The sequence below is a fragment of the Saccostrea echinata genome, unplaced genomic scaffold, assembly GCF_033153115.1.
Source record: "Saccostrea echinata isolate AGI-Se365-2 ecotype Australia unplaced genomic scaffold, CSIRO_AGI_Sech_v1 ptg000030l, whole genome shotgun sequence".
NCBI lineage: Eukaryota > Metazoa > Mollusca > Bivalvia > Ostreida > Ostreidae > Saccostrea > Saccostrea echinata.
Genome location: NW_026889779.1, coordinates 4281505 through 4423678, shown reverse-complemented (window position 1 = coordinate 4423678; position 142174 = coordinate 4281505). Strand labels below are relative to the sequence as shown.

Sequence of the window (142174 nt, the reverse complement as noted above, 5' to 3'; positions counted from 1 at the left end):
CATTTATATATTTAAAATAAGTTGTGGTCACAGAATTGCTTTCCCTGTCAGGAGAATTCTTATAAGTCTTCAAAATATATAATATACATACCAAATTCCATATGCTCCTCAGAGCACTTATATCCCAAAATATTTTCAACCAACCACAGATACTGTAAAACCATTTTTGGTGGATCACAAATTTGGTGGATTTAGGTTATTAAAGAACGGAGGTGGTCAAGGTGAGGACAATCTCCCGCTCAGAGACGATATATTTCTCAAGCTCAAGTTCATGGAGAAGTTTTAATTTTCAATAGATTGAAACAGAATATAAAATAAAACAAAAGCTGATAAATGAATGATGCCCAAAAGCAAGAGAAATAGGATGATCAGGGATCAGCAAAATAATTAATTTTGTGCTCGATTACAAATCTTAAAAAAATTACTTGGCCCCGTTTGTCACTATCCTCATGCAAACTAAATAAAACGATCATTCTTGACCTGCATTGGTAAACCTATCTCATTTCCTCTCACATTAGCCTCTTTTGGTCATTTAAGAACATTTAGTGGACAAAGATAAGGTACTTTTGCCCCATTTTTATTCATCTACTAGTATTATATATACAAGTCTTTAGGGATCTAACCATCAAAAACAACGAAAGTGCTTTTTGAATTAAATATAAAAATTCTTGAATAATTCTGTTATTCAATTGACCTTTCAGTTACATTATTTACAGTGATTAATTATCATACGTGAATAGCAAAGGGGCATAACTTCTTTCCGTAAAATACAAATTAATAAATTAACCAAGTGGTGCAGAATTTCTAACACCTGGTAAAGATCATAGGTGCTTGTGGAGAGGACAACCCCCCCCCCTCCCCCCCCCCCCCCGATATATGACCCCGGGCTTGTTGGATTTTTTTTTTTTTTTTTTTTTTTGATTTTTTTTAATTTTATTTTATTTTTTAAATTTATACTTATTACACTTCCTTATCATGTATACCATACAAAAAAATTGGGTTAAAACTCAAAATAACCGTTCCATACAAAAAATACCTCACTATACATAATAAGAGAGATAATCAACAGAGAAAAATAGGTTGGGGTCATTAAAAAATCTTCCCAAGAACCACTAGGCCAGAATAGATCAAATTTACGTGGAAGCTTCCTGAGGTAGTGCAGATTCTAAATTATTCAAATCATGGCCCCCTGCGGGGTAGCGTGGGGCCACAATAGGGAATCAAAGTTTTACATTGAAATATATTGGGAAAATCTTTAAAAATCTTCTTCTCAAGAATCACTGGGCCAGAAAAAGTGAAACTTGTATGGAAGCTTCCTAAGGTATTGTATTTTCTAAATTATTCAAATCATGGCCCCTGGGGTAGGGTGGGGCCACAATAGGGAATTAAAAATTCTAAGTTGAAATATATATATACATAAAAAATCTTTTGAAAATCTTCCTCTCAAGAACCACGCCGTCACGTTAGTTCAGTCGGTAGAGCGCTCGCTCCGTGATCGGAAGGCCGTGTGTTAGAATCACGGCCACGACTGACCTAAGTCGATTAAGGAGGTTCGATCCTGAGCCTTTGAGCAGATTTTGGTCTGGACCTTTATTTCTAAAATTCTGCATCATTTTTAAGTTCTAACATTAAATCTGGATTCTACAATGCAAATTAAACTATATCCAATGAAAAAACCGCGATTAAATTCCATTCAAATAGGATTTAGCCAGGAACCATATTTTGTGACGGAAGGTTTTTTAGAAGAAAGTGATCAATTTTTCCCTTTTGAAGTATATACAGTACTGTTAAGTTTAGATTCCTATTTTTCCGTGCTGGTTGCACACAGAGCTGTTTTTTTGCAGTGAAATGTTTTATTCTGGTTCTGAAATATCTGTTAAATTATTTCTCATGAATTCTTTCATTATATTGTGACAAATATAGTAAATATATTCTGAAAGTCCTGGAAAAAAATAAGCCAATTTTAACATAAAATTAACACCTTTTTAGTAATATCTAAAAATTTACATCATAGACCCCAACTTTTGTTTGTCTTTTCTGAATATATAAGATATCTTTGACCAATCTGCTTAAATTCAGCAAAAGTTTAAGACTTTAAAATGATTTTTTTTGCTTGTTAAATTTTTAATGCCAGAAAAATCTCATTTTGTGAGTGCAGAAAGGTCAAATAATTGATTATGCGAAGCAATTTGCAACTTTTTCTTAGTCACAATTTTAATGTGTTTTTTTTTTTTTTAAATAGAGTAATATTTTATTTTGTCCCATTTTTTATTTGGATAAAAGCATTGGATGGAAAACGTCGAAGATGTGATTTTTGATTAAGACACAAATTTCAATGCAAAAAGGTCATATTAAATGTACTGTGGCACCAAAAGAAGCATATTGACCCCCATTTTTTGTTTTGATTTTTAATTAAGCTATGTATGTAGAAACAAAAAATATACTTGACAAAAAAAGTTTAAGACTTTAAATATCAGGATCCAACCTCGTTAAAAAAAAATAGGTAGCAACTGTTCCTTCGCCAACACTCAGCACTTTGAAGTAAAAGATTAAGGAGGAATGCCACACCAAAATTTTATTTAATAGATCTTTAAGAAATCCCTTTTAAACTATGGTTTCACCATTGAAAGACTGATATTAGCTTTTAATTAATTTATACGAATTTTTTATTTTTTTATTTTTTATTTTTTTTTTTTTTTTTTTTTTTTTTTTGCATTTTATTTTATTTTTTTTTATTTATTTTTTTTTTTTTTTTGCATTTTTTCAGAGAAAATGTTAAAAAAAATGTTTTGTTTGCAAGTAAGATATGATGCTTTATGGTTTAACATTTGCTTTTAATAAATGCTTTATATGAATGTCTAATAAAATTTATTGATATAGGCTGGATAGACATTTTATTTTTTAAATAAAAAAATTATTTATGAAAGCACATGCATGATTTGTGAATATCTTTTAAACCTATGGTTAAAATCTTCATAAAACTAGTCACAACTTGGGAGAATATGTTTGTCAATCATATTTTAAAAAGAAATTGAAATGAAATTGAGAAATTTTAGGCAAAAAAAATATTTTAATATTTGGACCAATCCCGATCAAAATTAACACATAATGAATAAAATAATAATTTACCGCCTTCTTCTTGTATTTACCACTAAGAAATTTATTTGATTATCAAGTTCAATTACTTTTTAACCTGTATTACCCCTAAACAAACTAGTATTCTTGAGAAAATGTTATCTATTTCCAATTATTACAAAATTCTGATTGGGATCAGTTTAATTTTGACCTGGATTGGCTAAAAAGAAATTATTTCTCTAAAATTTCGCATTTTCATTTCAATTTCAATGCAAACAAATTCGAATAAAATAATTTCAAGCTAATATCAGTCTCTCAATGCTGAAACCATAGTTTAAAAGGGATTTCTTAAAGATCTATTAAATTAAATTTTGGTGTGGCATTCTTCCTTAAGTTGCGGGTCCTTCGGATGAGACCTTAAAAACCGAGGCCCTGTGTCACGGTAGGCCTTGGCACGATAAAGAACCCTCACTGCTCAATGGCCCCGAATGCCCAGTATAGGTCTAAATTTGAAGCTCTTCACCGGTATATGGTGACGTCTCTATATGAGTGAAAAATTCTCGAACGGGACGTAAAAACAACATATAATCAATCAATCAATCTCAAGAACCACTGGGCCAGAAAAGATGAAACTTATATATAAGCTTCCTGAGGTAGTGTATTTTCCAAATTATTCAAATCATGGCCCCTGGGTATGGTGGGGCCAAAATAGGAAATCAAATTTTTATATTGAAATGTATGGGTAAAAACTTTAAAAAAAAAAAACACTCTTCTCAAGAACCACTGGGCCAGAAAAGGTGAAACTTATATGGATGCTTCCTGAAGTACTGAAGATTTTAAATTACTCAAATCATGATCCCCCGGGGGTAGGGTGGGGCCACAATAAGTATTATAAGGGGGAAAATATGGTGAAGAACAACAGTCAGTTATTCAGGTGAGCATTGTAACCCATGGGCCTCTTGTTTTCTTTAAACATACTGTGAAATTTCAAAATTGAGGATTGTCTCCCTCATGCATAGCTCTGATCCTTCGACGTATTTGGCTCCAGTCTTTGGCACCTTTTTTCCGCTCTTCGATCCAAGTCCTTTTATTTAAATACTTTGGATTTCCAACGTTTCGGCTTGAGCATCACTGAAGAGACATAATTTGTCAAAATCCGCATCTGGTACCGTATATGACTTACATACCTTAAAAAATGACTGAAAAATAAATTATTTATCAATAAAAAAAAATAATGAAATAAGGGAATCAAATGTGTAAAAGATGATACTACAGCTGTAATAACAGTTTTTGGAAAAAAAAAATGAACTGGCAGTGGCGTATACATTCCTATCTGCTAATGTGTAGGCTAGTGAGAAGTCACAGATTTAACCTGAGGTGCAAAGTGTGTGTAGGTAAGGATCGAGAAGGTCGCCCCCCCCCCTCTCGATAGGGATTTGGGAAAGGGGGGGGGGTCGGTGGGATCTTTTTTGCGAAGACATATACGATTGTCCTCTACAATTTGACAAGTGAAAATAATACATGTATTGTAAATATTTTTTTTTCAGTTTAGATCATGGTATGAAGACTACTTAACAAAACTTTTTACTTATTTTACTCTACTTAGAAAATATGGAAACTTCCTTACTGATTAATTTAAATACGATCAATACATTTAATTTCCTACTAACCAAAAAAAAAATTTCCAGTAATAATTTTATTTTCTACACTAATCATGGCCTCCTGTTGCTGTCAGTGGTTTTCAAATTCTCTGATACAGACTTAATAAGACACTTGAGTTGGAATTAAAAAAATCCCAGCTATAGGAAGTTTTGTCATTAAATATATAATAAAACTGTCAACGTTGGATAGGTATATAAAAGTACGGATTGCTAAGAATGCTATTTTGGCATTTGCAACAAAATAAAATTAATAGATAAGAATTATTATCATCTTTTCTTCCTTTTTCCGACCAATTTTTTATCCCTAAGAAAATGATGTGTAGGCTACAGCCTTTTTGCCTATATGGAATATATGCCACTGACTGGTTTTTCTATGAACTTTTAGAATTGAGAAATATCTTGTCTCAAGAGTGGGGGGTTGTCCTCACCTTGAACGCCTCCATTTTTTTTTTTTTTGGCAGATATAATTTTGGTGAATCCTATTTCATGTTTCTGGAATACATTTTCTCATGTATATCTACACCCACTTAATATTATTTCCTTTATTTCTTATAAAAACCATTGCCGTTAATCAGTCCGTAAACAACACTAAGCAGGCTACCTGCATAAATTTCTTCAGCAACGGCTGTTCCATCAATTATGCATACAATGACATACACATCTATAATACAAATCTTTAACATATTTAATGTACTTTGAATGTTTTTGTTTTTTTTAAATAAAAATATAAATATAAACAATAAAATGTCTTTCTTTGTTTGATAGTACGGGAATTAACGTCGCAGCTATTGCAGAAAAAATTCACATAACCCGCTTACGCGGGTTATGTATTTTTTTCTGCAACAGCTGCTACATTAATTCCCGTACTAACAACCAAAGATAAAATGTAATATTTTTTCTTTGATCAGTTTAGTGAAAAAAAAATGTACTCGAGCATAAAAGAAACGTGAAAGGCTTTCTCAAGTTCTATATAATTCACCAACAAACCACATACCGGTACACATCTCAAGCATTATACATGTACCCGTGCAATTTATTAATTTTTTTTATATCATACTTGAATTAACTTGAAAACCAATTGTAAACTTGGCGACTTTCATTTTCGTGATTCTCTGTTAATCATTAGAATACACTGTAAAAATTGTGTTTAGGAAATAAACACTACTGTTACATCTTTAGATCTAAACATGTATAGTATTGTGTTTAAAAACTAAACACTTATGTCTTAACATGTTTTATATCTAAACGCGTTTAGAAATTAAACACGTTTTACTGTAAAGTGCAGAGTTATCTTCCCGGAAATGACACACATATATTTGAACGTTAATTTGAGCGGCTATCTAAACAAAGAAAACACAACAAGCTAAGGTGATGTATCAATGAGAGTTATGACAACCCAGTTCAAGGGATAACCATGACGAAATAGTGAAATACGTGAAAGGGTATCTTGCTACTGCAATACATTAAAGGTTTGTTTTCTTTTTCTTTGAATTAATGAGCACGATGAGCAATGTAAACAGTAAATAACTGGTAAATAAAGTTGACTTGGGATATCTTGAATTCGTTAATAGACTTGTAGGAGAGGAAATAATATTCAATGTCATTAAAAACATCTATATTTATATCAGTATAGTTTCACTAAAACTTGAACAATTTCGTTTTTCTTAGTAATGTAAAATATCAGTGAAAGTGTGCTTATTCTAAAATCAGGCTTTCTTTCCTACAGGCACTGTACATAGTCCAGATTGAACTCAAAATACACGTATCAGAGTACCTGGTGTCATCTTCAAGTGCAATTTTGTTGTTCCATAATCAACACTTTGAAACTTCATTTGTTGAAGATTACTGAGTTAATTCGACAGTGTTTACAATTATCCTCGTGCATTCGAAATGGATTACTTTCTAGCAGTTATTGATGGGATGTAGATTATAATATATGGTGCTTTGGGATTTGCTGAAAGTTAATAAAATTTGGTATTTTTGTGATTGACATGAGGAAAACTCTGCAGCCGATTCAAATTATAATGATTATAATAAATATATATATATATATATATATATATATATATATATATATATATATATATATATATATATATATATATATATATATATATATATATATATATATATTAGGGATGTCAACGAGTACCCGGTTAACCGGGTACTCGATCGAACGTCCGAGTATCGAATACTAAAAGTGGTACTCGGTTACTCGGATGTGTATTTTTTCTTGTTTCAAAGAACATATTTTTTTCAAAAACTTATCAAAAAAAATTTAAATATGCATACGGTATTTAGCGTGTTGTCATCTACACCTGTAAAACACCCGTTATCGCCTGTGGCAGTGTATATACAGTAATTAGTGACCAATCACCTGGTACACAGCTGCTCTCACCTATTGTGGTCCTTAATTTTTGGATGGCTTCAATGATTGTTTTCAGTGAACTTCGTTTAAGTATGGTCTATTATCTTAAAATCAGTTTTAATGTTAATATATGGCAGCGAAATCGGACATGCATAGAAATGCTGCTACCCACTTCAAAAGTTGAGAAATATTTAGAAATAATTAAAGATTCAAAAAATGTTGAAACTCAGTTTGCGTAGTAAGTTAAGTGTACACGGGGGAAACAACCAATATATGAAATAATATTAGACTAGCGATCCCAACAACGTCCGTACCTTCTCTTTCGCTAGTCTAATCATCACAAACCTGCGTAACAGATTGTCCTCCTTTTGCGTTGATGAAATAGATCCAAAACAATATTTTGATTTTTGATGTATTAATTGTGTCTTCTGTGTTTATTTGATAAATAAATTTAGTACCAAAAAATCATTCCCGTTGGACTCGATGTTTATATACATATATAAACGTGATAAAATTAGCTTTGGAGTTTAACAGAGCTTAACGGGGCTCAAGAAAATCATAGGCGTCGAAAGCAATTTGAAAAAGGGGGAGGCTAATTGAAAGAGAAAAAAATTAAACCTGAAAAAAACTTAACAAGCAAAAAAAAAAAAAAAAAAGGGAAAATTGAAAATCGTCCGTCCAAACACGAAAATCCTATTTCGTGGAGGGGGGAGGGGGTACGATCGAACTTCTTTCAATACCATTTTTTTTCAAACGCTACACTTACCTTTCTTATATTAGACTGCAATGTGCCTAGCTGTTGAAAGGGGGGAGGGGGGGCTAAGCCTACGCCCCAATGTTCAATGCCTATATTATGTCTACCTTTGCAAAAAAAGTGGGAGGGGGACAAAGCCCCCACCCCACCCCCGGTACCGATGCCTATGAAAATTAACACACTTGTATTTATATTTTTACCGAGTACCCGGGTACTCGATCGGAAAAACTTCCGAGTAACCGATTATCAAAAGTTGACCGATTTGACATCCCTAATATATATAAAATAAATAAACATTTTGTATTTTTAATTTAAATATTCTTTAATAAAGCCTTTCAGAAATATTCAATGAAGTTTTGATATTAATTTGCTTAATAATTTTGAGGATTAAAAGTTTGTTATCTATGTGTGCGTTATAAATTATGTGTCATTCTGATTGAATTGTTGATACTGATCAAATCTATTCAGTTCTGTCTCCTACATTATTTGTGTAAATTAAGTACATGTACATTGCACAGTGTCCAATGTATTGTATAATTAATCACATATCCCAACGTTCAGTGGCTTTATGGAAAATAATTAATATTGGACTACATATTTTGAAAATTTTGACAATTATGCTCATTTAAAAAACATATACTTTTTGTGCCTAAATTTACTAGAGTGTTTTGTTTTTCTGCAGGTACAAATTATACTTATAATGGGTTTAGATATTAAACACATCTGCTGTTATGTGTTTAGAATTTAAACACTTGTGTTTATGTGTTTAGATATGTTTAATTTCTAAGCACACAAGTGTTTAAATTCTAAACACTTTCTAAGACATGTTTAGGAATTTTACATGTTTAGAAATTAAACATATAAAAAAGGAGGTGACAAGAAAGTGTTTAGAAAAGTGTTTGAATTGTTAACACATTTTTTACAGTGTAGACCAAAGGACGATTCTCTACAAGGTCATTTTCCGGCCTTAGATAAAATAACTTTAAAATGTGATTTTATATAATTTTGATCATTATATTTTATGATTTTGATCTTTGTCCACCTAAAGTCACGTGATTTAGAGATCACAGATGTCTGTCAAATAAAAAAAAATTGGGGGTAGGTCTATTTACATCAGGTTTCTATGGTTGTTTCTAAATGTAATTGATCAAATATCTCGGAAACATATCAAACTTAAGTAATAAATACAAAGATTGTTTCATTTAAGGGTTAAGATAATTTTTATGACCTGGATTTTGATGCATTCACATTTTGATATTTTGAATTACAAAATGCACACTGTATAATGTTGAAAAATGTTCAATTATAATTTAGTTCATAGAATTATTTTTTATAAGATATTGTAATTGTATATTGTTCTCATAGATGTGCTACCTATTTTACACGTAAAATACTTCTTATGCTTACTTATAAAAAATGTGGTTTCGAAGTATTGAACTATCCGAGCTGTGTATCAAATTTGAAGATGGGTGAACAAGGCGGGCGAAGTGCCTATAGTGCGACAAACAAGAAGTGAAAAATAAAATCTAAATTATATCAAAATTTTCTTTGATATTTCATCTAACATTAAAGTATATTTTATGTAAAATCTCTACAATTTACAAAAATCTCACAGACTGAAACTATTTGCCTACGAAATTGCATACACGAGGACAAAAAGGATCATTTTCTCCTACTTTACAAACATTTTCGATATGAGTGGATCTTCGCTCCATTTTTTTTTTTTAAAGTTAATCCTAAAAGTTTGCATAAAAATATACATTTTTTTGGTATACAAAAACATGGAGCAAAGACCCACTATATCTTAAAAGTACACTTTTATGACAAAGCATTCGCATCTTTCCGAGAAATACTTGAAGTCCACTAAGTCAAGGGTCATATCACAAACATGATTTAAAGGTGCTTAGGCACAGATTTGAACTTAATATTTTCTCAAATTTTCGGTATAATATTACGACTTATATATTGCAATAGCATTTCACACGAAAATATAATTAAAAACTTATTTTATCTGGAAATTATTGGAACTACGAATTCCGGGACGCGTTTGATTAACACATCTTTGCACTTATACAAATTTTAACTTCATCCTTAATATTTAAGAAAAGAAGCGATTTTGTTATGTATTAATGAAAAATATTACATCTATAATCCAGAAAATTCTGAGTAGAAATGTTCGAAAGCAAAACCAGCTCATCAGTATTGTCAGGCCGTGCTCTGTAATGTGTACAGAGTTTAACAAATTGAACACACCCGTGAAACGTAAACTGTTTTTGTAAACAGGGCACGAGCTCTGTTATTGTTTATGTTTACGATTCACCGGGTGTGTTCAATTGTTAAACTCTGCACACACCACTGAGCACGGACTTACAATACTGCGAGTGGGTTTTGCTTTCGAACATTTCTACTCTGAATTTCCTGGGTTATAGTTCTAATATTTTTCATTAATACACAACAAAATTGCCACTTTTCTTAAGTATTAGGAATAAAATTAAAATATGTGAAAGCGCAAGGATGCGTCAATCCAACGCGTCCAGAAATTCGAAGTTTTAATAACTTCGAGATGAAATAAGATTTTTATTATATTTTAGTATGAAATGCTATAAAACATATAAGTCATGAAATTATACAGAAAATTTGAGAAAATATTAACTTCAAATCTGTGTCCAAGCACCTTTAAATGCCACTATTCATCGGGTGCTGTGTAGCGTAGTGGTTAGCGTGTTTGTCTCAAAGCAATATGACACTCCGGATTTTTATTGTTAGGGGGTTCGAATCCCACGAATACTATTTTATTTTTTGAATAAAAGAATACTTTTTTCCGAGATCTTTTTTTCTCAGAAAGGTTTTGTTGATCATAATTTCATAAATTTCAATAATGAGAACTTTACTTTAAATACTTAATTCACAAATTGAATAAGATTTTTTTAATATCTGAAGCTATAGGCATTCTGCACGCCTTGTTCACCCATCTTCTTTTGAAAACATTGAATGGATTTTTTTGTGATTGTATAAAAATTAAGTTGCTATTAATAAAATAAATTCTAAATTTACAAAAATAAATAAATAATGAATGAATGAATGAATGAAATAAAGAAAGAAAGAAGCCATTTATACGTACAGGATGAAAATATTAACGCAAGTACACAAAACATACGAGTAGTCAGTATATAAAACTCAGAACGGTTCTATTAAAAATTTACTGGTGCATAAGATGATTGATTGATTTTATGTTGTTTTACGTCCCATTCGAGAATTTTTCACTCATGTAGAGACGTCACCATATACCGGTGAAGGGCTTCAAATTTTGACCTTTACTCGGCATTCGGGGCCATTGAGCAGTGAAGTATCTTTATCGTGCCAACGCCTGCCGTGACATGGGACCTCGGTTTTTAAGGTCTCATCCGAAGGATCCGCAACTTTTACTTCAAAGTGCCGAGCGCATGCATGGCGAAGGAACAGTTGCTACCCTCACGACCTCCCGATCACGGAGCGAGCGCTCTACCGACTGAGCTACCGTGAACGGTAGGTGCATAAAATGAAAGAACATTGCAAGAACTGCTTTGATTTCATTTAATTACGCCTACTAAACACTATATTTAATTAAAAATGCTATCTAAACTAAAATACACACACCCACACACATATATATATATACATACATATATATATATATATATATATATATATATGGTTGTATGTTCGTTCGCCCTAAAACTTGTTCGCCCTTGACGCCGTTCGCCCTATTTCCCGTTCGCCCAAAGTTCGATCGCCCTAAAACTTGTTCGCACAGGGTCCGTTCGCCTTTTTATATTGCAGAAAGTTGAATAATGAACCAATGGATTTTTCAAATAAATTATATGTACATTGGTACATAAATTGCACACGGGAGACAACAGACGTATGCATGTGGTCACACTATAAATATCTGTACTATCAAAGACCCAGCAGACCAACAGAAATTAACGTCTCAGTCCTTTAATTGTTTTCAAAACATAACGCAGACTGTATGATCCCCTAAATTACGGTGACATTATTAAGTATAATTAAATCAATTAAGCATGTAAAGAGCATAAAATATCAAATTTGAATTATTTAATTAAGATTACGGTAAATTAAAAAAAATACTGTAGCAACATTTGAAAAAAAAAAACACCAAGTCGTAAAATATTGAATAAAATTAATAATAAATGTTGATATTTACTATATACTGTATATATAATATGGCGAACGAGAAGGAGGGCAAACGAGATATAGGGCGAACAAGAATAATGGCGAACGGACCCTGCGCGAACGGACTCATGCGAACAGGTAGATAGGGCGAACGAACCTGATACCTATATATATTTGCAGTAAAGTCCCTGTCCCCTCTCCTTATTTTTAACGCCACTTCATAAAAACAGGGAAGATTTTCAACGGCTCTCCTTCAACTATGCATATCAAAAGTTTTTGTTTTTTCCATAGACTAACAGACGTCTACAACATCCCAGGTACAAATGGGTCCTAAGGGTTTGACTCTCACTGCGAACTCTTGAGGATCGAGGGTTCAATTCTCGTTCCAGCTGGAGCCGCGTCAAAAACTAAGTTGTTTTACGTGGGTAGTGACTGTTTCTTTGCTAAGTCCTCAACATTTTAAGTAGAAGTCATGGGTCTTTTAGGTATTACCTTTAAAAAGGAGGTCCCGTGTATTGGTAGGCATTGGTCAGTAATGAAACACCATGCATAAATCAAAACTTCGCATAATGTGGATAATATCTTTACCTGTGTGAAAATACTAAAATGGCGTAAAGCAACATTCAATTATCAATCACATGTGACCTTTAGGGACCCCCTGCCCCTGGATATAATTATCTAACGCATAACTGCTGTTCTCGTAGCTATAAAGCTACCAAATATGTGTGTTGCATCCTGAAACCCCAATAGATTGAGTCCTCTCAACACCCAAGTATCATAAAATACTTGATCCTATGTCACTCATACGGAGATATATGAGCTTTAAATCTGAAAGGTCAAGACGAAAATTCCCATTATGAAACTTTTATTTCATGTCAGTTAATCCCTATCTATAAAAGTTACGTGTGTACCTATAGAAAAAATAAGTTAATAACACAAATAGGAAATGTATCTTTTCACTATAACATGGTTAGCTTTTATCATCTCTAGTACTATAGATATAGAGTGCTCCTAAGGAATAAATACAAAGAAATGGCATAGATAAACTAAACTATAATCAAATTTAAAATAATAATTATTATTATAAATAACTTATTTTCACATGCACCTTATAGTACATAACATAGTATTTTTTCTTTATTTATAGCACACAGTTCGACGAGGCTTGTCTTCATCTGTAATTTCATAACATCCAGTCTTTCCAGTCCTTTGATTTTGGAATTTTTGGTAAAAAGTTGACATTTTTCGAGTAAAAGTGCATGACTTATATTAACTCTTGCTAAATCAACAGCAATATATACTCTAACTGAAAGTTTCTTATGTGAAATAATCAGCATAATAAGCTGATAGCCTTCTCTATGAGTAAAAAACTTTTCCTGCAAATATTGTAAAAATGAAACTGCAAATATTGTAAAAATGAAACGAAAAGTTTTTTAGCTCACCTGAGCCGAAGGCTCAAGTGAGCTTTTCTGATCACATTTTGTCCGTCTGTCTGTCTGTCCGTCCATCTGTAAACTTCTCACATGTTCGACTTCTTCTCCAGAACCACTGGGCCAATTTCAACCAAACTTGCCACAAAGCATCCTTGGGTAAAGGGGATTCAAGTTTGTTCAAATGAAGGGCCACACCCTCTTTCAAGGGGAGATAATCAAGTATTAGTGAAAATTTGGTGGTATCTTTTAAAAATCTTCTTCTCAAGAACCACTGGGCTGTAAAAGTTGAAACTTATGTGAAACCTTCGTTACATAGTGTAGATTCAATTTTGTGGTAGGGAGGGTCCACAATGGGGAATCAAATTTTTAACAAGGGAATATATAGGAAAAAAATATTTAAAAATCTTCTGCTTAAGAACAGCAAAGCCATTTGTTATATTGATATGTGTTATATTGATATGGAAGCATCCTCAGGTAGTTCAAAATCCAAGCCCCCCCCCCCCCCCCAATTTAAACTTTGCAATACTGAAGTGATTTGTGCTTTTTCCTAGCCATTGTGCTCAGGTGAGCGATGTGGCCCATGGGCCTCTTGTATTTACATGTCATAACCACCTTTATCCAAGTTCATAATTTTGTAGTCACTAATAAGAAGTGTACATGCAAATTTTGGCGTTGGTTAAAGATGGCTATGACATGTGTAGGAGTTGTCTAACACACCCACCCTCTTGAGTTTTCCTATTACCCTAATGCTTATACAGACCGATAGTACATTACTTTGTGACCGTATATCACAATAAATACTATTAATACAATTAGTATCATTTACCAATAAATTTTTATCATTAAATTGGAACATTAACCTTCTGTTTCATGCAGTTTTTAAAGGAAAAAATATTACTTCAAAAAATGAAGTCATTTAGGCTGCAAAACGGCCTTAAAGAGAATCATCCTTTACATGTATACCTGTCAAATTAACTACCGGTAGTTATACAGTTTTTCATATGTAATAAAAATATATATTCTTTTTCAAAAGTGCACAAAAATATAATTGTTATCATAAATAAATCTAAAAAGGCATTACAAGAAATATAGCATGGTTCATACATGATTATACAAAACAGTCATTGCAGAATTAGGAATTGTAATATACTGGTTACATGTATAAGGCACCTATCATTCATTCACTTGAGTATTGTCTTCACTTTGATTCAAGGCCCCTGATTTTTGTTGCTTTTCTAGTATGTCTTTTATTTTCTTTGATGGTAAGATTTTGTTGAAGCAGGTACCAGTCTTGTTGAAGAAATGCTTCAAGTCCTCATTATTATAATAAAAGGGTGGACATGCTCCAAGGAACATGCCATGTAGGGTGACCTGACCTTGGTCATCAAGGAAACAACATGCTCCACCAGAGGCACCATACTCCATGTCAATCAACTTGAGATGTTCAAATTTATCATCGCTTCCAATGTACTTCTTTCTTCCTTCAGTTAAAATATCTTCATTTATGATGAGTTTCTTCTGTTCTGCATTACTGAATGATGTAAACAGATTTTTCACAAATCTCTGTTTTTCATCAAAAGGTGAAATTTTCTCCAATCTTGCTATTTCTGGTGGATTTCGATGTGTAGATTCTCTGGGATTCCCAGGTGCACTCACCTGGCGAAGTAAACATCCATGACTTTTTCTCCCATCTGGATCAAACTCTACAACTCTATGACTGTCAGAATAGAGGATGAGTGAAAGGGTTATACAGGGCTTTCCCTTTTTCTGAAACCGGAGTTCAAAATTGGAAGACAGCGAATCAGTTGGCCAAACTAGGTAGGACTCTCCTGTGTCTCCTTCTGTCAAGGTCAATTTTCTTGATTTAAGCCAGTCTGCTTTGTACTTGTATTTAAAACTTTCACTTGTGGAATCCAATTTTATTTTTACACTGCAATATCTGTCCTCCTGACATTTCTTCTTAGATTTACTTTCTTTTGAGGTGTCGCATTCTGAAATCACACTAAAATTTTTGTCCCCATGATGTCCCTTTTTGGATTTTATTTTCATTAAAATAATTCCTATTATGCCATCTTTTATATTTTTAAAGTGAATGCATTCTTTTCTCTGTCTTTGGGTATATCTTCTTTGTCTTGTATTACTCTGTGAAGTGTCTATATTGAGTGGAATCTCCTTCTCATCTACTTCAATTTTCACAACTCTGTGATTGACTTTATCTTCATTAACTGCTTTCCCATTTCTGTCTGTATCTTTCTCTTTTTTGACTTCATCTTCATTAACATTATTCTCTTTTTTGACTTCAAGTTCTAGTTTGAAAATTGTTTCTTCCAGACACAAGATACATCTTGGCTGAGCATTTTTTTCCTTAATACTATAATGCAAATTTTTGTTTCGTAAAGTCAATGAAATTTCAGGTAAATGACAAGATTCACCCACTCTTAATACATGTGCTGGCAAATCTGTCTTGAATTCTAGACTGTTAATTGTCTTCCAAGCAATTGTACCCTTTTTATCAGCCTCCGGACTCCCATCATTTATCACAAGTTTTTCATCTTTAATTGCACATTTTATTTTTTTCATATTTGACTCATCTGATACCAAAGATAAAAATACAGAATTTGTAGGGTTTTCCTCTACAACAATGGCATAGTCTAACTTTTGGATTCTCAAAATGCCTTGTTTATCATCTCCACCATTTTCTTCTATCTCACAAGCAAAGCTCACCTGTTCCTGTCTTGATGTTATAATGATTCTGTATGGATTGTTAGTTCCATCTTTTGCTGCTGGAATCGGGATCTGCAAATTTTTCCTTTTGGGTATATCACAGTGCCAGAAATCTCTCAAACTGTAAGAATGCCACCTGCCATCCTTCAAGCTCTCTACTGAGACCAGTAATTTCTTGTGTGTTGGCCTATCTGCTTCCATCTCATTAGAATGACTTCCAGGAATTCCCCCTTCACTGTAGCTTCTTTTTATTAATTGTTTTGTTTTGCCATCTGTTTCATACTTGTGCAAATAAATTTTGTTTGGAACTTTTTCCAGAAAGGATTTGGATGTGTGTCTCAGGATTGTATCTTTGTCTTCTGCAATAGCTTGTGTTATTGCACGAATATGAAAATTTTCAACAAAAGAACGTTTCTCATCATCACAAAGAAGTTTTACAAAGTTTTCAATTGACAAAGTCCTATTAAATGGATGTGAGGCTACATAAACATGGTGCATATTGGAATCTTTTGAACTAAGGACCATAGGAACTAGGTTTTGCTTGGCAGATAGTTCCTTGCTACCTTTGAAACTTTGTGATTCTTTGACTTTTAGCAAAGAAAAGTCAAGCTTATGATTTATCAAAATCACTTCATTTACAAAGTATTTGCAGCAGTTTTCCCTGAAATGATCTGAAATATAACCAAAACACAACTTTACTGTAATTTGAAAAAGCCTCAACAATTATTTCAATTTTAATAAATATAAAAATTATGGTAAGGAAATTTCTTTATTACTGTTCGACTGGTCCTAGATAACACCTCCCCTTTTCCACACCATTTATATCTAGAAAGTGTAAGTGTTCCAATATTTCTGTCAGGCTTATTCCCAGTAATACAAATTGAATTTTTCATTTCTTTTGGAAAATCAAGTTATAATTTAGTCCAGTCAGTCTGGACATAAAATGGCAAAACCCAGGACAAATTGCAACAAAAATGACATAGGTCTTAATCTATAATAAAAGTTTATGAAAAACCCACATTTTGGGGGCAAAAAAAAAGTCATATATAAAATTATGAAAATAAATTACCACTGGGTTTTGCCATTTTATGTTTAGATTGACTGGACTAAATGCCATTGCTTGTCAACATCTAGTTTCCTGACAGATAATGCATCTCTCCATGGATTTGATGGTACATGCCCTGAAATTCCAGATTATGGGGAACAAGATGTGGAATTTTGAAAATTACTTTCCTAATTTGGTAATAAAAACTAATGAATTCTTTTTAAATACAATTATACATATGTATTATCTAAGCAAAAATTGTTGCACTGATCCTACAATGTATTGAAACATTATTCTTTGATTGTAAAGTATAAATTAGCCTTACTTTATCAAAATCATGCAGGTAGTTATTGAGTTTAATATATTGAAGTATGCATGTATTCCATAGAAATATGACTGATCATTGCTTTCCTGTTCTTGAGAGGAAGATATTTTAAAGATTTTAGTTCAATATATTTGTGTAAAACTTTGATCACCCATAGTGGCCCTATCCTATCCCTCAGGGTTATGATTTGAACAAACTTGAATCTACACAGCATTCCAAGATCGATTTTTTTTGACTGCTCAGAAAGACATTGGAAATGTTAGACATTTTTATTAGTATAGATTTATCAAGGAAAAATTTTTAAAGGTATAACAATACCCAATGTTATATAATTTCTAATGTTCAGGGAAAAATGAAATAGTGTGTACAATCACCATGTACATCTTCTGTGTATCCTATATGTATTTTCATCTCTTCTGGCTTCAAGGTCACCAACTGCTCTTCCTTTATTTTACACAGTCTTTCAATTTCTGAAAAGAAAATAAATTAAATAGTGAACAACAGAATACTGTTTGCTATCCTTATGTGAACCAAAGGCATCAATGATAAAAAGTTTTGCAATTTAAATTCATGAATGTTTGGTTCATATTCTTGTATAAGGTATGTGTCACTTTCCTACATATAAGGTTAGATTTCTATTTAAATTTTTTAGTAATTGTACAATGTTAGGAAGCAATTCCTTTTCAAAGTGAAAGGATAATACAATCATCATTTATAAACAACTGAAGAATTGTATGGAGTTCTGGAGAAGAAGCTGAAAACTGTGAAAATTGACAGACAACAAAATGCACTCACTTTTAAATCAGAAAAGCTCATTTGAGCATTGGTACAGGTGAGCTAGAAATCCTTCTTTCCACCAATACTGCAAATAACTTACCAACTTGCATTACTCTGATTGCAGCCTCACTTTTTGCTTTAAATTCTTTAAATGCATCCTCGCTCTGATTTTTCTGTTTGGTCTTTTCTGAAAGAAATAACCATGTGCTATACAAGTAATGAGAATGATAAACAGAAAGACTGATTACTACAGGAAAACTGCAATAGATAACCTGAACTAGCAGGTCTATGGTTCTGAGCTGCTCTTTCATCTTCCAAATAGAGTTTTAAACATGAACAAACCTACCATAAGAATCTTTTCATTACAATGCTACAGTTTTCATGAATTTATCCCCATAAATTAAAATGCTACCACAGAATGATCCAAACACCTAATTCTTAGTGCTTACATATCAGAAATCTGATAATAAAAGGCACTGTTGCTTAGAAGTCCACAACACTACTGTACGTACAAGTCAAGCACTAAGCTCATTGCACCAAATCACCTGCCAACCAAAATTGCAGTATAAAAAAGCAAAATTTTTGATGATCTTAATTTCAGCTCAGGAGGGCAATGAACAATGGTTTTTGGCAATATTTTGTTGCAGAAGTAGCAAAAGAATATGTTAGGAACACACATTTAGAATATTTTGAGATGACAGTTTAAATACACGGAGAAATAAATCAAGAAACAGGGCACTTTAAATATATTACACTTTTTACAATGGCTGGCACTGTAGCTCTCTGGTTGTTCTCAATTATTTTCAGACCAGTGAGCTACAGGTCTGCAGCTAAGTATGACACAGACATACCAAATTCTCCTATAAATTTCTTAAATGATTCATCCATTGTATCCAAATTTTCTTTGATGCAGGTGTGTCCTTTTTCCCTAAGATTACAGAAAGTGTTTGTCCTTGCATCCTCATCTTCTAATACTTTTTCACAATACATCAAGAGCAGGTGATCCCATATCTCCGACTTATCTACAATGAGGTTACATACATTTAAGTATAGCATGCATGATAATTTCCATCACACCCCTTTGCTAGGAAACATTATTAAAATTGTTAATGGCCAATATCTGCCCCCAAAATAAAACTTTGATGGGGAAACCTTATTTTTATAGGGAAATATTGAAAGCAGGTTTGCTCAGACTCATCTTTTTACATAATGTCTAATATAATGTCACCTGAGTATAATACAACAATTTAGAGGATCCATAGAGTATAAAATAAACTGATAGATGAAGCTTTGTTACCCAAAGGCAATAGAATAGGATGATCAGGATCAACAAAATAATTAGTCAAGTATTCAGTAACAACTCATAAATTAAATTCTAAACTATCCCCCATTTATCACTATCACCATGCAGACTATTTAACAAACTGTTAGTTCTTCTGTACTACTTTTAACCCCATATTGTGACCTCTCACATTGGCTTCCCTGGGTCTTTGAAGAACATTTAATGAGATAAGTTAATTTTGTCTCATTTTTATTTATTATTATTTACAAGTCTACCTGATCATTAAAACTATGAAAGTACTTTTTGTATTATACAATAATTTTTTTTTTTTGCATAATTCTCTTATTCTTTTAACTTTCAAATACATTATTTACAGTGATTAATTATCAAAAGCGAATGGCAAAGGGGAATAACTTCTCTCAGTAGAATGCAAATTAATAGAGCCCTGGCCAGGACCAGAACACTTGACCAAATGGTCCTGATGTTCAAAAATCTGGTAAAAATATCCCTGCTTTTTAAAACCTTTAAACTTTTATTCTGTTTGCCTTTGACATGCCAAAGAACAGAGAAAACTGCAAAGAAATGATACATTTTCTCTACAGATTCAACAGAGCCCTACCCTAACACTAAAACCCATGTCCCAGGGTCATGAAATTCACAGATTTGGTAGAGGTACCCTCATCATCATAACTCTGCACTTAGTTAAAGATTTTAAGAGAATTAACACATTTTCACTATATTATCAATAAAGCCTCATAGAAACTCACAATTCTGGTAGAAGCACTCTTGTTCATCATAACTATACACTTATTTTCTTTGCTTTATAACCTGGAGCAGAAAAGAATATTTTCATCGAAATTATGCTTTTTCACTATATAATCAATAGAGCCCTCCCCCACTCCCCCCCCCCCCTCCCCTGCTCCAACCATGGGGCCATGAATTTCACAATTTTGGATAAGGCATCATTGCTTATCATAACCATGCACTTAGTTTGTTTAAATCATACCCAGGAGTAGAGAGGAAGATTTTCAAAGAAGTAATGCATTTTTACTATATTAATCAATATAGCCCCACCATAACACCAGAACCCCTAACCGGGGCCACGAAATTCACAATTTTGGAAAAGGCATCATTGCTTATCATAACCATGCACTTAGTTTGTTTAAATCATACCCAGGAGTAGAGAGGAAGATTTTCGAAGAAGTAATGCATTTTTACTATATTAATAAATATAGCCCTCTCATAACACCAGAACCCCTAACCTAGGGGCCATGAAATTCACAATTCTGGAAAAGGCATCATTGCTTATCATAACCATGCACTTAGTTTGTTTAAAAAATACCCAGGAGAAGTGAAGAAGATTTTCAAAAAATTAATGCATTTTCACTATGTAATCAATAGAGTCCCGCCCTAACACCAGAATCCTTGACCTAGGGGCCATGAATTTCACAATTTTGTAAAAGGCATCCTTATGCATCATAACCATGCATTAAGTTTGTTTATATAATACCCAGGAGCAGAGAAAAAGATTTTCAAAGAAATAATGCACTTTCACTATATGATCTAGATAGCCCTAGCTGCCCTAGCACCAGAACCCCTGACCCCTGGGCCATGAATTTCACAATTTTGGTAGAGGGCTCAATGCTTATTACAATTATGCCATCAGTCTGACTGCTTGATGTCCAGGAGTAAAGAAGAAGATTTTTAAAGATTGCATTAATTTTTGTGGTTTTAGCCCCACCCCTTAGGCCCCAGGGGGGCAGGGACCATGAAATTCACATTTTTTGTACCCCTTCACCCATAGATGCTATATGCCAAATTTGGTTGAAACTGGTTAAGTAGTTCTAGAGAAGAAGTTGAAAATGTTCAAAAGTTAACACACGACAGACGACGCACAACGCATGTCGCACGATGCACGTAGCACAACGACAGACAAAAACGGATAGCAATAGGTCACCTGAGTGACTCAGGTGACCTAAAAAGCATGAACTGTTCAAACCCAGTTTATATTGTATAAATTTGGTAGCTATTAAATTCATTCCTTCTAATTAAATTTTCATTCATTTAGTGTATTAAAACAAAAGATGATTGCCCTTAATAAAAAAAAATGATTGCAAACTGTACAAAATTTAAATGTAACATCAGGCGGTTCAAAACATTTTTGATGCAAGTCAATGTGACTTAGGCAACCCAATCTATACATTATAAAGTAAATATTTTATCTGATCAAATACCGCGTTATAACCAGAATTAAATTATTACATGTATAAGAAACCTTAATCATTTATTTATATAACTCTGTTGTCAAAGTTTCATTTAGTCAACATGTATAAAGAGTTTATAAGGAAACAATGCTCAATAAGGAAACAGTTTTGAATATAAACTTTTAGTAGAAATGGAAAATTAATTTTTTTTTTTTTTTTGTTAAGAAGATAGATACATAAATAGTGAATGCTTGGTTACAAACAAAGTGGTTATCTTACTGCAGACAGTGAAAGCTGAAAGGAAACTGAGATTCAGTACCCTTCTCTGACCCAGAAAAACCATGTAATCTATATAGCTGTTTTATTTTGGACATACAGAAGAAGGTGCACACCACATGGATAGCATGGCCAGAGGCTCATCATTGTGATTTAATTTCTAAGACTGGACCTGACAAACATCACTGGCTACATAGTGGTTATGGAATCAGGGCCACGTGGACCAACTCTGCATCATCAGTTCAGGAGACCTTGATATGATGTGTGTGTGATGAGAGGTGCTCATGTTGGATCTCATCATCATCCTTTGGTGATGTCAGCAAGACTTAGACTGAAGAAGTACTCCATCACAAATTCTCACACACGCTTCAATGTGAGCCTGCTTAAGAACAAAGATATAACAGACTTCCTTCCAGCTCAGCCTGTCAAATAAGCTTCAGCCACTACAACAGCTTGCTTAAAGGAAGTTGATATCCAGTGCAACCCTGCAAAAGCTGGAGGTGAGAAAACAAACAAGAGGCCCAGGGGGCCTTAACTGTCACCCGAGTAAAACACAACACTGTAAAGGATCCACAGAAGTATAAAATAAAACAGGATAAACTGAAGGACAAAACTATCAAGATAAACTGAAAGATAAAGCTATGTTCCCCAAAAGCAGGAGAAATAGGACCATGTAAACTAAACAAAGCAGTAATACCTAAGCACTATTAGTAAAACTGTTTCATTTCCTCTAACATTAGCCTCTCTTGGTCTTTGAAAAACAATCAATGTACAAAGATACGGTATTTTTGTCACATTTAAATTTAGCTATTATTTACGAGTCACCTGACCAATAAAACTATGAAGGACTCTTTGTACTATATATTGTAAAAAATTCTGTATAACTATTTTATTCAATTGACCTTTCAATTTCAATTATTAACAGTGATTAATTATCGAAGGTGAATAACAAAGGGGGATATCTTCTCTCAATGAAATACACTCTAATAAATCTCATAATAAAATACAAATTAATAGACCCTTCCCAGAACCAGAACACTTGACCAAGTGGTCCAGAATTTCCAAAAAAAATACCCTTGCTTATTATAAATTTGTACTCTGCATCCTAGAAGTCTAGAAGCAGAGAAGATTTTCACAGAAATAATGCATTTTCACTATAGATTCAGCACAACTCCACCCTAACTCCAGAACTCCTGAAACAGGAGTCATAAAATTCAAAATTTTGGAAAAGACACACTTGCTCATCATTACTATGTACTTAGTTTTTCTGCCAAATACCCAGGAGTAAGAGAAGAAGATTTCAAAGAATTAATGAATTTTCTCTAAGTAATCAATAAAGCCCTGCCCTCACATTAAAACCACTGACTACGGGGCCATGAAATTCACAGTTTTGGAAGAAGCACCCTTGGTCATCGTAATCATACATGTAATTTGTTTGCTTTATACCCAGCAGCAGAGAAGGAGATTTTATTTTCAAAGAAATACAGGTGACTCTCAATCTCTCGAAGTTCAAGGGACCGCAAGAAAAGTTCGAGAGATCGAAGGGTTCGAGAGATAGAAAGTGAATAAAATCCGGAATTTTCAGTTCTGATCATCATTGTTCTACTATTATAAAACCGGAAATGTTGATAATATCATAGCACGTTTTCATTCGTATTTTACAGGTAATTCACTTGATTTCAACAGCAATGATCGTATTTTGAATAAATAAAACGATCTCTTTAAGCATCACTATTTATTTGTTCTCATTTCATGATTACATGAAACCTGAATAGCAATCGTCGGTGTGGCTACCCCATGGCCCCGGGCTTGATCGGGTCCTTCACTAGAATTCTCGTATTAAATCGGTAATGAATTCTTGTGCAATGTTTGTCATACTGGGATTAATTAGACTCTAATAAAGCTTCATAATCTATGGAAAATTATTGACGTCTCTTAAATTATTTTCTAAAAATGATCGTCTCGCTGTCAAGTCAAAATATGTTGCGAAACAATTCGTTTATAATTTAGCAATTATAACCAATAAAGAATTAATTATATCAACACTCAGATCCTTACAGGTAAAGTGTCATCTATGTAAACACCCAATTAACACCTCCATGCCAGTCCCAGGCGTTCACTGTTATCCAGGTAAGTCCAAGCTGCTTTAATTTTACACTTGATTGGCGTGTACACAGGTGCAATCAGAACTTCGAGAGATAGAGAGTAAAAAACAATGAAATGTGTGTAACGGGACCCAGGTCTTGGTTCAAGAAATAGAGAACTTCGAGAGATCGGAAGTAAATTTGTTTACTTATGTAGAGGAAAAAAAACGGGACCGGAGGTTCACTTCGAGAGATCGGAGTTCGAGCCATCGAGAGCCACCTGTAATGCATTTTAAACCCCCCCCCCCCACAACACATACATACACACACCAGAACCCTTAACCCTGTGGCCACATATTTCACAATTCTGGAAGATGCATCCTTTCTTACCATAACTATGCATTTAGTTTATCTGCTTAATACCCAGGAGCATGTAAGAAGATTTTCAAAGATCAATGCATTTTCACAATATAATCAATAGAGCCCTGTCCTGACACCAGAACCCTTGACTAAGGGGCCATGAAATTCACAATTTTGGAAGAAGCTTAAAATCCAGGAGCAGAGAAGAAGATTTTCAAGGAATTAATGCATTTTCAATATATAATCAATAGAGCCCCACCCTAACACCAGAACCCCAGCCCCCAGGGTCACAAATTTCACAATTTTGGAAAAGGCATCCTCATACTAAAATGCACCTAGTTTATCTGCTTAATATACAAGGGGAGAGAAGAAGATTTTTAGAGAATTTATGCATTTTCACTGTATGATCAACAAAGCTCTGCCATAACTGCAGAACCCTGGGACCACTAATTTTACAATTCTGGTAGAGGGCTCAATGCTTATTACAATCATCCAACAATTTGACTGCTTGATGCCTAGGAGCAGAAAAGATTTTTAAAGATAGTGTAATTTTGTTTGTTTTAGCCCCAATTCTCAGGCCTAAGGGGGGCAGGAACTATGAAATTCACAAATTTTGTTTCTCTTCACCCACAAATGGTATGTGTCAAAATCAGTTGAATTGGTTTAGCAGTTCCAGAGAAGAAGGTGGAAATGTTCAAATGTTAATACATTTATAACCAAATGTTAGTGCTAAGAAAGGAGACCTCAGGGAATGTAGCAACTACCATGGACTCATACACATGTCAGTACCAGACAAGGTTCATTTTAGGGAGGCAGTTGATATGAAGCTCCAGAACCAGCAGGCAGGCTTCTGTAGGAATAGGTTATGTGCTGATCAGATTGCTATCTTGCAAATCATAGTAGAACAGGCAATAGTCTAAGAGAGGAATTCTCTCTATATCAACTTTTTAGACTATGAAAAGGCATTTAATACTGTTAACAGGGAGACACTTTGGAAACTGACGGCACACCATGAAGTACAGAAGAAGCTCATCTTCACCTAATCTAGACTAATGCACTCTCAAAGATATGGAAGATATGGTATTCTTGAGAAGAATAATTTTAAAGATTTTTTCCTATATACTCCTATGTTAAACTTTGATCGTCCATTGTGGCCCCACCCTACCCCCGGGGGTCGTGATTTGAACAAACTTGATTCTACACCACCTACAGATGCTTTCACATAAAAATGACCAATCATGGCTTTGCAAGTCTTGAGAAGAATAATTTTAAAGATTTTTTCCTATATACTCCTATGTTAAACTTTGATCGTCCAATGTGGCCCCACCCTACCCCCGGGGGTCATGATTTGAACAAACTTGATTCTACACCACCTGAGGATGCTTTCATAAAATATGACCAATCAATGCTTTGCTGTTCTTGAGAAGAAGATTTTTAAAGATTTGTACTATATATTCCTATGTTAAACTTTGATCGTCCATTGTGGCCCCACCCTACTCCCAGGGGTCATGATTTGGACAAACTTGAATCTACAGTACCTGACAATGATTCTACATGAGTTTCATCTTTCCTGGCCCATAGGTTCTTGAGAAGATTTTTCAATGATGCCATTAATTTTTCACTATTTCATAATTATCTCCCCTTGGAGGAGGGCGTGACCCTTCATTTGAACAAATTTGAATCCCCTTCACCCAAGAATACTCTGTGCCAAGTTTGGTTGAAATTGGCCCAGTAGTTCTGGAGAAGAAGATGAATATGTGAAAAGTTTACAACGACAATGACGCCAACGACAACGGCGATAGACAACGGACAAATTTTGATCAGAAAAGCTCACTTGAGCCTTCGGCTCAATTGAGCTAAAAATATCATGTTTGAATTTTATACCCTGTTGAAATATGTGTGCTGGTGCTAATACAAGGTCTTTTCCTATACATGTGACAGTGGCCTGGCAATGGTTCTGCCAAAGTAAAATTCCAACAGAATGTTTGGTCAATGTCCTCATAATGTCTGACTTATTCAGGGGCTTGTTAACCAACTCTGTAAATGCAAATAAAACATGAATTTGAAAACAAATTTGAGACCCAAAACATGTTTTTTTAAATCTGTGTCACCAGCGCAATCTGTACATTTTATCATCTGTTGAAAAATGTACTGTTTAATAATTTGGAACAAATACACTGATGTTTCTAAACTTTGATCTTCACTAAACAATGGTCATATGATGTAATATATATGTTTTAACAATACTGCCACAATTGCTACAACTTTCTCCATTAATGGAGTTTTTTTTATAATTTTTTTTTAAGTCAGATGATTTTTAACTTAACATATTTGTTTGAGATTATTTACACTAAAACATTATGGGGGAAAATGTCATTTGTTTACCCTCCATCTCCATCAGAATCTCTTTTTCTTTATCTTTCATTCCTGTTTCCCCGTCAACTTGCACTGGGTTCCCTGATACTTTGATACAGCGAAATTCAAATCCCAACTAAAATGTGTTAAATTGTAATTTTATCATTTCTTTTTCAAATTTTTTATTGTAGTAAGCAATGTAAATACTTTTATCCTTTCTTCAAAATTAATAATCATACTTACCAATTATTTCTCAAGCAAAAAAATTCAAAATTAAATGCAGCATGCAGGTTTTTTTCTCCCTTTTTTAAGCATTATATCTCTCTTTTCCTTGTCAACAAATGATGATGTCAAATCAATGAATCTTACTTTTTTGTACTCTTATATTATTTGATACTCAATAAACTAATAATAAATTAAGGGGAATAACAATTTTCTGCTAAGTAAGGGCTGTTTGAAAAGTTTAAGAACTTCTGTCATAACTATTTTTTATTTAATATCATATCAAATCCTAATTTTGTAGACATATTTCAACAAGAAATTCAAATGACTGAATTTAAATTTTCAAATAGATCATGATATATTTCAAATTTATTCAATATTTAAAACTGCTAAAATTGGATTATGGATTACATCAACATTTAGTAATTTACAAACAATGCACTTGATAGTGTGGTTATATCTCTGTAAACTGGTGCAAAAAAAAACAAAAAAATTCTAGACATTCATGGTAAGAATTATTACATTATTTCATATGCCAAATTGTGAGTTAATAATTTGCTTCCTTGAAAAGAAATCAATTTCAGAAGATAAGTAGTTGACATTTAAAAAAATTCAGGGAATAGCAATAGAGATTTGTGTTGCACTCAGAAAAACTCAAGAATAAAATCTAAAAAAGCTGGAGGAAGCAGGAAATATGTCAAAAGTTAGTTGTGCATTTGTGTGTAAAATGACAGGCAGTTTTAAAGGGGCCTAGACACAGTTGGACTGTTTGTGTTTTAAATTTCTTTCATTTTTCAAAAAAAAAAAACCTGTTAAATGAATTGAACTTACATGAATATTCTTAGAATTCAATGACAATGACATTCTTCTTAACATCACATCAAACATATGTTTTTGTAAACAGACTACCTCTGTTATTGTTTACCAGGTGTGTTCAATTTGTTTAACTCTGCACACATCACTGAGCATGGACTGACAATACTGATGGGCTGGCTCTGTTTTCTCAGATTTCTACTTTGAATTTTCTAGATTATAGTTTTCATATATTTTTCATTAATACATAACAAAATTCCTACTTTTCTTAAGTATTATGGATAAAGTTTACTTCATGAAGAACAAGGATTTGTGTCAACCAAACAAGTACGTCCCAAAATTTGTAGTTTTAATAATTTCTAGATAAAAGAAGTTTCTGAATGTGCTTTTATTATATTTCTGTGTGAAATGCTCTAGTAATTTAACATATAAGTCATGATAAAATACAGAAAATTTGAGAAAATATTAATTTCAAATCTGTGTCCAAGCCCCTTTAATTTGTAGGGACTCTGAATAAATTCAGATCATGTATGATCTGTGAGGTAATGGGATATCAGTAAAAATCTTGTCAAAAGAGTGAATAATGTCATGGAACAGTTGTGGCTCTTGTAAAAATAGAGTTACATGGTAAAAATAAATGAAACTAGAACTGTCCAAAATGGACAAATACCCCCTGCAGGGTTTTTCAGAGAAGGTGCCAAGTCACTAAAACTAGTATTTGATGGATCTAAGAGGTGTTCACAATTTGTTTAAACATTTAGAGTGAAAATTTACTGGTAATTGCTCAGTATATTTTTTAATGAATGAAACCATGGTGCAGCCTAATAAAACATAAATACTTAAAATAACAATTTTTTATTACATTCATTTGAAAAAATAAATAACAATTTTTCAAGCATTCCTCTATTGGAAAGTATGGATGCATTATTTATCCATTTTTTCTACAGTGACTATAGGTCAAGATCATGACACACCCTGAGTTCATAAGTAATCTTTGTGTGAAGTGGAAACTCCCAACATCCCAGCATTATTCTCCATAAGAAAGATTAGGGAGAGGGTGTAATAAGTTTTTAGAACTTGAGCCCAATCCCTTTGTAATGAGAAACTACAATAAAATATGTTCAAACCAAGAAAGATAAAGCTTGACATGAGTTATTAACTTTTTCTGTCAGTGACCTTCAACTTGCACAAATAACCTTGGGTCAAGGTCAAGACACACCCTCAGGTCATAAGCAATCTTTGTGTAAAATGGAAACTCACCAAGTTTATCTATAAGAAAGATATGGACCGGACACAAATTATGAACTTTTTCTTTCAGTGACCTTGAACTTGCCCAAATGATCTTGGGTCAAGGTCATGACACACCCTCAGGTCATGAACAATCTTTGTGTGTAGCCTCAGGAAATAGTCTGGCCTTGGGGAACTGGAATCTTGCTAACTCCCTCAATGATATACTTTTAACTGTTTTATTATACCGATACAAACGTAAAATTTAGAGGATTCATATAACGTGATTTCAAAGCAGAGATTAGCTCAATGAACTAACACACGGGGATTAGTCCATTCACATACCATACCAATGTAAAAGTAAAATCCAGAGGAGTACGGATAACCGGGAATTAGCTTTCGAAGCAGGGATTAGCTCACTTGACTAACGCACGGGGATTAGTCCATTCATAACAATTTCTAGGGAATTAGTCACATCTAACGATCTAGTGTTATATAGGGAAAAAATCAGTAGAGGTATAATAAAAGATTCTAATGTTTGTCCATAAGAAAGATATGGACCGGACACATTTATGAACTTTTTTTTCAGTGACTTTGAACTTGCTCAAATGACCTTGGGTCAAAGTCATGACACATCCTCAGGTCATGAACAATTTTTGTGTAAAATGGGAACTCACCAAGTTTATTCATAAGAAGATATGGACCAGACACGAATTATGAACTTTTTCTTTCAGTGACCTTGAACTGCCAAAATGACCTTGGGTCAAGGTCATGACACACCCTCAGGTCATAAGCAATCTTTGTGTAAAATGGGAACTCACCAAGTTTATCCATAGGAATCTATGATAGTCATGAACAATCTTTGTGTGTAGTAGTAGATTCTAATGTTCCTCTGTAAGAAAGATATGGACTGGACAAATTTGCACAGACAGACAGACAGATGGACAGACGGATAAGGTGATTCCTATGTACCTCCCCAAACTTCATTTGCTGGGGGTTTAATTACTGACAAACGAACTTATGCTACTGAATGCCATGCAGTATAGAAAATTTTTATTAAAAATGGTATGGCACCAGACTGTGTGTGAAATGTAAAGAGAGAGTATTTTTGAGTAACCCATGACATTAATTTTGATGTTACAATGCTGTTAAATTTGCTCTGAGATAACAAAAAATGTTAATTTTAAAATTAAATGACAAATTCCATTTAATCATATGGAATGAAACTTCACTAAAAACTATTTTTACATATGAAAATGAACTGATCTTAATTTTCTTAGATCGACACTGTCCGTTAACTTTTCAAACAATCCTTGCACATACATGTAAAATAACAGAAAATTTATAGTTTCTCCTCTTTTCAGTATGTGAATAATCCTAGAAATTAGAATATCTAATTATTACACATGATTATAAGCAGAGGAATTTAATTCTGAACTGAGTAAAATATAATACACATACCTCAACTAATTTTTCTCTTGCCTGTTCTACAGTAGTATCAAAACATTCTGAAACAAAACACACAAGGAAAAAATAAACTGAAAACTAGCTGACACAGAAAAGGCCTCAGTAAGGGCTGTAAGAGGAAAGTGACAACTGTACTTAGAAGATATACATTCATACATACATAAATGCAAAGTGATATGACCCTTTAATCTATTAAATCCCTTCTTTTACATTCATACAGATGGGCAATACAATTCCAATAGAACTCTGGCAATTTCATGCAGGGCCCTACTAAATCAAACCCTTTTCAGAGCAACAGAAACATAGCACACATGGACAAACTCTAACAAGTCCAGTTTCTATCAGATTTGTTATACATGTTATATATGTATGTTGAAAAAAAATGCAAAAATGTTGTCCATCTCCAATGTCATTGGAACCTGAAATATAGGTCAAACAGCAAAGCTATGATCAATCATATTATTATAGAAGTATCCTCAGGTACTATAGATTCAAGTTTGTTCCAATCATGACCCCTGGGGGTAGGGCAGGACCACAACAGGGGTCAAAGTTTACCATAAGAATATATAGGAAATATCTTTAAAAATTTTCTTCTCAAGAACAGCTAAGCCATTATTATAGTCATATTAATACAGAAGTATCCTCAAGTGGTGTATATTCAAGTTTGTTCAAAGCATGACCCCTGATGGTTGGGTGCAGACACTACAGGGGGCAAAAGTTTTACATAGGAATATACATGTATAGGAAATATCTAAAAAAAAATTCTTCTCAACAATAGCAAATCCATTATTATATAGTCATATTAATATAGAAGTATCCTCAGTTAGTGTAGATTCAGATTTGTTCAAATCATGACTCCTGGGGGGTATGACAGGGCCACAACAGTGGGTCAACTTTTTACATAGGAATATAATGGTGTAATCAAATTATAACCCCCCCCCCCCCCCCCCCCACTGGAGTTGGGGGCACAACAGAGGGTCAAAGTTTTACATAAGAATATATAGGAATCATCTTGAAAAAATCTTCTGCTCAAGAGCAGCAAAGCCATGATTAGTCATATAATTATAGAAGCATCCTCAGGTAGTGCACCCGGTAGATTCAAATTTGTTCAAATTTAGGGTGGGTAGGTTGGGGCCACAATGAGCGATCAAAGTTTTACACAGGAATACAAAGAAAAAAATCTTTAGAATTCTTCTGCTCTAGAACAGCAAAGCCATGGTTAGTAATATTAATATGGAAGCATCCTGGTGGTGTAAATTTAAGTTTGCCCCCCCCCCCCCCCCCCCTTATTTGAGTTTTGGCATCACAACAAAAGTGTCATGGATATACATTCAAACAAATGTACAGATAGACAGACAAGTAATTTGACCCAAAAATCTATAGGTGTCCTGATATTATTGTAAATTACATATGTACAAAATTTGAAAACATTTCGTTATCAGGTCACAACAAAAGTGATGTCGGAAGGACGTACAGATATACAATATGATTCTTCTAGGGCTCCTGTATTTTCATGCAGGCACTTATTATTTGAGTGTCAGTAATATTTTTAATTTTTTTCCACTAAATATATTCATAGCATCTGGTGCATTGAATTTCATCATTTTAAATCTAAATACAAGAATTGTACATAATATCTTTGCTGTGATTTCAAGCTCAAAGTACAAGTTATGAAACAAAAATGTTGCAGTTTGTTGCAACAGTTTCCTGTTAAACATACACCATGATAATAAACTGCAGTATTTTAAAGTTCTTTGATGAAAAAATGTCTCTGTCAGTTAATTTTCTCAAAAAAGTTCATCAACATTTACCTTTACTTTCTGAAACCGGATGTGGAAAGTCATTTAAATGTCTAAGGAGAATTTCTTTCATTTTCTCTGTTCCAAAAACATAGGGAACTTCCCAATCTTTTCCCTTGCAGAACCCTCCGAATTCTTCCCCATTTTCCCAACAATGGTTGCACTACAAATTAATATCAATAAAGTTAATCCAAACTTCAACATAAACATGATAAATAAACGTGTTTCCAAAAAGTTCATAATTACAAGTATTATTATTCAATACATTGACATAATTGTTACATGTATATCAAAAATTTAGTAAATGGACTATATATTTTCAGATTTAAATGACTTAAATCTGCAGTATTCTAGATTATTTATTAGAAAGAAAACATGCTGCATTACATGCATCTGTAGCTGGTGTATGCATTCTTGGAGTGTGTCCAGTTTTGGTTGTTGTTGTTCTCTTTTATATGGAAAATAACCACTTATCTGGTTCCTTAGTTTCTTCTGTTGAGAATCTCTGTCTAAAAATATAAAAACAAGAACAGCAAAGCCATGATTGGTCATATCTATGTGCAAGCTTCCTCAGTTTGTGTAGATTTAAGTTTGTTTTAATCATGACCCCCAGGGGTAGGGTACTGGGCCCACAATAAGCAACCAAATTTTTGCAAAGGACTTTATAGGAAAAATATTTAAAAATCCTCTAAAGAACAACAAAGCCATGATTAACCATATTTATATGGAAACATCCTCAGAAACTGAGTAGCTTGAGTAAATTAAAATTTGCTCAAATCATGACCCCTGGGGGTTAGGCAGGGCCAAGAGGATCAAATTCACACAAAGGAATATAAAGGAAATATTTTTAAAAAATTCTTCTCAAGGTCAGCATACCTATGATTAGTCATATTAATATACAAGAATCCTCAGGTAGTGTAGACCTATTCAGTTTTGTTCAAATCATGACCCCAAGGGTAGGACAGGCCACAACAGACAATCAAACTTTTATATAGAAATATATAGGAAAAAATTCTTTATAAATCTTCTAAAGCTATAATTGGTCAAAGAAATATAGAAGCATCCTCAGTTAGTGTAGATTTAAGCTATAATCCCCAGAAATTACATGCAAATGAAAAAAAGGTATTTACCATAATTTTTGATAGACTATGTAATGTTACAGAAACACCTCAATCTCTTGTTATGGAATTTCTGTTTTGAATAATTGACTAGAATATGTCTAAAGGATTTGTTATCACAACCTCTACCAATTAATATGGACCTGCTGATGTGACTATTAAACATTATACAGTATACAGTTAAAGTATAACATTGAGGGAGTTAGCAAGATTCCAGTTCCCCAAGGCCAGGACTATTTCGCGAGGCGAAGCTGGAATCTTGCTAACTCTGCCATGATATACTTTTAACTGTTTTATTACACCGATACAAACGTAAAATTTAGAGGATTCAGAGAGCGTGATTTCAAAGCAGGGATTAGCTTACTGAACTAACACACGGGGATTAGTCCTTTCACGTATCATACCAATGTAAAAGTAAAATCTAGAGGATTACGGATAACTGGGAATTAGCTTTCGAAGCAGGGATTAGCTCACTTGACTAACGCACAGGATTAGTCCACTCATAACGATTTCTAGGGAATAAGTCACATCTAACGAACTAATGTTATGTAAGGAAAAAATCAGTAGAGGTATTATAAAAATAACTAACTTAAAAGATTTCTGTACCTTGTAGTAATAATTACCTCTACATGTTGCACATGCTGGCTCTCTACAGTTACATGAGAAGATTTCATATGGTTTCCCTTTATAATATTTTGATGGTTTAACTTCTCTATTTTTGGTTAAATTCTTCCAATTCTCTTCCACATCACTACCACTTATAAGTGCAAAAAGGTCATCTACCCATGGATTGTCTATATCCAATACAAAATGGCACACGGAAAAAAACTCAGTATTGACTTTCTTCTGGTCCTCTGTTCCCCATCCAATACTCAGCACAGAGTCTGTAATTTCCTTCACATTGTTTTTCCCAACCAAGCTGCATTCTTTCAGGACTTCAATGTGACTTTTTTCCCTTTGTTTTATTGTATTTATAATCTTCTCCTTACTTAAACCACTGATTTTCTCTAAAAGGCCTGGGTTGTTTTGCTGATTGGTCATGTTTTGTTCTCTATCAATCTCTGAAGTCTTTCTACGTTACATCCAACAGTTAGGAACAGCGGTCCAGCCTTTCCTACATCCTGTAAAAGCAATTCAAGATGTTTAGTAAGGTACAAACTTTAGCACAAATAATATGTTCCTATGTGTGCCTATTAGTAACTTGTTTATCTCAAATCCTTTTTTTTAATAAATTTGTAGGTTGTCAAAATCTCAAGACTTATTGAGTGTCTTAATGATTAAAAAATTTAAAAACAAGACTTTGAGAAAAGCTGGTAACTATGGGCACACATAATGGAACTTGTTTCTTTCTAAATTTAATTTTTCTCTGGTAAGAGAGATAACTTAACACTGGTCTGGAAATTATTCCAGCAATTCAATGAATTGTCTTACCAGAATTTAATAATGAGGACCATTATATAGTCAATTCAATCAAATCTGGATTATGTTACAAAATTTAATATTTAAAACTTTCTATTTCATTATGCCAATATTTTTGATAGTTAATAGTTTACCTAAAGCATTTGCACTCAGTTCGTTTAAACTGTTAAAACGCTAAACAAAGAAAAAAATTGGAATGGCCTAACACTGTTTACAGTACAGCTAGTGTGTTGTGATTTTTTGGGGGGGACTATTTTGATGAAAACTCTTAGACTCTTTCAGTAAATTCAATTCTTAATGTTGTCTAATCTGGAATGTTGTCTATTGCAACAAACTTCTTTGCAACTAGTGGTGTCTGGATTTGACAAGCTTAACCGTATTTATCTATCATTCTGCCTTCACTGTCTTAACTCACTGTTCCTGTTTGCTCCCTTGTGACTCACTGTAGTGAGTTACAGTAAATAATAGTTACTATATGTCTAGTATTAGAATAATCAAGCAATAAAAATTCAATCAAAGAAAGCAGTGTTTCTTATTCTCTTAAACTTAGACATTTGCTCTTGCTTACAAAATTCAGAAAAAAAAATTGCAGTAAAATCAATACTGAAAATAATGCTTTATTCAGAGAAAGTAACCACAACCATGCTAATCCTACCTTCCCCAGCCCTGACCCTCTAAATTTCAAACAATAAACACATTAAAAACAAAAATTATCAAAAATGTACACATATTGATAAGCTCCTTCATGCAATAGGATGTACAAGAAAATTTTATTCACATATTTTGTAGTACATGTACAGTACATAAACATCTTGTCAATTAATGCATACAGGAAAATGAATGCTTGCAGCATTGCAAATATGCATGAACAGTAACATGTATAGGTCTTGATGATTACCTGATCATGAGTATCAAGAATATTTTCATATAATTTTATAATTCTGATCCTTTTTTTATTCAAGTATCAAAGGACTCAAAGACATCAAATGGTGAGAACATGAAATCAAGAGTGGATTGTTCATCAAGAGTTTTACATGTATTTCAGCAATATTAAAACAAAAGCTGGTAATTTTATTTTACGAGTGGTGCTTCTCACAAAATTATGCAAATAAATTTCTGACATTTATATAGTAACCTACAGTACAGACCATTAAGGAGCCTAATTACAGGACCCAGATTTTTTTTTTTTGGGGGGGGGGGGGGGGGGGGGTGCTAATATTGCTCAGTTACACTTACATTTTGCCTGCTGGAACCATGAAATTCAGTTTTTGTTTATTTGAACTATGAATGCTATATACCAAAATTGAATGAAATGTGGTTCAGCAAATCTTATTCTTTAGGGGGAAAAAATTTAAGATAATTTTGAAGAAATGATGACACACAGTAAATCAAACTAATATGAAAGCATCTTCAAGTAAAGCTGATTCATACTTGTTCATATTGTGAAACCTTGAGTTTAAGTAGATCACAAAAGTACGTCAGAATTTTACATAAGAAAATATTTGGAAAATACCAATTTACAGCTTTTTCAAGCTCAAGTCTCAAAAAAAGTGTAGATTCAAGCTTGATGAAGTATTTTCCCTGAATCAAGGGTGAGGCAACAATGGGGAAATGAAAATCTTTTTCTTAAAATACTGTATGGCCAAGATGACTCAGGTGTGCAGGTCTGAAGCCTCTTATTACCGTAAGTTTTGGAAGACAAGACGATACTTTTTTTCTCAGAACTGCTGGGGTCGTCCTATTTAACGAATCGTCCTATCTAAGGCTCAAGTTTACGAAAAATGCCCCCAAATCAGTAAAATTAACGTCAATTTTAAAGGAAATCTGTGCCATTTTCGTATTTTTTAAAATTATTTTCCCGAAAAAAAAATAAACAAAGAATTAATTAATTATTTATTTCATTGATTTCTTACAAAATAAGTTCCATTAAATATCCGTCGATGTACAAAAAACTTATAATATCATCTAGTAAATAATGTCTCAAAGTAGATTTACAAAATGTTGTGTCCATCTTGTGAAGTTGGAAGTCGCAATCGTTTACTAAAAATAAAACCGCAACCGTATCAAAGTTTAAAATACGGAAAAGTTTTTCACAATCGCAAAACAGTAAAGTTGGAAACAAAATAAAGGTTGGAATTCACAATGAAAAGATTGCACAGATGCCAGATTAGATTTTTTTTTCAAACTAATTGCTTTGATACTGGTACCATTGAACTTTAATCTTGATTAAATAAAAGTAAAATTAAATAAAAGTAAAATTCATAACTGAATAGGCGTCTCCATATGAGTGAAAAATTCTCGAGAGGGACGTTAAACAACATACAAACAAACAAACAAACATAACTGAATATTTTGCAAAGGCTGACTCTGTGCTTCTTCAGAAAGAATGAGTTTTCTAAACATTATTTAAAAAACATAGTTAATCAGAGATTACAGAGCTTGCAGTTACTTGGGAATGGACTTACCTAAAACCTTTAAACTAGTCACTCATCCAGAAAATTTATGTCATATCCAGCATCTGAAGCAAGTTTGAGAGTGTTCATCCCATGATGCATCATCCATGCAAGTTTGGTTCAGATAGCCCTATAGATTACTTTAACCTCGTCACTCATCCAGAAAATGTAGGTCAGATCCAGCATCCTACATAAGTCCAGCAGTGTGCATCCTCAGATGTATCATCCATGCAAGTTTGGTCAATACAGGGCTTATAGTTGGAAATGAGACCTTCTCCAAAAACTTTAACCTGGTCACTCATCTGGAAAATGTAGGTTAGATCCAGCTTCCGAAGCAAGTCCAGTAGTGTGCATCCTTAGATGTATCATCCATGCAAGTTTGATCAATATAGGGCTTATAGTTACTTGGAAATGAGACCTGCTCCAAAAACTTTAACCTGCTCCAAAAACATCAACCTGGTCATTCTTCAGCTGAAATTGCAGCATCTGAAACCTTGACTGGTACAATGAAACATACTAGAAGCATCCTCCATGCATCTCTTATTAATAAAGGGCATAGAAGTACTTGAAAAGAAATCTGCTCCATAAACTTTAACCTGGGATGAGGGTATTACATAAGCTCCCCCAACTTCGTTGAGGTGAGCTAAAAATCAAGGCCAATCTGAAAAGCATTCATATGGTGCCATTCCAAAGTTGTGTGGATTCATTTTTTTTTCTAAATAATAGATCCTGAGGTTAAAGTAAGGCTGAATTCAAGGGAAATTTTCATCTTAAGTGCATGTTTACCTCTTCGGCAGAACAACAAGGCCTTGTTATTTATAATCATATTAAAAGTATCCCCAGAATGAGTTGATTCAAGTAAGGTTATGTCATATCCCTTTTGGGATAGGGTACTAAGGGCCAAAATATGGAGAAAGAATTTTTCATGTGAATAATAATGGAATTTTTTTAATCTTGTGTTTAACTAGTGCTAATTATAATGGGAACCATTACAAATGTTCCCCAAACGCTCTCTCACTCCCTTATGGGCCCCATTCCCTACCAGATTCATTAAATTAGGCTATTTTTTGTGTAATAAATCTACACTTTATTTTCAGTAGTATTTACTCGAAAAACAACACTGGTAAAGATCTTCGAGTATTAGCCAATCATATTTCAGAGCACGCACATACCCATGTTTTCTAGAAATATCATGTCTTCCTCATAAAGAGATTCACAATAAATACCTATGTAAGGAATCTCAAACATTTTAATTGAAAACTATGAGGGATGCAGCCGTATAAGTATTAGCCAATCAGAATCATTAGTACAATGTAGAAACCATTATACCTATCTATATTCTAAATTTCATCCTGTTTTAATGAAAACTAAGAAAGTTACATGCAGCCATTTAAAGTTTAAGCCAATCAAATTGCAGCACACGTGCATGCACACGTTTTCACGATATCTCATATATATCATAATATAGAACTTCCTTATGTATGACTATGTTTTAAATCTCAAAGCATTTCATCAAAAAACAAAAAACTTATTGAGATTTTTTGTTTCAGCCAATCAGAGAAAAGCACATGTGCATGCACCTGCTTTCTTGCTAATTCAACCACTTCTTCTTATCTACATCACTAATATATGTTTATATGATAAGGTTAAAAGCATATTATCAAGAAATAAGAAGGTGAGGCCCAAAATTAATTAATAGTTTCTCAGGCCAAAAATTTCAAAATTCAATGCAGCAGGCAGGTTCTTTTTTTTTTAGCAGGTGTTATCTCTTTTTTACATGTATTTGTTTGTTTGTTGTTTCACACCCCTCTTGAAAATTTTTCATTCACATGGAGACGCCACCACTTGCTGGTGGAAATCTGCAAATTTTGACCTATGCTTGGCACTCAGGGCCATTGAGCAGTGAGGGATCTTTTTTGTGCCAGCACCTACTGTACATGTGACATCGGTTTATACGGTCTCATCTGAAGGACTAGTCTCCATGTCCCACAGTGGAATTCGAACCCGCGACATAAGGATCAACTCCTTACTCCGCGACTCTAGAGCAAACGCTCTAATCACTGCACCAAGAGGGCGACTCTTTTTTTTATGAGTGGTACTGTTAAACAAAATGATGATATCAACTGATTCTTACTTTTTTGTTCTCTTAAATTAATTATAATATATACTCAACTTTAAATAATGTTATTTCAAACATTTGTTTAAAAGTTAATGCAAAAAAATAAGTATTAACAAGAAATATATTGTTTATCTGATAAAAACATCTATTTTTCAGCATGGATGTAAAGGGAAATAACTCAATTTTCTTTTTCAACTTGGAAAATTGAGTCATTTCCGTTTTCAATATGTCAATAAAATTGATCAATGCGGCAGTGCATGAGAAACTATCAATTAATTTTTTTGGCCTTAAAGCTTTTTCAATTGAATCAGTCATTTTACTCCTCATATGCATGTGCAAGCAAGTTTGCACGAATGATCTTCGTTCCGCACATCTACACAACATATCTGTAAACCCTAAAAAATTTCATCTTAATTGGATGAGTAGTTTCTGAGAACACTCGCAGACATAAAAGTACTGGAGAAGAAATTTTTAAAAAAGAAAGTAAAAACATGTTCCTAAACTTTGTTTGGGGAACATAATAACAGCAGCTTCATTCAGGTGAATTTGCAGCCCATGGGTCATTTGTTTTATATGGATATACTTCCTGAAAAATAATATTTTATAACAAATTCTTTAACAAAAAAGGCATTTCTCTTCTCTGAAAAGGAGGCTCAAGAGCATATCAAATTAAGAAATGTGTCTGCTTGTCCATGGTAAGATCTTCAAATCCTCCAAATCTATATTTTCAATGAAACTTGTCGGCAACTATGGAAATGAATTGCTGAATTTAAGTTTTTTCGTCCCTAGTCAAAAAATTTATGATAAATAAAAAATGTTATAAATATTGATGGGGTCATTAAATTCCTAATTTCTTTTTAAAATATTGATCCCCTATACCAGTAACCTACCTTACCCCATGCCCAGATTTAACAAACTTGAATCTGCACTTAATGGGAATGCTTGAATCAAATATCACTAATCATGATTCTTCTGTTCTTGAAAAGATTTTATTGTAAAACATCTTCCCTTTGTATTCCCACGTAAAACTTTGATACCCTTTTGTGGATCCAGTGGTGCCTCCACCCTAGGGGCCATGATTTGAGCAAACTTGATTCTGCACTCCCTTTGAATGCTTGTATAATAATGTTGCATGATCATGGCCCACCTGTTCTGTAAAACATTTTAAAACAAAACATGCACTATCTAAAGATGCATGGTTCTGCTGTTCTTGAAGAAAATTTTTTTAAAAAAAAAAAATCCTATATATTCTCCATGGTAAATTTTGATCCCATATGTATTGCCCAGCCTACCATCAGGGGTACAATTTGAGCAAACTTGAATTTGCACTTCCTAGGGATCTTGCAAATTGCAATTTAATATCAGTGATCATGGGCCTACTGTTTATCAGAAAAAAAGATTTTAAAACATTTTTTCCTATATTTTTCCATGTAAAACTTCGATTCTGAACAAACTTGTATCTGCACTTTCTGAGGACGAATGCACCTTCATATCATTTCTCTAATGAAAACTAAATCTTATACATGTATTTCTCGCTCTCTCTCTCTCTCTATATATATATTCATTTTTTTTAAGACAATAGCTTTTCTTTCAAGGAGTATTCAATTGAGCTTTGATTCCGCAATCAAATATTGTGGATATAATGATTCCATAAGAATCAATGATGAAAAGTTATTAATAGAAACGAGGAAGAAACAGCTGCTTTGACAGTTGATCTGTTACTACAGGCAGCCTGGGAATAGTGTTCCATGTTCCATCTACCAGATCCCAGTTCATTCGATTTTTTATGAACTTTTCCAATTTTTTATTTGTTCTCAAAATAACTTCATTAAATTCAATGTAATTTTCCTCTTCCTTGGAATCTTCATCCACTTTTTTCTTGGAAACTTTTTTTTCGTCTTGCAAGCTTTTCATAGTATTACAAAAATACTTTATGAAAGTGCAGGATTGGAGAGCTGCTTTGCCCTGAGGATTCTCTGAGGAGAGTTTTATCAGACATGGATGCCAGTCATATTCTCCTATAAAAAGGGATAGATGATTATATATGGATCTAAACTTAAAGGTGCTTGGACACAGATTTGAAGTTAATATTTTCTCAAATCTTCTGTATAATTACATGACTTATATGTTGCTATAGCATTTCATACTAAAATATAATAAAAATCTTATTTCATCTTGAAGTTTAACTTAACGGAACAAACAGATCTCCAACACTTCGTGAGAATACATAAGTGAATTTATTTAGTTGACCGGTTTCGACCAGAGATGGTCGTCATCAGAACAATTATACAAGAAGTTTTATCTATTGAAGTAAAAATTGCAGATGGCGTTGCTATAAACAAATAAAATTGCGGAAGATTGATACTGCATGCGGATTAGATTTACATACTATAATTCTTTGACATCATAAATGAATAGTTATGTATGACTTAAAATACAATACATAGAATGTCTGTGTAGAGTGATTAATTAAATAGTCCATAAATTCCATGAATTGTGATTGATCTGTGCTGTAAACCTGGTGGGAGCTCATCTAAGCAGACGGTTTCTGTAGATGTTGATTTTGAGGGATCACGGAATTTTGGTTTGTTGGCTGGTACTATTCTGAAGATTGGTTTTTTCATAGTTCTTGGTTGGCTTTCAAATGGGCGATTCCATTTCTTTGGTTTTTTGGCCATTTCTCTGGGATTGGTACAAGTAAATATAAGAGTTTCTTTAAATTCCGTATCTGGATGGTCTTTAGTAATATGACGTTTGGCTACATCTTTTCGGCAGTAAGATTTTTTGCAAATATCACAATAGTATCTGGTTACAATAGGATTATGTTGTAGTTCATAGTGCCTTTTCAAGTTGCTTGCTTCTTTAAATTTGCGGTTGCAGTTAGTGCAATGAATGTCCATTTGTTTTGTTTCCGATTCCTCTGGATTATCTGGATGTTTTCTCTTTGTGTATTTTACGTTAACCATACTTTTGATTCAATCCTTGTGGATGTAGAGTTTTGAATATATGTATAAAGGCTTCTTCTGTTCTTAGACGTTGGTTTATGTCGTTTGTGATTTTCACGAGCGGCATGATGGAAACGTCCTGTGGAGTGTGTGATTGTGACGTGTTAGATTGTGACGTATTGGTTTGTGACGTGAAGTGTCGGGACACAGGTTTGTGTTGATTGGCAGCTTTGATATTGGTGAAATGTCCATACATGTGATCTCTGAGGGAGTTGCCTGTTTGGCCGATGTATTGAATAAAACATTTTTTATATGTAATTGCATAAATTACGGAAGTGCTGTTACAGTCAAGATTTTGTTTTATGGAGTAGATTTTGCCTGTGAAAGTAATTTGGATGTTATTTGTATTTCTGACAAATGGGCAAATTTTACAATTCTCGTAACATGGATGGCTTCCAATGTTATCAGGGCCGGAGTTTAACTTTGAATGGACTAGGATACTTCTTAAATTGGGAGGTCTTTTGTATGCTACATGTATAATGATTCTGTCCATCAATTCCTTAGTATCTGGGGATTGTTCTAAGATAGTCTTGTATTTATTGATTATTGAACGGAAATCAGGATTAAGTCTGTTGAATGTTAATAATCTAGGCGAACTATCTACCACTCGATACACGAAACCCACCAATGCCCATTTATATTTACACTATAACTCTAACCACCCGAAACACATGTTGAGGAGTATTCCATTCAGCCAATCATTAAGGATCAGACGAATATGCTCAACTGACATCGAATTTGAAGCACACACAACAAAAATGAAGGAACATTTTCTAGCTAGGAACTATCCACCATCAATGCTTCAACAAGCTATAGATAAAGCCAGAAAGTACAATTGTAACAACCTGCTCATGGAGAACAACAAAACACATGCAAAACGTGTGATTCCTCTAGTTACAACATTCAACAGACTTAATTTATGCAATTACATGTAAAAAATGTTTTATTCAATACATTGGCCAAACAGGCAACTCCCTCAGAGATCGCATGTATGGACATTTCTCTGATATCAAAGCTGCCAATCAACACAAACCTGTGTCCCGACACTTCACGTCACAAACCAATACGTCACAATCTAACACGTCACAATCACACACTCCACAGGACGTTTCCATCATGCCGCTTATGAAAAATCACAAACGACATAAACCAACGTCTAAGAACAGAAGAAGCCTTTATACATATATTCAAAACTCTACATCCACAAGGATTGAATCAAAAGTATGGTTAACGTAAAATACACAAAGAGAAAACATCCAGATAATCCAGAGGAATCGGAAACAAAACAAATGGACATTCATTGCACTAACTGCAACCGCAAATTTAAAGAAGCAAGCAACTTGAAAAGGCACTATGAACTACAACATAATCCTATTGTAACCAGATACTATTGTGATATTTGCAAAAAATCTTACTGCCGAAAAGATGTAGCCAAACGTCATATTACTAAAGACCATCCAGATACGGAATTTAAAGAAACTCTTATATTTACTTGTACCAATCCCAGAGAAATGGCCAAAAAACCAAAGAAATGGAATCGCCCATTTGAAAGCCAACCAAGAACTATGAAAAAACCAATCTTCAGAATAGTACCAGCCAACAAACCAAAATTCCGTGATCCCTCAAAATCAACATCTACAGAAACCGTCTGCTTAGATGAGCTCCCACCAGGTTTACAGCACAGATCAATCACAATTCACGGAATTTATGGACTATTTAATTAATCACTCTACACAGACATTCTATGTATTGTATTTTAAGTCATACATAACTATTTATTTACGATGTCAAAGAATTATAGTATGTATGAAAATAATGTAAATCTAATCCGCATGCAGTATCAATCTTCCGCAATTTTATTTGTTTATAGCAACGCCATCCGCAATTTTTACTTCAATAGATAAAACTTCTTGTATAATTGTTCTGATGACGACCATCTCTGGTCGAAACCGGTCAACTAAATAAATTCACTTATGCATTCTCACGAAGTGTTGGAGATCTGTTTGTTCCGTTAAGTTTACTACTTTTGATCCAGACCCTATTGAATACCACGTGGTATCCACTCGTGAGAATCTTCCATAATTTCAACCTTAAGGTGTTGGTTTCCAGTCTAATTTTGTTTCATCTTGAAGTTATTAAAACTTCGAATTTCTGGACGCATTGGATTGACACATCCTTGCGCTTTCACATATTTTAATTTTATTCTTAATACTTAAGAAAAGTGGCAATTTTGTTGCTCAGTGGTGTGTGCAGAGTTTAACAATTGAACACACCCGTTGAATTGTAAACATTAACAATAACAGAGCTTGTGCCCTGTTTACAAAAACAGTTTACGTTTCACGGGTGTGTTCAATTTGTTAAACTCTGTTCACATGACAGAGCACGGACTGACAATACTGGTGAGTTGGTTTTGCTTTCGAACATTTCTACTCTGAATTTTTTGGATTAAAGATGTAATATTTTTCATTAATATATAACAAAATCGCTTCTTTTCTTAAACATCAAGTATAAAGTTAAAATCTGTGTAAGTGCAAAGATGTGTTAATCAAACGCGTCCCGGAATTCGTAGTTCCAATAATTTCCAGATAAAATAAATTTTTAATTTTATTTTCATGTGAAATGCTATTTCAATATATAAGTCATGATATTATACAGAAAATTTGAGAAAATATTAAGTTCAAATCTGTGTCTAAGCACCTTTAAAGGACTTTCTACTTCCATCTGATTCAGCTATAATTGCAAATCAATCATCCTTGCTTTTAAATATCATGCTTTAACTTCAATAGGGAAAGTTTCTTAATACACTACTGGGCTATTTAAGTATACACTGAAAAGGAAATGGGTGAACACAGCGTGCAGAAAGCCTATAGCTTCAGATATATAAAAATCATGTTCAATTTGTGAATTTTATATTCAGAGTAACGTTCTCATTATTGAAGTTCATGAAATTATGATAAACAAAACTTTTCTGAAGAAAATTTTCCTGGCAAAATTTATTCTTTTATTTAAAAAATAATGTGGTATTCGTGGGTTCGAACCCTAGCAATAAAAATCCTTAGTAACATTTTCTTGCTAGACTAGCATGCTAACCACTAGACTACACAAGTCCTGATGAATAGTGGCATTTAAATCATGTTTGTGCTATGACCCTTGACTGAATGAACTTCAAGTATTTCTCAGAAAGATGCGATTGTTGTGTCATAAAAGTATATTTTTAAGGTATAGTACGTGGGTCTTTGCTCCATGTTTTTGGTAACCAAAAGATGTATATTTTTATGCAAACTTTGAGGATTAACTTTTAAAAAAATGGAGCGAAGACCCACTCATATCGAAAAATAGTGTTATAGTATGAGAAAATGACTCTTTTTGCCCTCTTTAGTGTGTGTATAATGTTTCATAGGCAAATAATTTCAATCTTTGTGAGATTTTTGGAAATTGTAGAGATTTTACATAAAGTAAATTTTAATGTTAGATGAAATATCAAGGAAAATTTTGATATAATTGAGATCCAATTTTTCACCTTCATGTTTGTCACACTATAAGCTTTTCGCTCATCATGTTCACCCATCTTCTTTATAAATTTATTTCCTTTTGCTCAAGAGAAAATTATTTTTCAAATAACCCATCCTATTTAATGAAATATCTTATTCTTAAATCAAAATTGTAAAATGCATTATTGAAAATATAATTAAACAGAAGTCTCTAATAATACATCTTCGCTAGCCAAGGGTTTCTGATACGCTACTCTCCTCATAAGCCCTTGGCATACGGTGTTCAAAAAAGTTAGGATTTTTTTCTCAAGTTGTGATTGGAGTTGATCGACATCGTTCGACCAATCAGCAATTGTTTTTTGAAAATGACGACATTTGCGTTCAGGATATATCTTGACTCTTTAATATCGGTAATGTAAAACGAAAGTAAACAATGATGCCATTCTATGAATAGCTATATGGTCATCCAATATCTAAAGCTACGTGCAAAATATGTGATTAAGAATCTATACTGAAGATGTAGATTTGCATTTTTACATGTTTAAATAACAAATTAACATAACTCGATACCTTCTTGTAAATTATTCTTTAAAAACAATTTTTTTTTAAATACGCTTTTTATTTCTGTCGATGACGCAATCTGTGCATACCTAGTAAGAATCGTGATCACGTGACAAAAACAATCCCGTCTTTTGTCAGCACCGTATGCCAAAGGTTTATGAGGAGAGTAGCGTATCAGAAACCCTTGGCTAGCAAAGATGCTAATAATACTGTAGCTCTACTGGTTTGTTACAGTTATAACAGAAGAGGTGATACACAGAATAATATAATTCCGGGTAATACACTTGTGTAAATGTACCAAGTTTTACCAATATAAGTTCAAAACTATAGGAGAAGTAGCTTTTTGAAAAATAAAAAAAATCACAGATGTTTCAATTTTTAGTAACTATGGAAACATGGTTCAAGGATATCAAAAATACATACACAGAATTATGAATCCTAGTGTGTTCTAATTGTGTATATTGTGTTTTATTGAAATCACATCAATACTGTAAGAGGGAAAGTGTTTTGAAAGAATCTGATAGAAATTTCTATTTTAGTAACCATGACAACACTCCATGAAAATCAGAAACAGAGAATTGTGAATCTTAGTATTGTCTGTTTGTTTACAAGTTTAATTGATATAAGACATAAACTATAATAGGAGGAGTAGCATTTTGAAAGAATTTTACAGAAATTTCTAATTGGAACACCTAGCTCTCAAGGAAATCAGCAAGAGGCCCATGGGCCACAATACTCACCTAAGTCAATATGGTCCTGATGTTCTTCATCAGCAGATTTTTTCTATTATATATATTCCTATGTAAAACTTTTATCCCTACTGTGACCCCACCCTACCCCCAGGTGTCATGATTATTATAGATGTAACCCCACCCTACCCATCAGGGTCATGATTTGAACGAACTAGAATCTACACTACCTCAAGGCACTTCTATGTCTATGTGAATAAACATGGCTTTGCTGTTCTTGATAAAAAGATTTTATAGAATTTTTTCCTATACATCCACAAGTTTAACTCCGAGTGTGCATTGTGGTCCCATCCTACCCCTGGGGGTCATCATACATGTTAACCTACTGTGACGAAAAAGAGGGAGATTCAGACCTCAAAAGAGATAGCATTGCGCACATTGTTTTACGCATCGATTTAAGAAGATTCATATGTAAATATGGCCTAAAATGACCACTACAGTAATGAAACTCAAATATCAACTGCAATGAAGAAGACAAAAACACCTGCCATAAATTACACAAATATAAATATTTTTCATGCTCATCACTCGGCTTTGATTGGCTGCTCAATTTAGCCTTTTGAAGAGGGATCTTTGTTGATATAGCCTAAATGCAATAATTCTGAGTGTTCATTAAGTTGTCAAATACAGCAAATGATGACATTATTTTATTCAGATCTAAATCTAGTTCTTATCTTTCATTAAAAAAATTGGATTTCCCGGGATGACCGAAAACGAAAGTAGAGATGCAAAAAAAAGTATTAAACTGTTTAATGAATGATGATTTCTTTTTTTTTTTTTACTTTTATGAACGATGTCAAAGTTTACATCCAGTTCTAAAATACTATATCTCCCTTTTTCTTGGCAGGGATGTCGTCGAAATTTATCATAACAAATGTAATCACGGAGATTTGTGCACCTGTTGTTGTCAAACACATGCTTGAAATCTGTGTAAACAGCTGCTTAAAAAAGCATTTGTATGCTCTCAGTTCAAATCATGCAATATCTAATGAGATTATATGGCAATTGGCTTCAAAAATGGCTACCCAAGTGAACCAAAAATAGATTTTGTAGAAAAGCAGTAGATTTACGAATAGAAGTGGTAGACGATAGATTGAGTAAAAAAAGCGGTACACTTCCGCCTAAAGCGGTAGAGTTAACATGTATGGGGTCATGAAGAAACTTGAATCTATACTACCTGAGGATGCTTCCATAATAATATGACTAATCATGGCTTTGCAGTTCTTGTGATGAAGATTTTTGAAGATTTTTTCCTACATATTCCTATGTAAAAATTTTGATTCCCCATTGTGGCTCCATCCTACCCTCGGGGGTCATGATTTGAACAAAATTAAATCTACAGTATGTAAAGAAGGTTTCATAAAAGTTTCAACTTTTTTGGCTCAGTAGTTCTTGAGAAGAAGATTTTTAAAAAGATACCACCAAATTTTCAGTTATTCTTAATTATCTCCCCTTTAAAGAGGGTATGGCTCTTTAATTCATTTGAATAAACTTGAATCCCCTTCACCCAAGGATACTTTGTGGCATGTTTGGTTGAAATTGGCCCAGTGGTTCTGGAGAAGAAGTCAAAAATGTGAAAAGTTTACAGATGGATGATGGACTATAAATGTGATCAGAAAAGCTCATTTGAGCTTTCAGCTCAGGTGAGCTAAAAACTGATATCGTATTTAGAAATATGTATCTTAGTGCTGTCTACTGTGTACCAAGTTTTACTGAAATCAGTCCAATACTATAGGAGGAGTAATATTTTGAAAGAATTTCATAGAAATTTGTATCTTTAGTAACCATGGCTGATGGGAACACCACGTAGGAAATCAAAAACTATAATATATATAGAATTATGTATCTTAGTGTTGTCTACTTGTGTATCAAGTTTTATTGAAATCATCCCAATACTGTAGAAAGAGTAGCATTTTCAAAGGATTTCTTATAAATTTCTATCTTAGTAACCATGACAACACATTGTGAAAATCAAAAGCCCATAAATAGAATTATGTATCTTAGTATTGTCTTCTTGTACACAACTTTTATTTAAATTAGACCTAAACTGAAAGAATAGCATTCTGAAATTTACAGACATTTCTATTTTTAGTAGCCATGGGAACACCACTAAAGGGAATCAATTAATTATGGTCTACTTTTGTACAAAGTTTTATCGAAATTAGACAGAAAACTTTAGGAGGAGTAGACAAATGGCAGACACCCTACAATCACACAAGCTCTTCTGGTCTTTGACCATGCAGACTAAAGCTCCTGATCCTCTGAACACAATGAACAAAACTGAATATATATATATCACAAAACACATTTTTACAAGGTTTTCTTCTACATTATTTCTAATAACTAAACAGTTTTAATATTCCTTCATCTCATGCCAAGGGATACTAAGTAATAAGAAAGTGCATTAAACTTATGCTCATCTGAGCTTTTGTAAAGAAGAACCTATAGTCATGCATTGAGATTGACACACCTGAAATATTGGACTCATAGATGAGAACATCTGCTTCTCGAGGCCACCGAGACAAAAGTTTAGATCCACCCTCTACATCACCAAACAAATGCTTTCCAATGGGTTGCAGATCAATGTCACATGACTGAAAAGCAGATTCAAAATCAAAAAATTTACTACATATCATTATAGGGAAATAAGAATTAACCAGCATATTTCTAAATAACTGCAATACTAACATGAAGGTATAAAATAACAAGAGACCCATGGGCCACATCACTCACCTGAGCACATTGGCTAGGAAAAAAGCAAAAATCAGTTCAGAATTGAAAAGTTAATGGGGGGTGGGGGGTTGAATTTTAAACTACCTAATGATGCTTTCATATCAATATAACAAATGGCTTTGCTGTTCTTGAGCAGCAGATTTTTTTCCCATATATTCATTTGTAAAACTTTGATCCCCCATTGTGGCCTTACCCTACCCCGGGGGTCATGATTTGAAAAAACTTGAATCTACACTACCTGAGGATGCTTCCATATAAATATGACCAATTATGGCTTTACTGTTCTTATGAGGAAGATTTTTAAAGATATTTTCCTATATATTTCTATGTAAAACTTTGATCCCCCATTGTGGCCCCATCCTACCCCCGGGGGTCATAATTTGAACATACATGAATCTACACTACCTGAGGATGCTTCCATATAAATATGACCAATCATGGCTCTGCTATTCTTAAGAAGAAGATTTTTAAAGATATTTTCCTATATATTTCTATGTAAAACTTTGATCCCCCATTGTGGCCCCACCCTACCCCCAGGGGTCATGATTTGAACAAACTTGAATCTACACTATCTGAGGATGCTTCCAAATAAATATGACCAATCATGGCTTTGCTGTTCTTAAGAAGATTTTTAAAGATATTTTCCTATATATTTCTATGTAAAACTTTGATCCCCCATTGTGGTCCGCCCTACCCCCGGGGGTCATGATTTGTACAAACTTGAATCTACACTACCTGAGGATGTTTCCACATAAGTTTCATCTTTCCTGGCCCAGTGGTTCTTGAGAAGAAGATTTTTATATGATGCCATTATTTTTTCACTAATTCCTAATTATCTCCCCTTGAAAGAGGGCGTGGCCCCTCATTTGAACAAACTTGAATCCCCTTTACCCAAGGATGCTTCATGGCAAGTTTGGTTGAAATTGGCCCAGTGGTTCTGGAGAAGAAGTCAAACATAGGTAATCAGAGATTACAGAGCTCACCTCAACGAATGTTGTCTTTAAGTAAGGCAAAGTCCCACACTAAACTAATAATCTAGGAGTGTGCATCCCTAGATGCAACATTTATGCAATTTTGGTCCGATAGGGCTTGCAGTTACTTGGGAATGGACTTATCTTAACTTAAAACTAGACACTCATTCAGAAAATATAAGTCAAATTCAGCATCCGAAGCAAGTTTTGAGATTGTTCGTCCCTTGATGCATCATCCATGCAAGTTTGGTTCAGATAGGCCTTATAGTTACTTGGAAATGAGATCTGCTCCAAAAACTTTAATCTGGTCACTCATCCGGAAAATATAGGTCATATCCAGCATCTGAAGCAAGTCCAGTAGTGTGAATCCTAAGATGTATCATCCATGCAAGTTTGGTCAATATAGGGTTTATAGTTACTTGGATATGACATCTGCTTCAAAAACTTTAACCTGGTCACTCATCCGGAAAATATAGGTCAGATCCAGCATCCGAAGCAAGTCCAGTAGTGTGCATCCTTAGATGTATCATCCATGCAAGTTTAGTCAATATAGGGCTTATAGTTACTTGGAAATGACATCTGCTCCAAAAACTTTAACCTAGTCACTCATCCGGAAAATGTACGTCAGATCCAGCATCCAAAGCAAGTCCAGTAGTGTACATCCTTATATGTATCATCCATGCAAGTTTGGTCAATATAGGGTTTATAGTTACTTGGAAATGACATATGCTCCAAAAACTGAAACCTGGTCACTCATCCGGAAAATATAGGTCAGAGCCAGCATCCGAAGCAAGTCCAGTAGTGTGCATCCTTAAATGTATCATCCATGCAAGTTTGGTCAATATAGGGCTTTTAGTTACTTGGAAATGAGATCTGCTCCAAAAACTTTAACCTGGTCACTCATCTGGAAAATATAGGTCAGATCCAGCATCCAAAGCAAGTCAAGTAGTGTGCATCCTTAGATGTATCATCCATGCAAGTTTGGTCAATATAGGGTTTATAGTTACTTGGAAATGACATCTGCTCCAAAAACTGAAACATGGTCACTCATCCAGAAAATATAGGTCAGATCCAGCATCCGAAGCAAGTCCAGTAGTGTGCATCCTTAAATGTATCATCCATGCAAGTTTGGTCAATATAGGGCTTATAGTTACTTGGAAATGAGATCTGCTCCAAAAACTTTAACCTGGTCACTCATCCGGAAAATCTAGGTCAGATCCAGCATCCGAAGCAAGTCAAGTAGTGTGCATCCTTAGATGTATCATCCATGCAAGTTTGGTCAATATAGGGCTTATAGTTACTTGGAAATGAGATCTACTCCAAAAACCTTAACCTAGTCACTCATCCGGAAAATGTAGGTCAGATCCAGCATCCGAAGCAAGTTCAGTAGTGTGCATCCTTAGATGTATCATCCATGCAAGTTTGGTCAATATAGGGCTTATAGTTACTTGGAAATGAGACCTGCTCCAAAAACTTTAACCTGCTCCAAAAACTTTAACCTGCTCCAAAAACATTAACCTGGTCATTCTTTAACTGAAATTGCAGCATCTGATACCTTGACTGGTACAATGAAACACACTAGAAGCATCCTCCATGCATCTCTGACTAATATAGGCCATAGAAGTACTTGAAAAGAAAACTGCTCCAAAAACCTTAACCTGGGACGCCGACGCCGACGCCGAGGGTATTACATAAGCTCCCCCAACTTCGTTGAGGTGAGCTAAAAATGTGAAAAGTTTACAGACGGACGGACAGACAGACAGACAGCTAGACAAACGGACGGCAGACAAAATGTGATCAGAGAAGCTCACTTGAGCTTTCAGCTCAGGTGAGCTAATAAGGGATAGCAACTAGTACCTACTGAACTGATTTTCTTGCAGTCAGAATGATGATTATTAGTTGCAAAATCTGAAATTGGTACTTATTTTTAATGAGTTCAAAAAAAGGAATATGTGTATTTATGAATGCAGTTTCATTAAAAAATTCTTTCAATTTTAAAATTTCAAAGCAATGATAATAAGTAAGCATTTCAATATGTCTAATTAAGTTAATCAGAATATAACTCAGGCCCTCCAAAAAAACAAAACAAAACCATTGGAATAAAAGGTCAGTGTCAAATGAAGTGTTAATTTCAATGATACTGTACAATTATTGCTGTTTTTTGAGGTCAATAAGATGATTTAGACACCTGAGGAGTACAATTTTCACCGGGACCAAAGGGCGAATAGTGTAATAAGCCATTCAAATAACATTTTAATACTAAATAAATAATAAAAATTTCTTTTTACCAAAAAAAATGGGGAGTTTTTGTAGAAAATACAGGAGAAAATATTCAGTATATGTAACTAAATACAATTGTTTAAACATTGGCCTTGTCCACTGTCCAGAAATCCTTTGATTACGTGTGAATGATATTTACTTACTGTTGAATACTATAAACATTATTGTGTAACTAGATTTTAAAGTGAATCATACTCTGTCTATTCTCTGTAGTTGTCCATCAAAATATGCCGGTATTTTTTTTTAATCTAAAATTAATTGATAATTCTGACGAAAATTGCAAAATGAACTTGAAACATCTTGATTGAGATATTATTTATGTCTCTGATATCTCAGGGATTTTATAATATATATATACATATATATATATAATATGTTAGACTCCGAAGTCCGATGGTCATGCCAAAGTCTGATGGCTCGTTTCCTATATAAGATGCGCTGCGCGGATGTGCGATGGTTTGAAAAACCAAAGTCCGATGTGCAGAGAAATTGTAATATAAAATTTATATAGTGCTCTATCAATTTGAGTCCTCTAAAGTGCTTTACAATTAAAATATAACAAAAAATAATGTCTAAAATACATAAAAACGTGAATAAAATTAATCATAATGTCATTATCTAAATATAAAGCCTATTTATATTAAGAAATCACAAATTAATACAAAATATTGAGAAACAATCAATGTTTATGATGTAACAATAACCTGACATCAATCCTTGATGCCGTTGCCCATAATATGACATTCTGGCACAGTGTGAAAGGGTATCAAAATGGTATTCTCACAGTGTGAGAATATCAGAACCACAGAAGTGCGGCAAAACTTACGATTTTCCTTCCCTTCACGAAGAGAGTTTTTAACAAAATCCCTGGCCTGTTATAAGATGAGTTAATGAGCCATCCTGACAGAGACTAATAGTTATACCGCCAAAGTTTTTCCAAATAATTATGTCGTTAAAAATCCATGTTCGCAGAACAGTTAAGGTAGAACCTATGTCGGAAAAGTCTTTGTCACAAGATTTTCAAACTTTTCAAAATGATAAATTAGCACTCGCTTGTCAATCAGATAAAAATATATGGTATGTTTCCTTGTAATTAAATGTAGTATAGCCTGTGCAACTTGGAATGATAATTTTACACTGCGACTACATATTTTCAGTCATTTTTAGGGGTACTGGTCATAATGAGAATATAGAAAATCACAACAATACTTCTTCAAACATCGTCTTTTATAGACTTTATCAATTGAACCGTATTAAGCAATATTATTCAAGAATAAATTCTTTTTTATACAATTGACATAAAAGATTAAGTCCACATTTCAACGAATATAGGCAAATGTGCTCAATATTTTTTGAGTCAATTTACCACCTAAATTTGTATATATTTTTCAAAAGTCTTTGTCAGAATGTTTTCAATCTTTAATATGGTGAAGAAGATACCCAAATAATTACAAAAAGTGATTAAAATATATACCTTTCCCCACAAACAAATGAGAGACACTCTATTTATCAATACTTCTTTTGTTGACCTTTCTGCACTAACACAGGATTTATTTATTAAATGACTGTTTTGCGGTTGCGTTCAGATTTACAATGTAAATATTGATCAAAAAATGTATTTTTTTTTATTTAAAAAGATATTTTAGGGAAACATTATTATTATACACCAAACATTATGAATAATTAACAAATAATTATGAAAGGGAATGTACGTCATTTCATGATAGACATTACAAAATTTACACACAATATTAAACAGATCTTTGACCCGGAGACATTTTTATCAAGATATTGTACTATTTAGATTTCTTAGGTTTTTTTGATTTCCTTCAAAATAGTTGCATACCATTCACAGTTGTGTGACTTCATTACAAGAGGCAGTCTTGGAGAAAGTACGGGGAAAAGTAACATTAAATTAATTATGACGTCATAATGGATCTAGCATAAAAAAGACGGTCTAAACTGGTTTACTTGATATGACGTCATACGACGTAGGTTCTACGTTAAGGCTGCAATAAGGAGGCTGGGCCTAATTTTTATGGGAAATGCTTACTATGACATCACACAAAAAAACATGTTCTTCCAATTACCACAAAATGAAATGATACGCTATTTTAAACTGTTGGATAGCTTTAAACTACATCAATACTTACTATTGCATGTATTTTTGTCATTGGTTAAATCCCACACAGCAATATATAAACAATTTACTGATCGCAATGTACTTGTCAATGTGACGTCATATCGTAAAATTTGACGCAGTTTGTATGCAGTGAGAGGCGGATCAAGTTATATTTTATACAATGAAAAATGTGTTTTGTAATTAAATAAAATATTATTTGCAGATATATAAGAGGCCATTAACTTGGATGCGATGTCTATTTTATGATTTTATTCATATACTTCCCATACATTCCCTAGACAAGTGAAACTGCCGTACACTTATTTGCAGATTCATTGAAGGGTAATAGAAGGGTCGTCATAAATCGATATATTGCAAGGGCATACCCTCAATGAATTACGACAAGCTTTTACACATAAACTCAAGAAGTATGAAGATATTTGAAAAGTGCTGCGAACCTGATGAAATCTTGCAAATGAATTAATTATATCTACATTTAATGTACTTGACCAGCAAAATATTCAACATACGGTCTAACAAATGTAATTTTAGCAATTATATAGTAGAATCAATATAAGGTTCGCAGCACTTTTTACAAACTACAAAGTGTTGAAAATAATTATAAATTAAACTTAGATTTTTAACTTGGTTATGCCCTTGCAATATTGAAATTTATAGATGACCTCAATACTGCAGGTATATTTGCTAAAATCACGTGACTGCCACATTACGTGACAAATCTAAATAAGAAATATAAATGTCCTCTACATGTAGTTTTCAGCCACATTACATTTTTCCGATAATAGTAAAGACCTAAAAAGAATCGCCCATCCTTGTAAAGAATGTTTTTTCTGTCTAAAAAATTCGCCAATATTTCCATTTGGCACCTTAACTGTACTGCATTTACAACGTTTTTCAATATCGCAATGGCTTAGCTATGACGTCTCAACCGCTCAACTATGACGTCACACCCTATGACACTGTGTTATGAAAAACAAGAGGCCCAAGGGCCTTAACGGTCACCTGAGTATAAACAAACAATTTAGAAGTTAAATACACTGATAGATGAAGCTTTGTTGCCCTAAAGCAAGAGAAGTAGAAAGATCAGGATCAACAAAATAATTAGTCTAGTATTCAGTATCAACTCATAAATTAAGTTCTAATCTGTCCCCCACTTAACACTTTCATCATGCAGACTATTAACAAACTATTAGTGCTTCTGTACTATTTTTAAACCCATATTAAAACCTCTAGCATTGACCTCTCTTATGGTCTTTGAAGAACTTTTAATAAGATAAGTTATTTTTGTCTCATTTTTAATTATATCTATTACTTACAGGTCTACCTGATTATTAAAACTAAGAAAGTACTTTTTGAATTATACAATAAACATTCTTGCATAATTATCTTATTCTATTAACCTTTCAAATACATTATTTACAGTGATTAATTATCAAAGGTGAATGGAAAAGGGGAATAACTTCTCTCAGTAGAATACAAATTAATAGAGCCCTGCCCAGGACCAGAATGCTTAGACAAATGGTCCAGATGTTCAAAAATCTGGTAGAAATACTCTTATTTATATCATTTAAACTTTTACTCAGTTTGCTTCCGATATGCCCAGAAGCAGAGAAGAATTTCACAGGTACAATGCATTTTCACTACAGATTCAACAAAGCCTTACCCTAACACCAGAACCCAAGACCAAGGGTCACGAAATTTACAAATTTGGAAGAGTTACCCTCATCATCATAACTATGGATTTCAAAGAATTAAAACTTTTCTACTATATTATCAAAAGCCCCCCCCCCCCCCTCGTTATGCCAGAACCCCTGACCCTAGGACCACAAGATTTAAAAATTCTGTTCGAAGCTCCCATTTTCATCATAGCTAAGCAATTTATTTATCAGCTCAACACTAAGGAGCAGACAGGATTAATTAATAGAATTAATGATTTTTCAGTATATAATCAATAGACCCCCCCCCCTCCTCAAGAACCCCAAAAACTGAGGCCAAATATTTAAAAATTTTGGAAGAGGCATCCTTGCCTATCATAATCATGCACTTACATGTAGTTTGTTTAAATAATCTCCAGAAGCAGAGAAGATTTTCAAAGAATCAATGCATTTTCACTATACATGTATAATCAATAGAGCCCCGCCCTAACACCAGAACCCGTGACCCTGGGGCCATGAAATTCACAATTTTGGTAGAAGCACTCTTGCTCATCATAACTATGTACTTAGGTACGTTATTTAATATTCAGGAGCAGAGAAGAAGATTTTCAAAGAATTAATGCTTTTTCACTATATAATCTATAGAGCCCCGCCCTAACACCAGAACCCCTGACCCTGGGGCCATGAATTTCACAATTTTGAAAGAGCATTCTTGCTCATCAAATCTATGTACTTGGTTACTTTATTTAATACCCAGGAGCAGAGAAGAAGATTTTCATAGAATTAATGCTTTTTCACTATATAATCAATAGAGCCCCGCCCTTACACCACAACCCCTGACCCTGGGGCCATGAAATTCACAATTTTGGTAGAAGCACTCTTGCTCATCATAACTATGTACTTAGGTACTTTATTTAATATTCAGGAGCAGAGAAGAAGATTTTCAAAGAATTAATGCTTTTTCACTATATAATCAATAGAGCCCCGCCCTTACACCACAACCCCTGACCCTGGGGCCATGAAATTCACAATTTTGGTAGAAGCACTCTTGTTCATCATAACTATGTACTTAGGTACTTTATTTAATATTCAGGAGCAGAGAAGAAGATTTTCAAAGAATTAATGCTTTTTCACTATATAATCTATAGAGCCCCGCCCTTACACCAGAACCTCTGACCCTGGGGCCATGAATTTCACAATTTTGGAAGAGGCACTCTTGCTCATCAAATCTATGTACTTATTACTTTATTTAAGACCCAGGAGCAGAGAAGAAGATTTTCAAAAAAATAATGCATTTTCACTATATAATCAATAGAGCCCCGCCCTAACACCAGAACCCCTGACCCTGGGGCCATGAAATTCACAATTTTGGTAGAAGTACTATTGCTCATCATAACTATGTACTTAGTTACTTTATTTAATACCCAGGAGCAGAGAAGAAGATTTTCAAAGAATTAATGCATTTTCACTATATAATCAATAGAGCCCCGCCCTTACACCAGAACCCCTGACCCTGGGGCCATGAATTTCACAATTTTGGAAGAGGCACTCTTGCTCATCATAACTATGTACTTAGTTACTTTATTTAATACCCAGGAGCACAGAAGAAGATTTTCAAAGAATTAATGCATTTTCACTATATAATCAATAGAGCCCCGCCCTAACACCAGAACCCCTGACCCTGGGACCATGAATTTCACAATTTTGGAAGAGGCACTCTTGCTCTTCATAACTATGTACTTAGTTACTTTATTCAATACCCAGGAGCAGAGAAGAAGATTTTCAAAGAAATAATGCACTTTCACTATATGATCTATATAGCCCCAACCTGGGGCCAGAACCCCTGACCCTGGGGCCATGAATTTCACAATTTTGGTAGAGGGCTCAATGCTTATTACAATGATGCCAACAGTTTGACTGCTTGATGTCCAGGAGTAAAGAAGAAGATTTTTAAAGATTGCATTATTTTTGGTGGTTTTAGCCCCACCCCTCAGGCCCCAGGGGGGCAGGTTCCATGAAATTCACAATTTTTGTTCCCCTTCACCCATAGATGCTATATGCCAAATTTGGTTGAAATTGGTTGAGCGGTTTCAGAGAAGAAGCTGAAAATGTTCAAATGTTAACGCACATCGCACGACGCACGCCGACGGACAAAAACGGATAGCAATAGGTCACCTGAGTGACTCAGGTGACCTAAAAAGAGGCAAAGGGAAAATCTAAGGAAATATAATAAACAGAAAATTCAATGTTTTATAGATGAATATGGAATTTATTTCACTCATGAGACAGGATTTTTTCACTCGTGAAAATATTATAAAATCCTGTCCCACTCATGAAATAAATTCCATATTTATCTACAAAACATTGAATATCATCTATATATCTACCTGAACAATAAACAATTTTGGCTTAAGGTGAAGGGCTTGACAAGATTGAAATTTCCTCACAACTGTGGACAATGGAATTTTGTTGCCTTTGCTGTTGTAGAAAAAACCCGGTCCTCCAAATGCTAATACAACACATATGAAGATGTCACATGTCTGGAAATTTCCTTCAGAAAACAAGAGAGAAAGTAGAAGTTAAAGTTGATTTATTATGTATATATATAATATAGGGATGTGCGATTTTATCGGTGTACCAGTATATCGTGATTTTTAATTGCGTAATATGTATCATGATACGGAGACTAAAATACCGGTATTTAGGTACAAACCCCGATAGTTATAAATTCCAGAAATTATTCATTTATTTGTTCAATCTTTCAAATTACAATTACAGGAAGTGTAAAAGTTGTTGAAAGCAGTAAAAGATCGGCACCCTAGCATCCAAAATTGCTTGATGATATGTAAATAAAAAATTGAGAAGAGTGAAGAAATGTTATGTTTTTTCAGAAAAATTATGACTATTTATTTAAAATCATTTTAAAAACTGCATTTCAAAATATCACTATATTATCGTGATATTTTGGGGGAAAATTGTGATATATCGCGATACGGAATTTTTGGTGATACCCCATCCCTAATTTTATATATATATATATATATATATATATATATATATATATATATATATATATATATTTATATTTGTCAGGCCAAAATCATTTGATTCACTAAGTTTGATATATATGATGAAAAACTTTGTTGCACTGTATTGTTCAAGTGGTATTTTTTTTAAACATTGCATGTTGTTATGATGCTCATAAGTAATCATTTCCCTAGACTTGCAGAATATGCATTACAAATCACACAGTATTTTCAATTCCTTAATGTACCGGAAAAGGCAGTTTATTACTCTTTTAAAAAATGAATCATAGGTACCCAATCAAAGAAATTATCAAATTTGTAGAAAGAAAGTCCCACACCAAGGATGTTCTGGTAATGTGCATCCCTAGATGCAACATCTGTGTAAGTTTGGTTTGGGTAGAACTTGTAGTTACCTGAAAATGAACCTACTCCAAAAATCTTTATCTGGTCACTTTTAGAAAATGTAGTTCTCATCTAGCATCTGAAGCATGTTTGGTAGTGTGCATGATCAGCCTGTCTCTATGCTGCTCTGTCTCTATGCTGTATCATTGCAAGTTTGGTCATTATAGGGTTTATAGTTATAAAGGAATAGACCTGCTCCAAATCTAACCTGTGCAATTATTCAGGGGTCAGATCCAGCCTCCAGCAATAAGTCTAGTAAGTGCATCCGTATATGCATTATCCATATAATTTTAGGCACAATATACCTTATAGTTACTTGAGAAATGACCTGCTCCAAAATGAACCTGTTCAATCATTCAGAAAATATAGATCAGATCTATCTATCTCAGGTCTCATTGACAGGCGCGGATCATCAGATCAAACTCGACGCTTCCCATCTCATTTGATCTGATGATCCGCGCCTGTCAACTTGACGTGATACAACTCTTCGGATCAAGTTACTGTTATAATAATTTATATTTAAGAAAGTAACTTTTAACAGTTTTCTTTCCATAATTACATTTACAAAAGTTTTGGAGAATTGGAACTGTACTTAATAATGGTAGTTGTGTAAAAATTATTAAGGAAAATAACCACATATTGTGGATGCTCATCATATAAAATGTTTTTACAAGAAAATTTACTGAAAGCACACTTAAAGCAGAAAGCAAGTGTCCAAGAACTTATTCTAAGCAGCAGTTAATAATTCTTTGCAATATTTTTGAATATTTGGGTTTTAATGATAAATATGATTACCTTCCTCTGGAGAGTTTTTTCCTGCACATCTTTTTTTTATGTATTCATCTATTTCAGTAAGTACACATTTTTTCCCATCTTCTTCTTTGATTACTTCTGTTTGGTAATTTGTCCATCCAAATACATCTTCTAGTTTCCTGACCTCTGCCTCAGCACCAGTTCGAAATTTCTTTATTGAATGTCCGTCTCCTATCGTCTTCAATGTTTTGTTAATGTTAACTATGAGACAACATCCAAATTTACCACCTTTTTTAAGAAAGCAATAGCTTTCACTATATGCTCGCTCCGATGTCTGCTGTTTCTCTTTGGTTGTCATTATCTCAACATCCCAACCAATTGCCAGGTGTACCTGATATATTATCACCATAAAAGAAACTAAAATCTTTTCAACTGACTAAATGTCAGGATACTCATGCTGTAGTAAGTAAACTCACTAATTTAAAATGATAATATTATACTTTCATGTAAATTACGTGAATTTGATTCGTTGAGAAATATTTGTTAAAAAGCTGTTACCCTCTAAATGATGAAACCATGCCCTCCAGCAAGATAGAACTTAGCAACAGTCAACATTGTTTGACAACAGGCGACATGGGCGATATTCCAAAAAAAATAGTGACTGCGCGGAATTTATGCACGCACGCTTCACCTTTCTAGGTATAACAAAACAATTATTGACTGTGTTCTCGGGCAAAATGGCAACCCCTCGAACCAAACTGTTTACCTTCAGCCTAACGGCCTCAGACAAACAGTTTGGTTCTTGGTTCAGACAAAATGCATGTTGCCTTCGAACCCAGAAAATAAAGGTAAAATGTTACCCTCAATTACATGCAGTATAAATGTAATAACAGATGACAGCAGTGCAATATCAGAAAACAATAACTTCAGCACTGCACTCATACTTCAAAATCTAAAGCTTATACTGATTCAGAAATATAAAACAAGTTGACCATATACATCCACTGATGGGTACAGCAATGATACTAGGTGCATTTATTTGTATATTCCAGCATATCCAGTTATTTATAAATATGTCCCGCTGTCTAACCATATGGTCTTAAAATAAGTCTCTATCAATGAAGGATGACGGTATTATTGAGATAACCTCGAGCTCTTTTGCAAGACTCCGATAACAGTGTGATTGATAAATGGAATTTGTTTACCTGAAAAATTATCTTCACAAGCAAATACAATTATCGCGAATTCAGATAGCCTAAAAGTGAAATCATTTTACCTGAAAAATTATCTTACCAATTTATCATAAATTTAAATTGTTATCTAAATGACATAAACATATGATTCAATCACTTATATATGTATATATATATATATATATATATATATATATATATATATATATATATATATATATATATATATATATATATATATATAATATTATATATATATATAAAACGTTATATTAAATTTTCTTCAATTTTTTTTAGCCAAGACACAGCTGTATTTAAACTTAAAGTAAAAAAAAATGACTCACATGGAAAAATTATATGAACTGATGTTAGAAAAATACAGCTGAAATACTTGATTAAGTAGTCAATTGCTGTAAAAAAAGGAAATGATTCATATGAGTATCAAATTACTTGCTAGACTGTTTGAAAGATGTGAACACCGAAACCAACTTGAAGTTAACAGTTCTGCTCAGTAAGTGATTTTACCTGGAAAAAATCAACTTATCAAAATTATGTCATTGACATGTCACCTTGGCCTAGAAGATACAGGGTTGACAAACCGAAAGTAAAAATTTTTAAAACAAAAATATCAGCTATTGGCGTATTGCTGAAAAAAAAATTAAATGTCATTGAATTTTCAATTACCTCTGAGACTATAATATAATTTGTTTGCTGAACAACATATCAACAAGGTTTCCCTGGTTTTACTGGTTCACTGTCTAATTTGAAAGTAATTTTGGGGTTTTCCAAGAAAACGAGACTACCAAGAAATACACTCGGCACACCTCGGCCGATTCGTACCTTTGGTGAAGGTGACGGAATCATTCGAGGTTTGCCGAATGCCAAGAAATATTCGTAACTCCTTCGACGGAGCTTAGCCGAATAGGCGCGGATCCAGGATTATGTCTTGCTTAAAAATGGGGGGGGGGGGGATAAGGTGGTGGTACATGGGACGAAGTCACCATCCCTGTCTTAAGCTAATGACAATCACTTTAAACAAAAAAAAAAAAAAACTATTTTGAAACAACATAATTAATGCTAAATTTAAAGTGAAAAATAGTGCTTTAAAAAAAAAAGTTCCTAGTGGGGGTGGGGGGGGGGCTCCAATTTTTCTGAGAATAGTCTTTTGTTGTAGTTTTAATATGTAAATTTTGATTTGGATGCTCCCCCTTCCCCATTTTTCGGTCTAAAATGTACGGAGAGGTTAGAGAGACCCCGGGATTTAGAGTTTGGACAGTTTACCGGTGTTTTTCCCCACACTTTTGGGGGGAAAACAAAAACAATCATAAAGAAGTTGCTTCGAACCTGATTAAGAATATTTTGTCATTTCCACGTTTAAAAACCTATTCCACTGCAATTTTTTTTTTACTTCACTCATTTACAAAATACAATGCGAAATTTTCAGTTGTATAAGCGTTCCGAATTAATAGCATGGAATATTAAAGGAGAGGGGTTTTTTTCCTACGTAAAAAAAGATAAACCTATTCTCGAACAGTAATAAGTTTCATATACAAAATGAAGCATGTCGCTGAAAATTAATTTACTGTATAACGTTTTTGTTTTGAATTGCATTCAAACCTTGCAGATCTGACGATGAACTGGAATTCACTAGCTTTATATATATATATATATATATATATATATATATATATATATATATATATATATATATATATATATATATATATATATATATATATATATATATATATATATATATATTGCTACGGCAGAAGTGCATGATAACTTTATTAATCATTCCGATTTTTGTTGAACACAACTTATGCAGCAGATTCAAGTTTTATTCAATCTAATTAAAATTAGATTTTTGATCCGCTCAAACTAGATCTCTACACACAGTGTATAGTGATCTAGTTGGAGCAGATCAAAGATCTTATTTCAGTTAGATTGAGTTTTATTGAAACTTAATATGATTATTGTACATCCTATCACTCTCGTGAATTCTCTTGGTATAGATTTTTAGAGAGAGAGAGAGAACGACTATGTTCTCAGCGCTTGGACATGCTGACATTTATGATGTATAACTTTCAAGATGACCTAATGTATGATTTATAATGTTGATCTCGATTTTTACGAGTTGATGGTATCAACTCATGTTATGTGACTTGTAAGGGATTCCCCAATGTATCGAAACTAATCACATTTTCATTTGAGTATTTTGCGTAAAGGTTCTTGTATAATATTTGTTTATTTACAATTTTCATAATCTACAGAACAAGAATAAGTTTCCTGATATGCTTTGAAGTGTTTATAAACATAAATATTCATTATTCATTTTATTGGAATTTGTGTCTATCCGCGAGAGAAAATAGTGTTAGGGACATGCGGTCAACAAAAGTGACATGTCGTGCAAACAAAGTTTTGATTTATAAATAAATAAAAGTTTTATTTAATAAGAAGTATTTTGAAAACAGTTTTTTAAAGAAAATTCACAAAATTGAACATTGTACAAACCAGGTTATTTTTACAAGACTGACCTGCTGGTGGTATATAAATAAACTAATTCTTGCGCTGTTATGCCAATGAACATAGAAGTTTTCCCGCGTTAGTGATGAATTGTTCAACACAGAGAACACCGCCTACGTTTGTAAACAAAGCGAGAAGTTTGCAGTAAAGAAGGTCCAAGCAAATCAATTACTAATCTCAAACGGAAGAAATGAGCTGTACCAGTAAAAACAATTTTGAAATTATAGTTTTTATTTCTTGTGCAAGCAATAAAAGATTTCGATTGCTTCAAGGGTTAGATTTTTTCAGCAGTGGACAACTTTGTGCTCCAATTTCTTTTTCTTTTTTTAAAACAACTGAATTCCTGTCTTCCACAATCTAGATCTGCCTCACAGCAAGCTTCAAATACAGCAATGGTCACTTAACACGCCCGTGATTCTTATCTCATTAATTATCGGCACTACACTGGAAAATTAAGTGGTTTCCTTTAATATGTCCGGCTGTGTTTTGCTATCAGATAAAGTGAATTAATAGTACTGAAGGCAATAAATAACCCCCCCCCCCCACAAAAAAAAAAATAATAATAATAATTGGAGTGTTATTGATAAATTAAATGTGAAATGCATATTAATAAATGTGAAGAGATCAAGAAATCAAATTAATTCAAGAGTAGATAGATCATGTAAATAGTAGATATCATGCCATTGTGATGAATTTAAAATCTTCAGTCGAAAAGCCCAAAGAATTGAAATATTAAACGTGCATACATGTATCAATGAAAGTCAAGTAGTTGAATTTCAAGAAAGGCTAAACCGAGAGAAATGATATGTAAAATGTGCATATAAATTAAAGTCAAGTAGTTATATTTCAAGAGTGACTAAACCAAACGAAATGACATATAAAAAATAATGCCCATTTCAGTTAAAAGTCAACTTGAGAAGTTGAATTTCAAGAGTAGCGTAATCAAGAGAATTAAAATATTTTTTGTGCATATCGATGATCATAAAAGACAGGGGGTTGAATTTCAAGAGTGGCTAAATCAAGAGAATTGAAAATAATATCAAATGTGCATGTAAATTTTGAAAGACAAGGAGTTGAATTTCAGTCGTAACAAAATCAAGAAAATTGAATTAGGTAATATACATATAAATGAAATAAAAAGATAGAAACTTTAATCAAGAGAAGTAAAATATTTTTTGTGCATATCGATGATCATAAAAGACAGGGGGTTGAATTTCAAGAGTGGCTAAATCAAGAGAATTGAAAATAATATCAAATGTGCATGTAAATTTTGAAAGACAAGAAGTTGAATTTCAGTCGTAACAAAATCAAGAAAATTGAATTAGGTAATATACATATAAATGAAATAAAAAGATACGAACTTTAAGACTGGCTTAATCACGAGAATTGGAACATATTGATGCATGTGCATTGAAAATGTAAAATTGTTTGTCAATTTAAGAAAGCAGTGAAAATATTCAACGAGCATGATAATGAAATAATTCAGTTTGCGCTATTTGTAAATAATAATTCCCTACTTGTAATACTATTGCAGGTTTGGCCTATTAATTTGAGATATGTGTGTTTAAAGCTTCTTTTTTAACTATTATTTTGTTTTGTTTTGTTTTGTTTTGTTATTTGTCAATTTAGGAGTTGTTTTAGTTATGTTATATGATTTTACAACACGTTGTGCCATTTTCCCTATTTGAATTTTTTTAGTCACGTGATATATAATATTTCTGTCTAATGATATCGAGTGCCCCAAAACTGTTCTCGGTAGTTTTAATGATGATAGTCTGTGCTCTTTGACGATTTCGATGATGGTATCCTTTTAAATTAATATTTTGTAAAAACAAAAATAACTTTAAAATGCAAGCTACATTGTCATTTTACGAAAAATCCTAAAATTAACTAGTATTATTTGTTTTCTATGTTTAAAGGTTCGATCTGTGAAAAATTACTATACATTCCAGCAGATATTAAAAAAATAAATAAATAAATATACGTGTTAAAAATACATGATGGAAAAGGTGTAAATAAAATTATATAATTTTATTTCTCAAAGAAAACAAAAAGAAAAGATTAAGTGATAGTTTTCATCATTGCACATAATATCACATAATCCAAATATGGATTAGAGATCTCAACTCATTTAAACATTATATAATCAATACCATCAACTCGTAGTAGTACTTTCAGTACTTTGATTAGATGTATGAATTTTCCTGCTCATGCTCTGATAAAGGTCAGTGGGTAACAAAGGTCACCTGATTATTGTCTTTACTTAACACAATATATACTAAGTATTTACAACTCCCTAAAATTACATAGTTTGATTATGAAAATATTCAGATTCCAATTTTTAAAATAATATTCATTCTTTACTTGAATATTTTTATAATTAAACCTGTAGACGCAAGCAGAATTTCGAGGAGCTATCGTCTGACGGGAAATAATCTGTCGTAAATGTGGTTGCGAGACGTTTAAGTACAGGTAGACAAGCGACATTGTGTGCCAGGGGCTAAATATTCTTCTGGCCGTCATAAATTACACTTGAGGTTGGCAGTTTTCTAGATTTAGAAAAGGACGAATATAGGACAAATTTAAATTTTAGATACTTTTGTGTGTACCTGTGTACACACTTGGCTTTATGTAAGGGGGGTAGGGTGGGGTTGTTCTCATGTAAATCCTTATAACACCAAAGTCACCAAATATGATGCCTTTACTCTGGCCAAACTCTGGTGTATAGATGCCGGACAGTATAAATCAACAGTATACCTGTCACCAGTGTCTGTAAAGATGTCCTCTAGCAAGGTTGTCTTGTTAACACTTGTCTCCTACCTGCCATTTTTCAAGAGAGGAAAGAGAAATTATAAGAAGTGATATGTTTACAAAATGTTGATTATATTGTGAAATTAAGTGTTGTGAGATGTTAAAAATGATTGGGTGTCTGAATTATCCTATCACAAATGATAAGTCGTATGCTGTCTCCTGTAATTCGATAAACAGAAAAGAAATTAAGAGAGACTCAATGGAATTAATTTAAAAGACAGAAAACTTCTTAAACAATATACATCAACTATTGAAAGAGCGACATATGTACATGTTTTTGCTGAAACATGTGAAGTTTGTCAAGTGAAATCAATTCCTAAGTCAGAATAATTATGCAAAAATACACAATTAATAATACAAAACGCCTTGTATATTAACTTCGCTGGTGCATACCGAATTTTTTAAATGTAACTCAGTGCTTTTTCATTATCATTGAAGTATATTTTGTCTTTCAACTTGGGTTTAGGGGACAAGTTTGAAACACATGTGTTGACATAGTGTAGATGAAGTGTATAAAGTCAATATTGATTCGGTAGTTCGTTTGTGTAATTAAAGATCTGCCCCCTTTCTTGGACAATTTCATAATCTGTATTATAGATCTAAATTTTAGACAAATGAGTTTAATGGTTTTTGTATTAATTCATTGCTGAATAAAGTAGAGGAGTTTAGGTTGGTTAGGGTTGTCAGTAGTTCTTGGGACCAGAATTCACCAAAACGTAAAAACAGAAGTGTGATATTAACAGAAAAAAATGTTTTGGTGGATGGACTATACTAAGTGACCGAAACTCATTTCCCTTGGTGAGGGACACTGGAAGAAATCCAGGAATAAAAGGATCAAAGCAGTCTTATACATGTACAACTATAAATATATATGCTTCTCAGTGATCGAAAGGGGGCAGCATATCGGCATTTCTTTAAATGGATTGGTTTGTTTCATTAGAAATTAGATTTCTTCCAGAAATAAGAAATTTTAAAGCATGTATATAATTCAATGAATGGGTTCTTCTCGTTGATTAGAATCAAGGACAAGGATGGAACCAAAATTTTTTCGGGGGGTAGGGGGCTGGAACCAGTTATAATAAATAACTGAAATAGATAAATAAACCAAATAAAATATAACTAAAAATTAGTCTAGAAGCTGTAAAAAAATAATAAACATACATGCACACTCACACAAGTTTCTAAAGTAAACACTCACAATTATTCCATTGGGGGTGGAGGGGGACCTCTCATGGATAAACCGTAATATACTTATGAAGAGTCCGGCCGTATATTGGGGGCGCGGGGTAATTTTTTTTGAGTTTACAATATAAATTTAATAACTCTAAATCCAAAGAGGGAGGGGATACGAACCCCTACCCCCCCCCCCCCATTCTGGATCCGCTACTAGAAAACTGTTCATCTGTTATATATTATCTATTGGATAGAAACAATACGAATAGTACAAAATGTGGGTCTGTTTAATTATAAGCGGGTTCATGTACTGTGAATATAAAATACAATACTGGTTGGTAAATTCAATTGCATGAATAACTGGTTGTCTTCTTCAAAGGACTGTTAGACTCTATCGGATAATCTACAGAGTAAACATTCTTTATTCTATCCATTTGATGTATTAATCTGAGATTATATTTCTAATTGCACAATACGGATTGACACGCATATACTTCTCTTTGAGCGACGGGGTACCAAGAAAAAAAATTAAAAAAATAAGTCTTTTAATTGGTTAATCATGGTGTTAAGCATGGTATGATTGAAATTGAGTTAGTTCTCCCATGGGTTAACCAAAGCAGGTGCCTTAAAATACCCCTTTGAATCAATTTTGTGTCACTATTGATATACCTTAAAGCATGGAAGATACAAGTTGACATATTATTTATTAATTCCGTTTGCTGTGACCACTCACTACAATGAAAAAGTGAGAAAATTGCATTTTACAAGTAAATGTGTATTCCTCGCTGTAATACAATCGTCTGTATGTGATAGGGTATGCTGAGAATTTAATAAATTCATCGTTTTTGCATTAAGGAGAGATGATACGAAAAAAATGGATGCTTGGATTAATATATGTTTTTGGACATATTTTGGTTGCTAACGATGCTAATATTAATATCTAATTATCTATAATTTATTAAGAAATTGTTATGTTTAAAATTCTACCTTATTGCTGTCACCATTATATATATACAGCTTTTCATCGCTTTATAGACATTTTTGTGAAACAGTGAATGAAAAATTATAATCTATGCTGCTAAACTTATTTATTTTACTAATATAAACATGGCTTTAGTTGTTATTTTCATGATCAAAGTAGTCAGAGTCTACGAGGATTTCTGATCGGCTTTTCTCGCAGAGATCGCTTGTATCAAAACGTTTTGATTCAAGCGTATTTTTGTCATTTAATTCTAACTTTAGATTAATTGAATAGATTATTAGTCCTAATAAAATATACTTTTTGTGATTGGTTAATTTCTTCCATGAGACTTTAAATGCACACTGAAGTCTTCTCTTAAACTGGAGGCGGATCAAGTTCTTTTATTTCCTCCAGAAAGTCGGTATACGATTTATTGATATGATTAAAGACATTTTTTCACTAAAAAGCTTAGACTAATTGTCAAATTTTTATGTTTGTAACGTTAACAACTTGAACCTTGAACTTGAACCACAAAAATGCCATCAATCAGTTGATAATTTTATCTTCTTTTTATCTAAATTTAAAAAAAAAAGCGCCAAGAAAGTCATTGCATTTTTTTTTAAGATAATGCAAGAATGATAGAAAACGAAAGATGTTTACTTTTACATTACTATCATATATTTACATCCTTTGAATATTATTTCCTTTATTTCTTAAGAAACCCATTGCCGTTTATCAATGAGTAAACAACACTAAGCTAGCCACCTGCATAGATTTCTATCAATTATACATACAATGACATACACATCTTTAATACAATATTTAACATGTTTAATTTTACTTTGAATGTTTTTTATACAGATATAAATATAAACAATAAAATGCTTTCTTTGGTTGTTAGTACGGGAATTAATGTCGCAGCTATTGTAGAAAAAATTTTACATAACCCGCTTACGCGGGTTATGTATTTTTTCTGCAATAGCTGCGACATTAATTCCCGTACTAACAACCAAAGAAAGCATTTTATTGTTTAAGTATTGCATTGAAATTTGTTACAAAGGACCCTACTGGAAATGAACTTTAAGTGGTCATATTGGTATTGGTGTGTGTGTGTGTGTGTATATATATATATATATATATATATATATATATATATATATATATATATATATATATATATATATATATATATATAAATAAGACAATGTACGATTTACTGTTGGTCGTAATTAATTAGCGATAAGTAATTCGTTCAATTATGTAAATCACACTTCACCAGAGTACACCCGATAGACCGGACGCAATTCATAGCGCGTTTCTTTGTTCACAACTGTTTATAAACTCCAAATTAAACATGTAACATTGTAAATATTTAGTGTTTGGTAGTTTAGAAGTAGTGCTAGCTGTTTTTGCTTCTCTATTTCCCTTGTTTTTATGACTTCTTAACTTTTTTCTTTGTCCTGAGGAAGGGACAGGTCGTCCCGAAAATTTGACAATTATTATTGTTCGTGTCGTTGGTCATTTTTAGTGCTTTATATATATATATATATATATATATATATATATATATATATATATATATATATATATATATATATATATATATATATATATATATATATATATATATATATAGATAGATAGATAGATAGATAGATAGATAGATAGATAGATAGATAGATAGATAGATAGATAGATAGATAGATCTCTCTCTCTCTCTCTCTCTCTCTCTATATATATATATATATATATTGGCATAACAGTATTTTTCAAACTATATCTTAGGTATATTTATCCGTTATACTTGCAAGTGTTTTTTGTTTGTTTGTTTTTTTTTTAATTATCGTATATATATTATACCTGCATAGAGTATTTCTCAAATCTCAACGTAATTTTAAATCTAAAAGTAAAAGCATTTTATATCATTTCTTAATGTAATATAAATTGCTTTAGTTTTTTTCTTGTTCTGTTTGCCCTATTGTTTATTTAAGTGTCACATGCTAAATATTACCAAAAAAAAAAAAAAAAAAAAAACAACAACAACAACAACAGAATTACACACTGTATGGAAAATATTGGCATCCTGTATCAAAGACATATGAGAGTCTAAAAAATGTGTAAATAATTAATTATATTTTCTCACAATTTTAAAATAATTAGTTTTTTTTTGGGGGGGGGGGGGGGCTACCGCCACTTTTTTTCAAGCATAACCTTTTACTGTTGAAAAGGCATGCCCCCCCTCCCCCACTTTTTGTTGCAGTTTAGTCAACTCGTGGTAATTTGGTAATGCTTGGATAAAGTTTGATATCTACCCCCCCCCCCCCCATCCAACACATACACACACCACCAGTCCACCACCATCACTTTTTTCTTGCTTCCCCTGTCAAAAACAATACTACATGCCTGTTGTATATCAATGATGTTCACTAAAACTATCAACGTTTGCTTCTAAGATTTTGGCCTGTAAATATAAATCATAGCGCAACTGCATGAATCGCTATAAGATTCACAGTGGAATAAAAAAAATGTTTTTCATCCTCCAAAACATTTTCTATACAATATGTACAGGAGTGTTACAGGCTTGGTGTATCTATTTATTTTTTTTTTCTATTTCCAAAGGTAATGAACCATTGCGAAAATTTGGCAAGATATGCTTCTCTGATCATGCTGATATCTCAGTATATTGCACAGATTTAACATAATTTACGGCTGGTACATAACCTATCTTTGTATAAACGATTATTATTAAATTCTTAATAACTTAATCCGTTCAAGAATGTTTAATTATACATGAACAAGTATGAATATACATCATCTTTGTCAATTTTGTTTTCATCACTTTCTTTGTACATGTAGCTTAGAGATATCAATAAGAGGGGGCTTTACGACTAATACATGAACACCTTAATGAAATAAAAACATTGGTCACGTGATCAAATTATTTCGAAATATTTCGGTGTAAAATTGAAAATATTTCCTAATTCATTCTTAAAGCTGTTTATGTGTTAGAGTATTTCATCATAGCATCATTAAGCAAGTAGTAGTCAGGTTCTGAACATCAAAAGATTGTAGATTTTGTTGCAAAAGTTTTGTGACGTCACGACAGAATAGTATTTCATTGGCTGTGTGATTCGTCAGAGTTCCTTCCAGTGACCGCCTGGGCTGAGATGGCGTCGACCAAGGTGAAATCGCAACAACAGGTGAGAAAAAATTGTTTTTTCAGTGCAATCCAAACGTTATTTTTATTTTGATATTATTTTACAGATGTGGAATTAGTATGTGCATTTGTTTAAAGTGTTTACAGGATGAATTATCCTTAAATTATTTGGAAAACTCAAAAGATGTTGCTTAATAAGGTGATTTACGCTGTTGGTACTTATTTTTTTCTTATTTTGACATTTTTTTGGGAGTTGATTTTGAAACTGTACCATTTTAAAAAGATGCGAAATGTTATCCGTGAATATCTTGTTAACTATAATACATAAATATTTTGTATATCCTGTTATTTAGGGAAAATTCCTGTCAGGGTGTACTCATAAATATTCATAAGACCCAGTTGGCTAAAAGCATTTATTTTGATGCATGTGTGCTGTACATTTAAAACAAATTGATTTGAGAGTAATGTGGTTGACTTTCGTGGTTACTTTTTGTGAATATAGTTGTGAATTTTGTTATAGTTTGTACTTCATTGTCTCATTTCCTGCACGTGAAAAGAGAAAAGGTCATGATGATTTAGAGGTCATTTCACCGCTGAAGTTTACGCTTCAGCAAACACAGGACAAGCTGTCAGCTGGTGATATATATAGTCTTTTGTATAACTTGTGTACAAGAATGCAGTCCTTATTTCATTGAAATATGTTATGTAATGGTAATGGCTTGTCAAATGTGAAGTGCTAATAATTTATGCAAATTAATACATGAACATTTAAGTTGCATTAGTGCTTTTATCCTTACATATTTTACAAATATACTAGGATAAGAAATAGAATAAATTTTATGTTATAAGCTCTCATCTCTTTGTAAAATCTTGCTGAACTATTGCAACAATTAAATCAACTGTTTCCATATTTTTTTTCCTTTAAACAAGAAGTCCATTTTTTTTTATCCCAGTTGCCAAAATTAATTCTGATGCATTTTGAAAAATATATGTTTTTGAATGGTTTCATATTTGAACAGTTTTTCATGTTCCATCCCTTTTGTTCTCTATATGGCTCCTTTTCTTGCTTAGAAAAGGTTACAACACTAATACCCCAGACAAAGCTTTTTTCAAAGGAACATGATAACACTTACTTTTATATTGTGATGTAAAATTATATAATCTTACCTTTTTCTAACTCTACTAGCATAGTCTATAAAACCTTGTACATGTTAAGTAAACACCTGTAGGGGTCATTGTGTCACATTATATAACTACATCAAGTTGACCAACAGTATTTTCCCTTCCAGCAGTCAGCACATTGTGTAATTTTCTGCAAAACCTGCAAAATAAAAATGCAATCAAGATATTTTAAAAAAAATATTTTCATGAAATGAAACTGAAAATTAAGAATGCTTAATTACTAATCATGTGTGTATACAAATATGGCTGTCTGACTGCAACAGCAGGGTTTCTTTGTTCTGCTGAATGTCAGTTTACTTAGCTTTAGTTGTTATATTCAAAGAAGATAGGTTTTTTAAATAGAATTTGTTCATTGAAGATAATGACAGAAAAAGTGTTCAAAATATGTACATTGATGATAGTGTTACTGGTAGTGGTACATGTATACTGAATTCTCATTGTGTCACAGGTTTCTTTGTATCATGGATTTTTTTTTGGAAAATTAGGATACATAGAATATGTCCTTTTTATTTGTGGACTCCAAATTAGGGTGTAAATAAGACTTCATGATTTTAAAATAGACTACAAATTTAACAAAACAAGCTTGGAAAATTATTTGCCACAAGAAAGTTACTCATTGTTAGGCTTATGGATGGCATTTATTGAAAAGTTGAGTAACAATTTGGAATACTTTTTTTATGCAAAAGAAATAAACGCTGCAATATTATGAGATATATATCTACATATGGTGTTGGAGTATTGTATATGTACACTTAATAATTTGTGTATAGGTTAATAGAAAACTATTAAAGTGAATAAGACAGTTTTTTTTTGAAAGAATCAATGTCAAGGTCTTGAGGTATCACTAAACATGCTAAATGGATTAAGAGATTATTTAAATTTAAGGTTGGGGGGGGGGGAACCAAACCAAACAACAACCAGCAAACAAAAAAGAAAACATCAATAATAATTGTATTGAAAATTTGAAACATTAGATAGACATTTTAATTCTTATTCTGTAAAGCATATTATAATCAGATGAGGGATGATATATATATATATATAAACTTTGGAAATGACTTATTTTGTGTGGCATTGAAGCAAGAGCAAAAGCAGCTTTGCCCTCTCAAAGTCATAACAATAATTATTAAAGTTTTCCCACTAACAAGGCAATAGTGTCATTAAAAGAGAAATTGAGTAAAGATTTATAGGAAAAAAAATAAATTTATTGTTAGAAATTTTCTTTTTGAAGGTGAACACAATAAGATTGTTGCCTACATTGAAACATGTTTGGTTTATCATGATACTGACAAACAGTGGAAGTTGTCTTTCTTTACTACAGCAACAGTGTGGCTAGGTTTTTTTTTAACAGTGCAAATATTTGGAAAAATTGTAAAATTATTCTAATATTAAAAATGAACTCAGTATATTTCTTATATATTTTATGTCTCTGTTTTTCAGCAGAACCCGCGGGCTGACAGCTACCGCTATGCTGTCACCCCAGGGGGTGAAGACCCCAAAAAGGGGAAAAAGAAAAAGTCCAAAAAGGAAAACCTTGATGAACTCAAGCAAGAATTGGAAATGGATGAGCATAAGATCCCCATTGAAGAATTATATGCCAGGCTAGGCACTGATCCCACTATGGTATGATTTATTATATGAATATACAACAGCTGGCCCACAGTCATAAAAGCAGAATTAACAACAACAAAAAGTGTATATGAAATATGATTGAATGCTGAGGTGTTTGGGATATGAGATTCATTCTGTTGAACTGCACTTAAACAAAATGTTGAGTGACTTCTGTATCTCAAGGAATTTTTTTTTTTTTGGCTTTACTTTTAAGTGAAGTATTATTGTTTTATATAAAGGGATTAACAGCGCAACGAGCCAAAGAAATCCTAGAAAGAGATGGTCCAAATGCACTGACACCACCTCCTACCACCCCTGAGTGGATCAAGTTCTGCAAGTTATTATTTGGAGGTTTCTCACTACTTCTGTGGATAGGTGCCATTCTCTGTTTTATAGCTTATTCTATTCAAGCTAGTGCCTATGATGATCCACCAGGTGATAATGTAAGTAACAAAGGAGATTGGTTGTATTTCCAAGAACAGAAGTACTGAACTAAAAGATTAAAAAGTAATTATTCATTCATGTGCAAATATCAGTGTTGTTTATATCAATACAATCAAGACTTCATTCTCCAAAAGCCTTTTTAATTATAAAGATTCCTTTGATAGTCATTGTAGTATTTGTTAATGCAGCATTCAGAACAATAAACTTGATGTTCTTGCTTTTCAGTTATACTTGGGTATAGTGTTGACAGCTGTGGTGTTAGTTACTGGCATTTTCTCATATTACCAAGAAGCTAAGAGTTCAAAAATTATGGAAAGCTTCAAAAGTATGGTTCCTCAGGTATGTGGATGAAGGAATTCTGTTTGAAATTGAGAGAGAGAGGAGAAAAAATACAGAATGAGGAGCTCTTAGTATGAGTAATAAGATCTTGTTAACTGTTAATCTGGGGATTTCTCTTTTCTTTTCTTTTTTTTAATGAACAAAACACCTGTCTTTCTTTAGCCATATTTATGAGGAGTGTTGAGTGTTGTGAATTGTATGCAATGTATTTAATTTGATTCATTAAAATTTTACAGTGAAGTTGCAAATAACGATATATGATTTTACATTCAAGAATTTAGTTTTCTATGAAGCATTTTTATTTAAATCCATTTACATATAGTGTTGCATAATAAGAATGACTGTATGTTGTACTTGAACCAATTTTGCAGTTTGCTGTTGTAACTAGAAATGGAAAGATTTCAAATGTCAAAGCTGAAGAATTAGTTGTGGGAGATATAATTGATGTCAAGTTTGGAGACAGAGTGCCAGCTGATATTCGTGTTATCACCGCACATGGCTTCAAGGTACAAAATAAGATCAATTGCAATACACTTCGAAAAGATTACATGTATTTGAAATTGCTGTTATATAAGTATGTTTATGCTTAGTTGTAGTCATGTTATTATTATGATTATTTGAATTGAAAAATACATCCCCGTTGAATTGAATATGAGTAGAAATTACATTTAATATATGAAATGTATGCATTTTGATTATTACAGGTAGACAACTCCTCTCTGACCGGAGAATCAGAACCCCAGACTAGAACCCCAGATTTTACAAATGACAACCCACTTGAAACTCGTAACATTGCATTCTTCTCAACAAACGCTGTAGAAGGTAACTACTTTTAAGTTGGTTTATAAAGTAGCATTTTCTTTTTGTAAGCTTTATTGAATTTAATTACTGTGGTGAAAACTTTGACATGAACTCATGATGTAATGACTTTGAAGGTACCTGCAAGGGTGTTGTAATCAGATGTGGTGACATGACTGTTATGGGACGTATTGCTAACCTGGCCTCTGGATTGGAAGTTGGAGAAACCCCAATTGCTAAGGAAATTGCACATTTCATCCACATTGTCACAGGAGTGGCTGTCTTTTTGGGAGTTACATTCTTCATCATTGCCTTCATTCTGGAATATTTCTGGTTGGATGCTGTCATCTTCTTGATTGGTATCATTGTCGCTAATGTACCAGAGGGTCTTTTGGCTACTGTCACTGTAAGTTCATGAGAAAAGTTGCAATTTATTATAAGTAAAAATGCAAGTTGGATTGTAATTGTTTTTTGTGAATACATTTAAATGATGCTCTAAAAACAGGTATGCTTGACACTGACTGCAAAGAGAATGGCAAAGAAAAACTGCTTGGTAAAGAACTTGGAAGCTGTAGAAACTCTTGGATCCACCTCTACCATCTGCTCTGACAAGACCGGAACTTTGACACAAAACAGAATGACAGTAGCTCACATGTGGTTTGATGCAAAAATTGTGGAGGCTGACACCAGTGATGACCAGACCAGTGAGAATATTACCATACAAACAGAGTTTAAGCTCTTCTGTGATCAGTGTTCATTTTCATTTTATAAAAATGAGAGGAATTGAGAATATTTGCATAATTCATTTTATAATTTATTTTATATTTTCAGACGCTTCCTACAGCAGTAGTGATGAAACTTGGATGGCTCTTGCCCGAGTTGCCATGTTATGTAACCGTGCAGAGTTCACTGCAAACCAGGATCATTTACCAGTCTTAAAGAGGTAAGAAAAAAATCAAATAAATTCATTGTACACGTATATCAGGTTGTTCTTTTAGTGTCATTTAAAATCTTTTTTTTAAATACGTAGAGAGTGTAATGGTGATGCCTCAGAGTCTGCTCTTCTGAAATGTGTTGAGCTGTCAATTGGAAAAGTTACCGAGTTCAGAGCACGAAACAAGAAAATCTGTGAAATTCCATTCAACTCGAGCAATAAATATCAGGCAAGTTAATACGTTTGCTGTAATTTATGCTGTAAATTTGAATTTTGTTTAGAAAAAAAACAAGATATTCTTCTTAGGACCTGTTTGTCTAACTTGTGTTTCTTTTTATAGGTATCCATCCATGAGACTGAGAATCCTAATGATCCTAGGTGTCTACTTGTAATGAAGGGAGCCCCTGAAAGAATCCTTGAGAGATGTTCTACTGTTCTGATGCACGGAAAAGAGGTGCCAATGGATGACAATTTCAGAGAGGCTTTCAACAATGCATACATGGAATTGGGAGGTCTTGGAGAACGTGTGTTGGGTATGTTGATGCACTTTTTATGAAGATAAAGAGGGGGAAAATTGTATGTTTTGTATTAGTTTATTAATTAGAGTGTTACAATTAAGCTCCAGTTAGAAATTTGAATGTTTATGATATTTTATTATACATGATAGGATTCTGTGACTACTTCCTGCCTGCTGACCAGTACCCACCAGGATATCCATACGATTCTGATGATGCAAACTTCCCACTGACTGGTCTCCGATTTGTTGGTCTCATGTCCATGATTGATCCCCCCAGAGCTGCTGTCCCTGATGCTGTTGGAAAATGCAGAAGTGCTGGAATTAAGGTTTGATTGAATTTTGAGATTTTCTTGATTTAGATATAAAAAATAACTTGCATTTATACATGTATGTGGAAGATGATAGAATGTGAGATTCTCAGGTAATTTGATTGACATGTTTAAGGTTATCATGGTTACTGGTGATCACCCCATCACCGCTAAGGCCATTGCCAAGGGTGTAGGAATCATCTCTGAAGGTAGCAAAACTATTGAGGATCTTGCAGCAGAACGTGGAGTCCCAGTTGAGGAAATTCAGGATACAAGGTATATAAACATGTACAGATCTTGCACTTGCAGTCTTACTTATTTTGGTCAACAGTGTACTTTTTTTATTGCCATATGAAGATTTACATTTAAAATTTTTTATGAGGACCATATTTGACTACGTAAATACCTTTAATGGAGTAAATGTAAAGTGTATGTAGAACATCTTGATAAAAAACAGCTGTATTGGTGTCTTTTAGTGCTGCCAAGGCTGCTGTGATCCACGGAGGTGACCTGAGAGACATGACCCCTGCCCAGATTGATGAAGTTCTCAAGAATCACTCAGAGATTGTGTTTGCCCGTACCTCACCCCAACAGAAACTGATCATTGTAGAAGGTTGCCAGCGTCAAGGTGCCATTGTAGCCGTTACTGGTGATGGTGTCAACGACTCTCCTGCTCTGAAAAAAGCTGACATTGGTAAGTAACTCTGTCGATATTCATGCTAGTCACCATGGTGTAGTATTCAATGTAAATATCATAAGATTGTTGATAGTTTTTTTTTGTTGTTGTTTTTGTTTTGTTTTGTTTTTTGATAACCAGTAAAAACTTACTGCCATGTACATAGGGAACAAAAGTTGTATCTTGGTTTATATTATGGTACAATATACTTTTGGGATAAGGAAAACTTATGCAAGCTCCACCATTTAACTTCAAAGTTCACACTAATTTTAAGTTGCATACAATAAAAGAACTAGTAGACTAATTGTTCTCGAACAATTAGAGGTCTTTCCACCTTCTGTAAATTTCTTTAATTTTTATATTTTACTTTTTAAATTTAATTTTTATAAAAAAAAGAATCCATAAATGGCTTGAAAAATAGAAAAAATGAAAATTTTTGAAATGACCTTGACCTTTGACCTTTACCACACATTAAAGGTCAAAGGTCAATAATCACATTGCAATTGGATTCATGCTTCTAGGACTTATACTTTAAAAGTTATAAGGCCTACTATTAAGCGCAAAGACATTAAAGGGCGATAACTCATATAAGGGGTCATCAGATCCTTTCGCACTGAATAGATTGAAGTTGTGTCTAAAGACCCTGAAGACATTAGTGAAGGTTTGATGTCTCTACGGTCTACGGTTTCAGAGGAGTAGCGATAACAAGGTTTTTCGCACAAGGGGCAATAACTTTCAAAGGGGTTAAGTTAAGGGGACAAGAATGAAATCTTTGAAATAGTTTTAAGAGGACATATTAATGATGCAAAGAGATATAGTATATGTTGAAAGACAAGAGAGTTATAAATATCTCATAGTTTGAATGACCTTGACCTTTGACCTTGACATAAATTTCAAGGTCAAAGGTCAAAGAATTCAATGCAGTTGGTTTCATGTGTCTACGACTTATGGTTTTGAAAATTTTTAATTTTTTGTGAACATCAAAAACTTTCAGGGGCAATAACTCATTGAAGTGGTCAACAAATTCTTTCACAATGAATAGATTGAAGAGTCCCCTCATTTAGTCGAAGACATTGGTGAAAGTTTCATACCTCTACGGTTTACGGTTTCGAAGGAGTAGCGATAACAAGCTATTCTTGCGAAAGGGGCAATAACTTCGTAAGAGGTCAAAGTTCAAACATGGGGGGTCGTTTTTCAGAATAACTTTTAATATCCAGTATCCTGAACTATAAAGTTTTTCTATAAGTCTTGCGGTTTCAAAAGTCCGGGAAGAAAAATAATAATAATAATAATAAACATAAGCATTTCAAGAGGTCTTTCCACAGAAAGGTGGAAAGACCTAATAAGAGCCATCCTTTGCTGAACAAGTTAGATTAATATCTTGCTTTACTTGTTGAATTCAGGTGTTGCCATGGGTATTGCTGGATCAGATGTGAGTAAACAGGCAGCTGACATGATCTTGTTGGATGACAACTTTGCCTCCATTGTGACTGGAGTAGAAGAAGGTTTGTTTCATTTGTATTTTGAATACCAGTTAGTATTTTGGTGTGCTACAGAAGGAATAACCTGACATTATTTAGTCATGAATAATGTTCTTGCTTGTCATTGTACATTATTATTATTTTATTGCAGGTCGTTTGATCTTTGACAACTTGAAGAAATCTATTGCCTACACTCTGACCTCCAACATCCCTGAGATCTCCCCTTTCTTGTTCTTCATTCTTCTTGATATCCCTCTGCCACTTGGAACCATTACCATTTTGTGTATTGACTTGGGAACTGACATGGTACCGGCTATTTCCATGGCTTATGAAGGACCAGAGAGTGACATCATGAAGAGACAGCCTCGTGATCCATTCAAGGATAAACTTGTCAATGAAAGGTGAGAATCTGTTACCTTGATTGTTATTTAGTCGCAGTTTGAGCATTATTGGTAAGAAGTTGGCCCATGCTTTATTCTATTCGTTAAGTCAATACTCTATCTTTTAGATTGATTTCCATGGCCTACGGACAGATTGGTATGATTCAGGCTTCCTCAGGTTTCTTTGTCTACTTTGTTATTATGGGTGAAAATGGTTTCTGGATGACTCGTCTTCTGGGATTGAGAGAACAGTGGGACTCTCAGGCTATTAATGATTTACAAGACTCCTATGGGCAAGAATGGGTAGGTTTTATAATTATATATGAAATAAAAACTTTAAGCCTCTGCTAAAAGATTGCTCATAATTAAATTGATAATTATGTTTTGTGTATGTCTTAAATCTAAAGATTGGGTGTAGCAAATTTATAATATTTGAACTTTCTTTCCAGACTTACAGCCAGAGAAAGATTTTGGAATACACATGCCACACTGCTTTCTTTGTCTCTATTGTGGTTGTACAATGGGCTGATTTAATCATTTGTAAAACTAGAAGACTCTCACTCTTCCACCAAGGAATGAAGTGAGTATTGATTAAAATTTACTAAAAAAAAATTTATGCAAGATTTTAATTTTGGAAAATGCATTAAGTTAGTCACAGAAAAGGAAACATATCAGCATCTTCTAATTACTTCAATTTACTTATCAATTTTAGAAATCACCACATGACCTTCGGTTTGTTCTTTGAGACTGCTCTTGCTGCATTCTTGACATACTGTCCAGGATTAGAGCAAGGTCTTCGTATGCAGAATCTCAGGTATGTTCTTGCACTTTAATTTTATGAAATTCAGTCATCAGTATCCAGAAGCAAAGCAGGGTTGCAAATAACCACTTGCCAAATTGCAAATGCAAGCAATTTTGTCAGGAGAGACAAATTTGATCATTTTTTTTTTACTCTTCCAGTAAAAATTGTCTGAAGGTGTGGAATGTTGACTTTATTTGTTTCTGTTGGTTGGCTGTTGTTTATTTTTTGTATTCTTGAGGTTTGGGTAGATGCCTTAATTCATTACTTTTTTTTGGGGGGGGGGGGGAGGTACCAGTTTTGGCCTACTTTTTAAGTTACACTATTATGAAATCTAATGAAACAAATTTCTTAAGGAAATCAAGTCTGACTTGTGGCCTTTTTTTTTTTTTTTTTTTTGAACTAACCTGCAAAATATATCCTTCAAGTGTTAGTTATCTTTTCAAAATCTCTGTAAACATTTTGTTTTACTTGAATTTCTTAGGAGACTTTGTTTTAAATGAACTAAATTATTTGCATCCCTACAAAGTGAGATTTAAATTTTATGTATTATTCAGCACAATAAGCTTCATAATTAAATTATCTAATAGATTTTAAACTGAAGAATCATTATTATTTAATTTCTTGCAGATGGTCATGGTGGTTCCCAGCTTTCCCATTCAGCATTGCTATCTTCATTTATGATGAATGCCGAAAATACATTCTCAGACGCAATCCAGGTGGTTTTGTGGAAAGGGAAACATACTATTAATGGAAGGCATGTAATAGGTGCAAGTACAGACTATTTCAATAGAATATATGTGTTTATAGAGAAAGCGAACAGATTTACGTGAAGACTTTTAATCAACATTTATGAGAATATTTTCAAGTGACAGACAAGATACCGTATTTAACATCATAAGTATACACATCTTTGGCATTGTTTATACACATTTGGGAATCCCGATCCTACTTGATTCTGTCCCTTGAATACTTTCATAGGTGCTGGTGTATGTGGTTGTTGTTAATTTGATCTTTGTACATTAAGCAATTAGTTTTTTTTAATATTGCTGTTTTAATTGTTTAAATGTCATTCTTTAAGATCACAATATTGTACACTGTGGCTGAAAGAAAGTACACAAGTATTTTATCACCGTAGTTAGTACTAAACCATAATTCATGTACAAGAAAATAGATTACTTAAATGTTTTATTCAAATGTATCCTATATTTTTTATTTTTCGCTCATAAATTTTTAATTTTTATGTTCTGTACGAATGTTTTTAAACCAAAACATGTGATCTTTTATTTGAAACTGTCAATTCACATTTTTCTTGATTCTATGAAGTATAATACCAAAAATGCATTTTTCTCCCAATTCTTGTCCAATGACACAAATAGTACTTTTAACAAATCCTTTCATCAGGAAATCGCACATCTATTCAGTGTACAGATCTTAGTGAATGTGGATTTTGTAAATAATATTGCACATATCGTAACCAGGAAAAAACTTAGCATTGCATATTAATTTTGTGAAATTTATGACAGGGAATCACGAATATATATGACTGGGACATAAAATTCTAACTTCAATTAAATGAAATGTAATATATATACCTTATGATTTAAAAGTATGATAAACAGTTCAATTAAAATTATTAGACTTGTTATATGAGGTATAATGTGAATTTAGATGATGTATGTTTATATTGATACCAAATTATGTTTTGTGTATAAGAGTTGACGCAATGAAAGAACATTCCAGATAATGCATTATCTAGAAAATAGTTTGGTATAACCACAAGGCAAAAAAAAACTGTATAGAGATGCAATATTGTAGGCTATAGAAGTTCTCTCCTTAACTAGTAATGAAAATTCACTTGAATTTACAATTAGAGTAGATTTTCTAATTTTCATTGTTTTGAATTTGTGGCATTTTGAATCTCGACAAAAAAAAAAGATGTGCAACTTTAATTGCCTAGCATTTTTTCTTGTTCGCTTTGTTTGTCATTTCATATACAGAGTTTAGTGATGCAAAAGTCAGGGGTTCCAGTAATGTGGGTAGCTATTTAATTTTATTTGGAACTTCTAAACTTTTGTTGCACTCCTCGCGGACCTCTACAGCTTGTAGGAGTGCTGCTGTAAAGCCTCATCCATAGTGGTGCTCTTCATAGCTGTAGTGGTTCAGCCTTGCAAAGGAATATTTTATTTTCTCTAAATTGTATAATCTACTGCATGTGTTTAGCACAGACCTCGTTTACTGGTTCATATAGAACATTTTTGTCCATTCAGGTGGAGTTTTGTCTTTCATTTTTATAGAACATGAATTTCACCTGCCAATTGTTTGTAGAAGAATAACACAATTTTCAATAAACCTTTTAGAGACTTGTGATTTGTTGAGTTTTACTTACTGGACATTGTATTTATTGTTGTTATTACACATTATTATGCTTGCATGAAATGAGGACAATAGTGAATAGTTTTAATTGCTACAGTTCTGATTACTGTGGTTTAGCAAATTACCATGTGCCTGGTAATTATTGTGACACAGTGGTTTTTGAACTCGGCAAAATACAGAGTACTAACTAGGTAAAAAAATTATTGAGCTTGAAGTATGTCGGGAATATCTTAACCACACTGCTATACAACACCAATCAACCAAATCGAACAAGAGTGCCCACCCTTGTGTACAGTTTTCAACAGTGTCTATATACTATATGTTACACTTAGTGTTTAACATTATAACAACTGTAAAACTGCATTATACAAGTTTTAATAACCTTTTTAAGAACTAGCATTAAAGAGAACTTTAGTGACAAAATCTACCCTCAGCATAGTAATAGAAGCTTGAAAACATTTAATATATGTGCATTTGTTTATGATAACTTGTACTTGTTTCCATGGGATTTACAGAATTGATATGAATTTTATTGAAGTGGTGCATTCTTAAAGCTATATGGCATATCTGAGCTAAAAAATAATACGAGAATAAATGTAGATATACACATGATATGTGTTATTCATGTTTAAATTAAAAATTTCACCGATTTTGTACTTGAATTACCTCACGTTTCTCTAATTAAATGATATAATTAATCTTAAAATTTTTAAATATCTTTGAAACGCGATTGATTTAAATTGTGTAATTTACAGTAAAGTCCTATCTTTATATAAAGTAAAAAAAAAAAAAACCAAACAAATAGAAAGATCTTTTTAATTTTGGTTATTTGAACTTAACAAAAAATACGCCATATATGACTTTTACCTGACAGACCTTGACTTTCACATGATTTGAAACGGAAAACACACACACACACACCCTCACACACACACACACAATAAAGTTATTCTCTTCGGTTGGCTTTACACATAATTGGTTTTTGGAACAGGTATGTATATGAACGTTTAAAAGACAATATATTTCACTTGAAATAATAACGAATAGCAATGTTATAAATTTTAAATTCATTACGTTGAATTTACAATTTGAAATTTTGTTTCATTATGACATAACAATAAGTGTTGCATTTAGTACAATCATTTTGAAGTATAATTCTCTTGGCATAGGAATAATCAATACGTAAAGTTTGGTTGGATTACTTCATACAACACTTAATTACTAAAAGGTTTTCACTGTTATTTTCTAATAGGCTCGATATTAAAAGTGCACAAGGATGCCATACTTCGAACATTCATTATGTTATTAGCAGACCTATTTCTGTATTCATATGAAGCAGAATTTGTTCAAAATTTTACACGTTAAAAGAAGAAAACACTTGCTGTGGCCTTCAACTCGACATTTAGATATACATGTATCGACGATGTATTGTCAATCAACAATGGTTATTTCCATTCTTATGTCGATACGATAGATCCCAGTGAGCTTGAAATAAAAGATACCACAGAGTCTGACACATCTGTTTCATATTTGGATATTTTACTAGAATAAGACTTTAATGGTAATCGAACAACCAAGCTTTATGATAAACGTGATGACTTTAACTTTACAATCATCAACTTCCCTTACTTATGCAGCAATATACCTTCATCACCTGCATACGGGGTTTATATCTCTCAGTTGATTCGATACGCAATAGCATGCTCTACGTATGCACATTTTCTAAAACGAGGTAAGTTGTTGACAAACAAGTTGATGAAACAAGAATATCAACAGTCTCGTTTAAAGTCGTCATTTCGTAAGTTCTATGGTCGATACAATGACCTTGTCAGCAAATACAATTTATCATTAAGTCAAATGCTGACTGGTGTTTTTCATACTTATTGTCAGGCCATTATTTACACACTGAATTGTCGACAGTTTTTCCCGTTATTTCTCGTTCATGACAAGGAGCACAGGGCGGGTGTGACCAGTCAGCAGGGGATGCTCACTCCTCCATGGCACCTGATCCCACCTCTGATGTTTTAGATGTCTGTGTTTGCTCTGCTCCAATTTGTATTGTTTAATGGACTTTTGAGCGTGAATACTGTTCGTTACCTCCATACATTTCATTACAGAGTTCACTAATTATAAGAATACGATATGGAAAACCAAACTTAATTATGTGACATTATTCAAATAAAACTTCTGTGAATTTATTATTATTATTATTTGAGATAAAAAATTAGCAAAATATGGTATTGTCGAAAATCCCACCCCTTTTTATGCCCCCGTATCGAAGATTCGGGGGTATATAGTTTTTGCCCTGTCCGTCCGTCTGTCTGTTTGTCCGCAAAAACTTTAACATTGCCCATAACATTTGATTGGTTAGAGCTATGGCTTTCATATTTCATATTGAGTACCATCATTTTTGACCTTGACCTTGGAGTTTGACCCAGTTTTGCAAAATTTTATCCAACTTTAACCTTGGCCCTAACTTTTGAACAATTGATGCTAGGGATTTCATACTTCACATGTGTAATTCTTGTGACAAGTCCTTCATTTGGATACCAACAACTTTGACCCTTTGACCTTGACCTTGGAGTTTGACCTACTTTTGAAAAAAACTTTAACATTGGCCATAACTTTTGAACGATTGGTGCTTCAGCTTTCATACTTCACATATGTAATCCTTGTGACGAGACCTTCCTTTGGATACCAACAACTTTGACCTTTTGACCTTGACCTTGGAGTTTGACCTACTTTTGAAAAACTATAACCTTGGCCATAACTTTTGAACCGTTGGTGCTAAGGTTTTCATACTTCACATATTTAATCCTTGTGACAAGACCTTTCTTTTGTATACCAACAATTGAAATCCATTGAACTTGACCTTGGAGTTTGACCCACTTTTGAAAAACTTAACCTTGGTCATAACTTTCGAACGATTGGTGCTTCAGTTTTCATATTTCACCTTTATATTTCTTGTGAGAAGGCCTTTCCTTAGGCACCATTAATTTTGACCATTTGACCTTGACCTTGATGTTTGACTTACTTTTGAAAAACTTTAACCTTTTCTATATTCAATGGTTTGCTAGGGCTTTCATATTTCACAGGTATATACGTCGAGACAAGACCTTACTTTGTGTACCAACATATTAGATTTGCTTTTGAGAAAGTTTAACCTTTGCTATAAGTTGCCATACGGGGGCATCAGTGTTTCACAAACACATCTTGTTTTTAAAGATAATTCTTAAAAGATCTGATATACTTTTACCGTTTAGTAATCAATTTCTTTTGGGAGAAGCATTGCCGTTCATTTGGGAAAATAAGAAGAAGAAGAGAGAGAAAAAAACAAATTACTGTATCCAAAGATGCCTTCTGTTAGATTAGTTGAAATAGAATCGGTCCTGGGGAAGAAATCGAAAAATGGAATTAAGTATTAGTGGAAAAGGACATATTTACCACTCTGAGTATACGATCAATCTTTAAAATGAGGCAGGCTGACAAATGAGTTGATGTTACAAAGCTCTTACTAATCTCGTTTCAAGTCAGCCTTTCGCACATTCTATGGTCAATTTAATGACATTACATGCAATTGCAAATACAACTTAATGGATCCTATTTTTGACTGATATGTTTCATACCAATTGCTTCATGTAGGTCATTTTTTCTTAAACTAATTTTGACAAAAGCTTACTCAGTTTATTTGATTAATAAGAAAGGCTCACGGTGGGTGTGTTCGACTGGTAGGGATGCTTACTCCTCCTAGGCACCTGATCCCACTCTGATGTTTCTTAGGGTCCGTTTTTGCCCTGCGATTGGCATTGTTTACAGGATTTAAGAGATTGATCTCTGTTCGTTATTTTACCTTTTTCATATTTAGGTCATGGGTAATAACAAAATGATTGATTCCATTCCAGCGATTGGTTCTATGAGAAACAAGATTTTTATAAGTGAGACAAAAAATAATCATATCAAAACCATGATATTTTAAAATATGTAACTATATTCATGTTGTATAGCTCGTATGTTGTTTTATGCAATCAGAGGGGTAGCTGCAGATCTGTAGCTCGCTGGTCTAAAAAAAATTGGGATGGACGACCAGAGAACTGTTTACCATATAAAACGAACCACAGGCACTTGTGAACAGAACCCCCCCCCCCCCCCGTTCCACACAAAAAATGCCTCATTATACATTTTTTATAAGAGAGATCTCTTACAATGTATAGTGGGGTATTTTTGTGTGGTTTGGGGTTTTCACGATTTTATCCTATGGTACACATGATGAATAAGTGTAATAAATATAATTCGTGAAAAAAATATCCAACAAACATCGGGGTTGAATTTTTTTTTTTTTGGGGGGGGGGGGAGGGTCCTGTCCACAAGTACCTGTGAAAACGAACAACATATGTTTCATGTATGTTTCTATGGTAAACATACGTCTGAAGCGTGAAGTTAAGACTAAGGACACGTTGTAATTTTACCTTTGTATTATTTGTCTGAATAAGAAAAAAAAAGTCGAGTAAAGCATCCAGATTTATATTTTATTTCAAAGCATATTAAACACATTTTCCAATACAAATGACCTGGCGCAAGAGTTTTATAAATTAAAAAAAAAATAAATTAGAAAAATCTAATAATTTGTCCAAAAATCAAATTATTTCAACAGAAAAGAAAATTAAGTATGGACAATTTGCATACATTTCCGTGTAGGGAATGATAAAAAGATGAAAGTAAATCATGGTTTCCAAATGTCTAAATGTTCAATGAAAAAAATCATCTTAAAAATATATTTCCGTTCATTTTCAATACATGTATTGAGATGTGTTTGAGATTAATTCTTAGTTGTATAACTAACTTACTGAAAAATGATATAAAGGATAGGTTTTTATTGTACGAAGGATGTTCAATAAATAATGTCATTGCTGTTAAAAAATAACTCAAGAAAATATTTCTGTTAATCTTTTTAATGGTTCCCTTCAAAATACTCTCCTTATAATGTTTTTGGGGTATGGTATTCATGAACTGATAAATGGCAGAACCCAAAGCACTCCTTGAAGCATATCTTCTTCCTGACAAGTGCTTTTTTTCAATTTGGGGAAAAAAGTCACAGGAAGACAAATCTGGTGATTAGGAAGGGTGGGGTAAAACATGAACCTTTTCTTTTTCCAAAAATGATCTCATCATCTGGGATTTATGTGCTGGGGTGTTGTCATGAAGAAGTCGAATGTTGCGAATTCCAGACTTTGGTCTCTTCCTTTCGTAGTGTTTCTTACCTTTTTTTAGGACATGATTTTTATATACGTGTCCGGTGATTGATCGGCCTTTTGGAATAGCAACCTGAACTATAGGACCTTCACTATTAAAAAAAAATGCGTCTATACTTTCTTAATACTTTGACATCGTTTGCGATAACAGGGTGTTATGCCGTTTAGTCAACCACATCTTGCTATCAATTTTCCTCTGAGGTTCAAAATAATGTATCCATGTTTCATCATCTGTAACTAGTTCCGAAAAACGTCGTGCATCGCAGTTTTCTTTTCTTTTTTTTTTTAGATTTTAAGTAATTTCTTAGACATTTCAACACGGAATCCTTTTTGTTTTTCTGTTAAAAGATGAGATATCCATCGTGCACTAACCTTTTGGAGCCCAAGGTGTTTCTTTAAAATTGTAAAAACTGTCCCCGACGAAATTCCTACTAAATTTGCTATCTGTTTAATGGTTACTCGACCATCATTAGTGATTTTTACAAGTATTGCTTCAGTTGAAGCCGTGCGAGGTGGTACAGGACGTTGCTTATCCTTTAGATCTGTTTGGCCGTTTTTGAATTTGCTCACCCACCTGTAAACTTGTCTCAGTGACATACACTCGTTACCACACACATCACATAATTCTTTGAAAATGTCTTTTAAGTCTTTACCTAGTCTGACACATGTTTTAATGTAGCCTCTAATTTCGGCCTTATTGGAAGATGACTTACCAGTCATATTTTCATACAGTGTCTCGAGCAGGGGTTATATATCAGCTTCTCAAGGTAGTATTCGATGATGAAACGTGGTCAGATAAACGGCCATAAATAGATTATGAACCAAATCATGCGTGAAAAAAGTCCAAAGATCAATTAAACCCTGTGTTTTATGATTATGAAATCTGATTGGTCACCTTATATATTGAACACCCCTCGTAGCTATGGCAATTGTTTCCATATGCCTTAAAATAGCACAGTCTATTACAGACAATTTGTATGTACATCTACACATGCAATGAATCAAGGAAAATCAATCTTTTCAGACTGGAAGTTTAATCGGTAAATGTATAGTATAATGGACGGATAAAAACATGGACAGGAGTAGAAAAATAACAAAACTCATATGAGAATAAAATGAAACGTACATATATAATATTTTACCGATTTACTTTTAACTGTCGAAAAGAAAAGTTTACTTCTGTCGCTTAGACAGGAGTAATTACAATGAGACTCTTAAAAGCAAGTAAATAAGCAAGAAAGATGTTCGATTATTCAAACATAAAAAAGAACAACTCCATTCAAAATAACATTTGTAAAAATGTTCCCTGTTTAGTCCCCTGGGGTAATCTTAGCACTGTCTTTCACAATCCAAATTGCAAACAGAATGCATAAAATCTAAAAATAAATAAATAAATAAATAAATAAATAAATAAATAAATAAATAAATAAATAAATAAATAAATAAATGTAATAATAACGATAATAATACAGAGGCGTAGTCACAAACTTAAAAAAAGTAGGGGGCTCAAATCCAAGAAAGATCTGGCCAAAAAAATAATAGTCTTGTTTCCTGCTACCCGACCTACCCTATTTTTTTGCACCCGACCCTAAAGTTTTTTTGAAGTTTTGGAAGAAAAAAAATCGGGAATTTCTGGAATTTCATCGTTCTGTCACTGTAATTGGTTTCTGTGTTAACACAAAACAAGCATTTCATGAAATTCTTGTTTTAAATATGGACTTTCATAAAATACCACTTGAGTTGTGCATAAAAAGACATGAAATTTAACTTTAAAAGACAATATTGACCTGTGACATGTTTAATTTTTATCTTGTATTAGTTCATATCCAAAAAATGCTGTTGGAAAAAAATAAAATAAAAATATAAAATAAAATAATTTTCATACCTACCTACCCTATTTTTTTCAGGCTGGTAGCAGGAAACAAGACTATTATTTTTTTTGGCCTCTAAAACGTGTAATATAAAGAAATTAACAGGCCTGTAGGAAGCAATTTCACTTTGAAATTCCTTGACAAGCAAAAACAAGAGGCCCATGGGCCACATCGCTCACCTGAGCACAGTGGATAGGCAAAAGCACAAATCAGTTCAGTATTGAAAAGATTCCGGGGGGGGGGGGGGGGCTTGAATTTTAAACTACCTGATGATGCTTCCATGTCAAAATAACAAATGGCTTTGTTGTACTTGAGAAGATTTTTAAAAAAATTTCTGATATATTCCTTTGTAAAAATTTGATCCCCCTTGTGGCTCCTCCCTATCCCAGGGGTCATCATTTGAACAAACTGGAATCTACACTACCTGAGGATGCTTCCATATCAATATGACTAAACATAGCTTCTCTGTTCTTGAGAAGAAATATTTTTTCTATATGTTCTTATGTAAAACTTTCCATCCCCCATTGGGCCCCATCCTACCCCTGGGGGTCATCATTTGAACAAAATTGAATCTACACTACCTGAGGATGCTTCCATATCAAAATGACTAATCATGGTTTGCAGTTCTTCAGAAGAAGATATTTTCCTTTATATTTCTATGTAAAACTTTGATCCTCCATTGCAGCCCCGCCCTACCCCCAGGGGTCATGATTTGAACAAACTTGAATCTACACTACCTGAAGATGCTTCCATATCAATATGACTAAACATAGCTTTTCTGTTCTTGAGAAGAAATATTTTTTCTATGTGTTCTTATGTAAAACTTGGACATACTTAAATCTACACTACCTTAGGATGCTTCCATATCAATATGATCAATTAGGGCTTTGCTGTTATTGAGAAGAAGATTTTTAAAGATTTTTCCTATATATTTCTATGTAAAACTTTGATCCTCCATTGTGGCCCTGCCCTACCCCCGGGGGTCATGATTTGAACAAACTTGAATTTACACTACCTGAGGATGCTTCCATATAAATATGACTCATCATGGCTTTGCTGTTCTTGAGGAGAAGATTTTTAAAGGTTTTTCCCATATATTTCTATGTAAAACTTTGATCCTCCATTGTGGCCCCGCCCTACCCCCGAGGGTCATGATTTGAACAAACTTGAATTTACACTACCTGAGGATGCTTCCATATCAATATGATCAATAAGGGCTTTGCTGTTATTGAGAAGAAGATTTTTAAAGATTTTTCCTATATATTTCTATGTAAAACTTTGATCCTCCATTGTGGCCCTGCCCTACCCCCGGGGGTCATGATTTGAACAAACTTGAATCTACACTACCTGAGGATGCTTCCATATAAATATGACCAATCATGGCTTTGCTGTTCTTGAGAAGAAGATTTTTAAAGGTTTTTCCCATATATTTCTATGTAAAACTTTGATCCTCCTTTGGGGCCCCGCCCTACCCCCAGGGGTCATGATTTGAACAAACTTGAATCTACACTACCTGAGGATGCTTCCATATAAGTATGACTCATCATGGCTTTGCTGTTCTTGAGGAGAAGATTTTTAAAAAATTTTCCCGTATATTTCTATGTAAAACTTTGATCCTCCATTGTGGCCCTGCCCTACCCCCGGGGGTCATGATTTGAACAAACTTGAATTTACACTACCTGAGGATGCTTCCATATAAATATGACTCATCATGACTTTGCTGTTCTTGAGGAGAAGATTTTTAAAGGTTTTTCCTATATATTTCTATGTAAAACTTTGATCCTCCATTGTGGCCCCGCCCTACCCCCGGGGGTCATGATTTGAACAAACTTGAATTTACACTACCTGAGGATGCTTCCATATAAATATGACTCATCATGGCTTTGCTGTTCTTGAGGAGAAGATTTTTAAAGGTTTTTCCCATATATTTCTATGTAAAACTTTGATCCTCCATGGTGGCCCCGCCCTACCCCCGGGGGTCATGATTTGAACAAACTTGAATTTACACTACCTGAGGATGCTTCCATATAAATATGACTCATCATGGCTTTGCTGTTCTTGAGGAGAAGATTTTTAAAGGTTTTTCCCATATATTTCTATGTAAAACTTTAATCCTCCATTGTGGCCCCGCCCTACCCCTGGGGGTCATGATTTGAACAAACTTGAATTTACACTACCTGAGAATGCTTCCACATGAGTTTCATCTTCCCTGGGTTTGTGGTTCTTGAGAAGAAGATTTTTAAAAGATGCTATTAATTTTTCACTAATTCTTTATTATCTCCCCTTGAAAGAGGGCGTGGCCCTTCATTTGAACAAACTTGAATTCCCTTCACCCAAGGATACTTTGTGGCAAGTTTGGTTGAAATTGGCCCAGTGGTTCTTGAGAAGAAGTCGAAAATGTGAAAAGTTTACAGACAGACGGACGGAGAGACGGACTACAGACAAAATGTGATCAGAAAAGCTCACTTGAGCCTTCGGCTCAGGTGAGCTAAAAAAAAGGTCATCAAACGTTATTATTGAGGGGGGGGGGGACAATGATATCGTAGCTATGTTTTCTATAGTATTCTATATATATATATATATATATATATATATATATATATATATATATATATATATATATATATATATATATATATATATATACATGTATATATATATATATATATATATATATATATATATATATATATATATATATATATATATATATATATATATATATATATATATTGAGGGGGGGACAATGATATCGTATATTTTCTATAGTATTCTATATATATATATATATATATATATATATATATATATATATATATATATATATATATATATATATATATATATATATATATATTAAGTGGGGGGCACAGACATACTCTTGCCCCCCCCCCCTCCCATATCTGAAAGGGGGGGGGGCTAGTGCCCCCGCTCCCCCCCCCCCCCCCCTGTGAATACGCCTATGTAATAACTAATAATACATACAAATATAAATGACCTGATGACCTTAATTGTTCACATGTAGTTAAGTCAAGTTGCTTGCATTACCAAATTAAAATTAGCTCATGTAAGTCAATGATTCAATTAATTAAGGACAGACGAGATATTCCTTAAATATCTGATTTTGTATCTCTTTGTAAGGTACCAAAAAATTATTATTATTACTGTTATCCTGTGATTTCTAAACTATTTTCAAAAAGTCTTTAGAAAATATAAACACCGAAACTGTGAAATTAGAAATTCGAGTAATATCTAATAAGATTATTTAGGAAATACCATCCTCTGGTATCTATCACAAATGCCTGATAATGCATTTCGATTTTTTGTTAGGAAACTTGTCAAATTAGCAATATGTCAATCACGAAATCTTGGGATAAATTATATATTATTGAGGAACCTCTGTCTGGCCTTTAAACTTGAACTGTTCCTTTGGCTCTCGGTATGTCTATAAATTACTTTTTACGATTTCGACTCTTATTTAGAATCATGTGACCAATTTCTACCAAAATTGTTTTACTGCATCCTGGGATCAAATGAATTCAAGTTTATCAAAAGCAAAGATTGTGGCAATTTATGAAAAAAGTGATAGCTTGGTGTGTGTGTGTATATATATATATATATATATATATATATATATATATATATATATATATATATATATATATATATATATATATATATATTTATATTTATATATATATATATATATAAGTTTAATTTGTTATCAGAATGATATCGCAATAAGGATTTAAAGATTCACGAAAACAAGCTGGGGTATTCTTCCCCCTTGCAAATAAAATTTCCTGACATGATTGTTCGATCAACTTTCAAAAGGATCGCTTTAAAAAGATTTTAAAAATTTGCAATTTATTCAATTATATATATGTTGTCGGCATCTTATTTAGTAGAGGTTCATTGGTTACGGGGTAAGAGAAGATCCAACGTGGAGATCTAGCATTTGCAATTGAGAATTTGGAATGTTCCCCATCAGTCAAAATAAACGATTTGTAAAATTAATATAAGGTTTTGAATTGGGTTGAAAAATTAACGGAGGGAGGGGTGGGGGGGTGGGGGTGGTTTCTTTTCTAAAGTTGAATATTGAAACCAATTGTGTGGAATTAAGTCCTCATCCCGTTGAAAATTGACCCGCTTCGTGGTATTGTGATCATCCAACTGGTTCTAAAATCAACGCCATACCTCTCATTGTTTTTGCAAAAGCCATTTAACCGATCAAAGTGTTGTAAACGAGCTTTTCATCAAGTACAAATTAACCAAATTGCATTTCCCAAAAAATATATACACTTATGACAAACTCTCCTTACCTGAAATACAAAAAGTGCCACGCCCACTCCGATGACCATTGGTTTGTTGTCTTCAATCAGATCCAATATGGCATTATAACAGCCCTATGAATATAATTTGACTACAAACACTTACTTCAACAATTTCGTAAAAAAATAATAAATAACATTTAAATTTGCGCATGAAAACTACTGAATTAACAGATAAGCATCTTTATTTGAAAATTCCCAGGCGTCAGTGTTGTCCAATGTAGTTTTATTCAAATCAAGTGGCATCACATCAAAATTTAATTATTTGGTGTTACTTAAGATATTATATTGTCACGAAAAAACTTTTTTTTCTTTTCTTTTTAGATAAACATAGTGGATGGATAATGGAAGTATTTAATTTGATATGTAAAATCAAAAATTCAATAATCATTGGTTAAAAAAAAATATTTAAAAAAATAAATACTTTAGAATATTTTCCGGTGGGGTTTGCACAACTTGTTTGTATGGTGTTTAATTCTGATAAATCTTTTTTCTGCAGTATCTCCTCCGTGAATCCTTTACAACAGCCAATTGCATTTTTTGGAGCCATATCACTATAACCATTCCATCCACAGCATTTCAGCTGAAAAGTACAAACATTACATATGTAAACTGTTTAGAGAAAATTAATATCATATTGAAGTAGAATTTGCATGTTCGGTCATATATACTGAACCAAAAAAAGTACATGTACAAGTATATGTGAAAACTACACAAAAGTATGGAATACGATTAGGGCCAGCAGTTCACTATCGCATAATCTATCATCGACTAAAAGGTCGATGGCGCGGTAATGCGATGAGAATGAAGTGAAGGTGCGATGCTGATGACGCGACAGTGCGATAGCAGATAGAGCGATAGCGAAACATCGCTTCATCGTACCATCGATATCGCATCATCGTGTCATCGCGCTATCGCTTCATCGTGCCATCACATTATCGTAATCGCAGTCGCGCCATCGCATCATCGTCATCGCACCATCGCTTCATCGTCATCGCATTATCCCGTAATCGTACTATCGACCCAAACCTCGATGAAGTCGTAACTACTCGGCCTTTACGTAACTGCAACGGAAATGAAAGAGCGTGATCCGATTGACCTCGATGGTGCGATGATTCGATCGTGAACTACATGGCCCTATCCATGGCCAATGCACCACTATAGGAATGAACTAATCGAACCTAATCCTGTTGAAACAGATGCACCATTAAAAGGATGGGGTGCAAGATTTCAAAATAAAATGGCAGGAGGTAGATGGACATGTGAAGAAGCAAAATTCCATATTAATTATTTGGAGCTTCTTGCAATATTTTTGCATTAGAATCTTTTTTCAAGAAGTTTAGTTCAAAACATCCCTGTTTCAAAACTGAAAAAACCAAGTTATTTCATATATTAATGCAACGGGTGGTATGCAATCTAAGCAATTGGACAAAATAAAAGTCGAAGTATGGAACTGGTGTTTTGAAAGAAATTGAGTAATTTCTGCACAATGTATTCAAGGTATTCAAAATGTTTATGCCGATTCATTATCTAGAATTCAACTGAATGGATGCTAAAATCAGAAATCTTTGAAAGAATTTTCAATCAGTTTTTTAAGCCAGATATAGCTTTGCTTCAAGGTTACGAAACAGCTGAATCAATTTGTTTCTTGAAATTTTGATCTAGAAGAATACCATGTTGATGATTTTATAATGTCATGGTCAGTTTTTCATCCTTATATTTTCCAGCCTTCAAATATTAAAAAAAATTTGATGGCTGTTTCAAAGAAGCCGCTATCATTATTTCATTGTATAAATCACAAATATGGTTTCCCTTAGTACCGGATATTCCAATCAGGCTACTTCGGCACAAAAATTTGTTGACAATGCCATGTGCAGGCGAAGTACATCCCCTTCGGAAAATGAAATTAGTCGCTTGTTTTAATGTATCAGGCGACCTCTCCAACATTCAAGACTTTCAAACTTGGATGCGAAAATCATTACGGCATCTTTACGAGGAGCAGCAAACAAGTAATATCAATGCTGTTGGAAAAGATGGATTTTTGGTGTTATAAATGGGGTATTAATTCCTACAAACCGTCTAAAGTGAATGTTATAAGATATTTGACATCTTTAATGAAGTTAAAACTTTCTTATTCTGTAATAGATACCCTGGTACTCAGAAATCTATTTTAGTGAATACCTTGCCTTTTTTCGGTATTCAACAAACCTTTGTGCCGTGGTAGCCTGATTGGAATAGAAACAAGATATTACTAAGGGAAACCATATTTGTGTTTTCCACAATGAAATTATACAAGTATACAAGTGTCTTTCTCTTCTCTATCTTTCAGTCATAAAAATACGCTGTAAATCTACTCACGCTTATAAATAGGAGATCCATGGCTCTGCTCTCTACGTCAGCGTTTATATTACTGCCACTTATAATTGGTTGATACTTCTTGAACTCCTTAGTTAATGGATCCGAGAGCAATTCTTTCAGCTAAAACATGATAAAGATATGTTTTATATACATGTATAATAATACAAAGAATTCATGTACATATATAGAGTATGTGCACTTTGTTTTGTACATATATCTGATTTTCTTTAAAAAATTGTTTGTCAATGCATTATTCTGGTAAATGTTTGTTACATGTATTTCACAATATTTGCTAAAAAAAAATATCCATATACATGTATGTGTTACCTTGTCAGAAAACAAGAGAGCTACAAAGGTCACTTCTATCAGGAGGAGTAGGATCATGATGATGACGTACTATTAATTAATAATTAGATAATTACATCAGCATAATACTAGGATTTATGTAAAATTGCTTAGTAGGGTGTGCCAAATTCACAATAATGGGCTAAACATACATGTAGTTTTATAGTTGATTATTATTATTATTACTAGAGTTATCAATTGAAAATTGCAATTTACGAAGTATAAACTAAAGTTTACAATTTTTAAACCAACGTTTTCCTCTGTAAAACTATATATAACGGTTGTACACCATAGTTTACGAATGCTAAATAAAGTTTATCCGACTTTGAATAAACGTTTATGATAATTTATGAATATAAATTATAACTTGTAAACTACGAGGGTCATTCAATAAGTAATGCCTCATACAGTTTATCATAATAAATGTAGAAGTATTTAATTTTATTTTTAAACAGTTGAAAAGTTCTATTAAAGAACTCCTAAACACAGAAAACCCCATGCTTTTTCCTATTGTTGTCGCAAAGGAATTCACTTTTAAAGTAAGCATGGTCACTACACTGAGATGAAAACTGTTTAAAAATGATCCCTGCCAAGAGGATGAAAATGAGGGCGTGTGTGAAAACTTTGCTTCTTTACATAAATAGCTGAATAACCCATATTGAATATATGATTTTGATATGTGGAAAGACTAGTCTTTCACGCTGTATAGTTTTCAGATGGATTCGGAAATTTAAAAGAGAAAAAAGTACAATTAAAAGATTGCAGTCAAAGTGGTCGATCGAAATCTGTAGAGGCACCAAAAATATGGATGCTGTGAGCAACATGACAAAGTTGGCTAAAACACAAAACATTTCATCGTCATAACAGTTTATAGAGTTGTGACAAGTGAAATAAATCTAACAATAATTCTATCAGATGGATGCCTTATTTCTTTACAAATGTTTAAGATAAAACACACGTTAAATGTGCCAATGGTCTTTTTAAAAATAAACATTTGTACAAAAAAAAAAGAAGATTTGATAAACTTGAGTGATGGATGACGAAACATTTGTGTATTAATTATATTATTTTTCTTGTATTAATTATATTATTTTTCTTCTATTTTGCATGACAAATTGTTATATATACGGAGAGGAACTTTGTAAGTTGTAAAGAACTTGTTTCCAATCCTTTTGATGCACGCAATAAAATATGTTCAAAACAAACATTGGTGTACATTTTATAGCCGAAAAGGAAGATCAAGAATAAAATGTGGAATCAAAGAGAAAGCTGTCGTCCTATTATTGCAAAGACAAGCAAGGGCTCCAAATATGTTTTAATTTCCTTTTTGTTCAAGAGATCCAGTAAAACATGTACATACAGCCAAAGGAAGGACTATCAATGACAACTTTTATGTTAAAATTTCACCCAGGAAAGTTAAGCAGATTTCCTGCAAAGCAAGCCCAAATACCGGTCCCCGGAGTATTTTTCTGCACTTGAAAACGCTGCTGCAAATAAGCATAGAGTTTACAGAGTTTTAAAGTTTACAGAGCTTGGGCATCCCCTATATTAGCTACATGTAGATCTCAGTCATTGTGAGATATTTTTCTTCCAAAAACATATGAACGCAATCAAAGGAAGATTTTACAATTTCAGGTATATGATGGAAAGTGCTATTCATCAGTGTCTTTAGAGCATCCCTTAAGATGAGTATGCTGAGGTTTTCTGGTCATGGGTACAAAGACTTTAGACATGTGTTAATGTTAACAGGGAATCCGTTGAGAGATTGAAAGTATTAAGAATCTGCTTTACATGCTTTTCCAATTTCTACATGACCTTTCGCATTATTTACTGAACGACCCTCGTATAACTAGCAATCATTAACCATAGTTAAGACTTCATAATATCGAGTCACTAATCGTGAAACTATATTTATCAGATTAACCATGTTTTCGTTCACTATATTTAGAATTGCAAACCATAGTTTACAAATCGTCAAACTGTTTTTATCAAATAAACCATATTTTGCACATGCATAAAACTTTTTTCACGGTTAAAAGTATAATTAACACTTGCGAAACATGGATTGAGGCGTAAACTATGATGTAGAGATTTGGTAAATATAAATTACAGTCGTTAACTATTATTTACAATTCGTTAACTGTAGTTTACAGTTGATGAACCTAGTTTATCATCTGTTAGTGGCGTATACGTGTAGGCTAGTAGTGTGAAGTCACAGATTTAATCTGAGGCGCAATGTGGGTAGGCAACATCATGATAAGAAGACCACTTAACAAAATTGAGAACTTTTAACTATTTTTGACTCTGCTTAGAAAATATGGAAATTTCCTTTCTGAATAATCGAAATACGATCAATACGTTTGACTTCCTACTTAAACCAAAAATATTTCAAGATATCAATTTCACTTCCTGCACTAATCGTATTGCTGTCGATGGTTCTGAAATTGTCCGATAAGACTTAATATAACACTTGAATTTCGGCTTAAAAAAGCAAAACTGAAAACATTTACATGGGGCAGGTATAAAAGTGCGGATTTCTAAGAATGCTTTTTTGGCATTTGCAACAAAATAATATTAATAGGTTAATATTTATTATCAACTCCCCTTTCCCATTTTTTCATCTAAATTTTTATCCCTGACAAAATGATGTGTAGGCTGCAGCCTTTTTGCCTATTTGGAATATACGCCACTGTCTGTGAAACAGGGATGGGGTCAATTACTTTAAAAAGTAATTAATTAAATTACAATTACTTCGACTTTTTCTTCAATTAAATTACAATTAAATTACAGGCTTTCTAAGACATGTAATTAATTAAATTACAATTACTTTGCAAAAGTAATTAATTAAATTACAAATTACATTTTTATTTTTTATTTTTTGAAAATTTTTATAATCCTTTTCAATGAATATACAGAACATCATTTATTTGTATATAAGCTCAGCCTCTGCACAAACAGTACAAGAAATAATATGCTATAGGCATTGTGTATCATAATGTGGTTTAATTTATAACATTTATTTACAATACAATAAGAATCTCTTAAAGAACTATCCGAGATCTGTTTGATGCAGTTTCCTCCACACAAAACCTATATGTACACAAATTGCATGGCTTATGATATTTGATTAAAAGTGAGTATTTTAATAGAGTAAAATGAGTCGCAACTGTAACCCCTTAAATTAAATATTTCCTTTGAAGGTAACCTGAACACCTCAAATTGCTATTTATGTTGAACAATTTTACTTCATAAATCAGAATTGTACAGATAGAAAATTCATTCATAAAAATCTGCTTAGATTTTAAAATAATTATCAAATTGAAAGTATTTCTTTTCTAAAACGAGCGGAGAATTTTAAAATGAAATGTTTATCTCCACTGGCTTTGTCTTCTAAATCATGGAATGAATATCTCTTTAGAGGAGTTCATTTGTTTTGATTGCAATTTAAAGCTGTGATCTGGAGGGCAATTATCTCTTAATTCCCAACAAGAGAGAACTCTAACTTAATTAATGACACACACCTTCCTTTTCTTTATTATTGATAAAACAACAAAGATTGAAATACATGTACAACAAATGTGTGTTGCATAGCTGAATAGACCTAAGAAGGGTGGTTCAAAATTCATATTTATAAACATAGATCAAAAATTCAAAATTTACATAATGATTAGAAAGAAACTAGTTTATTATTATCAAGCCAATCATTTATTTATTTATTTGTAAGCATTAACCTAAGATTTTGTTTAATTGAAGGATTGAGGATATGTTTTAACAATAAAATAAAAACCAGTAAAACGGGTAGGTAGTGGTAACGATATATCATGAATATATCATGAATGTGTATTATATTAAGTAATTGAATGTAATTGAAAAAGTAATTGAAATTACATGGTATTTTTTCAGTGTAATTAATTAAATTACAATTACAAGTAATTGAAAAAATGTTCAATTACAAATTACTTCCAATTACTTCAAAAGATGTAATTAATTACAGTCAATTACAATTACTTTTTTCAATTACCCCATCCCTGCAGTGTGAAACTATACTTTGATCATTTTTGTGAATTTGGCATGCCATAGCTTGGAGGGGTTCTATATAGGAATTAGAAAGAATTATGATTATGAAAAGACACCTATATATGCAGTTACTCTTAAATATCCTTTAGAAAGAGAAGAGAAATAGGTTACTCTGTATAAATACAAATCCTTCCCTATTGTTCTAGTATATTTTTTGAAAACTAGATTGTGTTTATTAAGTTTTAAATAAAAAAATAACTTTCTTGAATTCTTTGTTCGCTTTTGATAACGAAGAAACAATATCAATCCACACTCACAATAATCAGAAAGACCTTGATGCTGCAACAAGCACCACATCCGCCCAAAATTCCCATAACCACCAGGAATATCCCGATCCCGACCAGAACCCATGCTGCTATAGTGATATAGTCAGATATGACGGGTAGGTCCTTAAAAGCCTTCAGAACAGACGCAATGAAGTCAGCTCCTGCTATCACCAGGGCACCTGCTGCAATAAGAGCAAGTCCAACAAGCTGAAAAAGAAAATTTTTAATGCTTTTAATATAGATTATGAAAGAGAAAATTGTATTGTAGATACTATATGGTTAAAGCAAAAGTAAGGTTAAGACAGCTGTTAAGTACTGGTCTGTTATCAAATATCAAGTGCTTCATTTATTTTTTAGATGAAATTCTTTTCAGAATAGCCAGGTTATGCATATCTCCTCTCCAGGGTGACTTTGATTTCTCACATTGAACGATTCCTTCTTTTTCACCATTCTTGAAGCTTCAAGGATTTGCCTACAAAATTCGATCTTTATGCAAGAGGCTCAAATTCCTCGATCACATGCGTATTATGAGTTTCCCACACAATGACCATCTCATCCCAATCTAATTAAAATTAGATGTTCCGAATCCGCTACCGCTTCTCAAACGTTTGAGAAGCGGTAGCGGATTCGGAACATCTAATTTTAATTAGATTGATCTCATCCACACCTGGGAATGAATGAAACTATGAACCATTTCCAAATTAGTACAGGATTCTTTGATAATAAACCTTTTCATATTAAATGAAGTTTGTCTTGTACATACCGAGGATGAAAATTTTTTTGAAAGGTATAATATATTTTCAATATATAACCAATATATCCTCACCCTTTGACCTGACCAAAGGGACACAAAATACAGCTTGAAAAACTTTTAAACCTGAAATGATTTTGTGGAGAACTTATATACATATTTTTTAAATAAATTTTGTTACTAAATAAAGACGCCATCAAAATTAAAAGATACTATGTACTTTGCAGTTTTAGTATAGTTTTTAATTTCTCTTTTGTCCTTTCTAGTATGTATATAGTTGATGCCCACTTTGCTCGAATAACAGCCAGAATGCCACTTGGTTTGCTATGAATTAAGTTTTCACAGAATGTAGATAGATGATAAATTGTTATTGCAGCCCGGAGGACCGGGCTGCTCTATACATATAAGTTTAAGTGTTGGTATATGGGGATTGAGGTGGGAGAAGTTATTCAGAATTAAAGGTTTTATAAACATTAAAAAGATTGTTAATCAGAATGTTCTTTCCCTTTATAAATTACGAGATACACAATATATTTACTTCCATAAAGTGAATCTGTAAAAATATATATGTTTTTCATATTTAATATATAAAGTTGCTCATCATTTACTATCGAAAAAACGACAGGTCCCTTTTTTTTAGAACATCGAATTTTACTTATCGCATATAAACGTAAAAACGTACTTTACACAGTTCGTGTTTTATATTCTTAAAGTGAAAGACATTTTTGAAAATAGGTGATGCATGTGTCTGGTTTCAATTTATATTTTATGCACCCAACATTTACTTGAGGAATTGATAAGGTTTAAAAGGGTATCGTTTTTGTTCGATTTTCATCCGACTATAAGTTTTCAAAATATTCTCGACTATCGTCTCCATCATTTAGACGCATGCCTTTTTCACACATATATCGAAGCGGTTTGATGATCAAGACTCATTTCCATTGTTTACTTTATTTATTTCCCGGGCGACAATTGATGGTTACATCAATGTTTTCTTGTTTATTACCATGTAAGAAGTTTGCTTGCATGACGTCTTGGAGTAAATAACAAAATTTCGAAGGCTTAGTGTATCTTTAATATAAACTCCCTAGGAATGAACTGAGACCAGTATAATATTACGCTAACGAGTAATTTGTATACATGTAATGATCTTCTAAGTGTCTTCCCACAAATTTTTATCAAAATAGAAAATTTGGTGTTATGACACCAAATTTTCTATTTTGATAAAAATTTGTGGGAAGACATAAGGATTAACATTTTCAAAATGCTTTACCATTATCTTTGTGTAGAAAGATCTTCAGATTACTTTCTTTTGTTTGATTTAGTTTGTGTTTCATTTTAGACCCAAGCAATTTTTGCACTCTTTTCTCTAGAGTACGGCTTCCGTTTGAGACCAACTAATGGGCGGTGTTACGTGATCCCGTTTTTACAGATAGTAGCACTTCACAGATGAGTCTTGAATAACATTTTATTATGGAATGTTTGACATCTACACCTTTTAAACTCAATATGCAGATTCTGATTCAAGACTTGATTGTTTCTTAGGACAGGGGACATAAACTTCTAATTATTTGTAAGGAGATAATATTTCGATATAATCATGCCAAACAATTTGCTTGAAAGAGGTCCAGGAGTATATGAGATGTAATTTTGAAGGTTATGTGGTTTGACCCTCTGGCTTCATGTAATGAAATTCGTAACACTTAGTCCTCTTCATTCAAAGATGCCACATTCTGAAGCTGAGAATAGAAGCTGAATATGTTAAAAGTTAATGTTTCTTTTCACAGAATTCTTACTACATACATTATTCTATCTTCAAGTTTACTGGGCCCGAAACAAGACTGAGCGACGCTCTTGTCCTTCTACTTACATGTACATAGTGGTGGACATAAGTTAAACATACATAACATTTTAATTTCATTTATATTTATTTGCTTCATCAATACAGAGCGTCCATGGCAGGTGTGACCAGTGTCGACAGGGGATGCTTAGGCACCTGATCCTACATTTTGTGTTTTAATCCACGAAGTCCGTGTTTTTTTTTTCTCCCACTATTTCTTTTTGTTTACATGATTTATGAGATAAACCACATTTTGTTATATTTTTTCATTGTTGTGGTGCATTTATAATATCCCAAAGACCGGATATCTTAAAATTTCAATCGAAATTTCAAGAAATCAAAACCTTATTTTTAAATTGACACTTTTCAGGGATACTGAATCGATGCTATAACTACATGTATTCGGTAAAAAAAAAAATAGATAAAAATATTTTAAGAATTACCCCCCCCCCCAAAAAAAACAAAAAAAAACACGAAAACATAACAAAACATTGCAACGGAGTTTAATGTGAAGCAAAACTAATACAAGTGCATTTGAGATATTTTTCTGTTTTAAAATGCTAGTTTTTTAAATCTGATTCATTATCTTGGGTATAATGTTTAGTGTAAGCTTAACTCTCGTATTTCTAAATTTTGTAACTCAACTGTAGTCATTTCTCTTTATGGGATTAAGTATCTATCTAGAGCACTTATCTTTTGAAACTTTGTCAATGGTGTACTGTGTTGTCTTCTGATATAAATAATATTTTCATTGATTTTCGTGTGACATATACTTGTTGCTATCTAATAATGTTTGATTCATAATCAGACTTAATTCTGTTTTTTTCATTAGACAGATATAAAAGGGGAAAATCTATTTTTCTATGTTTTCACCTCTATGTCTTTATGCACGGCAAAAATATTTTTGATAACATAAAACAATTATGTAATAAGGATTTGAGTATATGCGTTCCTCATTGGAACATTCGATGCACAGGGCGAGGCATTTAACGTCGTTCCAACAATTTTTCGGCTGTTCCAATTCTAACAAAAACATTCTAAAATGTTCGAAAAGATTTCCTGAATTAAAAAAATAACATTAATTACTTATACTTTCTCTTAAGCGTCCATATTTTCCTTAAAAATATACCTTAAACACTCAAGTCCTTTCCATAAAACAACCTTTACACTTCCTACAATACTGTTACCTTTTCGAACTATCGCAATTTCGAAACAAAACACTCGTTATATCTTAAGCAAACCAACATTTCTAAGGTTGAATTTGAGTAGGACCATATAGTCTTTAAACTCTGAGAAACAGGAATTTGGTTCAAAAACTTTTTATCACACCGATTGATTAATGTTCAAAATATCAAAGTTTTTCCAAAGCCACTCTAAGGTTAAATTTGCTCTAATGGATTACTACGTCTAGCATTCTCTCGACTTTGGTATCTTTTTTTAATTTAATTTTTCTGTTTTTGTTTCTATGCAGAAAAAACAACAAATCTAGACCCATCCACCATCAGGGAGAAAAGGAGGTAATTTCGCAAAAATAACAATAGTCTTTTTTAATGTGCAAGAAACCTTAAGGAACTTATAATAGAGATAAACTTTGGTGTACGAGAAGAACAATTTCCTCGGAGGAACAAATTAAAATCAAATGCCTATGTAATTTATTTACTAGTATACTGCATTAAGTTATTTTTAAATGACAAAATTGGTAAGTGTTTTAACTGTATTTTTTGCGCAAATACTGAATATTGCATCCAGCATATGTCTAGCGTCTCCTTATATATACTGTATCCATTTAACGCAGAGGTTTATTATTTATTTATTTATTTATTTATTTTTGAGCAATTCTAGTAACACAAATACTCACCAGAAACAGAGTATTCAGTATACCAAGGATAAGTTTGGCACAACATGCTCCCGTGCTCCCCATCTTCAAAATGCAAATAATATCCTTCAGTACAAAATTTGAAGTATCAATAAATAACCAGAAAATTCTAATCTCAAATTGACTGTGTTTTAAACATCAACTTTTTTTCGCCGAACCCTTTTTTTTAAAAATAAACGAGCATTTCTTAAATTGACAATCTTTGTGTATATACTACATAGAAATAAATCAAATGGAAAGCTTCATTCGTATTTCCAGAAACAGACCTGTAGTCAACACTTTCCTATGATAAACCTATTCCTTCCTATGGCTCACCGTATACGGGCTATCCAAACGTTGATAAGATAAGATTTACCATTAAATGGAAACGTAAAAACTGACATTTGGACCCTTTATTTTGCTTCTACCCTGGATTGGCCATCGATTTGTCGCAGTGTTTGGTTGCACTGATAAAATTGTCGATTTTTATGAATTTATCTCGGACCAATACGTTGGTATCTCGGAGAACGTTGGAGGACTTTGAGTAATACGCTTCCTCCTCTTTTGAAAAAGAAGATAAAATCACCCCCATCACATACATGTATTGAAACTTTCAGATTTAGGTGATAATGTTAGTGTTCATGTTAATTAAAAAATCCTACTGCCGCTTAAAATTATGAAGATATATTGACTATTCATATTGGGAGGTTTGGTTGTTAAAAATTGAACGTATTTTCATAAATATTATTTTTGATGATAAAAGAAAGAGCATTAAGAGACTATCATTTCTTTAAGAGAATATAATTATTGTTTAGATATATTTCAAAAATATTTACAATCTATCCTTTTAAATCTCCCCACCTTTCACCCAAGAAAGGTTCGCATACGCAGACTTAGGAGAAAAAGAATTGAAAACTGATAAACGATTACGGACTTAAAAAGATACGAGTTGGGTTATAAACGACTTTATTGCATGCTGGTACGATAACGTGTTACGTAATTATTTGATTTATAATGTAGGCCTTTAAAGACAATGACTTAGTATGATAAAAATTCGTGAAATATGTAAAAGAGATATTTCAATGTTATAAAAAAGACAAGGTCACTGTACAAACAGTCAACAGCGTTTTAACAGATACTAAACGTATGTTTGTAGGGTTCCAGCGGGTACACATCTGAAATTAACCAAAATCATATCTGATATAAATATAGAAATGTTAAAAATATTTGTACCAGATGATTTATGTACATATATTGCCAATATTTACTTTTTCGTCATTGCAACCTTAACATTTTCATTTCTGATGAAAATGAGAATAAATTCAGTAAAAAGACGAAACGAAAATATACATTAAACTTCATTTGCAATTACATTGTACATGTACTGAATTTGCAGAAAACTTTATAATTATCAATAAATCAATATTGATAAGCTTATAAATATTGCCCAAGGCTGCAATGTTGACAACGAATTTGTCACCAGTATTTGTAAGGTATCTTAAACAAACCGTAAACAACATTGAACGATATATTATACGGTAATTTTATCTTCAAAAAGTGTTTTAATCTTATAAGCATCTTTTTCTTGTAAATTGACACCTCATATTAAAATACACAGTGAATCGTGAAACATCAACATCATTCATGGAACATTACATTTACCAATCAAGTGAAACGCTGTTTCTGAATTGAATATAATAGCAGTTTCTATACAGACCTAACTTCTAAGATTTTGCACATGGCCGTAGGAACCGGGGGGGGGGGGGGCACGGGGGGGGGGCGTGCCCCCCCCCCCAATAATTTTGCCAATATATAGAATACTATAGAAAACGTAGCTACTATATGCTTGTGCCCCCTCAATAAAAACGGCTGATGCCCCCCCCTTTTTTTTTGCTGATAGTGCCCCCCTCAACTGAAAATGTTTAGCTGTGCCCCCCCCCCCTCCCCAAACTGAAATTGCTTCCTACGGGCCTGTTGCATAATATTTAATGTATCTTCAAATTATATTACCTACACATTTTTTAAAAATAATTTTCGCCATTAAGTTGCACAGAGCAAAAAATGTAAATTATGCATTTTAAAAGTTACACACAACGTTGTAAATGGACTCATAGATAACTCAAAGATACCTGTATCTTTATGTGGGAAAAATATTGCAAGGTCTTTTACCGTGAAGTATTAGAGTAAGTTTATGAGCAAATCCACCAAAATAAGGGACAACATTTATTTCTTTAATCCTGGATTGCTGAATTTAGCAAGAAATCACCATTTTCTAAGGGATTTCTCAAAATCTGAAAGTTTGTTATTTCTAGTGGTTGACACATTTTTTTTTCATTAATCATAGTTTATCATGGTTCCATACAGTTTGTAATACTTACGACATACTTGTAAATATTTTCCTTGTGATATCTATACAAGTGATATTATAACATACGACGTAATATTTACTCTAGAATGTAATTCATTAACGGTTACGCATGATTAAACAGGCAGTTTGAAGCATCATCGACAACTGAATGCAGACTGACACATTTTTTAGCGTAGTAATTCCATATCTAATTAATGAGCAACCGTTTTGATTCATCATCCAAGTATACACCATCCATTTTAAAATGAAAGATTGTCCGTTATTTTCACCAGAAGGTCAGTCGACCTCAAGACGAAAGGTTGGGCGTTTTCGAAAGCTAGTGTTTTCTTAATCGGAGGCAAATTGTAAATCTGAAGTCCCGTTCTGGTATTGCTGCTCTCTCTTGTGTTAGTGTTTGGGACGGTGATTTGAAAGTTTGCTATATTGACCTGGACAAAGCCAGAAGAAACAAAATGAATCTTTTAGGACGTGTTGGGATGGTTTTTCTTGTTGTTATTAATATTTTCTTTATGGTAAGTGTTTTATTCTCCTTTGCATACGAAATAATTATTTTGATGAATGGTTAATGATTTAAAGTGATACTAAAGAAATAAAAATGCTTAAATGAATGTAATATTGAGTATTAATATGAATGTTACATTGTCAATTTTAACTATAGATCGCTGGAATTGCACTGCTAATTGGTGGAGCGATCATGAATGAAAAAGGTGGAGCATATGCAGCACAATATATGCCTTTGCTGGAAAATATTTCCATCGGATCATTTAAAATGGGAAGTCTTGTAAAGGCTCTTGCTGGATTCGGAGTTTCTCTTGGACTCTTTGCCGTGGTTGTGGCTATCATTGGAATAGCTGGTGCAATAACACGGATGAGACTTCTACTAATAATTGTAAGTGCACGCATACGGTTTATCAACTGCTGCAGAGTCGTAAAATCGTGCGTTGTTGGTATTCATGTGTTCGAAAAGTAAGAAATGTTAGTGCATATTTGCTCAAAAAGCCAGTTTTTAATAAAATGTTTTTTTTTTAATGAAGTACTAAGTAATGCTTTCCAAAGCATTTAAAATTAAAATGACATCATCCGCTTCAATGAGAAAATATATTATTTCATATTCAAGTAATATACATGTAGTATATTATTATTTTCAGTACGGAGCAATCATCATAATTATTTTGCTGCTGGAATTTGTTGCTTTGGGAGGATGGTTCACTTTCAAACACGAGGTATCAGAAATTATAATTTTCTATTTTTGGAACTTTCTAGGAATGCTTTATATAAAAGGGAAAAAAGCTTTTACAAAAATGAAGCAGCCATTCTTACTCCTATATTTCTTACTTTAGATGGTTGCCTCCATCAAAGACCAGATGCTGAATTTGATCCAGAGATACGACGGAAATGCCGCAAACCAGCTAACTCGGGCCTGGAACTTTCTGTTCTTGACTGTAAGTTTAGTAGAAGAAAAGTGCCTAGAACGCTCCTTAAAATATATTTATTGATTGAGTGTATATCAAAAAAATAAAAAAGGTAAAAAGATATTTTCTTGCATTAATTTGATAAATAAAATGTTAGTTTGGAATCAAGCTAAAGACAGTTTCTAAGTTCGATATTAATTTTATATAAATGTACATTATCTCTCCACATTTTGTTCTATGAACCTTTTATTCTATTAACACCTTTTGCTTCACTTTTACACAGTTCCATTGCTGCGGAGTAAATCCAGTCATTCTAGGAAACGATTTTGTAAGCAGCATCTGGTGGCTAAATCCTCTCAGAGGACAATCTATCATACCAGGTCATTGCTGTGTGGGAGCGGATCCAAATACTGCCGATTTCAACATCAATCAAATCTGTACCATCAATCCGTCAACAGTGACCGCTTATATCGACAGGGTAAGGAAATATGTCGGGTCCAGTCATCCATGTTTATTACTTGTATTTGCCAGTCCTTGGGCTAAATATTTTGCTGATCAAGTATCACTAATTTTAGACATTTTATTTAGGCATAAATAATCAATTTTATTTCAAAATTCTTTTTTTAGGGTTGCTACAATGAGATGTCTAACATTATGAACCCATACAGCAGTACATTCATTGCTACTGGAGTCGTGCTTGTGATTATCGAGGTAAGTTAGATTCTATTTTGAAGCGCTCATTTTGAAAAAAAAAAGTTAGTCAAAGAGAGAATTACGAAATTGCAATCGAGCGACTATTGATATTCTAGTTCAAAATGAAAAATATATACATAAGCAGCAATTACTGATTAATGTAATTATATTCCTACAGATCATCGCCGTTGCTTTTGCGTTCTTGATGGCTCGTCAGTTGCAAAAAGAAGTAGAGTCGTAGTCTGGAAGAAGGAATAAATACCTTAATTCACTATATGCACTGCATTTTACAATTTAAACAGATTGAATTTAATTCAAACCAAAGTTTGTATTTCAAAGATTTAGTTTTACGGGTTAAGCCTTTGAGTGTAAATCTATCTGTCTCAGATGTTTATAAATGAGACAAGAGGCCAACCCGATCTCGTGCAACAGACATAATATATGTAAATATAGTGTGTGAGAATTTAACCGCCAGACAAAAATGTATTTTCAAATTTTGAAAACGTATGTATGTATGAATGGAATTTTCTTTTTCTTGTGCTATGCGAAGTAGTTGCTTTAGTCCCAGTCGTATAAGTGTAATTCAGAGAACGCTGCAGCAGTTGTTGACTTCTTTTCACGGATTTCAGTGGGAAAAAAAATAAAATTGACAACCAGGTTTTTTTTAACACGCTTTCCATGTGCTTTGCAGTGGACTAACGTGACTCTGTATTTACTTACAGATCATCGCAGTCATTGCAGCATTTGGAATTCTGGGTCAGCTGAAAAATGATGTCGAATATGAAGTCAATGAGAAAAAACGCGACAGAACAGCGTGATATAATATTCTTCAATTTTGTTTGAACATTTTTGAACATGTTATAATTGGCAGGGACTTGTATGCAATTTTTCATACTTTTATACAAACTGTGTATTTTGAATTATGTATTTACATTATACACAATATTTTTGTACTTTAAATACTTTGTATTATAAAGTTGACAAATAAATGTAATATATAAACTTGTATCCGTCTGCAATTTCTTTTTTTAAAATATATTTTTCGCTGCAATTTAGAAATTTTTACATAAATTTGAAGTTGCTTCTTAGAATATGACAGTAGCAATTACTTCATTTCCAAACAAGAGCCTCAAAGGCAACAATTCTCATCTGAATAACCCTTCTCTTCTCTATATTTGAAGATATTGTCGTCATCAGATTAAAACTCATGACTCCATATCTCTTTGGAAGGGGATTTGGTCCTTTATTTGAACAAACCTGAATTCCTGTCAATTAAAGATGCTTTGTAGCAAGTTTGATAGAAGTTGAGTGGTTTTGGAGAAGTAAAAAATAAAATAAAATAAATTAAAAGACGACAGACAGACAAACGATGGACAACTCCGATCAGAAATTTTCATATAAACTTTTGTTTCAGTTGAGCTAAAAGGAGTGAGATTTGAAACCATTATTAAATATTACACTCACTAATTAAGCGCCCTGTTGGAAACGTTGAACATGTGCCTGCATGATTGATTAATTAAGGTTGATAAAACCATCAGCGATCGTAAAACAAAACTATGTTAAGCTCGAACTGAGTAAATATTTGCAGAACTTGTCAGTTTTAACCCCCTTTATTGCACAATTTCATTCGATCGAGTTTATACAGTGTCAATCATTAGGCGGAATTTTTAGTTCGACAAGCATTCGGCATTGATAAGACTATTACAAAAGAAACATTTTACGAAGCGCATGTGCATAATTTATATGGTGAGGGTTAGACCATGTATTTTACCTGCCAGTCATTCCGACCACACGGCGAGAGAAACGGTACAATTTCAGTAGACATATAGATCAGTCGCCTGGTTTTTAGAATCATGACTGAAAAACATGCGACACGAAAACTATTATTATTCTGAACCCTGTTCAACTTTACATCCCCAAACACCCAAAATACCTGACTTATATCGCACTGAATGTACGACATATAGCTGTTAAATCACCGTGTATAAAAACTGCAAAGGGATTGGAAACAAACTCTAATAAATGCTTCCTCTCTTTGACCACCAATATTGATTTAGAGATACAGAAAGTCTTTAAAATATATATACACTAATCTAAATAATGCGAATCTATGTACATGTATAGAAATAAATCAAAAGAAAAGTGATGATAAAGTTTATCTGAAAGATTTGTTCAAAAATGTAAATAAAACATTCAACTGAAAGACATAATTTTCAGTGAATTACCAAACAAACTTATGTTTTTAAATACACATGTATATTGAAATTTCATCTCATCACATAATCAAAAGTATTGTACAGTTTGGTACAGTACTCCAAATCTCATTGCACATTGTTTTCAGAGCACCTTTTCACAAAATATCTTACTACTATAGAAAAGGAAAAAAATCCAATTCTCTAAAGAGTATGTAAGCTTTAGTATGTCACCAAACATTTTATATTTCTAATAGGCCTTTATACGATATGTAATGAATCTTTTTTTTTATTTCACATCAGAGACATTAGAGTTGATTTTTTTTCCCCTTAATTGCAAGATTTTTTTTAAAAAGGACTACAGTTCTTTATCACAGATATCATAAAAGTTAAACACCATCTTGTTCTTCATATAAAATCTACTCATGATATAATTAAGGAAAAGTGTATGTTAACCACTAAATGATTCAACATTTACTCATGATACAAACTTCATCTTTCTGGATGGGTGTAAAATCCTCAAAGATATATGACATTGATTTTCATTAAGATGAAAAATTGTCCAATTACGATAAAAACTAAAACAAAGATTTTAATAATCGAAGAAAAATCACTGATTTTAAAACAGCATGCCCTTATTTACTGATGATGCTAACAGCTGCGGTTCCTACTGATAACATCACCACAGAGACGTCTTGTTGTTTGTTCATGTCATCACCTCCATGCTATGACGTCACGGTACCCATTACTGCCGAGAGATATCTTAATTTTCTTTGTAATGTCCTTGATATAAGTTTATTAAAATATTTTCTTTACTTATCTCTGCAATGTTCATCCATAAGCAGCATAACAATCTATGCATAGATAGAAATTAAAGAAAATCACTTTCTGGGACATTCAAACAATGACTGTATTTGTGCCCTGTCCTGATTGGCTGCCAATCTGGTATGCTCTCTGGCTGAGTGAAATATCTGCGACTCTTCTTGATCTTTCAACTCCCCGTTTTCGGTCCACATCCACAGTTATTTGCCAAAACAAAATAAGGGAAGCAATAATTGCCATCACCTGAAAGTACATATTTTTTGATATATTAAATTATGTAAAACTTTAAGGCTTGTCGGAGCAATTTTCCAGTCATTTTAAGGACAGCTTAACAGGTACTTTAGACTACATAGAAAAGACATACCTCTGTGACCAAGATAAACGTGGCTACAGATATCACCCCATCACTGTAGCCTGTAAGTCTGTCATTGAGAAAGTCGTAACAACCCTAAAATGGTGAATTTTAAATTATGCATACTCTCTGAAGAGTCTGTAGCTCTTACAGGTTTGACTTCAAAATAAACTACTATAATCATGAACTTAGTCAGATGATGCACTTGGAATAAATTACTTCTCTGTCAAGTACCAGGGGTATTTCATCTCTCTGCGTAAAATTAGACAGAGAGGTCCAACATTTCAAAGAAAAAAAAGTAATTTTAGGATTTTGAGAATTTTTCCAATCCGTAGTGAAAGATACACAGTTCATTGCAATAAAACTCAATAAAGATAATAATTATATTATGTGTAGCTAAAAGTCAAACTCCATACAGTGTCTATTCTCCGGGACTACTCACAGGCACTTGGGGTATGGACCCCCCCCCCCCTTTCCATTTTTTTTTCTTTTTAAATCTGGGGTCGAGTCACCTTTTTCCTATTTTTGTATTCTAATATGCACTGTATGTTATCAATAATGTAACTCTTTTGTCTCTATATGCTGTTTTTAAATATATCGTTTTCGACTGATACATAAAAAGAGAGAAGGCTTGCAACTCTTTTCTCATCGTCTGCCTCACCTCGCTTAAACTTCGCCTGATTATTTATCGAAAGAATAAGAAAACATGGAATATGCATACATCAATAAATTCGTTATACATTCTTCTTCCTTTTCATATTTCCATTCAATTTTTATGTGCCCCCGATTTGTAAATATTTCGATTAAATCAACCGCATCTAGGGTAAATTTTGGTGATGTGCACCAGCTGGGACGGAAGTGCAATAACGGTAACTCTAACTTTATAAATGTTCTGCATTAAAAAAAAAAATTCAAGGCTTTGCAATAACAATATTGTGAAATTTGGTTGTCTAGGTCGTCTGTTAAAAGTTAATATTCATCCATTAGAATTTGCTAGTTAAAGTTATCTTGTTATTCACAGAACTTACCGTTACATGTTATATGAAGAGAAAATTCGGGATTTATTCCTTCTCGCATTTAATGTTCCGAATGACATTACACATAATGATGATATCCGAAAATACCGGGCACTTCCGTCCCAGCTGGTGCACATCACCAAAATTTACCCTAGATGCGGTTGATTTAATCGAAATATTTACAAATCGGGGGCACATAAAAATTGAATGGAAATATGAAAAGGAAGAAGAATGTATAACGAATTTATTGATGTATGCATATTCCATGTTTTCTTATTCTTCGATAAATAATCAGGCGAAGTTTAAGCGAGGTGAGGCAGACGATGAGAAAAGAGTTGCAAGCCTTCTCTCTTTTTATGTATCAATCGAAAACGATATATTTAAAAACAGCATATAGAGACAAAAGAGTTACATTATTGATAACATACAGTGCATATTAGAATACAAAAATAGGAAAAAGGTGACTCGACCCCAGATTTAAAAAGAAAAAAAAAATGGAAAGGGGGGGGGGTCCATACCCCAAGTGCCTATGGGACTACTTTCCCTACGAATAATGCGATGATACGGAGTTGTAGCGTAACGTAATACTGAGCTGTCTGGAGCTTGCTAAAAGTAGGAGGAGTAGGAGGTATTCAAAAGGTATTAAACAGATTATTCTATTTTAAGTAACCATAGCAACATTTTAAAGAAAATAGAAATCGATATTAAACATTGAACACAGGTAATTGTGAACTATAAAGATGTACTTTTGCACCAAGTGCTATAATTATTGAAATCAGACCAAAATCGTAGGAGAATTAACATTCTGAAGGAATTAATTATTTTCCCTAGTTTATTAACCATCGCAACACTATTCAGAGGAATGCATTTCTTAATGTCATCAGATCTACTTTTGTACTAAGTTTCTTTGTAAATGGACGAAAACTGTAGGATGTGAAATATTTTGAAGAATCCTTTTGCAGCAGGAAAGACAGACACGCACACTGACAACAAGGAGACACGCACACTGGCAACAAGGAGACATGCACACTGACAATAGGGAGACACACACAGGGAGACACGCACACTGATAACAGGGAGACACATACTGACAACAGGGAGATACGCACACTGACAACAGGGAGACGCGCACACTGGCAACAAGGAGACATGCACACTGACAATAGGGAGACACACACAGGGAGACACGCACACTGATAACAGGGAGACACATACTGACAACAGGGAGATACGCACACTGACAACAGGGAGACGCGCACAGGGAGACACGCACACTGACAACAGGGAGACAGGCACACTGACAACAGGGAGACATGCACACTGACAACAGGGAGACAAACACAGTGACAACAGGGAGGCAAGCACACTGACAACAGGGAGACATGTACATTTCCAATTTCTAGTATAATTAAAAATTTATTCATTCACTTTTTTCTATCCCTAAATCATGAAGTTTTTTCTATTTATTCAAAAAGATTATGAAAAGATTAGAAAATATATTTATAAAAAGAGAAAATGCCCATTTCAAAAACAAATTACCAATTTGAAAAGAGAAAAGATAATACATCTTCTTACAGACTCAACGTAAGCATTCTGAGCTGTAGGATTTGTTGTACATGCAGTTCCATTCAAATTAGCTGCCGTGAGAAGGGTTGCTTCCCTACAACAATATCCAGGAATGACGTCACTTCCTCTAGACCATGCTGTTGATTGAAAGTCATCCACTCTAGACTGTTTATTCACTCCACAACACTCAAACTACAAAGCAAAGAAAGAATTAATCAGTGCTTAGAATGTAACGAAAAGGTACAGATGATGTACACAGATAACAAAACTACTTAAAGAAATATATATTTTAGTAGTAAAAGGTGTGGATAATACAATTTCTCATCTTTCAATATGAAAAGGAATATTAACTTGGAAACTTGCTTTTATTTTTTTTGTATTAAAATATGTATTTAGAACACATACATTTTAATCGTAATAAAATGAAATTACTTTTCGTTTTCATTTATCACAAATGAAGTCTACACAGAAAAAAAAGATGCCGGGTTGCAAAATTAAGAGTTGTTTTCTACCAGGTAAAATATGAGGTTCCATGCGATGGAGATGATGTCTAAATTGTAGCCTTTGTAATAAGATAGCACATTTAGTAATTCTTCTTTGATAGTATCGTTGAGCTGTATAAAGGTGAGAAATAATACATTTAGTTACACTCTACAACCAAATGAATACAAAAAGGTATAATTTGGCCGACTCCATCAAAATGATTTTAGAAGCTCGATATGAATACAAAATACTTGCTTTGTTTTTCAACTTTGCCACCTCAGCAAGAACCCAGATTTCCCCTATTCCACACAAGAACACTATAACTCCATACTGAAATAAAATATTATATTGCTCAACCAGTTTTATGATTACTGAAATAAGATATAATTTACCATGGTTCCTGAATGCGTTCACGCAAATTCTATCATTTGTCCCTATGCTTAGTAGTAGCTTAACTAGGATTTTAGATAATATTTCAATATTTATTTATGTAAGTAAAGAAAATAATGCAACCAAAACTTTTCTCTAAATCATCAAAAATATATATGCACGCATAGCTAATGTTACAATATATTTATAATGTTTATAAAGTAAAATCTCTTGTTAATCAATTTACATATATATTTTTTAAATTTTATGGAAAAAAAAATCATTTGACAGTGGAGAATCTTGCTAAAGAGGATTGATTTTTTTTTAAATACGGCACTTTAACAGACGTTTAATCCTTTAATATATAATTAAGCGTCTGATATGTCTGAAAATGGCTTTAATCTGAAAATCAACGTACAGTTACAAGTATTGGCCGGAATTTTCCGCATGTTCCGACGATACCAGCGGCCGAAACCAGAAAAGTAAACACTCCGATGACAATGATGGCAATAGCGATGATTTTGATGAGGTCAGATAAGGTAAAATCTCCACCAGTTATGGCGTTCAAAACAGGCGATATATCATCATTAACTAGACCAGACTCTTTGTAAATCAAGGCTCCGATGATTATTAGTCCTAGACCCAAAATCTATTTTGCAAAACATGAAAGCAATTTAGGTAGAATTAAAGTCTACAAAATACATGTAATTGAATGGCGTTATGCAAAGAATGTTATTTCATTAAAATTAATTTCATTTTTAGTAGTTCTATTTGTTTACTAAGACAACTGTACATTTTTAAAAACTACATTTTCTTCTGTCACTTACAATAACCACTATGTTAAGAATGACCAGAAAGATGGCTCCAGCAGTTCCCAAAAGATTCATGATTTACTCCGTTTCTGTGGTCCCTCTAGAAATCCCATCATGGCAAAAATCTTATGTTGTTGTCATAATAACAAAGTGCAAAGGAATTTGTTATATTAGATTGTTGTTATTCCCTGCAAGTAGGAATCAGAATTTACTTAGTAATGTTACATTGACAAAATATATATCAGAATTTTTAAAGCCACAATATAAAATGACGTTAACATTCAGGTTGTAAATTGAGCAAAGAGGCTTATCCCTTACAGTATTATATACTTATATATATATATATATATATATATATATATATATATATATATATATATATATATATATATATATATATATATATATATATATATATATATATGGTTTAAGCTCTAGAAACATCACCAATTATTTTTAATATCATGGAATCTTTTACTATACATGCATGTTCATTCATGCCGTAACTAACATCACTACGAGATGAGCTTTCCCTTAAATATATACGCTGAACAAATTTTATAGCAAGTTGACACTGTCGTTGTACATATCTATTCACTGTGAATCATGTCTGCCTATGGAAGATGTTTTACAGCTGTTTTACTCGAAGGTCCCATGAACTAGATGATCCGTTTATTTTATTTTTGAACAGTCTTGTAATTGGTATATTACGAAAGCAAAAATAAAGGACTTACCGATGCATTGTCCAAATCCATTTCTACTTAAACTGAGACAAAAGAGGTAAAGTGTCGAATAGTCCATAATTTTAAATTCCTGGCTAGGCTAGGTCAAGGTTATGTGTCCACTATTAAATCAATATAAAGACAACTTAGAAAGTAGGCTGCCATGTAACGTTGTTTAACAAAAGCGGGGTTTAATCAAATATACGGACATGTTAATGGATTTAGATAAAGGGACACGCCACATTCAGGGACATCGTCAGAAACACACGGTCGGCCGCACCAGAAAAAAAACCCGGTGGGTCTTTGAACACAAAAATTTAATATTTTTCACCTGTACCACAGGTGTACTACTTAGTGAATCAAATATATGATACAGCAGTCCTTTCAGATTAAAACATTAATTAACTGTAAACTTTCATTTACTTACACTCATATACAACTGTACTCATGTTGGATATTTATTTCATTTAAGTAACCTGCATTGTTATATTATTTCAAATAACCTGTTTTGGATGTATTAATTAAGCATTAAACATGATGGAGATGCAAATATTTACTTCTACCTTTAAGGTAAGAAATGTAAAATGCACAACGTGTTTTTTTTAATTAGTTAATTAAGTGACCTTCAGATTCTTTTGCATTACCATGCAAATTGATCTGGAAAACTGGTATAAACCGTATTAATAATCAATCAGGGAAAATTGTAAGAATCCAGTACGATTTCTTAAACTCCTATGCATGAGATTCACTTGGTAAAAGGAAAATCAAATATTAATACATATTCCAACTTCGATAATGTATAACTGTTTAGTACTTGACAAATACATACTAGTATATGAATCAAACTGTTCAGAAAGCTTTCTTCGCTTCCCTGAAAAGGCTGTTCATATTCTAAGCATGAATGCTCGTATCTATAGTTTATGCAAGTTGTATTGTACCGAGTTGGATATATTGACCTGCTTCAGCGTTTCTTCATATTAAATAATCGGTCATATGCAGCATTCAAAGCATCAATGGAAATATGATTTCTAGCATGCAACGTCGTTATGTGACTTAATCCATACACGGTTGGTCAAGATACTGTTTTTATTGTGCATTGAATTCTACTTGGAAATGTGATAATCTGGCTGTAGCATCCAACTCATTATTGTACACATACATGTTCTTAAATTCTTAAACCCTTGAGTGCACAAGGAGATTCAACGACAAACTTGCAGAAGAAACCCTCCTGAGCCCATTGGAACCCTAGAGCAAAAATGAAAAAAAAATCACATTGAGACTGAAGGACGGAAAAGGAGAAATAGTAAGTTATGGCAGGAACCAAATCTTTCTTGGGAAAGAGTGCAAATAATAAACCAAACAAAACAAAAGTTTTTATTATCGCAGTGATTTTTATGAACGGTCATACTTCAGTATAATTGAAAGAAAACAGGAAACAAAAGTCAGACTGTGAATTAATAGTCACATTTACACTGAATATCAGAGCGTATCGTAGTATAAATTGAATTTCAAGGTTCTAGTTCTTCTTTCGTGATTTCGGCATTAGGGTCTATAGTAGCATCATAAAACACAAGAAAATCATTCCCCACTACAGAGGCGTTATGTATTCTGTCCTTTGGCACCTGAATCATGTCACCAGGGCCTAGAATAACAGTTTGTCCATACATGGAAAACTTCATTTTTCCTTTAAGAATTGCATCTTTCTTTGAAACGCCATGTGTGTGATCAGGAAAATTTATTCCTGGTGGAAAATCATATCTTACAAATTTGTAACCTTGTTTTCGGAGCTTCTGTTCCATGTTAGATTGCGTTAAATCGCCATCCTTTTCTTGGTTCCATTTTTCAATCTTTAGATCCCCCGGTTTGGCGTTGTCCATTCTAGACTATGTAAAACGATAACAGGTATAATCATATTCATAAAGTCATAGTGAAGTATATTAATGATTTTTGGTAAATCTAGGTGAAATCGAACATAGTGAAAAACTAGTACATCTTAAAGGTATCAAAAACGTTTTTTTCTGTGATTAGTGTAACCTCATTACTTCGACGTTGAATCCAATATAATTTATAAATCGTGTTACGAAACATTTTTTAAAGCTGAATTGCTGTTTTGAAACAATAAGTCATGTTATAATATTCAATTAGTTGCTTTATTTTGATATATATAATTTAGAAAATATGACAACTCAACCTACCGTGGTATATACCGGTAACTAGAGCTAGTAGGGGGTTAACAAATCCAATACAAAGAGCGACAACTCACGGGACGCTAACGGTAAGTATGGAGGTCAAGCAATGCCTTTAGACAATTCATGAAACATATTGTCGTCACTGAGTCACTATAATTGAAATACTTCAAATCTAGTCTACAATAACAAAATAACTTATGCAGAGATAATCGAGATCAAAATAATTCTCTAAAAGTCCATGAATGACTAAGTAACCGTAATTTGTACTGACTTAAATTTCTTATAAATGTAGCGAAACATTACGATATATTCTATATATTCATTAAAAAAAAAAAAAAATTACATCCAGAAAATACACATGGAAATGTTTAGGGTATTTGAAAGCACATGAGCTAAATCCCTTTTGATCCCCAATACTTCGTATCCATAATTAAAGAAAGAGGTCGAACTCTGACTTGTTGACATACAAAATTACCCTCTCGCATCAAAGGCCTATTTTTTAATTTTTTAAAAAGGCATGGATTGCAGCTCGCCTAAATTAAAGTTATGTCTTAAGGTTCCACTGAAGACAATTTTTTGTTTGTAGAAAGCACTTTAACACTGGTAAAATTCTGTTCCTAATTGCTGTGGCCTGAGAGTCACATCCCTGCAGACCATAGCTATGAACAGATGAAGTGACAAAAATGTTTGACTTTCTAACAGTTTTCCTTGTAAGAGATATTCTTAGTCTAAAATAACAGATTAAAATGCTCTTTACAATTATAGCAAAATTTAAAAAAAAAAAGAAGTCTAGCCATTTTATCCAGACCTATTTTTGTATTCATACACTGTATGAAGCAGAATTTATTCAGAAACTTCTACATGAAAAGAAGTCTCTTGCTGTGGCTTTCCATTCAACATTTAGATACGTGTATATCGTCGACGTTTTATCAATTAACAATATTATTTTCATTCCTACGTTGATTCGATATATCCCTTTGAACTTGGAATAAAGGCTACCACAGAGTCTAACACAACTGTTTCATATTTGTTTTTTACTAGTAAAAGACGTTATAATGGTTACCTAAGAACAAAGCTTTATGATACACGCGATTACTTCAATTTTTCAATCGTCAACTTCCCTTACTTATGTAGCAATATACCATTATCACCTGCATATGGAGTTTATGTCTCTCAGTTGTTTCGATACGCAAGAGCATGCTCTACTTACGAACAATTTATTACATGAGGCTATTGGCAAATAAACTGATAAAACAAAAATATCAACAGTCTCGTTTAAAGTCAACATTTTGTAAATTCTATGGTCGATACAATGACCTTGTCAGCAAATACAGTCTATCATTAAGTGGAATATTGACTGAGGTTTTTCATACAAATTGGTAGGCCATTATTTTCACACTGAGTTGTCAATGGATTTTCAAGATCATGTCAAAGAGCACACGACGGGTGTGACCGGTCGACAGGGGATGCTTACTCCTCCATGGCACCTGATCGTACCTCTGAATTTTTTTTGTTTTTAGAGGTCTGTGTTTGCTCTGCTCCAAAGTTGTGATGTTTTAATGGACTTTTGAGCTTGATTACTTTTCGTTTTCTTCCTACGTCATCCATTCGCAGTTCACTTTTCAAAGGTAAAATTCTTCAAAATCGCATTTCAGTGTTTCATACTTTTAACATTTCAGTCAACCAAGGTGAGTTCGATCTACCCTATCTATACTGGATTCCTAAACTTCAGGAAAATCTTACAAACAGATATATTGCTGGGCCCAGCAAATGTTCTACTAAGCCCCTTTCATTACTTCTTACCAAAATATTAAATGCTGTTAATTAAGGGGAAACTTCAGACGTACTGTGCCACAACATACTCTAGAAGTAAATCAGATGTGGATCCTCAGAAACTCTAAGGAACTTCTAGAAAATCTGAATTCACAATTATTTTTTTTCAAAAGTCTACAACATTAAAGCCTTCGACTTTTCTACACTTTATACAACCATTCCTAACAATAAATTAAAAAAATAGGCTTTTTGATATCATACATAACTGCTTCTTCAATAAAATCAAAACTCGGAAATTTTCACATCTTGTGATTGGTAATCAACAAAATTACTTCGTTAAAAATCACTCGGATTCTACACACAAGTACTCTGAAGTTTATATTGAAAAGATGCTGGGGTTCCTCATTGACAACATTAATATAGTCTGCGGTGACCAAGTCTTCCAACAAACTGTTGGAATTCCGATGGGCAATAATTGATTTTATAGTCGTATGAAGCAGAATTTATTCAAAACCTTCTACTTGAGAAGAAGACAACACTTGCCATGACCTTAAACTCGACGTTCAAATATACCGACGACGTTTTATCAATTAACAATAGTTATTTTTATTTAAATGTCACTCGATTTGTCTCAGTGAACTTGAAATAAAGGCACCACGGAGTCTGCCAAATTTGCTTCATATTTGGATGTTTTACTGACTATAGACGACAAAGGCCAACTAACAACTAAACTGTATGACAAACGAGATGACTTAAGCTTTTCCGTCGTCAACATTCCTTATTTATGTAGTAATTTTCCGCTATCACCTGCATATGGTGTTTATGTCTCCCAACTTATTCGCTACTCAAGAGCATCCTCTGAGTACAATCAGGTTTTAAACCGAGGCAGGCTACTCACACATAAGTTGATGTTTACGGGATTTCAACAACCTCGTTTAAAGTAGGCATTCCGTAAACTCTATGGTCGTTTTCATGACCTTATAAGCAAATATAACCTATCACTGGATCGGAATGTGGCTGATTTGTTTCCTACCAATTGTTAGACATTTGTTTTTATGTTAAATTTGATTACGGAATTCCGTCTTCTTGATCAATACATACGGCGGATGTGTCCAGTCAACAGGGACTGTTTACTCCTCTTAGGCACCTTATCCCATCTTTGGAATTTCCAGGGGCCCGTGTTAATGCACTGTTTACAGATTTATATTGTTTGTAGGTTTTTATGAGATCGATCACTGTTCGTTATCATCACCCTTTTTCATCAACGAGTACTGAGAGGCTAAATGATATTCAAAATATTTCATATATGTTTATGAAGTGCAAGCTTTCATTTCCGAACTTCATGTTACACGTTCTTAAAATAGCAATATGTCATCATTCTCTTATTTCACTAGTTTATTTTCATTCGGACTGTTACCGGTCCAGAAAAGAAAATCTCGTGATAAATATATGTTTTAGTAGTAATAAAGCCTGGACGAAGTGTTTTACATTTCTATAACATATTTTTTTTTCAGTGGCATTAAGTGTAAGCTGTTTTCTAAATTTCTATAACATTTCTTCATAACCTTGTGTTATAAACCCTTTCGTCATCATTTTAGGAACAGGTCCATTTTCAAGTAATTATAAGACCTGGAAAAACTTGTATAAATGATGCATCTTAATATGCATATTACCTCGGATGCTTCATTTGACTTACATTGTCCTATCATTGAACAACTGAGTTAAGATTTTGGAGCAGGATCATATTCCCAAGTAACTCTAAGCCCTATCTTGACCAAACTTGTAAGGATGATGCAACTAAATGACTTGCTGTATCTGACCTGTATTTCTGGATGAGTGACAGGGATAATTTTTTGGGAGCATATCTACCTTATGAAACTTTAACCCCTTCATGACCAAAATTAAAAGTATGTTTGTTTGCCCTGTTCTACCACAGGCTTTTAACAGTGGATGGGTAAGAAGAAAAAAAAAATTAATTTTTCATCTTAAAATTCAAATAGCTTTTCAAGCAAAATTTTATCATCACTGTAATTAATCAAATTACAAAGCAGCATGTACTATTAAATTTTCTCTTAAAATAATAATAATAATATTATTATTAATAATGATAATAATAATACTTTAAAGAAGGTAACCTGGTCAGTACATGCACTATTCTTCCCCAGGGCCTTCTAGATATTAAGTAAAAATACATATAATTATATATATACAAATATACAAATTAACATATTGCAGTCCATATGATTACAGTCGCAGAAGTATGAATACAGAGTTTGTCTTTGTCGATAATAATTACATATGAATAAGAAACAATCATAAACACAAGTATTTAAATATAAATTGTAAAATGAAGAAAAAAAAGATTGAAATATTTGCTCAGATATTTATTCGACGGCTAACAATGTAATTTTCTACCTTACATTTAAAAGCTTGTAGAGACTGAGAAAGCCTGATTTGTTGTGGTAGTTTGTTCCATAGATGTACACCTGAGTACTGAAAAGAGGTCTAAAATATGTTTGTACAGAATTTTGGTTATCTAAGATGGTAGTTTGATTCAGATCGCAGATTATAAGAAGTTGAAGAGTGAAATTCAAATAACTCACAAAGATATTCAGGAGTCATACCACTGAATATTTTGAATAATAAAATGTATTTGTATAGATCAACTAGCTCATAAACTGTCAGCCAGCCAAGTTTCTCAAACAACGGTTTAGAAGAAGAATCAGGACTTGCATCGAGAATAATCCTGGCGGCCCGTTTCTCCTGTTAAGAAATTCGCTTATTGTTTTATTAGGTTCCAATCAACAACACTCTTTACCACTGAAGAAAGATCGACCTTATTAGTCCAATGAGTGAATAGGTTTCAATTACTAAAACAGACCCATTTCCAAGTTACCAGTAGTATATGCCCCAGCTTGACCAAACGTGCTTAGATGGTGCATTTAAGGATGTATACTGTGAGACTTGCTCGCTCGCTCTACAGTTTTATCTTATCTATATGATCTGGATGGGAGGCCAGATTAAAGTTGAAGTAGCCTCCTGTATTAAGGAAAAAGTATAACCCCTTCCTTCAACAAACTTCCATGGACCATGCTTCTTTGGATGTACAATACCTTACTTGCTTTTGATGCTGCATTAGGTCTATTTTGCTGAATGATGAAATAACAGATAAAAGTTTTAGGAGCATGTCCATTTCTTTGTAATAGTAGGCCGACTAAACTTGCATAAGATTATGCTTTTTGCGATGTGCACTACATACATACAAAAAAAGAAAACAGAAACAAATTATTTCATTCACACATGTGAAAACTGTTTCTTTCACCTAGGCTAGTGTTCAGAATGATATTTAGGTATATATCTTTTGTCTTAATGTTTAAGCTATAGTCTCGGTAAATTATATCACAAGATTGAAGAGACTGTCAGATAAATTAACAAAATACAGTTTCTCGGTTATAATTTTCCTGTCTCTGTGGAACCTCAAATTCCACTTAAAACCTCTACATATAATACCGGTGTTGAGTGACTCCCCCCCCCCCCCATAGCCAACCTTTCCCACGGATTTTGTACTCAATAGTAGGACTCCCCCCAAGGAAAAATCAATCTGTTGAGATGAAATTCGTCAAGTGTATACCCTGTACACAAGGTCAGATAACATAGTGTCCATATAAATAGATCCTGACCAATAAAAATAGAGACAAACTGTACAGCACAAATTTGTTTTATTTCAAAATATGTTTAACAAATCAATATGCAATCTTTGTGGCAGCTAATTTAGGACGTTTCTTTTGAACAGGTGTATTTGGGATACTGGAGGAAAATCGAACTGATTTCATAGTAACGACAATAGGGTCACGCTTGTACCCCTTTGGAACATTTTCTGACTCTTTAGCCCGTGAACTGTGGTTTCTGACTTTTGCCATTTGAGTAATAAATGGTGTGAATTCATCATCACTATCTACTTGAGTATTTTTAGTAGCATTAACATCGCGTACTTCTTTAATAGATTTTGCATTGGCTTGATTTTCGGCAGTAGAGACACGTGATTTGGGTGTAATAGAACGAGGCGGGGTTTTCGATTTTCGGTAGTCCTCTAGCCCTTCCCTCTGAACCTCGCTGTCTGGAGTTAGTCGTGGTTTGTGTAATGCCCATCCCATCTGTAGATCAGTTTGTTCTCGTTTTGTCAGCTGTAAACATGGTCTGACAGTGCTATGGAACACGGGAGCTTCGTTTTGGTCTACTGCATCTTCCCATATATTCTTTTTCTTCTTATTTGTGACAGTAAATGCATCTATAGTGTTTAAGGTAGAGGGAGTCCTTTGTTTTGATCTGAGCTGGTGCATGTAATGTGGGACCTTTTCGTTTTCAAAGTGTTCATTATACTCATCCTCATCTAATCCCATAGACATTGCTAGTGCCTTTTTCTTCATTTGTGGTGAAGGTGGTCTTTCTACTAATATGATAGGATCGTAATTTAGCACATGACAAGACTTTACAAATGTCTTTTTTCGCTGATTCATTTGTAGACTCATGCTTTTAATTTCACATTCAATTTTGCGTAGTTCACGGAGAAGTAATTTATCCTTTTTGGAGTTGATTTCTGCTAATGAATGACCGAATTTACTGGCACCTGGATTGCGAGCGCCATCTACCGCCTTTTCCCTTTCTAGCATGGATCGCCGGGAAGTGAAACCCATCATGTCCATTGCTTTAGATCTGAACAATAAATACAAAGACATACTCGATTAATATAGATTTTTTTTCAATTTTGAAATATAAGCCTTGCGGTTTTATGATAATTGAGTTTCATTTCTTTAATGTTACAATGGGCACTTCGCATGTGTGTTTTTTTTTTAAATAAGTATCTGTGCAGACTGGAAGGATGTCTGAGTTTATCAAAATTATAATCAATAGCCTGTATTAAATTTCAGGGTTTTCAGAGACAAAATACTGCTTTTGATATAGAAATGATGCTAATACAGTTTTCAAAATAAGCCTTTCAATCTATTATTTCTCTTTAATATTATCATTGTTAAATTGTTTATCCGTGTTTACATTACTGAAAAAATTCGCCAGTCTTTATTATCCGTACTTTAGTTGCTTTTGATGGATTTTAAATGTGTCTGTTTTTGCTTGACCTGTTCATCTAATTTAGTCTAATAAAAAATGATAAAATTTTGTTTAGCTAAACAATGACTTTCTCTTTTAATGCGATGCTAGTTAATGTATATATGTAAAGATCATTCTGTTAAATTGATGTTCTTTACTGTGACATATATCATTATATATGTATAATATGTGTCCAACTTACACCATATACGATTTTCATGCTGAAAAATTGAACATGTACAATGTTAGATAGAACGTTCTATCGTTAAAATGATATTGTCCTACGGACCCGGTTTAACGATAGAATTCGTTCCGTGTATTGGCAATGTAGCAAAATAAAGACGGGCGATAACTCGAACTCAGTGGATATTTACTACGAACAATCCAGAAAGTTCCGAATGTCAACATGGCGTGTAAATTTGAAGCGAGAAAAAACTTAAAGAAAATGAGTTGAATTTCGTCTTTATATGGATTACTTTTTGGGATAAAAGACATACAATCTCAAAAAGGTTTGTTTGATTAATTTGGTAGTTATTTTCAGCACAACCCCTTTTGTATTCTTCAAAATCATTTAGGAGCGGATCTCCTCCGACTTGCTACATTGCAACTATATGGGACGTGTTCTACATGTAACTGTGGTGAGGGCTTGTCCCGAGACAGAGTTAGATTATTCTAACTAGTACAATGTTTGGTTTTTTTTCAAAATGCTCAAAAACATTGTTTAATTTTATTTATTAGTTATATGGTACAGTATAGTTCTAATATTCAATTATTATCCAGTCCATAGAAAGCATTCAATGTATTTGGAGTCTAAGAATAGATCAATTAACGATTCACAATTTAGCAGTAATCGAATTTGTGTTATTTGTAAAAAAAAAAAAAAAAAAAAAAATCATACAAAATACATGTACACAAACATGAATTTAAAATAGGCAAGAAGGACTGCTAAAGTAACCATATTATATCATATTTGCAGGAAGATTTTATTGCTTCTCGCCCCAAGACATTCGTATTTTTATTATGGAAATTCTAATACTCTTAAAAGATTATCTACCTTTTTGTCTTGAAATAAAAAAAATAATTTTGCCACAATTAAGAGACAATTCTGAAATCAAATATTTTCACATATATACATACCTAGGCATTGTGAATCAGTCGACACCATAAGAATAACCAGGGATATTCTTACCACTTTACTGAAAAAAAAGAAATGGATTTGAAGGTGCTTTAAGACACAGAACAAAAAGTTGAAGCAGCTAGATACATTTACACTTTTTTCCTATTCAAAATCCACTTCACAAAACTTCGAGACCAAAATTGTTATCTGGAGTTACCTATCAAAACGATACACTGATTGTCTATTTACCTAAGGATGTGGTATTTATAAATCGATGGCTAGATTTTAAATTGCTGTCAAGCACTCTGTGAATACCCTAAACCCGAAAGGTAATTCTTGATATCGATTAAAAATTACAGTCTTTGTTGGAAAATAAGAAAGTCATTTAACACGTACACAAAGATGCATGGTCCTTCATAAAGACCCCTCATATTATTAGCTTTTTCAACATACATACACTCACTGGATATTTGAGAAAGGTCAAAAACTATTTTCTCATCCTAAAGTTTTTCCAATTGATTGTTATGAATAGGAACCACTTGTAAGAATAGAGGAAGATAAAATCTTTATCTGCAAAGATATGTTAAAGAACATTTAAATGTTCATTCAAATGTCGTACATAGATGTACAGAGGTAATTTTGTAAGCTGTCATGCTAATACAAGGCATTCAAGCAAGAAGCAAGGAATAAATAATAATTAATTTGATAAATTTTTACAATCCAGTTGAGTTTTTCAAACGGGATGGGGAAAATTACTTGTCTTATTTCTATATTACTTGAAAGGTAGAAGTATACTTCTTTTTCCTGTATTTTCTTAAGATCAAGCATTAGAGCAAAGTGATGTATGGAAATTCTATGGTGAGGCGTAATTGAAATACTGTGTAAAAATCCTCCAACCCAGTGTATTTTAGATAATTAGTTTATAGCAAAATGGAACACATACATGTTATTACTAGTATCCTATACGGTAATTATTAGTAACCTATACGGACAATGCTGCGGCCATTTAATTTCCACGTTTTAATTTCTTTGCCAGCAGTATGTTTTATCTTGTGGAGAGGTCAGTGCGTGTGAATTCTACAGACAGATAATTACTAAGACTCTGGATTGCTTATTTAACTAGCTTTTTGCGCCATTTAGTCCTGAATGTATGCGATCCCAGGTTTTATAGGACAATAGTTATATTTTGATCTGGCACACCAGAAATTAGAGTTAATGAAGAAATCTGCAGAATTGCGGAAATTTTGTAGGATCCTGCTGAAAATGGTAATGATACAAAAACAAAGTTCGGCTTTGTTTGCAGACTGATATTAAAGCACTAAATCACGAATCCGTAACAAATATTTACGTTTCATTAAACAAAAATCAATACAGTTCTCTATTAAGTTTATTGTAACGGTTTTTCATTTAAAATGTCATGTTTTGATCTTACGTGGCAAAATGGCAGGAAAGATACATTTCCTGCGTTGAAAAGGGCATCAAAAAGAAGTAAAAAGGACTCCTCATTGCAGGATATCAAGCGTCATATCATGCTCAAAACAAACAAAAAAAAATAGACTAAAAACTCTAATTTTCTTAGGATACTTAATGCCCTATGCTAGGGCAACAAATCACCGAAGCTATCACAAGTGAGGGGAGAGAAGAAAATAGAAAGATGCCTTTTATTTACAATGTATTGGATAAATACATATTCAGAAAAATAAGATATGATGACCTTAACTCTGATATTATATAAAATAGAAATTGCAAGGTTTAACGGTTTTTTTGTGAAAACATTAAAGTACTTACCATATGGTGTTTCCTCTTTACAAAAGAAGTAGCGAGGGTGACAAAATTGTCTAGAAATAAACCAGAAAAGAGGATAAATTAAAAAAAAATTGACGCCACACAAAGAGACAAAGTTTGTGTGCACGGTATTTAATCTGCAGAGAAGAAATAAATCCCGTGTCGCTGTTTTTAAAATGGCAATAAAATAATAACTCCAAAAGACTTTACAAGCGTACAGCTGTTGTTATTATGTCATGCATGTATATGCACCCTACTTAAGAGGTCAGTTCTATTAAATCTTTGCTGAATACTGTTTTAATTCGAAGAGCATTGACCGTTCAGTTAGTTTTGATTTGTTTTTTTTTTAAATATATAATATAGATTGAAATTGTAATAATGTTTAATGCAAATACCAAGACACAAACATATTAAATAATTGTAAAACTTAACGATTCATAGTATCTACATTTCTGTCCTTAATTGACAACCGACCCTGCTGTTTTATCATTGTACATAGAAGCACAGTGTTTTGTATTACAGTCCCACTATATTCATACATTTGTTTCCAAACTTTATCACTTAAGATTTTTTGATAACCAAAATAAGAATCATCATAAAAGTCATATTCACTAATTAAAAAACTATTTTTTAAAAATTCTAGTTGCACACAAATCTCTGAATAAAAAAGTTTTATGATATAAATTGCCTAATTTCTGATTCAGTACCTAAAACTGAATGTGTGTGACAACCTACCTTAAACGAGGGATTCTATACCTCACTGAACATGGTACATTACATTAATAATAGGTTTTTAAAAGGAGAGTGCAACGAGATCTATGTACAGAGTTTGCTATCTAAATAATAAAACGAAATAGTCAATAACTTTTAAAAATATTTAATAAAAGCTCTAAAATCACTTTTGAACTTGGGTTTGTGATTTCAATGCGGTCCTTTTAAACCCACCATTACTGCTTTGAAAATATTCATCCTTTTAAACGCGCGGTCTCCCAAGTCTGAATAAAAGTTTTCATTAAACAGTTTGTGATCGGCTCAAATTCTGGACAAAATTCTTTCTTTTGAAATTTTCTGATTAATTTAAAAACTAAACTACGTACTTCTGTCTGCAATTCTTTTAAGACATAATAAGCATTTTGGAAGTGGTATGATTTGTATCATATAGAATTGAAGATTTCTATATATATTAAAGACAGAGCATATCATAAACAGATGACAAACACTAGTAAGCGGCAAATGATATTTGAAATTGAAAGTGCCAACCTGAAAATATATTTCTTTTGATTTAAGAAATAGAAGGTGCGTATAATAATAATGGTATGTCAACATGCACAGATGCCCCGGCGATACAAGAGACTAAAAGAGCTGATGTATTAATAGGGTGTCTGTTGTCTGTTTGTCCATCTGTTTGTCTGTAAACAAGTTTTCAAAACGCTACTCTTTCTACAGTTTAGAGAAAAAAGTAAACACAATGAACAATGATCGATCTTATAAATCCTGTCAACAATACAAATCAGGGCAAAAACCCCTGGAAACCCCAAAGAGGATCAGGTGCCAAGAAGGAGTAAGCATCCCATGTCGACCGGTTTATATCCATAGTGAGCCCAATGTATTGACCATATAAACGAGTAATCTGTAGGCAAAATGGTATGAAACAATTGATGGGAAACGTCGTATGAATAGACCCAACGATCGGTATTTTTTTTTTCGAATAAGATCTTATAAAGAATAATTTGCGACGTACTGACCTTAAACGAGAAATTTAAATTAAAATCTAGACTTTTTCGTATCATAGACACTTGCTCCTTAAATAAAAACGGAACTCGGAAAGAATGAATCGTTTAAACGTCCAAATCTGGACCCCCCGATAATTTACAAAAAAATTAAACTAAAGAGTTTCTACATATTTTTGCCTCAATATTTCCATCAAACATTTTAGTTGATTAATTTCAATTTCAATTTTTACTTCATTACACTGTAATTAGGTATTTATCTGATTAATATAGCAGGGGTACGTTGTTTACATCGATTTCTCATAGACTTTAGGCCACACCCCCATTTTGCAAGCCTATTTTTTATATGAGCGCATGGATGTTTCAAATTGTCGTAAATACGGCCAATGTAAAGAGTTATACTGTTCACTTACATTCATGAAAGAAATTGAAACAGTCGTGCGCTCATTTGTTATTTTCCAAAAAGGTGCAAAATCACTGGTGCTTGTCTCCATAGTAAAGGCACCTTGTTTACAAATTTCAACCCGTCTTTGACCTCATGAATAACAAAGCACTGAACACGTGACTCAAATGTATTCACTTTCATGCTTTGAGCACACCTATGCGACATAGTGTCCAGTGTCTGCGAGCTATCGATGGTCAAATTATTTTCAAATGAGTAATAAGAATTCTGGGAGAAAACTGTTTTTTTTTTATTAAGATGTGTTAAGATTTTTGATTTACTTGTTATTAAACTCTAGTTCAGTCGATTTTGTTTGATTTTTTTTCGGTATCTATCAATTTATATTGGAGATCTGTAGCATATAAATGGCTTGCCCCTACTGCTTGTGTCTAATTAATACAGAATTTTTAAATTTAAATTACTGTTGGTATATATTATACATTTGCCTTTGTTCCTAAATATACATCAGCGATACATTCATTGACTTTTGGAAGATATAAAAGATTTTTTTTTTCAGTAAAAACTGTCATTAATTATATAGATCGTTATTTGAAAAACTACAATTCATCATATCTTTAGAAAAGATGCACCCCTACTTTGAATGGAGGGAAGCTTCAGTTTTCTTTTGACGACACTGCAAATGCTATAACATTTTACATTGGCATAAAATCTCACTAACAGTTTTTTTTAATTATGTAAAAAAGTCTGTGTTTTCATTTATTTTTAAAGCATAATGTTTAAAAGCAAGAAAATGCACTAGTATGACCCTTTCACGTATAATTAAAGATATTTGTAACAAAAATCAATGGAATGAAAAAGGGCATTAAAAATATCTTGAAGTGATTTATTCTTTATCTTACTACAGGGCGAGAGTTTGTTAAAATCAAAATATACACTAGTGGGTTTCAACAATTAATGAATTCCTAAATGAGGAAGATCATATTAACTTGTGTTAATTGATAAAACATCGTCGATATATCTAAATGTCCAATTTAAGGCCACAACTAGTGTTTTCCTCTTCTCGTGTAGAAGTTTTGCATAAATTCTGCTTCAAATGAATATAAAAAGAGGTCAGCTAATAAAGAAACACAATTAGTGCCCATCGGATATTCCAACGGTTTGTTGGAAAACTTGGTCTCCGAAGACTACATTAATGTTGTCAATGAGGAACTCCAGAATCCTTTTAATATCAACTTCAGAGTACTTGTGCGTACAATCAGAGTGGTTTTTTACGAAGTAATTTTGCTGATGATCAATCACAAGATGTGAAAAGAATTAATCTTCATAACACTGCTTTCACGCCCCTTTTTAGATGCAAAATTTTACCTTTTTAAATCAGAACATTGTTATATAATAGATAAAGTCTTCAAGCATAGTCTGTATAGATACTCATAAAAGACTTTTTAGGAAAGAGACTTTCAATATATACATTATATCGATCTAATAAAATCGTATACTTCAGTGTAACACTCGACTGAAGGATGACATTCTATGATTTAAGGGATAAGTTTTACGTGCTTACGAAAAAGTAGTCTGTATAGATACTCATAAAAGATTTTTTAGGAAAAAGACTTTCAATATATACATTGTTCGTGGATTTTTGAGATCGATCACTGTTCGTAATCAGCCTTTTACATTGAAAACCATATAACATCAACTTATTTGCCAGTAGCCTGCCTTGGTTTAAAATTTGATCGTACTCAAAACATGTTGTTAGTTAGGCTTTGACGTCTATAATCACTAAAACCTGCAAGTTTGAAGCAGTTGTGGCAGGTTCTCTGGTGTCTTTCATTTCGAGTTCAATACACTAAGAGTATGTCAAATTGACATATAAATGAAAATAGATATTGTTTATCATAAAACGACGTCTATATATCGAAATGTTGATTAAAAAACCACAGGAAGAATCTTCTTCTTCTCATGTATAAGGTTTTGAATATGGTGGATTCTGTTTCATCAGAAAAAATCAGGTTGGCTTAAAAGGAAGACAATTAATACCCTACGGGATTCAAACAGATTATAGGAAGACATAGTCTCCAAAAAACTACACTGAGATTGTCAATGAGGAACTCCAACATCTTTTTATATCAGCATCAGAATGCTTGTATACAGAATCAGAAGATTTTTTTTTTTTTTTAAAAGTGATTTTGTGTTTGACCAATCACTAGATATGAAAATTTACGAGCTCCATTTTTATTGAAGAAGCAGTTATTTATGACATCTAAAGCCTGATCGTGAGGAATGGTTGTATAAAGCGCTGAAAAGTCATATGATTTGTTGATTTCGATTTATGTAAAGTTTCTGATGTAGAATTTTCCAAAAGTTCTTCGTAGTTTTTTAGAGTCAACATTTCATTTACATCACTTCTTGAATATGACCTAGCACTCTACCTTCACAGTTCATAATTTGGTGAGGAGTAAGGATATTGAACAACTGATTATTTCCTCTACGACTATCCTTGCATTCAAATCACCCAGAACCTCTTGGATTAGAAGAGATCAAAGAGAGAACTTCCATGGAATCAATTTTTTAAATTGAGAGAACTTAAACAGATAAGGATATAAGATAGATAAATGACAATTAAATAGTCCAAAACAACTGAAGAGAAAAAAGAGAACTAAAAAGAAAATGAAATAAAATTTAAAAAAAAAACAATGCACTAAACAGGAGCAGTCTGAATGAAGAAACAAGTTATTTACCGATATTTGAAATAGGAATGTAGAAGGGAACCAAACTGTAGTAAATAACATCCGTCATTTTAACTGAAAAGAATCCTGTCCTTTATAAGAGGTATCCAGACCAAATATATGTGAGAATATTGACGTTTTTTGCAACACTTAATTGTTAAACTGTGAAGAAGAGTTCGAAATGAGGTGTGTGTTTCTTCTGCTCTTCAGGGAATACCAAAACATTCAGTATGCACTTGCGCAAGGAACAGGATTCAACCAGATATAGGACAGTGTAGAATGAAACAGAAAAAGGTAGAGAGTTAGATCAGGTGTATGATTCTCAGATTTAATCAAAACAACCAGCAAGGGAAGGACTCCAAAGATATTATTACAACAAATGATTATACACCTTGTATATTCAACATGGGAAGTTTATGCTCTAGACATAACTGAATAACTGTGTCGACTTGTAGCCAAGCGTCTTATGACCTTGATCTTGATCTGACCTTGAGAAATAAATTAAAAAAGATCTTCGACAACAGTGTGAGTGCATTTTAAGCGGTGATTCCAAGGTAATCACTTACATTGTTTACTAGTATTCTTTACTTCATCACCGTTAATCTGTGACCTACATATATATTTAAAAATGTTTGCTATTCTCAACCATGTAAGGGAATATTGTACCAAATTATATGAACTTTAAGTAAAACTCATCCTGTTTGTAAAATTTATAGACAATAAAATATGTTCAAACCATATATTAACACATAGCCCATACTCGATTTTGAATAAGACATAAAACTATGCAAAGACCATGTTGCTGTACGTAGAGAAAACCATTATATTATGAATTTGAATGTCATCCTTCTGTGGGGATATATCATGTATATTTCAGGGACTGTATCTCAGTGGCGATGGAATTTTGAATCATCTATCAAGCTATTTGAATAAATTCTTGAATTAGAAGTATGTGGGAATGTATTAAATCTTGATTAGCATTTCATGACAATTTTCTAAAGGGAAAAAAAGAAAATCAATATCTAATTTAGACATGCAGTTATTCTAAATTCCAATTCCTTATGAAATGTGATTGCTGAACTTACGCTTAATACGTATGACGATGAATTACATTTCAATATTTGATATTATCCAGACATTCAGACGGGTGATGAGCTCTGTAGTTAATTGCATTATACAACTGGCATTGCAGTTGGGCATTGCAAATTAAAACTAATTAATAAACAAATCTTAAGTTATTCTTATTTCTATCTGCTCTTTGTCATTTAAGAAATGAATTCAATAGCTACCCAAGTTATACTGTGTAACCTGGGTTGGGGAAGTTTACGATTTATATACCGCGAAGCGATTTATGTAGCTATTAAATTCATTCCTTATAATTCAATTTTCCATCACTAAGTGTATAAAATAAGACAAATTCTCCTTCAAAAATGCCTTCAAATTGTACATATTTTAAATGCAACGTCAATCGGATTGATACGTTTTTAACGTAAGTCATTGTGACGTAGGCAACACAGGTTATACGATATAAACTAATTTTTTTAAATTTAATCAAATGACGCGTTACAACCAAAATTAAATTATTTTAGGAATGACTCTAATTCTTGGCCAAATTATTCGAGTATATCCTGGTTTGGGTCAGTTTACGCTTTATAATCAAACAGCGTAAACTGACCCAAACCAGGTTATACTCGAATAATTTGGCCAAGAATTAGAGTCATTCCTTATAATTTAATTTTAAAATCATTAAATAATTATGGGTGGAAAATTTCGTTGCTTTTTATTAGTTCAAATTTGCCGCTCAATAATACAACCGTAGTAACGGAAGTAACGGAAGTGATGGGAAGCGAGGGGAGGTAAAAACTGATACATAGGTCTAGCAGCCTTGTTGTTTGTTTACATGTGGTAAGATTGAATTATTGTTTGAAGTTAAAGGTACTTTTATTAGATCTGGAATTTTCCATGAATCCCGAGGACTGGAAATGAGAGGATTGTATGGATACAGATGATTCAGCTGGTTGTCAAGGGGGGTGTGTCCCCATACCAAACCAGGTTATACAGAAATAATTTGTGTTCCTTTTTAGTTATAAACCAATCAGGGGCTAGAATACAAACAAAATTAAATTATTCATTAAAACTTTCTTATTCTTATGTTATTTTCTTATATATCGCGTGATGCAATACTCCTAATGTATTAAATATATCACGTGAAGGTGGCCTTATGAAACAGGCAAAATGAAAACAAACGTACTACATCTCTTAAATCAAATAATAACATTATAAAGTAATTACGATAACATGAAAGTTTGTATCACACATGTTCATATTAAAATTCATTAAGTAAAGAGTAAAATCCTCTAAATGTCAAACATTTTGACGAAATACATGTATTTAATTCTTGTTGTCGTCTCTTTAATTAGATACATGGGCTCTCATGAAAGTTCTTAATCAATATTAATAACCAAATTAATAAAGGAATTTTGGAAATTAATAACTAATCAAGGGTAGGATTCATCTAACATCCGAACGAGTTTGGGAAAATGCTCAAAATTGACAAGACGTATTAAATGTTATCATTATCGATTTTTGATTTTAATCCTTAGTCGAGGATTTCAATCTTCTATTATACATTATTGTCAATCGGAATGCTCTGATTCTATTTTAAATTTCAATCCTCAGGGTGCTGCACTTTTCTCTCTCACTAATTTGAATTAAATTATTTAGTTCTGATATGCATTAAAATTCATAACACTCTTTCTCAAGTTCACAATTATTTAATCCTTTATATTCAAAGAAATGTATTTTCTGATTATCATTACGTAATGATCAGTTCCATTGTCGGGATTGAATATAAGCTGTAAGTCATATCAACAGTTACACATGATATACAAATGATTGCAAAAACAAAATTTGATATAATTATAAGACGCAGATAGTAACACTTAGAACACTATTTTTATAGCAAACACACACTGGTCGTCAGGTTTTAATGAAACTCAATCTACTGGATGCCCAACTACTTGTATTTCAGCTTTTTAAGAATTTAAAGTCTTCCACAAAAGTTTTCCTTTTTTAAATTAGAATTTTATAATTGATTTTGTCATTCATGTTGGTTCTTGAATTTGCACTTCAGTTAAATCCCATATTTATGTTTTTCCACACTGATTCTACAAATTACAGTCTTGAAAATCTTTTACTGTGGTGTACACATATTACATGTTATATATTTGTTTTTAATTATAGCTAAGCGTGCCCTGGTGTTTTTATTAGAAAACTAAGTCGCCAAAATGTATTTATAAATTAGACTTCGACAATTAAGTTGATGCTACAAGGCTTTAAACAATCACGTTGAAAGTCAGCACTGATATGGTTGTTATACTAGTAATAACCTTAATTGCAAATCTAATATGTTTCAATTAAGTCGTATTAATTGACATTTTTCAGACCAATTTTACCCATTGTGTTCATAACAATTTTGACTACGGACTATTTTGATTACGGATTACACCATTGACCTGAGTGGCAAAGTGGGTGTCACTAATCACTATTTCTTGACAAGCAAACAAAAGTCATTAGATGTTATTTTTGAGGGGACACAAGAACATTAAAGAAGTTATGTTATCTATAGTAAACTATATGTCGGCATTTTTTTTTGGGGGGGGGGGGGCAGAGTCCCCCGTGCCACTGGTTCCTACGCAATGCATGACAGTGAGTGTTTGCTCCAAGAAACTATTGGAATCCAATGGGCACCAATTGTACTTCTTTATTAGCTGACCTGTTTTTATTTTACTATGAAGCAGAATTTATTCAAAAACCTCTGCATGAGTAGAAGAAGACACTTGCTGTGGCCTTCAATTCCACTTTCAGATACAGAGACGACGTTTTATCAACTAACAATAGTTACTTCTATTAGATGTCGACCCGAAATATACCAATGAACTCGAAATTAAAGACGCCACATCTGCTTTATATTTGGATGTTTAAATGATTATAAACGATAAGGCCAACTAACAACTAAACTGTGTGACAAACTAGAAGACTTCGGCTTTTCCATCGTCAAATTTCCTTATTTATGTAGTAATACTAGTATTCTGTTATCACCTGCATATGAGGTTTATGTCTCCCAACTTATTCGATACTCAAGAGCACGCTCTTAGAATGATGACATTTTAAACCGAAGCAGGCTACTGACAGATAAGTTGATGTTACAGGGATTTCAACGTCAGCGTTTCGTAAATTTTATGCTCGTTATAAAGACCTTGTTAGCAAATATAACCTATCATTAGGACGTATTTTGAATGACATGTTTCATATCAATTGTGAGTCTTTGTTTTGAAACTAAATTTGACTACAAGTACAGAATATTCCGTCCTCCTGATCATTACATAGGACTCACGGCGGGTGTGACTGGTCGACAAGTGCTTACTCCACATAGGCAACTGATCCCACCTTTTGAATTTTCGTGCTTTATGCCCTGCTCACAAATTTGCACTTTTTATAGGTTTTTTAAATTGATCACTGTTCATTATCTTAACCTTTTCATTACTCTTCCTAGGCAACTGATCCCACCTTTGGTGCTTCCAGGGATCAGTGATTTTGCCCTCTTCACAATTTTATTGTTTCCAGG

General features: G+C 33.0%; 8 protein-coding genes across 9 annotated transcripts; 2 read left to right on the top strand and 6 right to left on the bottom strand.

Annotated features, from left to right (window-relative positions):
- Positions 1-14429: 14429 nt before the first annotated feature.
- LOC133196130 (uncharacterized) lies at positions 14430-38590 on the bottom strand. Its single transcript, XM_061332064.1, has 12 exons — positions 38587-38590; positions 35617-35635; positions 34166-34614; positions 32812-32933; positions 32437-32587; positions 30620-30666; positions 26927-27032; positions 26426-26578; positions 19187-19357; positions 18436-18522; positions 17933-18028; positions 14430-16859 (listed from the first exon to the last, which is right to left on the bottom strand). Exons 1-12 carry the CDS (start codon positions 38588-38590, stop codon positions 14638-14640), a joined length of 3627 nt encoding a protein of 1208 aa, XP_061188048.1. The 3' UTR covers positions 14430-14637.
- Positions 38591-41070: 2480 nt separating this feature from the next.
- On the bottom strand, positions 41071-61684 carry LOC133196235 (uncharacterized). The gene is made up of 4 exons (XM_061332151.1): positions 61345-61684; positions 59509-59672; positions 49810-49933; positions 41071-41551 (listed from the first exon to the last, which is right to left on the bottom strand). Exons 1-4 carry the CDS (start codon positions 61658-61660, stop codon positions 41208-41210), a joined length of 948 nt encoding a protein of 315 aa, XP_061188135.1. The 5' UTR covers positions 61661-61684; the 3' UTR covers positions 41071-41207.
- Positions 61685-73009: 11325 nt separating this feature from the next.
- On the top strand, positions 73010-84959 carry LOC133197123 (sodium/potassium-transporting ATPase subunit alpha-like). The gene is made up of 20 exons (XM_061332978.1): positions 73010-73166; positions 75749-75928; positions 76156-76359; positions 76586-76699; positions 77071-77205; positions 77404-77521; positions 77635-77903; positions 78003-78201; positions 78329-78440; positions 78528-78660; positions 78772-78964; positions 79099-79274; positions 79393-79532; positions 79733-79950; positions 81336-81437; positions 81565-81814; positions 81922-82096; positions 82243-82373; positions 82506-82607; positions 83223-84959. The coding sequence occupies exons 1-20, from the start codon at positions 73134-73136 to the stop codon at positions 83341-83343; spliced, it is 3105 nt and encodes a 1034-aa protein (XP_061188962.1). The 5' UTR covers positions 73010-73133; the 3' UTR covers positions 83344-84959.
- A 5402-nt stretch (positions 84960-90361) lies between these two features.
- LOC133197124 (CD82 antigen-like) lies at positions 90362-108471 on the bottom strand. Its single transcript, XM_061332979.1, has 8 exons — positions 108199-108471; positions 107915-107977; positions 103457-103672; positions 99105-99173; positions 98778-98897; positions 96844-97002; positions 96411-96494; positions 90362-91593 (listed from the first exon to the last, which is right to left on the bottom strand). The coding sequence occupies exons 2-8, from the start codon at positions 107975-107977 to the stop codon at positions 91528-91530; spliced, it is 777 nt and encodes a 258-aa protein (XP_061188963.1). The 5' UTR covers positions 108199-108471; the 3' UTR covers positions 90362-91527.
- Positions 108472-110608: 2137 nt separating this feature from the next.
- Positions 110609-113202, top strand: LOC133196129 (tetraspanin-9-like). The gene is made up of 7 exons (XM_061332063.1): positions 110609-110791; positions 110938-111168; positions 111428-111502; positions 111620-111721; positions 111975-112169; positions 112319-112402; positions 113107-113202. Exons 1-7 carry the CDS (start codon positions 110732-110734, stop codon positions 113200-113202), a joined length of 843 nt encoding a protein of 280 aa, XP_061188047.1. The 5' UTR covers positions 110609-110731.
- Positions 113203-114628: 1426 nt separating this feature from the next.
- Positions 114629-120156, bottom strand: LOC133196233 (tetraspanin-9-like). Its single transcript, XM_061332150.1, has 7 exons — positions 120012-120156; positions 119603-119833; positions 119071-119145; positions 118845-118946; positions 118342-118524; positions 115763-115846; positions 114629-115641 (listed from the first exon to the last, which is right to left on the bottom strand). Exons 1-7 carry the CDS (start codon positions 120069-120071, stop codon positions 115474-115476), a joined length of 903 nt encoding a protein of 300 aa, XP_061188134.1. The 5' UTR covers positions 120072-120156; the 3' UTR covers positions 114629-115473.
- Positions 120157-122226: 2070 nt separating this feature from the next.
- On the bottom strand, positions 122227-122595 carry LOC133196128 (uncharacterized). Its single transcript, XM_061332062.1, has one exon. It carries the CDS (start codon positions 122593-122595, stop codon positions 122227-122229), a length of 369 nt encoding a protein of 122 aa, XP_061188046.1.
- Positions 122596-128423: 5828 nt separating this feature from the next.
- Positions 128424-132755, bottom strand: LOC133196232 (uncharacterized). Of its 2 annotated transcripts, none has more exons than XM_061332149.1 (3): positions 132692-132755; positions 130924-130982; positions 128424-129393 (listed from the first exon to the last, which is right to left on the bottom strand). In XM_061332149.1, the coding sequence occupies exons 2-3, from the start codon at positions 130929-130931 to the stop codon at positions 128424-128426; spliced, it is 978 nt and encodes a 325-aa protein (XP_061188133.1). In that variant the 5' UTR covers positions 130932-130982; positions 132692-132755. The 2 variants fall into 2 exon arrangements, with proteins under 2 accessions (XP_061188133.1, XP_061188132.1); XM_061332148.1 differs by lacking the exon at positions 132692-132755 and adding an exon at positions 131367-131441.
- Positions 132756-142174: the final 9419 nt, after the last annotated feature.

Coding starts and splice junctions, on each gene's coding strand:
- LOC133196130 (XM_061332064.1), bottom strand. Junction 26,579..26,926: donor GATTCTGATGGAGATGGAGG/GTAAACAAATGA, acceptor TTGCATTTACAG/AGTTGGTTAACAAGCCCCTG. Junction 16,860..17,932: donor ATACACAGAAGATGTACATG/GTGATTGTACAC, acceptor GTTATATTTCAG/ATCATTTCAGGGAAAACTGC.
- LOC133196235 (XM_061332151.1), bottom strand. CDS start 61,660: ATGACAACCAAAGAGAAACAGCAGACATCGGAGCGAGCATATAGTGAA. Junction 49,934..59,508: donor CAAAATTGTTTATTGTTCAG/GTAGATATATAG, acceptor TCTGCTTTTCAG/TCATGTGACATTGATCTGCA. Junction 41,552..49,809: donor CTATGAGTCCAATATTTCAG/GTGTGTCAATCT, acceptor CCCTTTTTATAG/GAGAATATGACTGGCATCCA.
- LOC133197123 (XM_061332978.1), top strand. CDS start 73,134: ATGGCGTCGACCAAGGTGAAATCGCAACAACAG. Junction 77,904..78,002: donor GTCTTTTGGCTACTGTCACT/GTAAGTTCATGA, acceptor CTCTAAAAACAG/GTATGCTTGACACTGACTGC. Junction 81,815..81,921: donor GATAAACTTGTCAATGAAAG/GTGAGAATCTGT, acceptor TCTATCTTTTAG/ATTGATTTCCATGGCCTACG.
- LOC133197124 (XM_061332979.1), bottom strand. CDS start 107,977: ATGGGGAGCACGGGAGCATGTTGTGCCAAACTTATCCTTGGTATACTG. Junction 97,003..98,777: donor TGGATCTCCTATTTATAAGC/GTGAGTAGATTT, acceptor TGTACTTTTCAG/CTGAAATGCTGTGGATGGAA. Junction 96,495..96,843: donor CCACCGGAAAATATTCTAAA/GTATTTATTTTT, acceptor TTATATTCATAG/GGCTGTTATAATGCCATATT.
- LOC133196129 (XM_061332063.1), top strand. CDS start 110,732: ATGAATCTTTTAGGACGTGTTGGGATGGTTTTTCTTGTTGTTATTAAT. Junction 111,169..111,427: donor TGAGACTTCTACTAATAATT/GTAAGTGCACGC, acceptor TATTATTTTCAG/TACGGAGCAATCATCATAAT. Junction 111,722..111,974: donor GGAACTTTCTGTTCTTGACT/GTAAGTTTAGTA, acceptor ACTTTTACACAG/TTCCATTGCTGCGGAGTAAA.
- LOC133196233 (XM_061332150.1), bottom strand. CDS start 120,071: ATGAATCTTTTGGGAACTGCTGGAGCCATCTTTCTGGTCATTCTTAAC. Junction 118,947..119,070: donor TGGCAAAGTTGAAAAACAAA/GCAAGTATTTTG, acceptor ACCTTTATACAG/CTCAACGATACTATCAAAGA. Junction 115,642..115,762: donor CGTTTATCTTGGTCACAGAG/GTATGTCTTTTC, acceptor ATGTACTTTCAG/GTGATGGCAATTATTGCTTC.
- LOC133196128 (XM_061332062.1), bottom strand. CDS start 122,595: ATGGACAACGCCAAACCGGGGGATCTAAAGATTGAAAAATGGAACCAA.